Source organism: Cryptomeria japonica, chromosome 9 (assembly GCF_030272615.1).
Source record: "Cryptomeria japonica chromosome 9, Sugi_1.0, whole genome shotgun sequence".
Taxonomy (NCBI): domain Eukaryota; kingdom Viridiplantae; phylum Streptophyta; class Pinopsida; order Cupressales; family Cupressaceae; genus Cryptomeria; species Cryptomeria japonica.
The window spans coordinates 742,920,211-743,064,389 of record NC_081413.1 but is presented as its reverse complement, the minus strand read 5'-3'; the positions used below and the strand labels follow the sequence as shown (position 1 = coordinate 743,064,389).

General features: G+C 35.9%; 3 protein-coding genes across 3 annotated transcripts; all 3 read right to left on the bottom strand.

Annotated features, from left to right (window-relative positions):
- Positions 1-32,429: 32,429 nt before the first annotated feature.
- LOC131038660 (caffeic acid 3-O-methyltransferase-like) lies at positions 32,430-33,095 on the bottom strand. Its single transcript, XM_057971162.2, has one exon. It carries the CDS (start codon positions 33,093-33,095, stop codon positions 32,430-32,432), a length of 666 nt encoding a protein of 221 aa, XP_057827145.2.
- Positions 33,096-60,163: 27,068 nt separating this feature from the next.
- On the bottom strand, positions 60,164-77,722 carry LOC131038671 (purple acid phosphatase 18). Its single transcript, XM_057971177.2, has 6 exons — positions 77,424-77,722; positions 62,220-62,511; positions 61,506-61,882; positions 61,195-61,383; positions 61,021-61,109; positions 60,164-60,677 (listed from the first exon to the last, which is right to left on the bottom strand). Exons 1-6 carry the CDS (start codon positions 77,583-77,585, stop codon positions 60,455-60,457), a joined length of 1,332 nt encoding a protein of 443 aa, XP_057827160.1. The 5' UTR covers positions 77,586-77,722; the 3' UTR covers positions 60,164-60,454.
- A 21,321-nt stretch (positions 77,723-99,043) lies between these two features.
- On the bottom strand, positions 99,044-136,109 carry LOC131038685 (uncharacterized). Its single transcript, XM_057971202.2, has 5 exons — positions 135,278-136,109; positions 121,218-121,388; positions 100,745-100,834; positions 99,934-100,053; positions 99,044-99,710 (listed from the first exon to the last, which is right to left on the bottom strand). Exons 1-5 carry the CDS (start codon positions 135,449-135,451, stop codon positions 99,666-99,668), a joined length of 600 nt encoding a protein of 199 aa, XP_057827185.1. The 5' UTR covers positions 135,452-136,109; the 3' UTR covers positions 99,044-99,665.
- Positions 136,110-144,179: the final 8,070 nt, after the last annotated feature.

The following is a 144,179-nucleotide window of genomic DNA, read 5'->3' as shown; positions in this document are numbered from 1 at the left end:
TATTAATGCTCAATAATTACACCAACATTCAGGATACAAATTCCCTCATTCCTAAAATCATTGTGTATGGTGAACATGACTCACCCTAGCCTTATCTTCCTTTAATCATTGTTTAGGGTATCCTTGATAGCCTGCAACCTTCTAATTTCTATACTTGCATTTATTAGTCTATAACATGAAATATACCTATGGCTATTGTATTCTATAAAATATCCCATATATATAACACTCATCTACATAGATAGGTTAAGCTTGGTCTTGCCTATCTTTCTCCACTAGCTCCTATTATTCCATTAGCTCCTATCTTCTCATTAAAAACACCAAAGAGTATGATCTTGTTGGGAAACTTTAGGATAACCAAAATAATATCTCTCTTCGGTATTTGATTCAAACTTAACCTTCCTATTATAATATTATTTAGAAGGTCTTACAAAATATTCTTATTTCCTCTTTTTCTAAAACAACTAAAGTATTCATGTTCTCATTAATTGCATATATTATAATACAAAAAAAATACCCACTTTCCAATTTATCATAAAAGATTTAAAAATTTCCTTTTTTTTTACAATGCAATGAAAGAAACAGTGCAAAGAAAGAAAGAAAACTTAATATCTAAGCAATGAAGCGTGTGATTAACTAAGTGCACAAGAATATGAACTAACCAATGCAATTAATGAAAGTGCATAAGCTATATGTTTCATAAATGATTGCAAATATGAATGTTTAAGTGCATACAAATCAAATATGAAAATGAAAATCATAAGTAGTGCAAATGTGAGAAAAGTCGGGTTCACCAAAATTTAAGGTATGAAAACGAAACTAGGTAGAACATGAGACCAAGATCCACTCTCATACCAACATTGGAATATGAAATCACCTAGAGGAGTGATCGTATTTGACTAGCTCTTGTAAAAGAGATTCAAATGACACTTCTAGGGTTTATATTCCTTAGTTGCTATGGAAACTAAAAGACTAATGGAGATATGTTGAAGTGATGCAAAAACTATGGCTACGGTACAAAGAAAGTAAACGCTTAAGTTGTTGTAAATAACTAATAGATAATTTAAAATGTTGTAATAGACACATAACTAAGCAAGAAATTCGATTGTGCACCTATGACTGCAATCTAATGCTAATCTGGTAGGACCAGGGCGCTAGAACACCTTGTTCTTCTGAGGTTGAGTTTTTGTCAAAAGATTCAAATCGTGAGACTGTCTAACTACCACCACTACAAACTAATGTAGAATTTTGAGGACCAAGGTGCTAGGCACCTTGGTCTTGGGACACGGGTGCCCCACCACCTTGGCCCCTGAAAACCAAGTTCAAATTCTAAGGATGGGTTTGTACCAACTTCCTAATGCTTTTCAAGGTCTTCCAGCTCTATCGAGCACCTGCAACTACACACAAGAGGAAAGAAAAGGGGTTGTGGATAGGGTTTTACCTTAGGTCAAACCCTAGGTTTGGATTTAACCCTATAATTAAATTGAAATCAAATTGGAAAGATTGTTTTTTTAGGGAAAGGCTAGATCTGGAATTGAAATACTTGAATCTAGATAATTATACCTCCAATAGGTGATGTAATGTTGTTAGGATAAGTCCTCTATGTGTTGATGTAATAAAATGATAAATCTTATAAAATCCATCATGAAATCATAGATCAAACATAAATGGAAGATGCCTTGATGTAGTTTGTTGCTCCTTGAATCAGATCTGCTCTTGAGGAAGAAGAATTGCTCTTGAATTGGATGATAATATTGGCATAAGATAAGATGATGAAAATGAATTGAAAGGGATGCATTATAGGGATTTCATAATTAAAATTACCTTTAGATCAACTTAGATTTGTGATTTATTTACACATAGGAGAATTTAAATTAGATAGGACCACCAAATTATCCTCCAAAGTTTTTAGGGAAAAAGTGCAGAACCAAGGTGGTAGGTTACCCTGGTCCCGAAAACATTTTGCCAACTTTCGAGGAATGCAAGATAATAGGGTTCTAATGCTGGTTCCAACTTAGTGGCTCAAACCATAATGTATAGATATACCTAGAATATGATTTGGAAGTTGAAATTGGGGTAGGATTAGGATTAAATCAAGATGAAATAATAAAAAGGGGCACACCTAAGATCAAGGGCCCAATTTATGGAATGTGAATTAAATAAAAAGGCTTTAGGTTTAATTAATTTGTTAATTAAATGCCTAAGGAAGTCCTCTAATTCCTAGAGGAAAGGGAAATACTAAAATAGGTGCTAGGAGAGCATGAAATTGGACACACTAATAAAGGTGTACAATTTATGATGCTACAAGATGCCCTCATGTATGACATGGAAGATTTGGGCCATTTAGACATTCTCTTTATTATTGTTGAAAGTGGGTGGCCTTCTGATGGGAATTCTAATGGAGGTGCAAATATATCGAATGCCCAGATTCATAACAATAACTTTATCAAGCATGTTTTGTCAAGGTAGGGGACTCCCAAGAGGCCTTTGTGTTTGCCATGTTTAATGAAGATTTGAAGCCTAGAAATATTATAGAGAAGCATTTTGGGCTCTTTTAGCCTACTAAAGCACAAGTATACCCTATGAATTTTACAGGTTAAGATATGATGGAATGCAATTTTTCCTATATATTTTATAAATTTTGTGAGCTATCTAATATGTGTGCATCATAGTTTATGACTTGTATGACAAGTTAAAGTCATGATTCTAATAAAAGTGTATTAAGTTACGAAAAATAGAAATGAAAATGGATCTTTTTATAGAACTCAATATAATTAGTTTGAATTTGTTGACTTCCCCCACACCATTCTCTATAATTCCTTAGTACTTCTCTCTTTTAGGCATTATAGACATATTTTAGATTCAATAAAATCTTTTACACTTCTCCCTTATGCTTACTTTCCAAACAATGTGGATATCCTTTGCAATTGGAGTGTATAGGTACATTTTAAATTTAAATTTGAATTGAATAAAAAAATAATTATATGTTCTTAATTCTAGATATTTGGCATTTATATATAATAATAAGATATGCATAATTAAAATGAGTATTGGTGAGAATATATCAAGTTTCTAGGTATCTAACAATTAGTATAATTATTTTTAATATATTAATATTGAAAAATGTTAAAAGATAATTATAATATCAAAAAGAAAAACATAGTTTCTTTAGGTTTGAGGAAGGAAACATATATAATGTTAAACATGTATATCATAAATTTGTTATTTTTCCATCTCTTGACACTCTCTCTCATCCTAATGATGGATCACAGAGTGTGATCCGAAACATTGATGCAAAAAAGATAGACACGGTCAAATCCAAAAGCAACTTAATGATTCGATTATGGATTGTGGAAATTTGATAAAATTAATTGATATATATTGTTTTTCGAATTCAAATGTGATTCAAGTTCTTCATGAGGGCTATCTTTTGGCCATGAATGAATGCCACAAAATAATAAGATTAGGTGTCTAGAGGCATTTTTGTACATAGTTGAAGAAGATTTCTCTTAGCTCTAGAGAATGTATTTAATTGAATTTGTAGAGAATGTATCTAATTGAATTTGTAGAATATATCATAGAATTTTTTATTTTAATAGAGAGCTCATTGAAACAAAATAGATGAGAAAATATCTTGTAATGCTAGATATGACAACAAGTATCTATTGCACAATTGGTAAATATATAAGTTTGTGAAATAGGAGCAAAAATATTTTATCCAATTTTGTGTAAGGTTGTCTAACATGTATTCTAGGGTGGTCAAATGATGTATGTCAAAGTTTAAGAGGGTTGGTTGGGTGAGAGATTTGTGTGAAGGCTAGAGAAGATATTATTTTGTATAAATCCTCCTTACAGTCTAGATGTCTCCATGACTAATTAAAAATTTTAGGAGATAATAACATACATCTATAGGTTTACATTTGTTCAATACACATCTTTTTTTATCAATTGACTATTGTAATATTTGTGAAAACCTTTGCAATATGATATTAACAATAACATAATATGAGATTTATTTGAGTAGTTATGGATGATTAACAATGTTTAGTTATGTAAAGTTTCTCCAATCTTTGAATCACATATGAGTACAATTGCAATTGGATCAATAAGATTATATACATATTTCTAGTTCATTGTTTTGAATTCATATAAATGTTTTTCCTCCTTTTTGAGTTCTTGACTATTTTTGTCAATGAAATAGGCACTCGTCACAAATGATTGAATCCTCCTTGTTCTTTGATGGATTAGTGTAAGTTATGTTTTTCAGTCTATGTAACTCAATGCTACTTTATCATATATTTTGTGAACTTGAACTCATTTTTTACCTTCATAAGATTTCACATTTATATAATTTTAGAAGCTATGTATGAAATATAATATTATAAATAAAATTATATCTGAAAGTATAAATCTAATTTACATTTTTAGTTACACATATAATCTGATTATAATCCACTTTATAAAAATATCTTTAGATATATAAAATTTATTTAACAAATATAGAAATATTTAGAAATAAATATTTAAGATCAATACCTTAACAGAGATTGATATAAAATCAAAGATATGATTTCATATTAATAGATATTGATATAATCTGATGGCATGGGGAGAGTTTTGGAGGTTTGAAATGAATGTGGATATTGAACATATTTCTTGTGATGAGTACGTTACCTACACGTGTAGGTCATGCGGACTGAAAACTACTACCATTTAAGTTTTTTTTGGGTAAGCAATTATTCCACTTATTACTTGTATACGCATCCTCTTACAAAAATGGGGATTTGAAAGCCAATTTTAAAGAGAACAATAGAGATTCAATTGTGACAAGAATAGTTGGAGGAGTTTCACCCAGTGTTTTTTTGTATTTTTATAAATCTTTTTTATTAATTGTGTTTTTTAATATGGTAAGTAATATTTATTAGGTTTGTGAGAATAGAATGATTCATATAGAAGTGAGAAGCACATATTTTGTGTTTGGTTGTGTTCTAGTTTTGCTCTTTATGTATTTAATTTGAATATTTATATGTAATTGTTGATATTTATATTGTAATTAAATTGTATCCGAGTTTGTGTTTTCTAGTAGTCTAGATTTGATCCTTAATCTTTCACTTGTCATTCTCAAGTTAACATTTCTTGGACAACATTGATATTTGATTGGGATTGCAAAGGAAGCCTTGATCTCTAACTTCAAAACCCAATGAAGCTAGACAAACTAAATGACTCTCTATTGCCTCCCAAATGAATGTATGACCTCTACCAATAACTAATAAAGAGGAAGCAACTCTCTCCCACTTTTAATTTTTTATTATGACTCTAAATTATACCACACTTAACTAATCATTGTCGATTAACTTATGAACTAGTGAGGTCACAAACATGAGACCTCATCCCCAATTAAATGTCCAACAATGACATCTGATTAACATTTGAACCTTGATGGCAAGTAATACAACACCACAACTTAACCATCACACCATGCCAACATTGGCAGTTTTAATATACTTTAAGAGTCTTGTTAGAGCTCTTCTCCCACATAATTTTTATTCCCTCTTTCCCTTCTCTTGTGTATTCTATTATTTTCCTTATTTCCTCTAGTTTAGATCAGTTTTAATTGTAAACACTATTGTCCTAGAGTATGAACCAATGAAGTCACAAAGGGGGGACCTTATCCCCAATATAAACATCCAACAATAACACCCCAACGAAGTTTGAAATTTGATGGCAAGAACAAAAACACTAGAACTTAACCATCACACCATGCCAATATCGACATTTTTAATATAGTTTAAGAGTTTATCCTTTAAGGATATTTATGTTGGCATTATGTGAACCAGTATGAGGACATGATGACATTGTATGTTGTCATTGATGTCAATATGCTGAAGAAGAGAGAACCGATATGTTACAAAGAAGCGGTATATGTTTGAACCAGTATAACATTGTGAACCGGTATATGTGCCAAAGGAAAGCTCTGTGTTTGTTCAAGGTGAACTGGCATGTGGTTATGGAAACCGGTACATGGAAGCTTTGTAACCGGTTGAAGTGCCTCAAGCCTGTGTGACTCAATCAATGATTTTGTGTGATGAGTTAGTATTATAACGAAGAATAGATCATGTTGCCATGATAGCCTTGTGCGTGTGAAGGATCTTGCATGAAGGAGATTGTCCCTATCTACCTTGGGAATGTGTGAAGTCTATAAACGGTGATAACGCGTGATGGGTTATCAGTTGCCATGAAATCGGTGGAAAATGAACGATGGAGAATGTCTTGAGATTGGTTCAAGACTCTTGCATTTAATGCAATGTGCTCAACGGTCAGGATTGAACCGTTTGAATTGCTCAACCTAACAGGTTTAGGGTTTAGGGTTTATGCTACCGACCTATTTGTTTCTTATAAGGTCGATGTTGTGTTTCTTTCTGAGGTTGTTGGCAAAAGTTGTGTGTGAGTATCCAAGTGAAGAGATACGTGATTCTTGCTAGACCAGAAGAGAGAAGTGATACCTACAGAGTGTGAGTGCAGAAGGTGAAGAGGAGCTAAAGCGGATCTGCATTGGCATTAAGTGTTGTTACCAGATCATTGTAATACCTGTTGATCTCTAACCACTTCAATAGTTGGGAAATCCCTTAACAGGGTAGCTTTAACCGGCTTACTGTAAATCCTTTAACAGGGTGACTCAAAACCATTGAGTTCTTGAAATCCTCTAACAAGGTAACCTTTAACAGGGTTTAACCCTTAACTGGGTATTCTAGCCATCCCTTAACCGGGTGATCCCTAACAGGATTGGTTCCTAACAGAACCTATTGTATCAGTCTTTAACTGGACAAAGCTCCTAACAAAGAAAACTTCTAAAGAGTTCAAAAATAGCTTGTGGGTATTCATCCCCACCGTGGTTTTTCCCAGTTGGGTTTCCACGTGAAAAAATTTGTGTGTCATGTGTGGTGTTATTCATGTGATGGTTTAAGTGATTTGTGTCTGAAGGTAAATCATGTTAATCTAGTTGTTTATATATCTTTGATGATAGATTACCTGTTCATGCACTAGGGTGAAATGGAAATGAAGTATTAGATTTTATGAAAAGATAAGTGTCAACCGGTTTATGCTTGTCTCAGTTATTTTGGGTTTTGCCGGTTGTACTCTGTTTAAGACCGGTGTTACTGTTTGTCTGTCAAAGCACAATGTCTACTAACAAACCAGTTTAGGATTGTGTTTTTGTCTGTATTGATTCACCCCCCCCCCCTCTCAGTATCGGTTTGGTACTATTCGTTCATCATTGAGTTATCAATTGGTATCAGAGCATCCTCCAGGTCCTCTGTGTTATAAGCTTAACCGCTTGAGGAAAAGATCCCAATCTAATGATGAAGAGGGAAGGTCCAAAGTTCAACAGAGATAATTTCAGTATATGGAAAGACGGAATGAAGATTTACATCAGAAGCATGGGTGCTCAACACTGGAGCTATGTTGAGAATGCTTATGTTGCCCCTACCGGTACTCTCACTGATGACCAAAAGAGAGAGATGTGGGAGAATGGGAAAGTAATGGAAGCCCTAATTAGTAGTCTATCTGACATTGAGTTTATTGATGTCCAAGACAAAGTAAATCCCAAAGAAGTATGGGATACTCTTGAAAATATCTATGGCGGTGATGAGCATGTAAAACAAGCTAAGGAAGAAAGCCTTAGAGGGAAGTTTGAAGACATGTGGATGGTTGAAGGTGAGAGCATTCAACAGTATGGAATAAGAATCAAAATTGTTGTTGGAGATATCAAGAGTGCAGGTGCTAAAATGGAAGATTCCACCGTAGTAAGAAAAGTCTTGAGATCCTTATTACCGGTCTATGCAATAAGGGTTGCTGCTATTCAGGAGTTGAGATCAATAGACAAGACTAAGGTATCCCTAGACTCCGTCTTTGCAAAGTTGATAGCCTATGAGCTAAATAGTTTTGATGGCAGTGTTCAAAAGTGTAGATTCTAAACAATAATTGAATCTACAATATATAGATTTAGTTGAGCTCTATCATTTAATGTCATACGAATATATCTACAAGCTCATAAAAATATCCTGGGTATAAATGGAATTGGAAACCTTTTGTTGGCTATAGATCATGCAATTCACATGTTTGATTACATTCACCCATATTTCCAACTGTAGATTCTAAACAATATTTGAATCCACAATATATAGATTTATTTGAGCTCCATCATTTAATACCATAAAAATATATCTACAAGCTCACAAAAGTATCTTGGGTATAAATGGAATTGGAAACATGTTGTTGGCTATAGATCATGCAATTCACATGTTTGATTCCATTAAGTGTAGATTCTAAACAATAATTGAATCCACAATATATAGATTTATTTGACCTCCATCATTTGATGCCATACAAATATATCTACAAGCTCACAAAAATATCTTGGTTATAAATGGAATTGGAAACATTTTGTTGGCTATAGATCATGCAATTCACATGTTTGATTCCATTCACCCATATTTTCAAGTGTAAATTCTAAACAATAATTGAATCCACAATTTATAGATTTATTTGAGCTCCATCATTTAATGCCATAAAAATATATCTTTGTTTTGTAGAAATAAAAATATAGATACATAATTAATATTTCTAAAAATTTCACTTGACATATTTTTATACCTAATTATCTCTCTTCCATCCATAAAAACTTAAGATAAGAACATCATACTTTTACGCTGTTAAAGCTTGAATATACAATTTTAAACCTCACTAGCATAAATTTTCTATGAAAAGTTGACATCCATCTACACAATTGAAGAAAGGAAGGAAAAAAAATATAATAGCTAGCTTTTTACGTTATATATGGAGTGGATGACTTATGGTGTAGGTGTAGGAGGAAGAGGAGTTAAACAAAGAATTAGCTTATTTTAAATGATCTAAGATTTGTTTTCTTATCATCCATATTTTATTAATAAAATAATGTTTGTTTTTTATAATGATTGTTATAAGCTTGATCTTGTAACCACTATTTGGGATTATCTAAAAATCTTATAGATTTGTGAGGATTAAGTGGAAATGAAAAGTCTTTTACAGAATAATAAGAGTAGTATATTATGTATCTTATTAAAATATTGTAGGTATGAAGTAGCAAACTTTCATGGCATGAAGCTAACGACAAGCTCTGGTGCATGTTATTGCATATGTGTGCATGCTTCTACATGTTCTTGCACTCTGGTCTCGTTTCTCTTTTGGCTCTTGGCAATCATTCCTACAAAGGTGATCTTTCCTACGATGATGTTAAAATCTAAATGAAAATAGACAACATTCTTAGGGTGGGGTCCCATGAGGGAGGCTTCAAGATCTAGTTTTAAGGGGCGAGAGGTCCCATGAAGTCAAAAAATTTGACACGGGAATAATTGGAATCTTTCCCTAAAAACTAGCAGTCTCTACTTTCTAGGGCTACAAATTTAAGAAAGTGGAAAAGGTGAATTGGGGGGGGGGGGGGGGAGATAGAAATTTCCCCCGTAATCTTAGGCTTTTTTCCTGCCACTTGTCAAGTATCTACAATTTTTTAATTTTCATTAATTAATTTTTAAATTTTTAATATTTGTTTACTCATGTGAATTGTATATGCTAAAAAAATGATTGAGACCACCACCTTCCTTAAATTTAAAAGCTTAAACTTTCAAGCTTAAACTACACTACAAAATTAATGGGACCTCCTGCTTTAAAATAATCCTAAAAAATCTCAGCAACACCCACTAAATTGTTTTAGGAATCCCCCCTCCATGTAACCACACCCTTACTATGATGAATCCCAAGACCCTAGTGATAGAAAATGTGAAATCTTCATCTTGCAAAGGTGAAGGTGACTCTAAGGATGTAGATGATGGAGTTCTTGATCTTGCATTCTCTGATGAAGACATTTTGGCACATGAAAGGGTTGTGGAGGATGGTGAATCCTCTTTTTTGTTGCTAATTTGTTGGTGAAGACACAAACCCTAGTAGAGGGAAAGAATTGTTATTCTTACAATAAAAAATCTGATTTGTGCATTATTGAGGATGGTATTTCTAATGCATTTTGTTTGAAAAGGATTTTGTTGAGGATGTTGATTTTGATGTAGATGATTGTGGTTTTGGTGTTGTGCTTCTTGTGGAGGATTGGATGAGTGAATAGGTCAAGGAGGAGGATGGAGTGCTCCTTGATATATTGATGGAGGCTCGTTTGAAGGTGGAAGGGTGTGAGGCTATTAGGAAGGAAGATACAACTATTCTTAAGTGAGATCAATTTAGGAGGCTAAGAAAAGGCTTTCTTCTCTCCCCACAAGTTGAACCTTCGGTCAATTATAATGACCATATTGTGCTTGTGGCTTCTACTCAAGATGATTTTAAAGTTTTAAAAATTAGTTTTTTGATGCAGATTTAGTTCAATATGAGTTTGTTAATGAAGGTAATGGAGTGGTAGTCGGTTCCCCTTTTGTTCTTCATGCTTCCCCTATGGTTTATGAAGAACTTTGAGGTGAGGCATCTTGGATGTTGTAAGATGTTGATGCTTCTAGCGTGACAAAAGATTACACCTAAGATGAGATTGTTGGTTGTTATAAAGAGGGTGATTACCCTAGTGTTTCTATTATGGCTGAGGTTGAGGGGCAGATTCAAATTGATATCCATGCTTCTCTTATTGTTGAGTTGTTAGCTTGGCTTAGAAATTCACTTGTTGGTAGATCCCAACATTGATTATGTTTGAAGATGGGTGCTTCAGAGTTGGAAACTAAGAGATCAAGGATCAAGTAGCTTCCATGATGAATATTGTTTCCCTCTTTTCTTTTTCCAATATGGAAGATTCCTCAAGGACTCTTCTTGAAGGTCCTTGGTCTTTATGGAAGAATGACCTATCTTAAAATTTGGTCTTCTAGTTTTAATCCAGTGAATGATAATATCTTCAAGTTTCCTATTTAGGTTAGATTGTTGAGGCTACCTTTGGATTTATGGATTGAAAAGGTTTTAATGATTATTTCAAACACTTTTGGTAAATACTATGCTATTGTTCCAATAGGAAATGAAGCATCATATTATTGTTATCTCCTCATCACATACCTAAAAATATATTAAGAGTGAAATTTATTTTTTAAATATAAAGACATAAAAAAAATGAATATATATTAATGCTTCCAAATCAAATCATTGATAAGTAACATATAAATATATAAGATTTATTACAATTTTAAAATTACAAAAAAAAAGTGAAATAATTCTAAAGTAAAACAAAATAACTTTGAAGTAAATAAAATATATTTGTCTTTTTACCATTCGTTTATTTATCTATTTGTGTATTTCTAGTAGTTTAAATAGATATTAACATTTGATGATCACACTAAAATCATTCTTGATTAAATCAATCAATCAAACTTATTTCATAATATTAATATAGGCCCCTTTAGATATGTATATTAATTCTACAATGAAAATAGAACATAAAGTCTTATGACCATGTACATAAAATTTCTTACTTTTTACTTTAATTTTGATATCTATTTACATGTCAAACAATTAATAATTAATACTAAAAAATAATCACTAATGTCATTTAATTATAAAATAGTTTTTAAGTAAAATATTAAATATAAAATACTCTTTGATTTTAAGATTATGAAAAAAAAAGGTAAATAAACATTTATAAACTGTCAAGATTAGTCTTTGAAAAGACAATATTTTTTATTGAAAACATGTAGATGTTATACTACACCTATTATTTGCAGACTTCTATCAATGCTTCAAGACAAGACATATTCAATACAGTATATCTTGTGAAACCGACTTTCAAAAATAATGACTTAAATTCTTCCTTAGTTCTCTCCCTTCCACTTGAGAGAGATGCCATCATAACCATGTCAAATAATAAGCCACCTTGCCTATTTTTCACTTCATTAACATCGAGGATTGCATCAACAATTAACACCTTCACATTGTTTGGTATTGCCTCATAACTCTTCATTAAAATTTTCACACACTCTTTGTCATCCCAATTATGCAAAATCCACTACAATAAGAATATGAACAATTATGTATCATTAGAAGGGCTCACTTGAAATTTATAATAAAATAGAAATAGAATATTAAGAGAAAATACCTTCATAAAAACTATATCACCAGAAGATATTTTTTCAAACATATTGCCTTGCACATGTTTACGCTTGAAATATGTTTATCAATATATTAAAAAACTGTTAAATTTAATATTTATGAATATAATTATTGAATTATCAATGGTAATTTTATAATCATTTGCTCTATAATCAAATGTCAAATGCAATCAATAAAAATAAGATAAGTATTTACAACCTTAGTAAAAATGAAGTATTAAAATTGTTCCTATCTAATTTAAGATGTAAAAAAATATGATATTTAAGCAAAGTATAATTGTCTATTTATCTATACATGAAAATTATAAAAATATTATCTTAATTTTTTGAAGAAAAAATTATATTTAGTGATATCAAGTTTCCACAATCCATAAATACTATTTACTATTATTTATGGATTGGATTGTGTTGTATTTTTTTCATCAATGTTTTAGATCAGACTTTGTGATCCATCATCATGATCGTATTGAAAAAAATTCTACAACATTAAAGATCCATCAAAATGTTTCTACTGATGGATAAGAGTTTGATTTAAAATATTGAAAAAATGTGATGGAATCTAAAAACAATCCATAAATGAAAAATGTGATCTAAAATATTGATAAAAAATTCCAACACAATCCATGTGAAAATTCTATTGCAGCTACTGATTATTAATCTCCTATCTTATATAGATTAATTGACTGTCGAAAATTAATTCACAACAAATATTGAAAAATAACACAACTGCAATTTCACAAATAAAATCACATAAAGAAAATATGCAACACAATGAACATGATATTTTTGGACAAATTATCCTTGAAAAACCCTGAAGGGAAAATGAGTACTGCAAATGAGGAATTTTATTAAACTTCAGCAAATCAAGAGATACTTAAACTACTTGCCTCTTACTAGCAGAGCTACGACATTGTTCTCCTCTGGGAATTCTTCTCCCAATTTCTCCTGTTGAAATTCCACTTCTGTTGTCTCCAATGCTATCATTGCATCCTTTCGATCACTGCAAAACTATTTGCTAAGACTACAAATCCATTTGCTATCATTGCAAATGCTTCTCAAGTGTATTTTCTCCAAATGCCCATTGACCCCTTTTATACTACTCTCATTGAAAACCAATGACCATGATTTAATCTCAATCAATGACTAAGATTAATTAGACTCCAACAATCCTAAAATAATTGGTAACTAGAAGTCCCTTAAAGAGTCAATTAATTAATTAAATAATTGTCTGGACTCTAACAACATTTCCAAAAAAAAAAACAATTATTTACTAATTCTTGGGAATGGAGAGGACAACTGTCCGAGCTAACAAACTAACACTCCCTCTTAGCGAGGCAGGTGTTCTACATGACACCCAACTTATCTCTGAAGAAGATGAATTTTTCCTTCCCTAATGTCTTTGTCAAAAGGTCTACTACGTGTCGCTCTGTAGGTATATATTGCAGCTGAACAATACCTCACTATACACAATCCCTGATGAAGTGATACCTAATGTCTATATGCTTAGACCTATCGTGAAACACAAGATTCTCAAATAATCTAATACAACTCTGATTGCCGCAGTGTATCACAGTAGTCTCAACCCTCTGACCTTGAACAAGGCTACTAGCAACTTCCAAAGCCATATCATGTCGCCATGCTATTTGCTATGTATTTTGCCTCTGCAAAACTCAAAGCCACAAACTTTTGCTTCCTGTTGTACCAAGAGGCAACTCCTGATCCCAAGCTAAAGCAACACCCTGAAGTGCCTTTCCTATCTGTTGTATTGCCTGCCCAATCTACATCAGTATAGCCTATCGACTTGATAACCATCACCTCGAGTATATCTAATCCCATACTCGATTGTACCACGCAAATACCACAACACATTCTTTGGCATTGTCCAATGCACTCTCCTTGGCTCAACCATGAACTAACTAAGAGATTTTACTGCAAAGGATATATCTGGCCTAGTGTTGAACAAATACATGAGAGAACCAATCAACTGTCTGTATAAGGTGGGATCTACATCCTTCTCCCCAGATGTGTCTACCTTCTTCCAATTTGTGATCATAGGTGTAGACATGGCTCTGAAATCCTCCATCCTGAACCTCCTCAAGATTTCGACGCAATATTTCTCTTGCCCAAGGAAAATTTCTCCATTCGTCTACCACCCTTCCATGCCTAGAAAGTAGTGTCTAAGTCCCAAATCCTTCATCTCGAACTCTGCCACAAGGTCCCCTTTTCACTCCTCTATGAGCCCCAGTGAACCTGTTAGAAACAAGTCATCCACATATAGAACAAGAATGAGAACCTCACCCCCAACCACTAAGTAGTAGAGGTCATCATCTGTCTCACTCTTCATGAAGCCTATTCCCTATAACTATCTATCAATGTGCTCATACCACACTTTGGGAGCTTGCTTGAGTCCATACAAGGTTCTCTTTAATCTACACACATGGGTTTCATTGTTGTGTGCTACAAAGACCTCTAGTTGTTCTATGTATACCTCCTTTTCCAATTCACCATTAATAAATTCCATCTTGACATCCATTTGATGGATCTGCCATCCCATCTGTGCTGCAAGTGAGATCACGACTCATATAGAAGTATACCTGGCCACTGGAGTGAATGTCTCCTCATAGTCTATTCCCTCCTTCTGAGAGAATCCCTTGGCCACAAACCTTGCCTTGTATTTCTTGATGCTACCATCAACACCATGTTTGATCTTGTAGATCTAGCGCGATGCAACCACTGCCCTATCTGTTGGTCTAGGCATAACCTCCCACACATCATTTTGCACTATTGAGGTATATTCCTCAAACATCACATCTCGCCACATCTATTTTTGTGCGTCTTTTTGATAGTTGGAAGGATCACTATCTACTAATTGACTAACTAATGCCACATAGTCATTAAACTTAGCTGGTTGTCTCAGTTGTCTATTACTCATCCTAGGAGCTCCCACAAACTCCTGAGTATCCCTACATGTCTGTTGAACCTCATGGTTCATGTTGCCAACTATAGAGGATGAAAAATCAACCTTTGGATGTCTTCTTGATGCATCTCTTGGACTTGATGCATTTGTTGCTCCATATTCTGCGAACTCTCAAAACTTGATCCTATGCTTGTGCTAGTAATTGTACTTGCACTTTGTTGTCCCTGATTTGGTTGAATGATCCTTGGAGCTTCTGTTGGCTGCTCACTCTAATCATCTGCTAGAAAATCTCTCGACCTCCTAAATGCCTTGTCCTCCATGAATTTGACATCACTTCTGACTATAATCCTCCTGGTCCCTGGAATAAATATCTGATATGCCTTTGAGGTTTCACTGTACCCCACAAAGTACCCCCTCTCCTCAGTCTAATCTAACTTGGTACATGTATCCCTTGGAATGTGACAATACAACAAACTTTGAAATATCCAGAAGTGACTGACATTTGGCTTCTTCCCTGTGAAAGCTTCCTTTGGTGTCATCTTCCCCAGAACCTTATGCGGAACCCTATTTTGTATGTGTATTGTTGTACTGCATGCCTCTGCCTATAAGTAATGTGGCATGTCCTAGTCATGTAGCATAGCCCTTATTGCCTCCGATATAGAATGATTCTTCCTCTCAACAACCCCATTTTATTGTGGGTTGTAAGGAACGGTCCACTCTCTCTTGATTCCTTCCTTGGTACAGAACTCCTGGAACTCTTTACCTTTGTACTCGCCTCCATTGTCTAATCGAAGAACCTTTATCGTCCTGCCTATCAAATTCTCTACAAGAGCTTTGAACTCTTGGAAGCGATTGGAAACCTCATCCTTGGTCTTCAGGAAGTATATCTAGGTCTTCTTGAAGAAATCATCAATAAAAGTAACAAAGTACTCATATCCTCTCAGAGACTTAGTTGACATTGGACCACATATATCTAAATGTACTAAATCAAGAACACCCTTGGATCTAGTGTTGAAGTCCTTGGAAAGGTTTATTTCACAAACTTCCCCAACACACATCCCTTACATACATCATCATGCTTTGTGCTCACCTCTGGAACACCTGTCACAGTCTCACGAAGCAATTTAAGAACTCCATGATGTATATGGCCCATCCTCCTATGCCATAGCTCTCCCCGATCTCTGGGATTACTGTTGCTCACCAGTGCCTTAGGAGTATCAAACTGCAACCTATAACGCCTACCAATCCTAACTCCAATAGCTATGGGTGAATTCCAATCCTTATGCTTGATTAGCACATGTCCCCCCTCTAAAGGGTACATTGTATCCTTTATCCAGAAGAATGGATACAAAAGTTATTTTCATACCTAAGCTTGACACATGCAACACATCATGAATGGGAATCATCTTGCCATTCTCCCTTTGAAATTGAACAGTCCCTTTCCCAACTGGATTGATTTTGGATATGTTCCTCATAGAAATATGGATTCTGATGTCCTCCTCCTTATAACTGGAGAAGTACTCTCTAATTCATGTCATATGAAATGATGCCCTATTATCTATATACCAAACACTCTATGAGGTTGAGTTAATCATACAAGCTATGAGTGCAAACTCATCCTCCATTCTACTAGAAAGCTCATCTGCACTTGCTAAAGCTACCAACTGCTTCATGCCTTTCTTGTCGTTCTTCTTCCTTTGTGGGCAATCACTGACATAGTGGCCAAACTCATGAAAGCCATAGCACTCAAGATCTTAGACAGATCCTTCTTCTTCTTCTCACTTTGTGGATTTGATCCTTTACCAGACCCCTTCTTCGCTTTCCCTTTTCCTGCTAGGGTAACATTTTCCTATTCGGCCTCACTTTCTTGACTTTTGTTGCTAGTCCCAATGACAAGACTTAGTCTAAGATCCTCTTAAGTGAAGTCGCTCCATAGTCGATCCCAACTCGGTAAGGTGTCTCGTCCATTAATAACTTAAACGAAGACATGATACTTCTTAGCAAACCCATTTAGGGTTATTCGTACTAGCTCATCATCATTAGGTTTATCTCCAATAGTTGTCGACTCATTCTTGACAAGTCTAAGCCTAGTGAGGTAACTTGTAACGTCTTCTCCCTTGTTCATCCGGGTATTCCTTAACTTTTCTCTGAGAATCAACTTCCGGTTAGTGGCAGCATTCTGGTACAGATTCAGAATGGCGTCTCACATTTTCTTCGTTGTATCTAACTCTGCAATATGTGGAATAATATGATCCTTGACACCATCAAGAATCACCCTCCTCGCCTTGGCATCTTCCTTCTTATATGCTAAGAGTTGTGTTGGATCTAAAGGTACAACTACAACACTAGTCACATATTCCTTGATACCATTCTCTTCCAGCAATAAAGAAATTCTGGCTTTCCACCAAAATTTGAGGCTCCATCCGATCTATCATGATCTCTTAAACCTACTGAGGCCATCTCAAAAAATAAAAAATAATAATAATAATTCTAAAGAGGTCGAACTGGGTTTTATAAATCCTTGATTTTCTTCTTGTGGTTGTGCTAAGCCTTTCCTACCCTTAGATCCGCTCTGATACCATGTAAAAATTCTATTGCAACTACTGATTATTAATTTCCTATATCTGATATAGATTATTTGATTGCTGAAAATTAATTCACAACAAACATTGAAAAATAACACAACTGCAATTTCACAAATAAAATCACAAAAAGAAAATATGCAACACACAGAACATGATATTTTTGGAAAAATTGTCCCTAGAAAAACCCCGAAGGGAAAATGAGTATTGCAGGTGAGGAAGTTTATTAAACTTCAGCAAATCAAGAGATACATAAACTACTTGCCTCTTACTGGTAGAGCTCCGGCACTATTCTCCTCTCAGAATTCTTCTCCCAATTTCTCCTATTAAAATTCCACTCATGTTGTCTCCAATGCTATCATTGTGTCCTTGCTATCACTGCAAATGCTTCTCAAGTGTGTTTTCTCCAAATGCCCATTGACCCCTTTTAAACTACTCTCATTGAAAACCAACGACCATGATTTATTCTCAATCAACAACTAAGATTAATTAGACTCCAACAATCCTAAACTAATTGGTAACTAGAAGTCCCTAAAAGAGTCAATTAATTAATTAAATAATTATCTGGACTCTAACATCATTTCCAGAAAAATAATTATTTAATAATTCTCAGGAATAGAGAGGACATTTGTCCAAGCTAACACACTAACAATCCAATCCAAAAAACAATATTGAACAAATTACATTTCAATTCAAATTCTATGTTTAAAAACTAAAACTAACTTAATTATGTTGATTATGCCGAGACGCATTGGTGCAGGAGCACCTAGGCCTTATTTTCAACACAGGTTTGAGAGTAAGTTTGATTTTCATTAGCTTTGAGTGGGAATGGTTGATTAAGTTGTTTTTGTGTTGCTTTAAGTTGTTTGGATGAGTTTTGAACTCATTGTGTGGTTTTGATTTCCTGTTTTCATCTTTTGCTCAAAATTGCCAGTTTTGGAGTTGCCTAGCAAAATGTTGTAAAAGTGAGTTTTTAATGTGTTTTTGTTTTTAAAAGGTCTAGGCATGTTTTGTGTTTGGTTTGTAGGTGTGAGAAGTGTTCTTAGGTGTTTTTTGGGTTTTGAGATCAACCCTACACATTCTAGGCATCAAAAGTTGTCATTTAGGCATCAAAAATGTCAAATTTAGTGTTCTTGGACATGTACCTGTCCGTACAGGAGGCTAACCAACCTAGATTGGTATTTATTCTCCTGTTGGAACTATTGTAAGGGTTTTTCAATCAGAGTTACCAATAATTTTGAAAGTTTGCACTCATTTTACCTTGTTTTTCCCTAGTTTCTAACTTGATGTGAGCAGCAGTCCGTACACCTGTTGTACTTTTTCCATACTGTTCTTGCATTTTCAGTTTCTACTATGTTTTCTTAAACTTCTCCCTTTGGTGGCATTCAATTTCATTAAGTTTTGAGTTTGTAGCAAAATTGGTTGGATTTGACAGTTTCACTGCCTTGTCTAGGAATTTGGCAAGGATGCTTGACCAACTTGGCTTCTTGAGGTCCTAAAATGTTCATGCCTTCTCAAGAACTAGTTGGTCAATTTGTAAATTATGTAAATATGTGTTTTGGTTTCAAGAGTGCAGGTGCAAGGAGTTTTGTGTCCATGGAGCCCTAGGCAAGTATGCCATTTGGCTAGGGTCTTGCATAAGTTTGATGCTTTGCTCTCCCATAGCAATTGCATTCTTTTGGTGAATAGACTTGTTTGATGTCCAAGTGACATATGCAAGTAAAGAGGCTTCCTAAGCCTGGAAAAGGAGGGTTATATGTTTCAATTTTGGTGAATTGTAAACCAAAACAGTGAGTCACTATTTGGTAGTAGTTTTTCCTTCCTTTAATTGCTCTCCACCATTTATTGGTGTGTGAAAACCTTGTCAATGCTTTGTTTGTTTGAAAACAAGAACAAAGAGAGGTGTAAGCCTTTCCTATGGGTATTTTAAATGGCAAGATCAAACAATGATCTCTTTAGGCAAAATGATAAATGCCCAGCAGGCTGTCACAGTCATCTAGGACTGATTCTTACACTGTTTTGAAGATTGTACATGTAATCTCCCTTCTAAATTTGCAGGTATGAATGATACTAAGCATAAAGGGGCAGAGTAATGTTAAGAAAGCACAAATAATTCCTTTGAAAAGGAGTTCTAATAGTGTGAAATGCAGGTCCAATGTGAAAAAGGCAGTGAGAGGGCTAAATGCAGTCATATTTAACTTGACAGTGAACTGTTTGTTAATTGTAATTGCCTAATGCCTTTTGTGCAGGGAAAATTGGATTCCTTCTTGTCTCTAATGTTGGCCATGTTCATATGCTTCAATTTGTAATTGGAATTGTTGCAAAGTTATGTTTGTAGAAGGCCAAAAAAGTGAAAAGTTGTCAAATGTTGCATTTCCCTTATGTGCATTTTGTGAAAATCTTGTTCTTCACCTTGTGAGGTTTAAACCTTCTTGTTTATGGCTTGGTTTGTCAACAGCAATGTAGAACTAAGTGTCTTTGATTCATTTGGACGATCTCAAGTTTGAAATTTGGTTTTTGCCAACAAGCCCTACCAAAACCCTCTTTTTATGCCCATTTTTGGGACAATCACTGAGAAGGCCTTAGGGACCCCCTAAACTTGGTAAATATTCAAGAACCCCCAAAAGGGTATCCAAATATGTGATTCTTTCAGTCTGGAAGTCCATCGCTTGAGCAGGGTGAGCACAAAACCCCAAAAGGAGGGCTAATTGCTTGTAGCCTTTTTAGGCCTCAAAATTGAGTTTTTATCAAATCACGTACACAAATGGTGGATGTAAAACACAAAAGTCATCAATGCTAGTTGAAACAAGTTGTCCTCACATGAATTTAACACTTTTTTGTGTGGTAGACTCCAAAAGCTTAGTTTTTTGCATTTGAGGAGGACTTCTACATCTCAAAACGTAGAAGACAAAAGACACCATTGGGAGCAAAACTTAGTATCAATGTGTAAACCAATAAAAGGAGACCTTGTGCAGTCAGGGAGCAGGTCAAGGACAAAGGAATGAATGCCAAGAGGGTGAATAAGGAGTTAGTTTACCAAGCCAGAGTGATTATGGGGTTGAAGCCCTTGAGCAACCAAGAAGTCTTGTCTTAGGGAGGTGGATCAAGAGGAAGTGTCAGGTTGTCTATGAACCTTTTGCACTCTGATTACAGCAACAATACCTTGAAATTAGTAAGGACCTATACTTAGTGAACATACAAGTCACTTGAGCATTCCACTTGCACTACCTCCCTATCATAGTGGTATCAAAGCCCAGCTACACTTGGGAAGAAGTAGCAGTTTGACAACCATGGTGACAAATGCAGAACTAGCAAAGAAAGTGGAAGACCAGGAAGAAGAAAATAGGTTACTCAGAGTGAAGCTAGACCTCTTAGAACAGAAGTTGGGTGAAGTAGAAGTGAAGGCAGATGAAGCCAGCAATAAGATAGAGGGAACAGAAGGTAAGGGTAAGCTGATAGCTATAGAGGATGAGACTCCTATACTAGACCCTGTGATAGAGAATGAACCCTTTTTGAAAGCCTTGAAGGCTATGAGTGGGAGAACACTAGAAGGAGTCCCACTTTTCAGTGGTAAAATGGACCCAGAAGTGGTCATGGAGTGGATTGAGGGGCTTGAGAACCATTTTGAGTGTGATGGTGTGACAGAGGCCCAGAAAGTGAAGGTGGCTAAGTCTAGGTTGAGAGGAGCTGCCTTAACATGGTGGAAGTTCATTCAAGATGAACGTAAGAAAGAGGGCAAAAGGCCCATAGCAACTTGGAAGGGAATGTTGTCCAAGATCAGAGAGGCTTACAATCCAGAGGACTATGAAATACAGCTCCATAGGAGAAGGTAAAACCTTAGGCAAAAAGAGTTAGATGTCATCACCTACACCAAGGAATTTCAGAAGCTATGCCTTAGGTCAAAGATCCAAGAGGATGAGAATGTCAAGGTTGCTAGGTATCTCAATGGTTTGAGATGGAACATACAGGAAGAGTTAAGTTTGTTGTGCCCTACAACAGTCCAGAAGTGTTATCAACTTGCACTCAAAGTAGAGGAAAGGAGTAAGAAGAAGCAAGAGCAGCATAACAGAGGTAGAGGAAGAGGCAGAGATGGTCAAGGCCATTGAGGCAGTTTTGGGGGAAGACACATAGACCAAAGATCCCAGGGGGAATCTAAGCTATAGAGAAAAGTGGGGATTCTCAAAGCAAACCTAATTTTAGGGGAAGGGGATCAAGCAACCCAGGAAGGGGTAGGTCTAGTGGCCCAAGTAGAGGGTCCTATTTCTCCACAATGAAATGCTACAACTGTCAGAAATTGGGTCATCCTGCTTATAGGTGTCCTGAAAAGCCTAGTTCTTCCCATGGGGGTGAAAGAAAATTGAACTATGTTCAGGAGGAAGGGAGTAGTATAAAAACTCCAGCAATGCACCTAGCACCCGAAGATGGTGAAAGTCTAATGATGAGGAGAGTATTGATGCAAGAACCTCATAAGTGTGAAGTGTCTCAGAGAAGAGCATTGTTCAAGATCAAGTGCAAAATCTTGGGCAAGGTATGTAAGGTGGTTATTGATTCAGGGTCCACAGATAATATTATCTCAGAGGAGGCAGTTGGCAAATTGAACCTACCTAGAATGAAGCATAGTGAACCCTACAAGGTAACCTGGTTAAACAAGGGGCAACATGTCCTAGTGAATGAACAAGCCTGGGTAGACTTCAATATAGGTGAATACAAGGATAGGATACTATGTGACATCCTTCCCATAGATGCTTGCCATCTACTATTGGGTAGACCTTGGCAATTTGACAGGAGGGCACACCATGATGGTGAAAAAAAAACATATTCCTTTCAAAAGAATGGCATTGTCTACAAAATTCAGTCCCTTAGTGAAGAGATAGAGAACAGTAAACCACAGGCACCTAAAGTACTATTAGTCAATGAAAAAGAGTTAGTCCAAACCATGAAAGAGGGAGATGAGATTGGCTATGCACTTGTAGTGAAACCTAAGGAGGATAAGAAAGAAAAACAAGTTGAGATCCCACAAGAAGTGCAACAACTTCTTGATAACTTTAAGAGAATCATTAGTGATGGACAACCAGCAACATTACCTCCTCCTAGAGCCATTAGTCATCAAATTGACTTTATATCAGGAGCTTCTTTGCCAAACAAAGCAGCATACAAGATGACTTCTGAACAAAACAAAGAGGTAGCTAGACAGATTCAAGAGTTATTGGATCAAGGATTAATAAGAAAGAGTATAAGTCCTTGTGCAGTGCCCACTGTGTTAGCACCTAAGAAAGGGGGCACATGGAGATTGTGTACAGATTTCAGAGCTATCAACAAGATCACAATAAGATACAAATTCCCCATTCCCAGGATAGAAGATCTGATGGATTGTTTAGGGGGTGCAAGGTATTTCTCCAAAATAGACTTAAAAAGTGGTTACCATCAGATAAGAATAAAAGAGGGTGATGAGTGGAAAACTGCTTTTAAAACAAATGAGGGTCTTTATGAATGGTTGGTTATGCCTTTTGGACTCTCTAATGCTCCCAGTACCTTTATGAGGTTAATGAATGAAGTATTGCAGGATTTTCTCAGTAAGTTTGTGGTAGTCTACTTAGATGATATACTCATTTTTAGTAAGACTAAAGAGGAGCATTTGAAACACTTAGCTATTGTCTTGCAAAGATTATCTGATGAGCAGTTAACCATAAATCTTGACAAATGTGATTTTATGCAGCAAGAGCTAGTCTATCTTGGTTTTGTTGTGTCCAGTGGAGATCTTAAGATGGATCAATCTAAAGTTGCAGCCATAACAAGTTGGCCAACCCCACAATCAACCAGTGAGGTTAGGAGTTTTCATGGTCTAGCCTAGTTTTACATAAAGTTTATTAGAGGTTTCAGTGAGATTTGTGCACCCATGTTAGATACAATAAAAGGTGGTCATAAAGTCAAGTTTCAATGGACCGAAGCAGCCAATAAGGGGTTTGATTTACTCAAAACTAGAGTTTCTACACAGTCAGTGCTAATCCTTCCTAGTTTTGATAAACTCTTTACACTAGAATGTGATGCCAGTCATCTTGCAGTAGGTGCAGTCTTGAGTCAAGATAATAGACCAGTTGCTTTCTTTAGTGAAAAACTGAATGATGCAAAGAAAAAGTATTCATCTTATGATTTAGAGTTATTTGCATTGGTGCAGGTACTCAGGAAGTGGAGGCATTACTTGCTTCCTAAGGAATTTGTTGTGTATACAGACAACCAAGCAGTCAGTTTCTTGAATTCTCAGGATAAACTCAACCATAGACATGTGCAATGGGTAGAGTACCTACAAGCATATACATTTACTCTTAAGCACAAGAAAGGCCAATGTAACAAAGTAGCTAATGCTTTGAGTAGGAGATTGTTAACTATTCAGGAGATCCAAGTAAAGAGCATTGGGATTGATTGCTTTCAAGATTTATATCCTAATGATGATGATTTTGCTACTACTTATAAAGTTTGTCTTGCTTTTGAGAATCATTTTCATAGTGAGTATGCTGACTATACATTGCAGAATGGTTTGTTATTCAGGGGAGGATAGCTATGTGTTCCTAAAGGTTCCATGAGAGAAAATCTCATTCAAGAGAAACACAATGGGTGTTTGAGTGGCCATTTTGGTCTCAACAAGACCTCAGAGTTGGTTCAACGCTTTTATTACTGGCCTAAGATGCAGAGAGATGTTCGGAGGTATGTTGAACAGTGCATGGTATGTCAGAAGGCCAAAGGTCATAGCACTAATGCTAGTTTATATCAGCCACTTCCCATTCCTTCTAGGCCATGGGAGTGCATCAGTATGGATTTTGTTGTAGGTTTACCAAGGACAAAAATAGGGCATGACAGTATCTTTGTGGTTGTTGACAGATTTAGTAAAATGGCTCACTTTATACCTTGCAAAACTACTAATGATGCTATTCATATTGTTTTTCTTTTCTTTAAAGAAGTTGTTAGAATACATGGTTTGCCATCTAGCATTGTCTCAGATAGAGATGTTAAGTTTTTGGGTCATTTTTGGAAGACTTTGTGGAATAAATTGGGTACTAACTTATCTTTTGGCTCAGCTTACCATCCATAGACAGATGGCCAAACAGAGGTGGTGAATAGAACATTGGGTAATCTACTCATATGTCTCACCAAGGAGTATGGACAAAGCTGGGATTAGCTCATCCCACAGGCAGAGTTTGCCTACAATGACAGTGTAAACAGATCCACTAGTAAGAGTCCATTTCAGGTTGTTTATGGTATGCATCCAAGAGGTGTTTTTGAGTTACATGATGTGACTAACTTGCAACATGTTAGTGGGATAGTAGAAGACATGGCACAATCTCTCAAAGAGATACATGAACAGTTTAAGCAGTCTTTGCAGGATACCACAGCAAGAGTCAAGGCAAAGGTGGTGCTTCAAAGAGGGATGTCCAATTCACAGTTGGCGATTTTGTGATGGTACATCTCAACAAGTCTAGATTGCAAAAGGGAGTTCCTACCAAGTTACAAATGAGAAGAATTGGACCTTGTAGGATTTTGGCTAAGTATGGTCCAAATGCTTATAAAATTGATTTACCTGCTGATGTTTCTTTATCTCCTATCTTTAATGTTGCAGATTTGGTACCTTTCAAGGGGCAACCTCTAGTAGAGAATCAAAGAGTTTCAAACATTTCAAATTCCCTTTCTGATCTACCTCTTCCCTCTTCTTCTTCTCCCATTCCTGACCAGGTACTTGATTCCAGAATCATCAAGAAGACTAGAAGGCATGACTACTTTGAACATTTGGTCAAGTGGAAAGATCAACTAGCCTCTGAAGCCACTTGGATACCTGAAAGTGACTTCCCCAAGGCTGGTATTCCTCTCTCTTTTCTGCCCAAAGGAGTCACATGACTTCTTTGTCACCGAGGGAGTATGGTGCAGCAGCACCTAGGCCTCATTTTCAACACAGGTTTGAGAGTAAGTTTGATTTTCATTAGCTTTGAGTGGGAATGGTTGATTAAGTTGCTTTTGTGTTTCTTTAAGTTGTTTGGATGAGTTTTGAACTCATTGTGTGGTTTTGATTTCCTGTTTTCATCTTTTGCTCAAAATTGCTAGTTTTGGAGTCGCCTGGCAAAATGTTGTAAATGTGAGTTTTTAATGTGTTTTTGTTTTGAAAAGGTCTAGGCATGTTTTGTGTTTGGTTTGTAGGTGTGAGAAGTGTTCTTAGTTGTTTTGTGGGTTTTGAGATCAACCTACACCTTCTAGGCATCAAAAGTTGTCATTTAGGCATCAAAAATGTCAAATTTAGTGTTCTTGGACATGTACCTATCCGTACAGGAGGCTAACCAACCTGGATTGGTATTTAATCTCCTATTGGAACTATTGTAAGGGTTGTTCAATCGAAGTTATCAATCATTTTGAAAGTTTGCACTCATTTTACCTTGTTTTTCCCATGTTTCTAACTTGATGTGAACAGCAGTCCGTACACCTGTTGTACTTTTCCATACTGTTCTTGCATTTTCAGTTTCTACTATGTTTTCTTAAACTTCTCCCTTTGTTGGCATTCAATTTCATTAAGTTTTGAGTTTGTAGCAAAATTGGTTGGATTTGATAGTTTCACTGCCTTGTCTAGGAATTTGGCAAGGATGCTTGACCAACTTGGCTTCTTGAAGTCCTAAAATGTTCATGGCTTTTCAAGAACCAATTGGTCAATTTGTAAATTATGTAAATATGTGTTTTGGTTTCAAGAGTGCAGATGCAAGGAGTTTTGTGGCCATGGAGCCCTAGGCAAGTATGCCATTTGGCTAGGGTCTTGCATAAGTTTGATGCTTTGCTCTCCCATAGCAATTGCATTCTTTTGGTGAATAAACCTGTTTGATGTCCAAGTGACATATGCAAGTAAAGAGGCTTCCTAAGCCTAGAAAAGGAGGGTTATATGTTTCAGTTTTGGTGAATTGTAAACCAAAACAGTGAGTCACTATTTGGTAGTAGTTTTTCCTTCCTTTAATTGCTCTCCACCATTTATTGGTGTGTGAAAACCTTGTCAATGCTTTGTTTTTTTGAAAACAAGAACAAAGAGAGGTGTAAGCCCTGCCCATGGGTATTGTAAATGCAAAGATCAAACAATGATCTCTTTAGGCAAAATGATAAACACCCAGTAGGCTGTCACAGTCATATAGGACTGATTCTTACACTATTTTGAAGATTGTACATGTAATCTCCCTTCTAAATTTGCACATGTGAAGGATACTAAGCATAAAGGGGCAAAGTAATGTTAAGAAAGAACAAAGTAGTCCTTTGAAACGGAGTTCTAACAGTGTGAAATGCAGGTCCAATGTGAAAAAGGCAGTGAGAGGGCTAAATGCAGTCATATTTAACTTGACAGTGAACTGTTTGTTAATTGTAATTGCCTAATGCCTTTTGTGCAGGGAAAATTGGATTCCTTCTTGTCTCTAATGTTGGCCATGTTCATATGCTTCGATTTTTAATTGGAATTGTTGCAAAGTTATGTTTGTAGAAGGCAAAAAAAATGAAAAGTTGTCAAATGTTGCATTTCCCTTATATGCATTTTGTGAAAATCTTGTTCTTCACCTTGTGAGGTTTAAACCTTCTTGTTTATGGCCTGGTTAGTCAATAGAAAGGTAGAACTAAGTGTCTTTGAGTCATTTGGACGATCTCAAGTTTGAAATTTGGTTTTTGCCAACAAGCCCTACCAAAACCCTCTTTTTATGCCCATTTTTGGGACAGTCACGGAGAAGGCCTTAGGGACCCCTAAACTTGGTAAATCTTCAAGAACCCCCAAAAGGGTATCCAAATATGTGATGTTTTCAGTCTGGAAGTCCATCGCTTGAGCAGGGTGAGCACAAAACCCCAAAAGGAGGGCTAATTGCTTGTAGCCTTTTTAGGCCTCAAAATTGAGTTTTTATCAAATCGAGTACACAAATGGTGGATGTAAAACACAAAAGTCATCAATGCTAGTTGAAACAAGTTGTCCTCACATGAATTTAAAACTTTTTTGTGTGGTAGACTCCAAAAACTTAAACACAAAAGTCATCAATGCTAGTTGAAACAAGTTGTCCTCACATGAATTTAAAACTTTTTTGTGTGGTAGACTCCAAAAACTTAGTTTTTGCATTTGAGGAGGACTTCTACATTTCAAAATGTAGAGGACAAAAGACACCATTGGGAGCAAAACCTAGTATCAATGTGTAAACCAATAAAAGGAGACCTTGTGCAGTAAGGGAGCAGGTCAAGGACAGAGGAATGAATGCCAAGAGGGTGAATAAGGAGTTAGTTTACCAAGCCAGAGTGATTATGGGGTTGAAGCCCTTGAGCAACCAAGAAGTCTTCTCTTAGGGAGGTGGATCAAGAGGAAGTGCCAGGTTCTCTATGAACCTTTTGCACTCTGATTACAACAACAATACCTTGAAATTAGTAAGGACCTATACTTAGTGAACATACAAGTCACTTGAGCATTCCACTTGCACTACCTCCCTATCAGGCATCTACAATGACATCAAAATGTCCGTAAACAAAAATCCATTTTTGAAACAATTTGACATGCAAATGACAGGTATGTGAATGAAATATGTCATGTTTCAGCTTTTGTGGAGGTGTTATTTTATTACTCCAAATAAAATAAAACCCTCACCATTTGTCTTTTTGAATGAAGGACTTTAATGGATTTGTATTCTTGATGTTTAGTATTTAAAAAAAACATTTATTTTGTAGATGATTCTCTTCTATTATAAGATATCTCTCCACATATTTTACATATATTTTTTAAATACAAATATACTAGTTTCACCCAGAGGCGATCTACAATGGCATCGATGTTGTCTAAAACCTAACAAGATAGTTGCCAGTGGCAGCAACAAAATTTCACTTCAAGAAAATTTTGACATTTGCATGCAGGTCTTCCAAAACCTAACAAGATAGTTGGCAGTGGCGGCAAGGTAGTACTTCGTTTGGCAGAATCATGAAACATTTGCATGTTTGGAAGAACGTTACGATAAATAAAGAATTGCAGAACCATTTACTCTTACAGAACCGTTATGACACGAAGTACCGTGTGGAATGAGCAAATCAAACATATGTTGCCCTAAATAGAATCTAATGCCAAGAAGGGTAGGGGAAGAGTGGTGACCTGCCAACAATAAATGAGATCAGGCATCTAATGGAGGAAACAATAACCTTATATATGGGCATGACATCTCAATTTCAAGAGCTACAATTTGATATTCTCTGAGAAAAATCTCCATTTCTTCAGGATAGCAATAGCACGCAAATAATCACCCATTGTCTTCTGGAGCAACAATCTCTTCCATTCATTATGTGCAGGGGATTGGAAGAATTAGCAGGTCATGCATGCATTTAAAAGTTGGTGTTAATACTTCTATAAGCCTTTTAATTGAAGGATTGTTGATGAGGTTTTGTTTTGCAGGTTTCCACATTCCCCTAGTAACACGCCAAGGGAAGCATAATCTTCTGCTAACTCTTACACATCAGAAATGCATCGCACATAAGTATCATTGTTGTATTTCAATCTTATATTTTTTTGAAATTGTAGTCGTAGCTCTATAGAAAAATGGATGCTTTGTCTGCTCCATGTATTAAAAAAAGTTTTTATTATTTAAGTGTATGGTTATATATATGTGCTTACATAATAAGAGATATCTCTCATATTTTATGTGTTTAATCTATGTCAATTTGATCAGGTATGGTCAGGGCCTTTGTCCAACAATAGAGTGAATGTAGCATTCTGAAACAAAAGCAATTGCACAGCCTCTATCACTGCAAAATGGAAAGACATTGTCTTTTCATCCAAAATTGTTGTTCAGGCTAGACAGTTGTGGACCTACAACCAATTGTTGTTCAGGGTAGAAACTAGTTATAGTAACTATTGAGAGGTGGAAGAGGATACAATCATTGGAATGCTTTTGCAGATATACTTTTTGCGAAATAAGATCCATTTTAGTTCTGCAAAATTTCTTTCTCTCTATTTTGCCATTGATTTGTTTTTGGATGCATAAGTTGGAGGATTCAATAGCTTGCAACCTAGATGAAAGCAAAGCCAAATAGAGGTTCCATGTACAGTGGGCATTTGGGTTTACAACCATTATTCTTCACAACGAACCTATTAAAATGAACAATGCAAAAGGTGAATAAATTAATACATTCTAAATTAATCCTCCTCTTAATTGTTTTAGTGTTTTGATTAAATCTATATAGAAATCTTATTGACAAAAAACTTGCTAAAATAAAGACAATAAAACAGATTTGATTGTTTCCATTAAATCTATATATAATTCTAATTTTAGGATATCAATAGAAAACCTGCTAAAATAAACACAATAAAATATACATTGAAATTAGAACATTCTAAAATTAATTGTTATTTTTCCTTTTTTCATTGTTTTGATTAAACCTATATAGAATTCTTATCAACAACAAACTTACTAAAATGAATAATATGTAAAACATAAAAATAAATTAGTAGATTCTAGAATTAATCCTCATTTAATTATTTTAATGTTTTCATTAAACCAATATAGAATTCTTATCCACAATAAACCTTCTAAATGAACACAATGTAAAATGTGAAGAAATTAATACATTCTAAAATTAATATGGATGTGTTCAACAAAGAAAAATATCAATTTTGAAGGTAATTGAACATTAATAAATTTAGTAACAAACCATAGAAGAAAGGTAAATGAACAACATTTGATGAAGATTAGGATTAGGGTTTAATTGGGGTTAGACTTAAAGTTCATGTTCAATTAGGGTTACAGTTAGTGCAATAAATAGAATTATGGGTAGGGTTATATTATGCTTAGAGATAAAATTAAAATTAGGGTTAGGGTTAGAATTAAAATTAGAGTTAGGGTTAGAATTAAAATTAGAGATATGGTTAAGGATTAAATAATGGTTAAAGTGGGGGTTATAGTTCAATTAGTATTCAGTTTGTTGAGAGTTAATTTGGGGTGCAATTATGATTAGGGTTAAAAACTTTGAATCTCTAAAAACTCTTGAAATCCTCATTCTATTTTTTCCTATGTTTTACTTAAACTTTTATAAAATTCTTCTTCACAAAAAACATAAACATAAGATGAAATTAGTACATTACAAGATTAATTCTTATGTTTATTTTTTCATTGTTTGGATTAAACCTATATAGAATTCTTATCAACAAAAAACTTACTAAAATGAGCATAATGTATAAAATTAATATGGATATGTTAAACAAAGGAAAATAGCAATTTGAAGAATAAACACAATAAAATGTGATGAAATTAGTATATTCTAAAATTAATTCTTATTTTGATTTTTTCATTCTTTCCACTAAACCTATATAGAATTATTATCATAACAATACATTATGAAAATGAACATAATGTAAAACATAAAAAAAATAGTACATTCCAAAATTAATCCCGATTTTAATTATTTTAATGTTTCCATTAAACCTATATAAAATTCTTATCCATAATAAACCTTCTAAATGAATACAATGTTAAATTTGAAGAAAGTAATACATTCTAAAATTAATATGGATGTGTTAAACAAAGGGAAATGTCAATTTTGGAGGTAATTGAACATTAATAAATAGATGATTAAACTAGAAATAGAATTAGTGATAGGGTTTAGGATTGAATTATAGTTGAGATTAGGGTTACGGTTCAATTAGGGTTAAAGTTGAGGTTAATGTTCAATTTGCTTAGCGTTACTTTGGGTTGGGGTTAAAGTAGAGTTATAGGAGAAATCTTAAAATTAGGGTTAAATTATAATTATAATTCACATATGGTTAGGGTTAAGGTTAGGATTCAATTAGAGTTATATGATCAATTAGGGTTAAGGTTAAGTTATAATTAAATTAGGGGAAAGTATTGAGCTAGGGTTAAGGTTGGGTTAAGGTTAGTTTGTAATTTGGGTTAGGGTTTAGTAAAGACTTAAATACTGTGGTTTAATTAAATTTAAGATTAGGGTTCAATTTATGTTAGAACATGAATATTCCATTTACAGGGTCAGGATTAAATTATGGTTAGAATTCAAATAAGGTAAGGTTCAAGATTAGGTTAGGATTAGGGTTAATAAGGGTTAAGGTTATGGTTAGGGTTGGAGTTAAAGTAGAGTCAACATTCAATTAGAATTATGATCAAGGTTTAATTAGGGTTAGGTATAAGGTTAATATTATCTATTGAGTTATGATTATGGTTAAAGTTAGAATCGGATTTGGGGCTAGGGTTAGAATAAGAATTAGAGATATGATTATGATTAGCATTGAATTATGGTTAAGGTTTGGGATAGGGTTTAATTAAAGTTAAATTTGAGTTTAAGAGTTATAGGAGGAATCTTTGAGTTAGGGTTAAATTATGATTATAGTTTCATTATCATTAGGGTTAGGGTTTAGTTAGGATTAGGATTTAAGTTTAATGAGGGTTATGATTAAGGTAAGGTTAGAGATCAATTAGGGGAAATTATTAGGTTAGGCTTAGGGTTTAATTAGGTAAGTTTGAGGTTAGTTTTCAATTTGGGTTGGGGTTTACTAAGAGTTAAAATATTAGATTTTAATTATATTTAAGATTATAAATTTAATTACAATTAGGGTCAAGGTCAAGTGTTAGTTTAAAATATGATTAGAGTGAAATCAAGGTTAGGGTTAGATTTTAACTAGAGATTAATTAGAGTTAATCTTAAAGTGATAAATTATTCTTGATAAGATATCTTTCGGCGTATTTTACCTATTTTTTTTAAATATAAGTATACTAGTCATAAATCAATAAACAATAATTTTAAACACTAATATAACATATTTAGAACAACTAATGCAGATGATTACTCACTCAAAACAGGAGATGAAGCCCTTATACCATGAGGCAGGTCAAAAGTAATACCATGAAGGTGTGGGTGTTGTGCAAGTATTAATGCCAATGCAGAACCCACTCCTCCTCTGACATCCACCACACTCTTCACATTCTTAAATCCATCATACATCTTAAACAGTGAAGCCATGACAGCTCTGGTATGGCCGGCCATGCCCTCATTGAAAATAGTGTTGGCTTCAGGATTATCACAGTTATATTCATAGAAGCTCATGCCATTAGCTCTGCTGAATGCATCGCAGCGTTCTATCACAGATTCCTGCAAATGCTGAAAACCATTCAGACCGGCTTTCTGGTTTGGCACCAGCCGAAAAGGTGCACTGCAATACTCATTTTTGTGTTTCACCAGAAACTTAGAAATGTGGGTCAACCCATATTTGAACTGGGTAGTCCCATCACCAATCGCTGTGCTTTCTTCACTAAAGACTTTGATTGAAGCCAAAAATCTTAGAATTCTGAACAGGTAATTCGTGTGGGCAGGTTTGCCGGTGGAAGAAGAAATGTGGGCAGCCATCTCCTCCACAGACAATGGATTTCCATTGCCATGAATGGCAAGGATATCAGGAACATTCAGCAATACAACGGCTTTCAGAGCCATGGGCTTGGCAGCAGAAAGCATTATTTCATACAGATCTTGTTCGGCTTCCAACTTCAGAAACATCAATGGAGGAAGATGAAGCCATTACAATGCAAGCGAGATGAATTGTTTGTTTGTTTGATGATAATGTATTTGCATTGCTTATATAGAATAAATGGCCTCTCAGGACAGGTGTAATTATCCTCGCTTTTAGATTACGTATATTTATGTTTATCAATAAAAATGTTTTTTTTGATGATTGACAGTGCGTAGAGAAAACAGCTGTCATGGAGTAACTACAGCATTGTTTCATATGTTAGATCAATTTGTGGATCACGATAAATCTTTGTAGCCTTCTTTTGACTGGGAAGTTTGCCTTCTTTTGCTGTATTTTTCCTTTTGTTTTGAATAAATTTTGTACCCCTCTTTATTATCAAAATAAGAAGGAAGAAAGGCGAAAGATAAAACAGTAGGAAGAGACAATTTTCCCTCCGGTATCCATGTTTTTTATACTGTCTACAGCTCAATTATTATCTTCCATAAAGCCAATGAAGATAAACATGTAAGAATGGGAGGCCACGATTAGCTCACAGAGATATTTTGGGTATGAATGGAATTGGAATACTTTTGTTTCAAGTATAGATTATGATGGCAGTTCTAGTTACGGATCTCAATGGGTTTCTATTTAAGAAGTTTAACAACATTACATAAGATTTTGTGCTTTGTACTCTTAGAGAAAATTAATATTTTCTCATCTTGTGTTTGCTTATGCTCAAAACTATAGCTTTCAGTTGTCTTGATATTATTATATTTCTTTATTTTCAGCCTGATTTGACTCTTTCAGACTTTTTGGCTTGAAAAGACCACACTGTTATTATATTTTGTATATTATTTTTCTTTAATTAAGATATGCATCTTTTCAATAAAGAAAAAAGTATAGATTATGTAATGTTTGACTCGATACTTTCATATTTTTAAGTGTAGATTCTAAACATTAATGAAATCTACAATATATAAGTTTATTGACTCAGTTAAATTTAATTCCATATAAAAATATCTTAATTTTTCACAAATAAAAGGTCCATGATTAATATGCTGAAAAACTTCACTTAACATTGTAATCATATTAGGTAAGTGTATTTTTTACTTTTTCAATTAGAAATTGAAAAATTATGTTTTCATTCAATAGGTACCTCATGATCTCTCTCCCATATATAAAAACTTAAGGTAAGACATGATACTTTATGAAAAAACACATTTTATGATATTTAAATCTCGAGTACCCAAATTTGAATGCCACTAAATTTTTTTATTAATTTTTTTTAAGTGTGGCTAGGTTTTGCTACAATATATTAAGGGTCTTAATATGTAGATATAGGAGGAAGGGGAGCTAACAAAAAAAATGATAAAATGAAAAATTATTTCAAACGATTTAATTAAATACCTTATGATCTCTCTCCCGTGCATAAAAACTTAATGTAAAACATGATACTTTATGAAGAAACACATACTTTATTATATTTAAATCTTGAGTACCCAAATTTGAATCCTACTAAACAAATTTTAAATTCATTAGTGTGGCTAGGGTTTGCTACAATATATTAAAGGTCTTAATATGCAGATATAAGAGGAAGGGGGGCTTTAAAAAAAAAAAAGAGACAAAATGAAAAATTATTTCAAGCGATTCAAGATTTGCATTTTATCATCCATACTCTATTATTAAAATAATGTTCCTTTTTATAAGGACTGTTATAAGCTTGAACTTGTAACCACTATTAGACATTATCTGAGAATCCTATAGATTTGTGAGGATCAAGTGGAAATAATGAGAATACTATACTATGTATCTTTATTGCATGTGTGCATGCTTTTACGTATTCTCAGACTTTGGTTTTGGCTCTCTTTTGGCTCTCAACAATAATTCTTGCAAGGCAATCTTTCCTACGATGATGATAAATGGTGATGAACAACATTTCTTGTGATGATTAAACCCCAAACCCTAGCGGTGGCAAAAGTGAAATATTCATCCTACAAAGGCAAAGGCGACTCTGACGATGTAGATTGTGGAGATCCTAACCTTGCCTTCTCTGATGAAGACATTTGGGTGCATGAATGGGTTGTGAAGGATGATAAATCTTCTATTTTTGCTATTTTTGTTGTTAATTTATAGTGACTAGATGGTGCTTGTGGCTTCTGCTCAAGATGCTTTATAGTCTTATAAATTAGTAGTTGGTGTAGATTTAGTGTAACTGAAGTTTGTTATTGAGGGTAATGGGGTGTGAGATGTTTCACCTTTTGTTGTCCATGCTTCCCCTATGGTTGTTGAGGAATTTTGTGGTGATGCATTGGAGTATACTGGTACTTCTAGCTTGTTAGAAGGTTATGCTTGTCACAAGGCTATTGGGTGTTTTAGAGAGGGTGATTTCCCTAGGGTTTCTATTTATGGTTGATGTGGAGGGGTAGATTCAAATCAATATCTTTACTTCTCTTACTGGTAAGTTGTTAACTTCTCTGAGAAATTCGTTTGTTCGAAAATTTTGTGGCAATCATGCTAACATTGATTCCCCTAGAAGATGGGTGCTTTGGAATTGGAAATTAAGAGGTTAGATTCAAATAGTTTCTATGATGAATATTTTTTTCCTCTTTTCCTTTTCCACTATAGAAGATCGCTTGAGGATTCTTCTTGAAGGTCCTTTCTTTTTAGGGAAGAATGACCTATCTTAAAAATTGGTCTTTTAGTTTTAATCTAATGAACAATAATTGCTTCAAGTTTCTTGATTAGTTTAAATTGTTGAGGTTGCCTTTGGAGTTATGGAATGAATATGTTTTAATGATTATTTCCAATACTTTTGAGAAATAAGTTGTACTATTGATTTGATCACAAAATTTAAAAGTGCTTATTGTTTGCTAGATACAATGTGTTTGTAGAGAAAAAAAAGTTGCTTCTTACTAAGATTCTATTATCGTATAAATATAGAGATTGGGTGTAGTAGATTAAATGTGAGACTCATGTTATTTTTTATTGTTGTTTTAAATTGGACCATACTACTTTAAATTGTTCAAACAACAAGAAATGACATTTTGTTTGGAGGAAAAAGAATCATATTCTTGCTACTATTGAGGAGTCTATTCTTCCTTTAGGGAAGTACAAAAGCAAAACAATATTTAGGGAAATCTCTTGTAGACAATACAATGTTAGATTCCTCTTTTAAAACTTTAGGGTTGGAATAGGATTCCACCCATGGTCTAAATAGTTTTTCTAATTCGAAGAAAAAAAGTTAAGAGGACACGAATCCTTTTACCACAGTTCGTAAAAAATCATTGGAGCAATTTTATTTACCACCCTGAGTTTGGGTTAGTAGCTTGAAAGGTTTTTAAGTGTCCTATCTTATGTAGTTTCTTTATTGTTCTTTGGCTATCCTTTGTAGTCTTGTTGTTCTTATTGCTAAATCCTTTCACTTGTAAAAGGGATTGGCCCATTCAAAAACCCAACTTAATAAAAAATAGTATACTATGTGCATGTTGACCTCTTTTGATTGGAATAGATGGGATGTATTATTATTTTGAGATAAAAAAAAATTTGTATGTATGGTATACCTATAATATTGCTTGTAGTGATTTTTTATTTTGTACACAAGTATATTCTTTCACTTTATTAACTCTACCAACTTTTGTCCACACAAACTTCTACTAATTCAAAAAAAATAATCAAAAGTAGTATAATGTTGATTAAAATGCACAATGGAGATATAATGCTTATGATTATTAGATGACGGTCAAATCTTTCAAAAGATTTTAATATTGGTAATTAAAATCCCACATCTCACATATTGTATCTCTTTCCGCACCTTTAACAAGATACTGAAGTATATATCTTTTGTGATGTTCCATTTTCAATCAATTTATGTTTGTGGACCAAAATCTCACTTCCTACTTTTGGTTAGTGAAGCCTGATAGATTTCAAATATTATAAGTGTGAAGGTTTTATTGTTCAATATTGTATGCAATATGCTTATGTCAAAGTTTAAAAGTTTTCCTTCTCAGTATGCCTTTTCTCCCAACTTCATCATTTCCCTTATTCTTATTGGGATATTTGACTTCCCCATCTGGGAATGCCTTTTAATAGATAATTTCACCTCTTTTTATTTTGTCCCCATGAAAAGTTTGTAGTTCTCCATTCCAACATCTCTTTCCTTCAACCTTTGATTTTCCTTTACCTTTGTTATAGAGTTGACTTATAGTTACTACCATCTCTTTCAATCAAACCTAAACCCCCTAATATATGTATTGATCACCCTTTGGTGTTGGAGTTTTGTTCAACCCTTTTCTTAGGTACATTTTTCTTGGTATCCACAATCCTTGTATTCCTCATTATATAAGGTGCACATATTAATTTGTATATTCCTCATTCATCGAAAAGGATTAAGTAACCTGAGATTAAAGTTGAACAGTAGTTTTAGGTTCAAATATTTTAGTTAATTGATTTTTTTAAATAATAGAAATATTCTTTACATGAGTGAAAAGTTAAAAAAAAAAAATTTAAAAATTGGTGAATTAAGGTATTTTATTATTTTTACATGTAAAATTGTGGGTTTTCTTTTTTAGTTCATGTTATTTTTGAGATTAAATTATATTTGGAGTCATAAGGAATTTTTGTAAGGGAACATTATTAGTTGAAACTAACAATTATCTTTTTTACATTTGAATATGGATACATGTATTATCTATGCAGTCAAAGCAATTTTATGTATGTATTGCATTGATCAAACTTTTGAAGCTTCGAATACTACATCTAATAGGCGATACATTTTTAAAAGGTCAAAGAGGAGAATGGAAAAGCATAAGAGGTTGGAGGTGTTATGCCCTGCATACTCACCCCTGCATTATAGTTGGTAAAATTTGGGTCCCCTTTTTTTTTCGTTTCTTGCTTCTTTCCCTTTCTTTATTTCTTATTTTTTTCCTTTTGTTTTGTTTGCTTATTTTTCTTTGCTTTTTGTGTCGTGAAGTTCTGAATCCTAGGGTCTTGAAGGTCTCCTTCGGAACCTTGGACTCTCGGGCTTCTTCTGTGTCATTGTTTGCTTTTGCTTGTCTTTCAAAATTCTGGAATCTCAGAGTCCCATGTGTCTAGAAGAGCATTTGTTCCTCTAGTTCCCCAGAACCCCGTAATCTTGGAATCCGAAGGTAGTGGATGTGCCCGAAGGTAGCAAGAGGAAGACAAAGGCGGAAGCAAAACTTAAAAAGATCCCTCTCACCATGAAGTACATGTACCAAGTCTGGTTGATGTCATCCAAATTTGAGAATAAGTTGAAATGGATAACTGACACTAAGATAGGGCATATTGACTTGAGATGATCAAAGATGCAATACAAGGGAAAGATGTAAACAACACTTGGAGGAAGATTGGAAAATCTGGTTTAGTTCATGGCACTACCTTTCCCCAAGCCATACAAACCCTAAAGTTGATCATGGTAGTTGCATAGCATTATGATAGGAACACTAGGATATGTCAGTCAGATAAAGACAATGTAGTGGTAGATTTGTCACCAGAAATGGCAGCGTTAACATTCCAAATTCCACAATTTGATCAAGTATTGTAGACCACAGAGGAAGAAGCCTTGCAAGAATATAATAAGAACATTGTCATGACAAGGAATATTTAAACACCACTTGGTTTTTAGAGCCTCGAAAAATAGGACTAAAGACAATAGATAATATCCACAGGAGCGAGTTCAAAGATTCCCTGTGTGACATAATCACAATGCTAAATAGAGCATTTGGGAAAGAAGAGTTAAGGCATTCTCACCCATGGATGTACTATTATATCTACACCATTTTTAAAAGAAAATTATTTTTTGATTGGGTGCAAATAATCTCCAACAACATTCATGATCAGATGTGTAATGTGTTGGATACTAAAAATTTCTTCATGACTTATTATGTGGTATGAATGGTGGCCAGAAGTGGAGTGTATCCTAGATTGAGCACCCAAGGCAGGCTAGGAGAAGGCCCAAACCAAAAAAGTATGTGGGAATTTTACACTCAATTTCCTTTCAATGTAGCAAACAACCGCTTTAAGAGGGTTAATGATGCATTCATTTATACAATCATTTGCAGACTTATTGGAGATGTGGGGTATAGACTTTCTAGAGAAGTAATGGCCCTAGTGGAAACTTGGGGAACATGGTTTATTCAGAACCCAAGGTCTACATGTATTGAGTGGGTATACAGGTCATTATTTTCTCCTTCCCCATTTTTGCAATAATAGAATCATCCTATTGGAGTTCACCAGACAGATTGTGGAGGTCCAAGCCTTAATGACACTGAAGCACGAGCCAAGAGTAGGCTTTCCATTCAGGCTCGAGCATTATGAATGTGCTAATTTATAGACAACCAAGACTGTAATACATGAATTGCAAGAACTGAATATTAAAGAGTTTGAATACCCTCGAACATCATATGATCCCTTTGGAAAGTTAAAAGGAATGATGACAACACATACACAGGGTATGAGCCCGCACTAGAAGATTTTTGGGTAGGTATGTGAGACAGCTTCAAGGTAAGGAAAAGAAGGTTTTGCATATTGACTGCATTTCAAATGAGAGGGTTTGGCACAAAGAAAAATATCCAAAAGGACTTTTCTGATGATTAGATAATTTTGGATCCAGTGTATGAAGCTCGTAAGATAGACCAAAGACCTCTCTCTCTAGTTATACGGTCTAAACCTAAGGATACAAAGATTAATAATGTAACTGTTGAAATGGTTCAGATGAGTAGGCAGTGGTTAAACCTAAGATTTCAAGCCAATCTATCCAAGAAGAAGGGAAAAGGAAAAGCCACATGGAATCCTCAATCAAAAGCAACACAAGAATACCTAAGGAAGAAGAGAGTGGAATCAAAGAAGGCAACTTTGACAAATGAGGATGCACCCATGTCACCAACTGAGAAGGTTGAGCTGCAGAAGAAGCTAGATAATAAAATGAGGGAATCCAAGACCCTAAAGACAAGTGCACAAGGGGTTACCACTGGGCTCTTTGCCACTCCACAAGCTTCTATAACCCCAGTAATGACTGCTATTGGAATGACGCTAGGAGAAGGGTTAGCACATGATCAAGAGCCTGAAGGCACATCTTCTCAACCTCCTCCAAGGACACAACCACCATCATCCTCAAAGCAAGTGAAAATTCATGACATTGATTCAAATCAGGCAATAGAGTCAGACCAAGAGGTCATTGCAATCCTTGCTCATAAGAAGAAAACTACTCCTGGGGGCCAAGAAGGGCATATTCCTTTAAGTTATGTGGTAGAAGGATCGGAACTGGCTCAAGTATCTATAATCTTTGAGGATGATGAGCCTCATTCTTAGCCTCCAATGATAGAGCAAGAAAAGAATCAACTCCTTGACACTACCCAACCACAAGGGCCTAAGCAACAAGAGACAATGATCGAAGTAGATGATGAAGAAGGCAACCAGCTACTCCTCACCCTTTAGGATCAAGAGGAAATCCTGAGACAAGCAGAAGAGAAGGAGAATAAAGAACAAAAATGACTAAACAAAGAGAAGAAAAACAAGAGGAGTCCATGGAAGAACAAGAAGAGGAAAAAGATGATTTATCTAGGCCACCCCCACAAGATGATGTGTCTAAAGACCAAGAACAATCAAGAATTTAGGCAGAGGAGCAAAAATAAAAGGAACAGGTACAAGGTGAGAAAAGCTACGCAATAACTGCTCGTCTCTCTTCAAAAAAATTAAGAAGATCCCAATGTTCCCTAATGGCTAAAATTCAATTTTGAGAAGAAGAAGAAGGTTATTTTGCCTAAGGTAACCCTTCAAGTTGTAATGACTATTGTTCCTAAAAAGAGTAAGAAGGCCAAAAATTTGCATCATATGTCTAGGAATGAGTCGGGTGAAGTCATGGTGTGGCAAATCTTGCACTTGATAAGGAAAGTGAAGAGCTAGCTCCAATTGATTATCAAGTCACCTAGGTGAACTTGAGCAAATAGACCAAATGGGGAGAGATTGCTACTTTGGACATTGCCTAACCACAATTAAGACAAGGATTGAAAAAGAGCATAAATCTAAACAAGAGGCAAAAGCTCAGTTGGCACAATATAGACAAGTGCTTATAGATTTGGTGACCCCTCTGAACTCCAAGTCTAGAGATGTGCAACCATCATCAGCACTACCTCAAGTAGAAAATTAAATCACTAAATACTATGAAAGACAAGGTGACATCTGTGGACTTGGGTCAACGACTAGTTGATTAAGGTAAAATTGTTCCTTCAAGAAACTATGAAAATATATGAATATGCACATTCTATAGAAGTTGCAATGATTGCTTTCTCGACTCAATGGGATACACAATCCCAAGGGTACAAAAAGCAACTTCGTGTACTAAAGAATATTAAAGGGCTTGGAGAGGAGATAGCGAAGAAATAAGACTTGCTTGGAGGTGAATATTTTGTTGTTCTTCAAGATTGCATTTATAAGTTGAAATTTAAAAGAGATATAACAGAGCAGTATAAAATAGAGGTATTAAAAGGGCATCCTTCCTTACTAGCAGCATTGAAGGAATACAAGGAATGTGTAGTCAAGGTGCTTGGAGAATGTTCACAAGTACCCGGGATGGCCTAATCATCAAGGATTCAGTCCTTAGAGTGGGACGAATATGTGATAAAGAAGTTCTCTCCAAAGGTCAAATTTGATAAATTGTTGATGTCCATAGATATATGTATCTTATCTTGCAGTCCTACCAAGTGGTCAAAATGGTGGATGACTTGATAGAAAAGATTGAAGAATTAAGGGAAACAGTCAAGATCTCCAAATTCCGGATAGAATAGGTCCTAGGTCCTCCCCAAATTCCAATCCTCCATCGACTATTGTTTGAGCAACGACTGGAGTTTCAAGAAGAAGACCAAGTAATGATCAGGTAGAGATGGGAGACGTTTTGGTTGTTCCGCAAAAGAAGGCATGCTGCTACATGTTGGCGTAAAGAGAAGAGATATTAGGGAAAGTTTCCATTTTTGAATGTCCAGTTCAAACAAAAGTCTTCCTCAACATGTATGAGCCCACGACGCCCAAGATGGAAAGACTTGCTTGGAAGGAGGAGTGCATTAACCAGTGCCAGCTCATGACAGCACCTTTTGGGTAGTTAACTTAGTCTTGAAACGAATGACCTACGAGTTTACTATGTCTCTTTTAGGAAAGAAAAGGGTTTTGGCGGGATCTATCCTAAATTTTAGGATCACGAATCTTATGAATGTAATTTTTTCATGCCATTGTTAGGGTCCGCAAATTGATGATTTGAGGCCAAGAACTAGGAATTTTACTACTTTTATGCATTTTCTTTGATTTTAGAGGAGATTTGTAGACAGTTGTAGATATGTAGTGTTAGTGATTATTGATGCTTTCTTAATTAATACAAACAATTTCCGGATCAAGCCATATGAATCTCGTTCTTCAAAACTAGTATTCTTCTGTGATTTAATATCTTCCATTGTTTTGGGTAGCATTTAATTGTTCCAAGCAATCTTGTTTTATGAATCATATTGCGCGGTGTATGAGGATAAAGCAATTGTGTGAGAAGTTTGTTCCAAGGAATCTCACTCTATTTGCATGTGAATTGATGATATTGCATGTAAGATAGGAAATTATGTTTTATGTTGTTGTTGATAATATTAGATTACATGGTTTATTTGGTTTTCTTTCTTTCCTCCTTGCAACCTTAATCTATCTTTTGGATTTTATTTTCTGAATAATTCGAATTATCTAAATTGTATGTCCACTTGTAACCAGCATGCCCCTTGATTGAAACAGGTCATATGAACACTTAGCCATTCTTGCATCATTGTGACCCAACAATAGAGACCTTGGGAGGTTAGGGATTCCCTTTTCAAACAATGACAGATTATATAATCTTAGAGTAGGGATTCATACTGTTGGAAGAGGGATGATCTCTCATTATTAGTAGGTTCCTATTGTACACTTAGAATAAATTTGTTCCCATTTGGCACTAGGGAAAGGATTTGGTACTCTCAAAGGAGGATGTTCTCTTATAGGAGAGATGTTCTCTCATTATGTACTAGAGAATGTTTTTGTTCTCTTTGTGGAGGGATTTTTCCCCTTTATTGGAGTTACCAAGAGAGTCACTAGCTCACAAGATCCCTGCAGAACCAAATAAACATCTTACAAAGAGATAAAACAAAAATTTATAATATAAGCTCATACAAAAAGTGTTAAAATGTGCAAAGAAGGTTATGAATGTAAGGATAAGGAAGTGAGAAGGTAGGAATTAAGTTTTAACTACCCTTCCAAAAGTGTGACACGCGGGAACAGTAAGGACAAGCTTGAGGACATATGTAGTGCACTCATGACATGAGACAAGAAAAGAAAAAGTCTCTAAATGATCTTAAGCACTAGTGTAAACAGGACAAATAGCTCGTTGATCCCACAATAATGGGTTACACTTTTTGGCCAAACTTGACACTGAAATCAACATTTTACACTAGATCTTCACTTACTAACACTTATAGTAGCTAAACCATTAAGAATTTGAAGATGAAGTAAACTAATAGTGAAATTTTTTGTGAAGAAATTTATTTTTTTTTTAAATGGATATTTTATGTAACTTCTAATAAATTAATTTTATAGTAATTAGCATTTTTTCATAAGTGACGTTTATGATGTCATGCATGACATTTTTTTATAAAAAGAATAAAATTTTAATTTTTAAAATATATATTTGTCACACCAATATCTAGTGTATGGATACTTTTTCATAAATTTTTGTCGCATTTAGTTATTTTAGTTAATTTTTGAAGTCACGGTAATTGTGATTTGGATAGAGGTGTATGACCTCATGCATAACTTTTTATGTATGCATTTGAATAAACTTCTTCTTTTTGTGTTGAAATGAGGATATCAATACATAGGGAAAATATTATTTTATATAATTGTTTTCTCTATTTTCCTAATTTTCCACATGTGTGAAATGAAGACCTTAATGTCCGATGGAAAACCTACATTCATAAGAAATAAAAAGTAAATATATTAATGAGATTAAATATATTTGAAATTATACTTTTGGAAAGCTTATAATAAGGACTACATACTTACAACACAAATTTCTAAGTGAATTCATTTGACCCCCAAAAGTTTATGTAAAATCGATTTTTTGCCAATATTTTGATAGGTGAGAGGGAGACTTCATTGCAGGTGTGATTTAAGAGCATAGATGTTCTAACAAAGGGAATTTGATCTAAGAGGCTTTGATCTAACTCTCTTCAATAAATTCTTTCAAATGAAACCTCTCAAGGCTTAAATCATTATATTTTCTAAAAAATAAGTGATTTCAACAAAATCAGGATGTACCAAAACTGCTTTTCACACTTACACTCCCTCTTAAGTGGTATTTAGGGAGAAATTTAGACACTAAAAAATGAGCCATAACAACAAGGCCCAATGAGATACTCGTGTACAATAAAACTATCTCACAAATAGAGGAAAGGAACAAATCCAATGGCATAATTTTTTTTCCAAAAAAAAGAATAAATATATGGTGTAGGAGCACCCTTCTAAGGTCTTCCTCCTTTTGGTTTTTGTTGGTGTTTTGCTTCTTTAAGAAGCCATTGTAAATGTAATAAGAGCCATGAACTCATTAGTCTTAACTAGGTCCTAGTTTAGGTCCTAGGTTCTCATTTCTTGTGGAGGAGAGGTTATGTGTGCCATTGATGAGTTTGGGGTCCTTTTAGCATGGTGGTGTCCATAGGATAGCCCAATGTAGGCCTAGGAGTCAAGAAAAACAACTTTGCAAAAGTTGCTCAAAAGTTGCAAAAAGTTGCATGACAACTTTTCAAAGTTGTCAAGCAACTTTTCCACCTAATAGGTCAAAAAACTTAGTTTAGCATGGAGAAACCTAATTTTGGCACACAGAATGAGGAAAGGATACAATATATAGTTACAAACCCTAAAATGATGGATTGGATGTTAGTTCTTGTATGGCCCAAGAAAAGAGACCTTGACTGTGACTGTGATTTTGTTGCCAGACGGCACAAATGGAGCATCACAGAGTGATAATGGATTGTTTTGCAGACTAAAATGTGTTGAGAGATTTGTGTTGTGTTTACTCTTCCATTTTGAGCAATTAGTTTTAGTGCGTTGTGCAGGTTTTGAGTCTTTTATAAATATTTGGTAAAACACTCTTTCACTATCCAGTTTTGGACTGTTTTGTGTCAATGGGTTAACAACTCCTATCCCCATTGTGGAATCACCATGAAACCATGGGGAATAGGAGTGCAGACCCTGTACATTACTTCAGAGAAAGAAGGGCCCTTGAAGATGCAGGGAAGCCATCCAAAGACCCACTCCTAAGCGAGACTGGATAGTGCCCGGCTAGGAAGGGTTAAGGTTGCAGAGGTCCATGAGAGCAAGGAAGGTTAGAGGAGGATGCACCCTTTGGAGGAGTTGTAGAGGGGGGGTGGAGCACCATTGGTGAGAAGGAGGAGCTTCCACCAATCCATACAAGGTGGTAAAAACACTAAACCTTCACTGTGACCCTGGCAGGCCTAAAAATCCTCTTAAAAACCCTTAAAAACCCCAAAATTCACCTAGGGCAGTGTACGGACACTTGGAGTCCCAAAACCTGGAAAATATTTGAACTTTTTCCAATTGAATGGCAGTCCTTTTGGGAAGTTTCACAAGTTGGGTCATCGTTTGCAAGAGAGAGCCCTAAAAGTCTAGAATGGAGGCCTAATTGGGCTCATTCCTTGTAGCTCTATTTTGCAGGGAAAGAGCAAAATTGTGAGATCGGTAACAAATAGGAAGTCCTAAACCTCTTGGGGGCACATGAATGGATGGTAAACCATGCCTAAAACCTGTCCTATCCTTGCTAGGACCTAAGAAGGTGTAGGACAAGCCAAACCCTTATGAGCCTAAATAAGGGTTCTTTTGAATCTCATGAGTAGGTGAGACCTTAGGAGAAGTATTGCAAGTTGTTGGTGGGTGGATTGAGCAAGGTCAGGGGATTCCACAAGAAAAGGAAGTCCTAGAGACCCTAGGGTGTGGTTAGAACACCTGGTGATCCAAGGAGAGGATCAAAGAGCATAAACTAGGCTAGTCTACCCCATACCCATTCCCACCAATATACCAAAGACAACTAAAGAAAACATGTAAAAAAGGGACAATTCAATGATATTTTCAAGTGGGAAACCTATTCCATGTGAATATAAATACCCCTAATGGTAAGGGAAAAAGGAGGAAAAATTCACCCTAATTGTTCATTGGTCCTTTTACCATCGATTCCTAATTTGCTACTAGTGCATTTGGCTTATCCCTTCCCAATGAAAATTCAATAAAATAATTAATTAATAGCATGCACCTCTTACATGATACTAGATTATTGACCACTTCACATAAGGGGGAATTATTCATTGATCACTATCTTTCTTATGCACCTTTCACCTTATGACCTTCATTGTGATTGACCACCTAGGGCAACTAGCTTGAGACATATCATGATTACAGCTTTATTTACACCTTCATGTCTATCTATTAACACAATCAAACATTGAAACACAAAGACAAACATCACTTCAAACAATCCCACATCAAGAGTTGGGTGCAAATTCTTCTTATATCCTTCTACTCAGAGGCATTCAATTGGAATCATTTGACATCATACAAAAACCATTGAATATCCTCCAATTAGAGTACCTAAAAACAACCTAGCTTCGCATCCACATATCTAAAGCTCGGTGTCCACAATTATTGGCACAACCCTAAAATCAATCCTTTTTTGTTGGTTGACATGGAAGAACTTGTCCCCTAGCAATTTGGCGACCCTCTAAAGCTATTATTAAATGTCAATATTCCTTAGTAGAGAGAGTTACAAGATCACATATGCACATTAGAGGGAAAATTATTTTTGTGTGAATAAGATTATATCCTAACTAGTTCATAGTTAGAACCTATTCACGTGTTAAGTTTACTTAGGCTAGCTTGAATTTAAGTTAGATGTCATAATGTTACTTTATGTAACTTGCCATTTAATATTGTTCATGGGATCATGTTAGTTATCATAGGTGATCCATTCTAGAAGATATGAGTCATATCTTATTATTTAATATTTTCTTTAGGCATTAATCATAATGTATCATGCATTTAATATTTTTAACAAGGTAGTTGTAATTCTACCTTAGCGCCTTGCATATATAAGCAATGCTCATTTGTACATTCAATCATATCAATCATATAGTTTTCGATCTCATTGTTCATTCAAGATCAAATTGTAACATTCTCTTGTGGATGGTTTCCCTCTTGGTTAATCCTTGAACTCTACACCTTCATGATGGGCTCTTGTTCTTTCCAACTAATTTGCACATGCAAAAGTGATCCAAATCCACAAACTTAACCCAAAAAAAGACATGGATATTGCATAGAATCCAAGTTGATAAACAAAGAAGATCTATTCCTGGGTATGTGCAAGATCATGGGGGGCCAAAAAGTGGCAATGGAGAAACAAATGTGTTTTAAACCTTTCGAAACACGCCAAAATCCGCTTTGACTTTTTGTTTGGGTCGGCCAAAATTTGAATTTGGTTTGGTAATACCAAACCAAATCGGATATCCATTAATATCAGATATCTGATATTAACAGATATCTGATTTGTGATGTCACTATTATGATATCATACTCTTTCAAATCGGATATCCGTTTTTTCTCAATATAAAAAGTATAGTTTAGTAAAATGGGCATAACGTTTACGTTTTTTTTTTTAATTTTGATTTTTTATAGGTGTTGTAAAGGTAATTTAGAGACCTATCAAATGGATAAGGTAGTTTTATGATATTATAGACCAAAAATTAATTATAATCATTTGAAGTTAGTCCTTCAATTTTAAAACTTTAAATACTCACAAATTTTGCATACAAAGTCTCCTTTTTTTCCTATCACCTCCTTTATCTATCACTTGTCTATGTATACTTATATAAATATATTTTATCTATCTCTTTCTTCTCTACTTATGTCACTTATTTTCTCATCCCATCTAGATAAATAAATTCCCAAGTTACATGCATCTCTGCATATATCTCCATCTTTCTATTCCTATCTCTCCCTCTCTCGCTCCATCATTGTCACTCCTTATTTCTATATTTCTCTCTAATAATCTCTCTTCTCTCTATTTATCTCCCTCCTCTACCTTATCCTACCTATACTTATATATTACTTGTCTCTATCACCTCCTTTCTCTCCCTATCTTGTCCCCTCTATCTCTATATCCCAATAGATCTATCTTCATGTATATTTATATCTCATTGTCTCTAAATCTCACTTATTCACTCCATCTCTCCCTCCATTTGTCTTACTCTCTCTATCACTTTCTATCCATATCTATCTCTATCCTCATCTTCACATCTCCATCTCTTTCCCTATCAATATCTCTTTCTATATGTTCCTCTATCTTTATATATCTTCCTCTATACATGATTAATCTACTTCTTTGTCTCTTCCTCTATCGCCCTCTTGAAGTACCTTTCCCTTTCTCTACCTTTATCTCTTTATTTACTCCATCTTTATATATCTGTGGCTCTCTCCCCACATCCTTCTCTATAGTGCCTTTATATATCTTTGTATCTCCCTCTTTCTCTCTCCCTCTCTTTCTCACTCTCTTGCACTATCTATATCTATCTATCTATCAATACTTCGCTTCCTTTATATCTCTTTATCTCTTCCTTTTTTTATCTCATTCTCTTTACCCCTCTCTATCCATTTTTCTCCATCTCTTTATATATTTATCTTTGTCTTTACCTCTCTCTTTCTCTATATCTATTCATCTCCCTCTCCCTTTATCTTCATTTTTTTATCTCTATCTTCCTCTCTCCTTTTCAATATCTAGATATGTCTACCTCTTTCTATCCATCCTTGTCATTTTGTTTTTCTCCCTCTCACTTCATACTCCTTAATATCTATATCTTTATTTATGTCCTTGTCCTTTAGTTCTTCTCCCTCTCTTTAGCTCTTCATCTCTCTTTACCCTTATATCTCTCCTTATTTGAAACTTAGTGCTTATGGTCTCCTAAGGGGTTCTATGGTGTCCTAAGGGGTCATAGAACACCATATGACCCCTTGGGACACAATATGACCCCTAACGACACCATATGGTCTCCTAAGGGGTCATATGGTGTCCTAAGGGGTCATAAAACACCATAAGACCCCTTAAGACACAACAAGACCCCTAATGACACCATACGGTGTCCTAAGGGGTCATAAGACACCAAATGACCCCTTAGGACACCATACAACCCATAATGACACAATGTGGCATCCTAAAGGGTCATATGGTGTCCCAAGGGGTCATAGGACACCATATGACCCATAGCACCATATAGTGTCCCAAGGGATCATATGTTGTCCTAAGGGGTCATAGAACACCATATGACCAATTAGGACACAATATGACCCCTGATGACACCTAAGGGGTCATATAATTTCCTAAGGGGTCGTAGGACACCATATGACCCCTTAGGACACCATACGACCCCTGACGACACCATATGGTGTGCTAAGGGGTCATATAACACCATATGACCCCTTAGAACATAAGAAGACCCATAATGACACTACATGGTGTCCTAAGGGGTCATATGGTGTCACGAGACACCATATGACCCCTTAGGACACAATATGACCTTTAACAATACATAAGGGGTCATATGGTGTCCTAAGGGGTTATATGATGTACTAGGAACCTTTAGGACACAATATGACCCCTTAGCACACCATACAACCCCTAACAACACCATATGGTGTCCTAAGGGGTCATATGACACCACATGACCCATTAGGACACAATATAACACCTAACAACACCTAAGGGGTCATATTGTTTCCTAAGAGGTCATAGGACACCATATGACCCCTAACGACACTATATGGTGTCCTAAGGGGTTATATTGTGTCCTAAGGGGTCATAGAACACCATATGACCCCTAACAACACAAAATGACACCTAACGATACCAAAGGGGTCATATGGTGTTCTAAGGGGTCATAGGACACCATATGACCCCTAATGACACCATATGGTTTCCTAAGGGGTCATAGAATACCATATGACCCCTTAGGACACCGTGCAATGCATTATGACACCATATGGTGTCCTAAGGGGTCATATGGTGTTCTAAGGGGTCATAGGACACCATATGACCCCTTAGGAGATCATACGACCCATAACAACATAATATGGTGTCCTAGAGGGTCATAGAACACCATATAACCCCTTAGAACACCATACGACCCATAATGACACCATGTGGTGTTCTAAGGGGTCATAAGATGCAATATGACCCCTTAGGGCATAATATGACCCCTAACGACATCATATAGTGTCCTAAGGGGTCATAGGAAACCATATGACCCCTTAGGACACCATATGACCCTTTACAACACCAAATGGTGTCCTAAGGGCTCATATGGTATCTTAAGGGGTCATATAACACCATATGACCCCTTAGAACACAAGATGACCCCTAACGATACCTAAGGGGTCATATGGTGTCATGAGACACCATATGACCGCTTAGGACACAATATGACCCCTAACGATACCTAAGGGGTCATATGGTGTCCTAAGGGGTTATATGATGTCCTAGGAACCTTTAGGACACAATATGACCCCTTGGCACACCATACAACCCCTAACCACATCATATGGTGTCCTAAGTGGTCGTCGGACACCATATGACCCGTTAGAACACAATATGACCCCTAACCACACCTAAGGGGTCATATTGTGTCCTAACGGGTCATAGGACACCATATGACCCCTAACGATGCCTAAGGGGTCATATGGTGTTCTAAGGGGTCATAGAACACCATATGACCCCTTAGCACACCATACGACCCCTAATGACACCATATGGTGTCATAAGGGGTCATATGGTGTCCTAAGGGGTCATAGAACACCATATGATTTGGAAACCATACGATGCATAATGACACTATATGGTGTCCTAAGAGGTCATAAGACACCATATGACCCCTTAGGAGACCATACGACCCATAACAACCTAATATGGTATCCTAGAGGGTCATAGAACACCATATGACCCCTTAAAAAACCATATGACCTATAACAACACCATGTGGTGTCCTAAGGTGTCATAAGACACAATATAACCCCTTAGGACATAATATGACCCCTAACAACGTCATATTGTGTCCTAAGGGGTCATAAGACACTATATGACCTCTTAGGACACCATACGACCCCTTTCAACACCATACAACCCTTTACGACACCATATGGTATCCTAAGGGGTCATATGGTATCCTAAGGGGTCATATAACACCATATGACCCCTGAGAACACAAGAAGACCCATAACGACACGATATGGTGTCCTAAGGGGTCATATGGTGTCACGAGACACAATATGACCCCTTAGGACACAATATGATCCCTAACGATACCTAAGGGGTCATATGGTGTCCTAAGGGGTTATATGATGTCCTAGGAATGTTTAGGACACAATATGACCCCTTAGCACACCATACAACCCGTAACAACACCATATGGTGTCCTAAGGGATCGTAGGATACCATATCACCCATTAGGACACAATATGACCCCTAACAACACTTAAGGGATCATATTGTGTCCTAAGGGGTCATAGGACACCATATGACCCCTAACAACATTGTATGGTGTCCTAAGGTGTCATATGGTGTTCTAAGGGGTCATAGGAAACCATATGACCCCTAACGACACAAAATGACGCCTAACAAAACCTAAGGGGTCATATGGTGTTCTAAGGGGTCATAGGACACCATATGACCCCTTAGCACACCATACGACCCCTAATGACACCACATAGTGTCATAAGGGGTCATAGAACACCATATGACCCCTAAGGACACCATATGATGCATAATGACACCAAATGGTATCCTAAGGTGTCATTTGGTGTCCTATGGGGTCATAGGACACCATATGACCCCTTAGGATACCATACGACCCCTTAGGATACCATACGACCCATAACAACATAATATGGTGTCCTAAGGGGTCATAGAACACCATATGACCCCTTAGGACACCATACAATCCATAAAGACACCATGTGGTGTCCTAAGGGGTCATAAGACACCATATGACCCCTTAGGGCATACTATGACCCCTAACAATGTCATATAGTTTCCTAAGGGGTTATAGGTCACCATATGACCCTTTAGGACACAATACGACCCCTTAGGACACAAAATAAACCGTAACAACACCTAAGGGGTCATATAGTTTCCTAAGGTGTCAGAGGACACCATATGACTCCTTAGCACACCATACGACCCCTAACGACACCATATGGTGTCCTAAGAGGTCATATGGTGTCCTAAGGGGCCATAGAACACCATATGACCCCTTAGGACACCATATGACACATAACAACACCAAGTGGTGTCCTAAGGGGGCATAGGTCACCATATGACTCCTTAGGAGACCATATAACCCATAACAACACCATATGGTGTCCTAAGGGGTCATAGAACACCATATGACCCCTTAGGACATCATATGACCCATAACGATACCATATGGTGTCCTAAGGGATGATAAGACACCATATGACCCCTTAGAACACAATATGACCCCTAATGACATCATATAGTGTCCTAAGGGGTCATAGGACACCATATGACCCCTTATGGCACAATATGACCCCTAACATCGTCATATAGTGCCCTACAGGGTCATATGGTATTCTAAGGGGTTATAGAACACCATATGACCCCTTAGGACACCATAAGACCGATAACGACACCATATGATGTCCTAAGGGGTCATATGGTGTCTCAGACACCATATGACCTTTTAGGACATAGTATGACCCCTAACAAAACCTAATGGATCATGTGGTGTCTAAGGGTCATACGACGACTTGTGACCCCTTAGGACACAATATGACCCCTTAACACACCATAAAACCCCCAATGACACCATATGGTGTCCTAAGGGGTCATAGGACACCATATGACCTGTTAGGACACAATATGACCCCTAAGAGTACCCAAGGGGTCATATGGTAGCCTAAGGGGTCATAGGATACCATATGACCCCTTAACACACCATACGACCCCTAATGACACCATATGGTGTCCTAAAGTCTCATAGAACACCATATGACCCCTTAGGACACCATAAGACCCGTAACAACATCATATGGTGTCCTAAGGTGTCATATGTTGTCCTAAAGGTTCATGAGACACCATATGAGCCTTTAGGACACAATATAACCCCTAACGACACCTAAGGGGTCATATGGTGTCCTAATGAGTCATATGATGTCCTATGGCCCTTTAAGGTACAATATGACCCCTTAACATACCATATAACCCCTAACGATGCCATATGGTATCCTAAGGGGTTATAAGATGTCATATGGTATCCTAAGGTGTTATAAGATACCATATGACCCATTAGGACACAATATGACCCCTAACAACACCTAAGGGGTCATAGGATACCATATGAACCCTTAGGACACAATATAACCCCTAACAACACCTAATGAGTCATATGGTGTCCTAAATGGTCATATGACATCCTATGACCCCTTAAGACACAATATGACCCCTTAGCACACCATACAACCCCTAACGACACCATATGATGTCCTAAGGGGTCATAGGACACCATATGACCCGTTAGGACACAATATGACCCCAAATGACACCTAAGGGGCCATATGGTGTCATGAGGGGTCATATGGTGCCATGAGGGATCATAGGACACCATATGACCCCTTAGGACACCATACGATCCATGATGACACCATATGACCCCTTAGGACACAATATGACCCCTAACGAAACCTCAGGGGTCATATGGTGTCCTCAGTGGTCATATGATATCTTATGACCCCTTAAAACACTATATGAACCCTAACGACACTATATGGTGTCCTAAGGGGTCATAGGATACCATATGACCCCTTAGGACACCATACAACCCATAACAACACCATATAGTGTTTTAAGGAGTCATATGGTGTCCTAAAAGGTCATAGGACATCATATGACCCTTTAAGACACAATATGACCCCTTATCACACCATATGACCCCTAACAACATCATATGGTGTCCTAAGGGTTCATAGGACACCATACGACTCATTAGGACACAATATGAGCCCTAACGACACCTAAGGGGCCATATGGTAAAGTTAGAGCTGAGGATAGGTATGACAAAGAGATGGCATTTGGGGAAGAGATAATTAGAGAGAGTTGGGGGTAATTAGGGGTTGGGAGGAGAGGAGGAATGGGAAAGTATCAACAAAGGGAGAGAGTGAGAGATGAGGAAAGAGGTTCAAAGAGAGAGGTCTAGAGAGAAGGTAATTAGGGGAAGGGGAGGGGGGCAGAGAGATTGAGGGAGTATCAACAAAGGAAGAGGGGGGAGAGATGGGGAGAGAGCCCCCTAATTACCCTCTCTCTAGTCCATCTCTCTGTTAATACTTCCCTCTTCCCCTCTGCTCCCCCTAATTATCCTCTCTCTTCACTCTCTTCACCTCTCTCCACATCTCTCCCTCTCTCCTTTTGTTGATACTTACTCTTCTCCCTCTCTTCTTATCCGATAATTATGCCCAACTCTCTCTCACATTATTTATTTCCCTCAATTACCCTCGATCACCTCTCTCCTCCTATGGGTTTATAGATACTTCCCTCTCCCCCTCTCCCCACCCCCTAATTACTCTCTATGTCTCTCTTCACCTCTGTCCCCATCTCTCTTCTCTCTTTGTTGATACTTTCCCCTCTCCCCCTCTCCTCCTACCCCCCTAAAAATCTCAAACTCTCCCTCTCAGTTCTCTTCTCCCCAATCACCCCCTCCCTCTCTCTCTTCGCCTTCCACCTAATTACCTCTAGCTCTCTCTCTCTCACTCTCTCTTCCCCCCAATTAATATCTCCTTCTCACCTCTCTCCCCCTCTCATTTTTTTGATACTTCCCTATGCCTCTCCTTGTCCCCTCTGAATTTTGTTGCTAGAGATGAGAAGGAAATGCAGAGAGACTAGTCTAGATCTTATTGAAGAGAGAGTGACATAGAGGAGGAAAATATGAAGAGGTAGAAATATAAGCACCTTGTAGAGCTTTGAGAAAATGAATGAGGTATTCAATGACAGTCTCTAGGTCTAGAGAGGGAGGTATAAATATGGACAAAAGAGAGGGAGGAAGAAACAAATAGGTGGAGTGATAGGTTTAGGAGAGAGAGGTGGAGAAAGGAACAAACATAGATAACATGGTTTATAAAAATTTATCGAACTCAATAAAATTCATAAATTTTCTTATTAATTACTTATTTAGTTTATTTTGAGATGATTGTTACAAAAATTCATGCAATAGGGAAATCATATGAAAAAGTCGTGAATTTTTTATGTTTTAAAAATGAAGGATGAATTTAAATGAATTAGAATTATTTTTTAAAACAAATAATTAAAAATCTACCTATTCCATATCATAGATCTCTTAATTACCTTTCCAACGCTTGTAAAAAGTCAAAATTTCGATATAAAACGCAAAAGTTATGCCCAATTTACAAAAATATATGTTTTTATTTTTTCAAAAATGGATATCCGTTAAAATATCCGATTTTAATAGATATCCGATTTTAAAACATAATTTTTTCCCTCCATCTTTTCATTCGGGTTTGCTTTGGGATTTGGTTTGGAAGTGACAAGCCTGGAAAGTCAACTGAAAAAACGCATTTTTCAATATTCCTTGATTTTCCAAACTTCACACTAGTGGCTGACGACTTTTTTTATAGCCAAAATTGATAAAACGAAAAGGTTTTTTTAAGGACGTTCTTAGCTTTCCAACAATATAAAGCTTGTCTTATTTCGACTTTAATAAATAATTATTATTTATTTTTTAATTGAATTCTGACAAAAGTCCAAACCATATAACATGCTTCGTCTACTATAGGGAAAAAAAAATTAAAAAATAAATTTCATAAGGTTTTGACCAAGTTAAGGTTGTTAGACGTAGGAATTTCTAAATTTCAAAAAAGTTGTAGTAAAAAATTCATAAATAATTATTTACTTTATAAAAAATTATAAAAAAATATGTCACATCCGAACACGAGTTTAATACTTATATTATAAATCTTATAAAAAAATATTATGATTTGATTATGATTAGGGTGGTCAAACATACACCTATTTCTTATCTTTTTCCTGAAATTTTAGTACCACTACATTTAAATTTGAAATTTTCATCAAATATGATTTCTTTTTTAAAAAAAACTAGTAGCGTAGAAGCTACATTCAATTTTCTATAGATTCTCTTCTTACATATTTTAAAAATAATGTTCATAACTTATTCAATTTTTCATGTCAAGTTGCATAACTCTGATTTTTTGAAATTTCATTGCCACTTAAGGGTCTGTTTTGGCACACCATGATCCTGCACATACCCTCCTAGTCCCAAGAATAATAGATTTCAAAATTATAATGGAGTCATTCATTTTAGTTCCTAGTGTGAATTCACTATTCATTACATTTAATTTCCTAGTTCGGCATCTTATGTTTCAATTATCACTCTAGTAGACCTCAATTAATTAATCTGTGTTAATTTACAATTATGTGTATGCATCTTATTGAATTAGCCTACATTAAGCTCAAGAAAAGTTTGTTTCCTTTAAAGTAATAAAAGGTATATAGCAAACAAAATTGTCAATAATTGTCTATGAATTTATTAATGTCATTGCAAAATAAAAAATGGTGTTACTCTTGCATTTTTACTTTATGTTTAAGCTTCTTTGGTGTTCATTCCCCTAACATGGTTTAGAGATCATTTTCACCTTAACTTAGGCCTTTTCCTTCACTAGACTACCAAATTTCTTTATCACATTCTTATTCTCCTCATTGGCCTAAGATTAGGCATTAAATTTGGAGTGATTTATCCAAGATGGAAGTGCAACATGCTAATATCTGCATACAACCTCCATTATCAGGCTTGCTTAACGAAAAGTGTTGGTCACATTCAAATCTCTTTTTCATCTCTTGACCAGTAATATTAAGCAAGTTTCCATTCTTGTTTTGGTAGTGGTACAAGCTTTCTTTTTGTATCATTTCTAACTATTTTCTTTGGCAAATCTCTTAGTGACTTTAGCCATCCTTTATTTGATATCATACATTAGTTTATCAATCCTTGTAAACCTACAATTTATTATTTATAACTCTATTTCAACACCATGTTCTTCATTAGATGCAATTAGAATAAACACATATATTTTTCCTAATTTATTTATAACTTTTTTGTGGAAGTTGAAAAACCAAACTAGGAGCTTGATAATTTTAGGCAAGGTCCCAAACAGTCCCAACCATTTTTCTTGTCATAACTACATGTGCTTGAAAGACTACAACTACACGGAATTTTCATTCTCTAGCTTCCTTTCACATGAATTTATTATTTCGTTGGTTCTTGTTAGAACTTTCATTTATGTATTATCTAGTCTCCCTTAATTTGTTGTTTCAATTTTCTGTCGAGCATGTGTGTCCAAAATCTACTGAAAACTTTGTATTTTCAATTTTCCTGGACAACACCGCATCACGTAGATGTCAACGCATTGTGATAACATCTTAAATAGTTAACTTCGTCTTCTAATGCTACCTAGGTTCCTTTCTTTCTGCTATTTACAATTCTGGATTCAGTTTGTCACTTATGTATTTCAAATTTTGTAAATTATCATTGCACAACTTAACTCACATTTAATGTAATAAAAGTTAAAAAATACAATTTTTTCCCATTACAGTAATATAGGGTATGTAGAGTATGAAATTGTCAATATCTGTTCAGAAATCTGTTAATGGAATGAGGTATATGTGGAGTATGGAATTATCAATGATAGCTTAGAAATCTGTTAATTTATGAAGGATACATAGACTATGATATTGTTTTTGTTGTTTTTTTTGGATGACGGCTACATGTTCAAGAATTATGTTATGTAACCTCAGCGAACTTGCCCTTTCTCGGAGGGCAGTGAGTTATTGGCAGCACGTTTCATCATTTTTTCACTTTGCATTCATACTACTAATGCATATGGGAAGTAATCAAATGTAGCTACAGTCTATAATCAAAGCAGCACACCGTCACATAATGCATGCCCTCCTCGGATGCATTCCCGAATTGTTTTACACAGCTTTCAAATTTTATTTGGGCCTGTGTTTGATTTGTGCAAAATATGCTTGAAATGCAACACATATGATAGTACTGTTCATACGTTCTCACTGTTTGATTTAATACTAAACACTGCGTTGCTAATGATGGTTGTGCTAACCCTGACTTGCTATCTTCCTGAGGTTTTCTTTTCCTTAGATTGGTGCCAAAGTTGTTATTCTCCCTGAGAGATTTTTCTTCTCAGACTGGGCCAAAGCTGTTACTCATTTTTACTACATGCACTTTTCGCAATTAAAATATTTTTTACTCACTTTAAGATCGACTAAATTCAATAACAAGATACTAATAAATTGTGGTCTTTACTGTATTTGAATTTTCGCAAGCTAACTGATTATTTTAAGCAGATTAATGGGATTTTCATTATTTTAGCTCGACTTTTCCCAAATGAAACACAAATTACTGGAAACTAAATGACTTATCTGAGTATATTGACAAGAATTTGGTGCTCCAGTTCATTGGGTTGTCCAAAGGTGGATACCAACCGACAGAGACTAACTGGCTTTGCGAATTTATGAACATGAAGAAATAGCCAGGTTTATCAACAACAGCATATACTTGAATTTAATATAATGTGCTCCTCACCACTGCCTTCTTTATATATTAAATTTCACGTCAAATTTGTATGAAATCACAGTTAAAAATGTCCAGTTTGATTTAATTGTCAGTGCCAGGGCATCTAGAAAAAAAGCCAATTGGCAATATAATGCAATGTTGCTATAATTGTGACAGGAAAAGTTGACAGGTCTAGCAACAGTGATTTAAAAATTAATGACTGACGAGATTTTTTTAATTAAGAGAATACAATTACAAAAATATTTCAACAGACAAGAAGCACCGACCGATAGATCACCCAGAAAAACAACAAATTATCAATGTTACCTATGCCTTTGAGCAGAAGGAACATTGGAAATTTGTATTATAAAAAGGAAAAATGTGTAAACAATAAGACTGTTCTGTGGGTAGAAACAGTGCAGCAGTCAAATAGCACACCTTTAAATTGTTTATTTATAACTTCGAAAAAAGAATTATGGCCCAAAATTAAACCATGGTCAAAAGAGTTTGATTCTTGATTTTATTTGATTTAAAGCTTCCCAATATTTGCATGTAACAGATGAATAAGTAGAGACTTCCTACTGGCAGAAACTAATAAACTGATCAAACATATAGTAGGTCCAGTGAAAAAAATGGCTCCAAAATGTCTGGTGAGCGAAACACAAAATAAAATGCAGTCTTAACAAGATAAATATTATCATATATATCCAAAGGCCATATCGTGAATAAAATAACAAGCATAAATATAACCCTCCCCAAGAGAATATTTAAGACTTACAAGGTATGAAAAATACCTGACTGAAGAGCTCATGATGCTCAATTTTAAAACCTTGCCATGGCATGTAATGAACTTATTGTTCAAAAGTGATAGAATCTGCCAGGTCAAAGAGAGAAAAAAATTGATCTTAGTTTAGTGCTCTCTTTCAATTTGATTTTGAATGGGTGAAGCTCGGGACCTGAGGACTAACCAGAGTTACTGGTAGGTACAAGTTCAAAACTTTGAAGCTGAGAAATTCCCTAGCAAGGGGTGTGCACTAGTCACCAAAAGCCTAGATATTCTGATAAGGGGATTAAACCTAACTACAGGACAATCACCTAACCTTGCAAACGGTAGAAGCCCAAGAGTCTCTGTGAACCTAGCAAGATGGTTCAGCCTACTCAATCGGGCTTCAGATCAAACTTGATATTTCTTTCACAAATCATGGACTATAAAAGTCAGTAACAATCAGCACTGGTATTTAATTAGGTTCAACGCATAACTTCAACTCAAATCCTGCTAAGGTACTTCATTAGAAGAGATTTCTTAAATAGATAACAGAAAAGCAAATTTCCAATAGAAGTACACCCCTGAAATCGTCTTCTTTATATATTACAAAGAAAGTAAAAATCTTAAGAGGGCAATGCCTACATGTCTTCTCTGTAAAGAACTATAGGATCTGTTAGAAGATCCGTCCAGAAGTTATGTAGCTGAGATATCCAAACCATAGCTTATGCATGGGACCTATTAAGCTTGAAAGTTATTGTTTAGCATCTATATTTGATTTCATTTGCCAAAAATATGGATACATTAATATTTACAGCTTCAACATTCTCCTCAAAACAAGATTAGTTAATTCCTTTTTCTCTTACACTCACGGTGCAAATAGAAATTTCCTTCTACTCTCATTGACATCATCTGCACACCGTCCAGAGTTACTAAGACTCTCAATCCAAACTTCGTCTGATTTGACTGACTCGTCATTGTCATTACGATGCCAGGTCCAGTGTGCATGTGTAGCATTGACAATTTTAAGTTCGCCATGTCCAAAGCTTGCTTCACGAAATGTGGACCATTGAGGTTTTGGATCAATAAACCTGTAGGAAATACAGCAAATGTCTTGTGATTATTGCATCAACCAGTGAAGAATATAACATAATATAGTTCAGTATATAAGGCTACTCAAAGATCAAATGGGCATGTCTGAAATAATCAGACAAGCTAGAATCCTGATTGAATTGGCAGACATAAAATATCTCTCATCTCTCTGTCTCAGGCATCTACTAAGTTTCAAACATGCTCAACCAGAAAATAACATGTTTCATTTCAATTAACTTCTGAATGGTGATGAATAGCTCCATTAGAACAAGCTGCCACTGTGCAAATTGGTCAATAAATCAAACAATAGGTATCAAAACCTTCCACTTTTATTAAGCTTACCTTGTAGCAAGACCCTCACGATTTCCTCCATCGCCTACTGTGATATGCATGGGGCCACGAGGATTAACATTTCCCATATAGACACGAGTCTGAACAATATGGACAATTTAGCAATTCATGGAAATAAATTTTACAACCATATGAAAACAGAACAGATAGGAATTATGTACTTACAGAACGTTCATAAGCATGTACATGCCCTGCAAGTACAATATCAACATTTGCATCATAGAGAAGTGACTCCATGGCTGCCATCATATCATCACCCTCACATTGATGGGCAGTGTTACTATTATACCAAGGGGCATGGAACAGAACTATAAGCCAAGGTGTCTTCACCCTATCCACCCTTGAAAGGTCATCCTAAAATTCAAAAAAATCAGAGCTTCAGGAAATTTGTAACAAGAAGCATTTCTGACTATATACTTACCAGTGGAGTGCTTATAAACCCTAAGTAGGTCACAGACACTTTATAAAACATGTACCTTAAGCCACTGATACTGGTCTGAGCCCTCTTCATAGTCAGTATAGGAACCAAGCATAATAATATGTACTCCTGTAACTTCAAATGAATAATAAAGGTTTGAACTTGAACCACTTTCTGCAAAAGGCATATGCCATCGTGCATTGTATGCTCTAAATGCAGGCATAACTAAGGGAATTGATTCCTTCTCGTGATTCCCTTGCGTGACCATCCATGGCCTCGAACTTGCCAAAGGCTCAATTAGCCGTGCAAATGAGTCCCATGAAGGCTGCCAGTAATCTGCATATGACAGATCACCTGGCAAAAGGTGGATATCGTAATTGCATTGTTGAATGTGTTCTAAAGTTGAAGAGGTCCATCCCGTTTGACCAAGGTCACCTGCAGCAAATATAGATAATGAGTTTGGTTAGAAATTGAATCTTAAAACTTTAAAGAATAAGAATGTCAGAACCTGAGTAAAACAGAATAACGAGATAAGAATGACTCCTAAAGGTCCTTGGGAACTCATAAAGTTCTTTCTAATTTGAAGTTTGTTTGCGGAAACAGGATGGGAACTGCTATAGAGCAGAAGAAAACACAGAAAAAGGACACAGAAAAGAACCACTGTATAGAAAGAGATAAACAATATACGGGGAACTGTTTTTCTTTTGCTTCCTTGCTATGAACTTCACAAAATTTTGCATGTAAGATAAGGGAAATAAGCATGATGTCTCACCAACAACAGAAAAAGTGACTGGAAACTGTGATGGAGGAGTCTTGAAACTGCGCTCTTCTCCATATCTTCCACACCGATAAAAATAAGTTTTATTAGCTTCAAGTGGTCCAATGACAACATTGTGTATCTTACCAGATCCATATAACATGAAAGAATATGAATCCCAATCGCCCATTGATAATGAAGTATACACCCCTGGAGTAGTTCCATATTCTACCACTGTAAGTGCATTAGCCCCATTCGTAATCCATGTGACTCGCATATGATTAGCTCCAGCCAAAGAAATATGTACCTACAAATGAAAATTTCAACAAGCCTGTTGGTAAATATAGAGCACTTCATATATATAATAAGCAAGCAACTGTACCTAGTATTTCCTTACCATGAAACCAATCTACCACAAGAGCTAAATATAAAGGTGAGCATTAAGTGATATTTCTTGACAACTGAGATGGACCTGAAATTTTGATATTGTTTAACTGTAACATATGCCTCTAGTGAGATCGATTCCAAACAATAGGCCAGATCCCATTTAAGTTATTAACAATGTTAGGAAAGTCCAATAATAAAACACACTTCTCTATCAAAGGCCCAAAATTTTCATAATTCCAAAACAAATAAATCAATTTAACAATGGTAGAAGCTGACTATCAAAAAGATAAAAAAAAACACATACCATCACCGACTCCCCAATTGAAGATAAGTAGAAGTACGAATTAAAACACACCAAACAGTCTGATGCTCAAATTTCTCTAGGGGCATACAGAAGCCATGGGCCATAGTGCTCTTCACGGAAGCACTTTACTTGACTTAATGAAGCTTCAAAGCATGTGGAAGATCTGATTTTGTTTGTTATTGGCATTTGTTCTTACTTGATGCAGTCACAGCCAGGAGGTCCAATGAAGGATTATTCAACCATGCAGCCAAACAAACTAACTCACAACCACTTGCTGGATCAACAAAAAATATCCTTATTTTATTACAGTCACAGACTCACAACAACATTACAATCTACAGCAATGAGCTTCTGACATGCAAAGACTCTGGTGTTTAGTTACAACGTGCAAAAAATTAAATTCAGAAGACATGGCAATATAATGCCATGCCCCAACTTAGTTCTACTTTCTTCAATACTTCCTAATGATCTTCAAGAGTGTTATATATCAGCTCCCAAACATAGGAATGATATCAGTTGGCCACAAGGTGGCAAAAAGCTCAATATAATTGGATCTCATAAATAGAGTGCAATGAGGAGGGCTCTTGATGCAGCCATAATCTGAAGGGTCCTCAAAGAGAACTGTTGAGACATAGACCAGCTAGGACTCGAACCTAGGACCTTCCATACGCTGCTGGAGTGCTCTACCACTAAGCTACTGGCCCCTCTTGGACCAGTCCATCGTCGGTCCAAGTGTGGCTTATTTCCAACACCAACACCCCCCCTTAAGCCACACCTCTCGTGTGCTTGGGGCTCCTAGCCTAGACCTGGCTCTAATACCATGTTGAGACATGGACCAGCTAGGACTCGAACCTAGGACCTTCCATACGCTGCTGGAGTGCTCTACCACTGAGCTACTGGCCCCTCTTGGACCAGTCCATCGTCGGTCCGGGTGTGGCTTATTTCCAACACCAACAAGAACAATCCAGATCATGCAGCAAGAGTAACACAACGGAAGCAACAACAACACATGAAGAAAATGTTGATTCAAACATCTGCAACATCATAGATTCATCATAAACCGTCTTGCAACATCCGGTATACATGCAGGCTTACAGGCCTAGAACGACTTACACTCCAGATTTCAATCTATCTGGACCTCCAAGAGGCATCCAAACTACATAATATGAAATCATTCTCATATAATATTTCACTGCCCCACAAAGGATCAATTACAACAATATAAATAGCATCCGGAACACATCCGGGTTGGCCACAAAAGATCGCATTCTCCAAAGACAGGAAAATGACACGTGTAAGATAGATCGGACCCAAAGCATGAAGATCACCTTTGACAAAGACAATAAAAAAGTGTGGACCACCAAAGAAGGTCGGCCAAGAGCCTAGGAACATCGTGCATGGTGCGAATTAGATCCGCAAGTCGAGAAATCGCTCCGCAAGAGAAGAAATCTCCAACTAGCCGTTAAGCTCACAACTGCTCCAGGAACCAAGAAACGGCCAATCTGGAAGCAATAACTTGCCGGAAAAGAGTCCAAATGAACTGGAAATCTAGAACAAGGAATAAGAACACGTCTGGAAGCCAAGAATCTGATCTGCACAGGAAAATGAACTACCGGAGAATTCCAGAAGTAACACATAACAAGAACAAACTGAAAAGCAAATATATTTTTGGTTGATGCAAGATTGCTCAACGACCGGGGATGCTCCTGCATCAGCTCTTGATGCAATGCCTAACATGAGTACTCTTGGGTCCAATGTACCTTGCTATGCGTTCCTTTGCTGGCACAAACTCCAAAAAGTTGTTGTGAGCCATGAACATTGAACAATGAATTGGGTATGACCCGAATACACTAAATGAAGTTCAACAACCGATTGATGCCATTGTGATAACCAAAAACTACTAGAAAGTGAATATGACATTGAAGTATCCTAGTAAAACATATATCTTTGGATGCAAAGTAGGATATGCAATTGTGCTGAGACACGGTTGAATCTTTTGTGACTATGTGGTGACTAGAATGTAAATGAAGACCTACAAACAAAACAAACCAGTGAAAGAAAATAGTTTTGGTTGATGAAATATTTCTCTTACACCCTGGGATGTTCCTACATTAGACCCCCAAGGTTGATTGAAAAGTGAGTCTCTCATTTTCTAGTAGCTAAAGACGATCTACCTCAATCTTTGAAATCCAAGTTGAGTATTCTTTAGGCTCTCTTTTCCACTTTACTAAATACTCCTTATAATGCCTATTTTTGGTGCTCCTTCCAATTCTATTGTCCAAAATCTACTCTATTTATTCTTTCTTTTGTTGTGTTCCTTGACTTTGCCATTGTACCTTTGCTACTTTCCATTGACTCTCCTTCGTGATATTGGTGTAAATCTAAAATATTGACCACTAGTGATATACCCAAACCTTTCCAACAATTCCACTTCATATGCATTTCCTAAATCAAACCTCTTTATAATTTTGCAAGGACCAAACTTCTTCATTTTTAACTCCTTGTATGTTCTCACTAGAAATCTTTCCTTCCTAAGATATACCATCACATCTTCTCCAATTGCAAACTTCTTATGTTTTCTCTTCTCACCAACTTTCTCCTTATACTAGTCATTCATTTTCTCCAAATGGCTTCTTAAATGTACTTCCTGCATATATTCTACGAATTCTTTTGCCTATGCATTCCTCTTTTCTTCCATATTTATATCCCTCAACTCTAATACATTCCTTGGGCTACTGCCATATGGGATCACAAATAGTGTCTTTCTTGTATTCCTATTAGCTAAGTAATTGTATGCAGACTTTGCTTATGGTAGAACCTATGTCACAAGGCTCGCATTCGTGTTCGACAACAATTAAATTTGGATGAGTGTGGCAAGGGAAAAAAATTGTCGTCAAATTCGCCTTTTATAAATTTGATTTTTTAAATATAATAATAAATCCATAAAAATAAAACATTATGTTAAATTTGAATATTTAATAATAAATTGAAAAGCATTATATTATAAACATGTTTAAAAATTTAACTCAGCTATTATTAATATATAGATAATAAGTATATTAAATTTTATATACTAACTAATAAATATATTATAATTGAAATTTACTTTAAATATTTTGATTATAAAAAATTTGACATTGTTTAAAAAACAAAATTTAAAGGTATTAAAGTTATTTTATATTAATATTATTAATATATTAAATAAAAAATCTAAAATTTTAAAACATAAGAAAAACAAATCGATATTGTTTGAAAAACAAAAGATAAAGATACTAAATTTTATTTTAAAAAACAAAAAATTAAAATATTAACATACATCACTCCTAGGAACATTCCATAAGATTGTTGGGTGCATGTGTCGAACAGGAAACTCTAGAAAGTGAATAATAGCAAGAGGAGGCAACGAACAAGCGGAAGAGTTGACATTGATCTTTTGATCCTTAGCAATGGGTAGACAACTCAGCCACAAGTGAGAGAGGATTGAGGATTGAAGTTTGTTGTGTGTGGCTCTGCCCTCTTGCCCCCTCAATGATTCACATCTTCCCTTCTCCAAAACAACAAACGAATCCATTCGGGTCCCGCTCAATCCCCTTCCAAGAATGAACAAAAAAAAGACCCAAAAATTAAATAGATATTAAAAAAGCAACATCCTACTATTCACTCGATTACAACACCGAGTTTCTCTTTATTAAAAATGGTAAGCCCTTATTCCTATGAATATAAGGGCAAACAAATACAATTTTTTAAGATTTATTTGAAGTTTGTTGAATCTTGAATTTCATAGATGAAATTTGCCAAATCTTGTGACTTAGGGTAGAACCATATCCCAATTTCCTATCTTTTCTCCAACCAAACATCTTAACAAGTTACCTAAACTCCTATTCACTACTTCAATTTGTCCATCAATTCCTAGGTGATATGCCAAACTAAATTTAAAATCTATATTATTCACCTTCTTCCACAATGATTTTTGGAAATATCAACAAATTTAGTGTCCCTATTTGAAACAATGCTCCTTAGGAAACATGCAATCCCGTAAGTTATTTGAAAAATAGTTCATTTGTGTACCTCATCTTTGTTTATCTTACATCAAATGAAAAGTGTCATCTTAGAAAATCTATCCACAACCACAAATATAGAATCATGACATCTTTGGGTTCTTGGCAATCCCAATACAAAATCCATATTTATGTCCTCCAAGATTTCTCTGGAATAGGTAATGGCTAGCACAAACATATGTTGTGACTACTTCCTTTTGCAATTTGACAAGCCCTACACCATTGGACCAATCTAACACATCCTTGTATATTTGAAGCCAAAAATAGTTCACTTACCAATGCAACTATCTTATTTATTCCAAAATGTCTTGCTGAATTGCCCATATGTTTATCCTTGGTCAAATTTTCTCTCATTGAGCTTCTAGGAATACACAACTAACTACCTTTGAACAACATCTCATTCTGTCAAATAGTCAAGCCACTTCTATCAACTTACTACTATTTTATAGGCTCTCTATGCCTCTACAAAGTCAAATTAGTCCCATACAATTGCATCAATTCTTTTAACCCCAACAACTTCTATTTTCATTTTTGTAAGCAATTTTTTCTCCTATTCAGTGCATCGAAAACCTTGTTAGATTTTTTGCTCCTATGTTTCAATACAAAAGTATAACTTTGCTTAAATTCTATCCATCTCATATGTGTTTGATTCATCTTACCTTGGTTGTTCAAATATTACGATGCTTGATGATCAATGTATAACAAAAACTATTTTAGTAACAAGTAATGCCTTCATTTCTTGAATTATGGTACAAAATTCTTGATCACAAGCTGAGTATCTTCTTGTGTCCATCAATTTTTCACTAAAATGAGTTATACATCTTCCTTTTTGCCTCAACATTTCTCCTATTGCAATTCCAATTGTGTCACAATCCACTTGGGATGCCTTGTCAAATTTCAACAATGCTAGCATTACCTATTGTATCACATTCTTCAGCAATTCAAAACTTTGTCTTCTCTAGAGGTCCACTTAAACTCATTCTTATCTCCCCTCGTTGTCTTAGTTGGAGATATACAAATGAAACTAAAATTCCTAATGAACTTTCTATAGAAACTTGCCAAACCATGACAAATCTTCCATTCCACAATTTCTCTCACCTTCTCTAGATCCATCTTCATTCCTCCAACTACGATTACAAATCCCAAACATACCACCTCTATCTTCATGAACTACACTTCTTAATGTTTATCAACAACCTTTCTTCCCACAATCTCTACAAAACTAATTTGATATGTTCTAGGTGTTCTTCCTTAGTCTTGCTGAAAATCAATATGTGCACAAAAATTTCTTCAATACCTCATCAACCTCATAAATCTACTTGGTGCATTAGTCAATTCAAAGGGCATAACCAACCACTCACATAGTCTTTTGTATGTCTTCCATTCATCTCCCTCTTTAATTCTTATTTGATGGTAAGCGCTTTTCAAATCAATCTAAGTAAAATACCTTGCTTTGAGCAAACATTCCATTATGCCATCCATCCTTAGCAATGGTAACCTATAATTTATGGGGATTTATTTATTGCCTTAAAATTTGTACACATCCTCCATTCACCACCCTTACTGGTCACTAGCAATTTGGGTGCCACGGACTCGCTCTCTTTGATTAATCATTTTCTCATCAATTCCTACAATTGTTGGTTCAACACTCTGTTTTCTATTAGTGTAATCGTATTTGTCACCTTATTTGACAAATTATCCCCGAGAACCAGATCTATACGATGAGTAATACTCCTTACTGGTGGCGATCCCTTGAGCATGTTGTTTGATATAATGTCTTGGTATTCTACCAATATTTTTAAAACCTCTCTTTGTGGTGCCTCTTCTACATTTGTGCTATTGTCTATTGTGCTTGTGGTGTCGTAGACCTTAGATATCAATGCAAAACACATATCCTCATGCCTCAAGCTATCCAAAAACTTTCTTTTGTCCACTAGAAAAATGCTAGTATTGCTGCAAACATATCCTCTTTCCTTTAGCAGAATCAGCTTGTGCCTCTTACCATTGTTGGACTATGAGTGTTCGCTCTTCCATCATGTGTAGCACTTTTGTCATATTGTCATGTCTCAAATCCTTTGGCATTATGTCACACAAAATTTCAGCATGATAAGTGTCTATCTTAAATTTAACCCTTGTTCCTTCACTAACACCCTATGTCACTTTTGCAACTAAGCAATCCTATAGGGTTTGGGATGTTCTAGCCTTTCTAATTTCAGCTTGTCTATTGTCTCCTCAAACACTAAATTAACTATACTACTACAATATGTAACAACATAAAACTTGCCTCCAAATATGCATATTGTTTGGAACAAACTTATCGTTTGTATTGGCTCCACCTCATAATCATGTTTAAATAGAGCCCTTCTTGTGGCAAAGGACTTACCTTTTTCTACTTCATCTTAAAATTTGTATGATCTCTCAATCTCTTCATCAACATGGGCAGCTCTTGCTCTTTCTTCTGACCTCCATCTAGGGCTTCTTTGACCTAGGTGGCATTCAAACGCTTGGTGTCCTCCACATCTAAAACATGTTCCTTTTAAAGGTCTACCATCACTTCTACCATATCACCCCCTACCCCTGTGATATCCATCAATTTTTTCATTGCAATGTGAATATCTATCGTGTCCATCTTTGTGGTAAGAATCGCTACTTTCTCCTTGCGGTATGGGTTATCACTCTTGGGATCCTCCAAATAGGTCTCTTTTCACTAGGGTGTGACCTATCCTCTTAGAACCTCCCTACTCTTCCTTTGTCATCTTTATCTATCTTCAAATCTTGGGTTTATTTTCTTTTTGCGGTTAGGGCCATTTGAATACTTGTATTATTTGGATGTTTAACATACTCAACTCTTCTTGAATTGATTCTCTCAAGCCGTTCATGTATCTGGCCACTTTCTTTGGTCCTTCATCATGGTGTGTTGAAAGGATTGTTATCCTGTGGTGCTCCTTAGTTTCTTTACAATTATATCTCTTTTCTTTAGATTGTACAAATATTTAGTAGCTCTAATTGGTAATTTGCAAGAATGAACTTAGATTTCAATTTACTCAACATTTATATCCCAATACTTGGTTTACCTTTCCTTTTCCTTTATAGATAGGCTTCCTTCCAACAAATGGTAGCATGACCCTTCAACTTGGTCTTAGCAAATTTTATTCCATTTGAATCATCATTGTCTCCATACTCAGATGTTATTCTAAGTTGGTTATCCAATCCATGAGCTCTTCATAATATAGACTACCAAAATAATTGGAAACACCTACTCTAGTTTTCTTTACCAATGCTTGATATGGCCTTTAGCATTTGTTTTTCCTTGTATTCTTCTTCACTTTCTCTCTACTCAGCAGGGCTGGCTTCCTGGTCTTCACCACTTTCATCATTTCTAAGGTTATGGTTTCTTTTGTGGTTCTCCTAAAAAATATCCATCTCGATCTTCATAACTTTCACCAACTCAAGCACCTCTTCCATCCTCCCAACAACATTAACAATACCATGTCATCTTCATGGTGACATCTTGGGTTTGGTGTGAATTGCCTCAAGTCGATGGTCAATCCACAATTACCCCTACAAACCAGCACACAATGGGCACTATATTTACAAGTTTCTTATGGGCTGCCTCAATTCAACAATCTATTTACAACTACACCTTATTGTGTAATATCTCCTTTTGGGAGGACCCTAGATCTTACCCTAAAATCACAAATTCCGTTAAAATAAGAAATGTTAGATAGTTAGGGATCATACCTTTAACAATAAAACGTCTTTATCAAGATAGATCCGGTTGAGATCCTGTAACCATGTTAGATAATATTGGATATAATTTACAAGACTAATTATTTCTATTAGGGTTAGTAATCACACATGAGTATAATTATGTATAATCATCATAATACATTAGATAAGTCATGTCACGTCTATATTCATCACAATAGGTTTAACTGCAAAAGCACAATAGGTTGGTACATTAGACACATTAGACATCCATCATGGAGTGGTCTACTTAGATGGTGATCTCATATCTGCTCCCCTTCCTTTCATTTCCTCCTCTTCTCCACATGATTGCTTGTTGGGGTATAGATAAATTAATGATTTAGAATATGTATGACATTATCACATAACAATTATTGATTCCACTACTTCATACTATTATAATTGTAGAACATGAGATTATTGCAGGTTATATACTCTCAGTCTGCTGATGCAATTTAGACAGATCTGACTTAATGCCAATTCCCTCCTTGGATTCTGAATGGTTCAATCTATTTATTGGATCATTGTTTCTCTCTTATGAGGATCGATGTTCCTTTTTGAAATAATTCCTTGATGCTTGATGCTTGATATCTTCTGGACTGATCTGCTCTTTATGAGCACTGATTGCTAGTTGGATTGATTGTCTTCCTTCATGGTTCGATACTATTGCTGTGTAGTAACTGATCGTTGCATTATTTAATTTGCTGTCTCCTATTTAGTATGACCGCTGCTTTTATTATATTATTGGTGCAGCTCATTGCTTACTGCTTTTAGGATTTATCTATGCTTATATCTGCTGTTAGATCCTAGAATATTCTTCCTCAAAGTAGATCTCCTTCTATTTATATCTTCTATTGGTGGGGTCATACCCTTTCATTTTGAAGAGATGTATCCTTTCAAAGTGAGGTTGGCCTCTCAGATAATTGATTTTACTATTTTTATTTTATCTCATTTTAATGCTGGGTTGGCCTTAGACATGTTAATATTAGCCATTACTTATTCCTTTCATTAGTCAGCCTTAACTTCCTTGATGAGGTCAGCCTCCCTTGATTTTTAAATCCATGAATTTAGTATAAATAGGGGCTGCAATTATTATATGTTATTTATTTTGTTTTTGTTATCTTTGTTTTCTCTCAGCAGGGCATCATGACATCTGTTTTGGGCGAGGACATGACATATTGGAGATACCTCATTTATTTATTCCATAGTACAAACAGCCATTGATCCTTTGATGTGCATTACTTCAACTTCGACAATCTATACACAAAGTACTCCCTCTTTCCTTGTATGCTTTATTTACGAGTCTAACATCGTAACTCATGAATCCTTCACTAGGCCAACACTCAATTGTTGCAAAACATCTTCTAATCACTCTCCACACATGTTATTCTTCCTCCTTATCAAACTCATTCTATAAAACTACATAAATCAACTTAGCTCTATTTTATGGCTAAGGGTCCAATGAAGGATCATCCAACCATGCATCCAAACAAAGTGCTCAATAGATCAACAAGTAAATATCCTTATTTTATTGCAGTCACAACACAATTACAATTTGCAGCAATGGGCTTTCAACATACTAGGCCTCAACTATTTGATTACAATGTGCAAATGATAGCATTTGAAAGATATTGCAATACAATGCCATGCCCCAACTTAGTTCTACTTTATTCAATGCTTTCTAATGATCTTCAAGAGTGTATATATATTAGCACCACTCGTAGGAATGATCTCAGTCAGCCACAAGATATTGCAAAGCTAAGTGCCCCATAAAATGTGTAGTTGGCCAGACGTATAGTTGGATCTCTTGAATCAAGAGCGGTGATGAGGGATCTCCATGCGACACAACATAAGCACTCCCAGGTCCAATGCACCTTTATATGTGTTCCTTTGCTAGTGCGAAGTTTGAAAAGCTAAATTATAAGCCAAAAACAATGAATTTGATATAAGCCTAATTACACCCAGTAAAGTTCAAAGACCAATTAATGCCCTTGTGATTATCAAAAACTGCTGGAAATTGAATATAACATTAAAGTATCATAGTAGAACATATATGTCCTGATGCAAGGTAAGATGTGCCACTATGGTGAAATGCAATATGATCTTCAATAATTAACTAGTGATTGGAATGTAAATGAAAATCTGCAAACAAAACAAACGAGTAAAAGACAATATTTTTTTGTTGATGCAAGGTTGCTCTTACACCCTAAGATGCTCCTAAATCACCTCTAATTTAGTGCAATGAAATATATAGCAAACTATGCATTCTATAGAAATTCACAATATGCTACAAAATAGTGGCACTATTTTCATGACTAGTCCAAAGAGAATTGTATCCTTGCTAGCCCAATACTTCTACAAGTAATTTTAGGAAATTTACTCCTGATAAATTTTGTGTTAAGATATCAGCTGAAAGCCAGAGTTTATCTCAAATGTATCCCATAATTATGGCACCACAGCTTCAATAATATCCATCATTAAGTAAGGTGATGGGTCTCCAATTTTTAATGACGGTTTTGTCTCCCTCTTTAGTTTGCAACTTAATGATACCTTTATTGATATTACATCCTAGAGACCCTTTGCTGATTGCCTCCTTATAAACTTGCAGCAGATCCTCACATATCCACTATACATTAGTCTTATAAAATTCAATGGACAGACCATCCGCCCCAGGAGTTTTATCATTATTAAGAGTCATCATGACTTTCTTGATTTCATCAATAGACAACTCTTCTACTAGTTTCCTAGCATCTTCTTCTGCAACTTTCTTGAGGGTTATGTGCTTAAGATGCTCCATGGCTCTATGATAGCATGCTTAGTTGCTTTTGGAGGTGAATAGAGCCTTGTAGAACAAAAAGAATTGCTCCTTGATGTCACCTTGATCTTCTAGGAGTTTTCCTTCATGCCAAATCTTATCAATTTGTTCCATCATCCCTTTTTCTTTGATATACCGAAAGAAATATTTTGTTCCTTTTTCCCCATTGTTCAGCCAATTTAGTTTGGCTTTAACCTTAAGCCCCTGAATCTTGTGCACCTGTATCTTCTTTAATTCATTTTTTGCAGTTACAAGTTCCTCACATAGAGATTCACTCATTGGGTCTTCTTGAACATAGTTTTCACCATTTAGTAGTTTATGTGCTTAAGATGCTCCATGGCTCTATGATAGAATGCCTGGTTGCTTTCAGAGGTGAATAGCGCCTTGTAGAACAAAAAGAATTGCTCCTTGATGTCACCTTGATCTTCAAGGAGTTTTCCTTCATGCCAAATCTGATCAATTGTTCCTTCATCCCTTTTTCTTTGATATACCAAAAGAAATTTTTTGTTCCTTTGTCCCCATTGTTCAGCCAATTTAGTTTGGCTTTAACCTTAAGCCCCTGAATCTCATGCACCTGTATCTTATTTAATTCATTTTTTGCAATTACAAGTTCCTTACATAGAGATTCACTCATTGGATCTTCTTGAACATAGTTTTAAGCATTTAGTAGTTTATTCTGCAACTCATTTTCACCTCCATCATATCTCGCCCTGCCCCTCTGATATCCATCAAATTTGTCACTGCCATGTGAATTTCTGTCATGTCTATCTTTGTGGTAAGAATTGTTACTTTCTCCTTGTGGTATGGGTTATCAGTCTTGGGATCCTCCACATAGGTGTCTTTTCACCAGGGCGTAACCTATCCTACTAGAACATCCCTACTCTTCCTCTGTCATCTTTAACTATCTTCAAATCTTGGGTTTATTTTATTTTTGTGGTAGGGCCCTCTAGCATGCTTCTATTATTTGGATATTTAACATACTCACTCTCAGCTCTCCTTGAATTGATTCTCTCACGCCACTCATGTATCTTGCAACTTTCTCCGCTTTATCATGGTGTCCTAATAGGATTGTTAGCCTGTAGTACTCCTTAGTATAGTCCTTTACAATCATATCTCTTTGCTTTAATGTGCAGATCTTTTAGTAGCTCTAATTGGTAATTTGCAAGAATGAACTTAGATTTCAATTTATTCAACGTTTTGTCCCATCTCCTAATTCTTGGTTTACCTTTCCTATTAATTTTAGCTAGACTGACTTCCACCAAAAGGCAGCATGACCCTTCAACTTGGTCTTAGCAAATTTTATTCCATTTGGATCATCATTGTCTTCATACTCAAAATGTTATTCTAATTCAATTATACAATCTATCCTCTTCAAGATATAAACTACCAGAATAATTGGAAACATCTACTCTAGTTTTCTTTACCAATGCTTGATATGGCCTTTAGCATTTGTTCTTCCTTGTCTTCTTCTTCACTTTCGCTCTATCAGGCAAGGCTGGCTTCCTGTTCTTCACCACTTTCATCATTTCTAGGTTAGGTTTCTTTTATGGGCTGCCTCAATTTGACAATGTATTTACAATCACACCTTATTGGAGATATCTCATTTATTTATACCAAAGTACAAACAAACATAGATTCCTTGATTTGCATTACTTCAACTTTGACAATCTATACACAAAGCACTCCCTCTTCTTTGTATGCTTTATTTATGAATCTAACATCGTAACTCATGAATCCTGCACTAGGCCAACATTTAATTGTTGCCAAAAATCTTCTAAGCACTCTCCACACGTATTATCCTTCCTCCTTAACAAACTCATTCTTTAAAACTACATCAATCAATTTAGCTCTAATTTACAGCTGAGTGTCCACTGAAGGATCGTCCAACCATGCATCCATTCAATAGATCAACAAGCAAATATCCTTATTTTGTTACAGTCACAACAAGATTACAATTCTCAGCAATGGGCATTCAACATACCAGGCCTCAACTATTTGATTACAATGTTCTTCACTGTGTTCTAATGATCTACAAGAGCGTATATATATTAGCATCAGTCATAGGAATGATCTCAGTCGGCCACAAGATAGTGCAAAGTTCAGTGCCCCATCAAATGTGTAGTTGGCCAGATGTATAATTGGATCTCTTTAAAAAAATGCAGTGATGAGGGATCTTCAGGCGACACAACATAAGCACTCCTAGGTCCAAAGTACCTTGCTGTGTTCCTTTGCTAGTGCAACCTCTGAAAAGCTAAATTATGAGCCACGAACAGTGAATTGGATATAAGCCTAATACACCAATTAAAGTTCAAAGACCAATTAATGCCCTTGTGACTATCAAAAACTACTGGAAAGTGAATATAACATTTTTTATTTTTTTTATTTTTTAATAATATAACATTTAGTATCATAGTAGAACATATATGTCCTGATGCAATGTAAGATGTGCCACTATGGTGAAACGAAATATGATCTTCAATGATTAACTGGTGATTGGAATGTAAATGAAAATCTGCAAACAAAACAAACAAGTAAAAGACAATTTTTTTGTTGCTGCAAGGTTGTTCTTACACCCTAAGATGCTCCTACTTCACCTCTAATTTAGTGCAATGAAATATATAGCAAACTATGTATTCTATAGAAATTTGCAATATGCTACAAAATAGTTACACCATTTTTAAGACTAGTAAAAAATAAATTGTATCCTTGTTAGCCCAATACTGCTACATGTAATTCTAGGAAATTTACTCCTCACAAATTTTGCACTAAGATATCAGCTGAAAGCTGGGGTTTCTCTCAAATCTATCCCATAATTATGAAACCACAGCTTCTCCCCATGTCCAACTCATTTATTGTGTCATCGTTAGACCTAGATCATGTCCTTACCAGTACTCCATATTACCATTACAACACAACCCGTTCAACAAAGCTAATACTATTGGGTGCAGCTTTTAGTAAGTTGTGGGATAAACTTAAACTTAAATCACATTATTTCTGTATAAACTTCCGCAATTTATTGAGTAAAACACTGGACAGCAACTTGTAAACTTTTAAAAGCTGGAAAACTTACAATTTTAAAAAAAATAAAAAAATGGACGCCCTTATTCCACTACAATCATAATCATCGAAAAAACTAAAGCACACATGTTTCAAAATAAGAAAAATAGAACCTCGTCTGATCATTTTTTATAAATACAAGTAACCCAAACCCATTAAAGAAAACATACAAATTTTCAAATGGGTGCCTTTCAGAACACATATATGATACAATCACATCATTTCTGTACAGTTTACCAAAAACAGCCAAAATATCGTTAAAAACACTTCTCTACCCAAAAAGATGAAAAAATTATTATTTCACAAATGGATGGATTTATTCATGTAGAATTTAATTAAAAAATAAAACATCTTAAAAAAAAAAATGAACCCCAATTACAAACCTATTGCGAAAATCATATTAATTTTCAAGTGAGCGCTCTCAAAAGTTAAAACACATTTAAGCGCATTATTTATGTCCAATTTAACATAAAAGTTCATCTTTAAAGCTGAAGGGAATCATTTCAAGATCAGACAGCTGAAAAATTCAGAGATTTTCAAATAAGGTGCTTGTACTCCTGCACGAATGACATAAAAGATCAAACAGTAAACTAAAATTGAATCCAACTAAATTGTTTTTTTTAATATACCAGAACCCCAAACCCACTGAGAATAGTATACAAAATTTCACGTGGGTGTCCTCAAAACACAAAATAGCACCACATGAAGTATAATTAACACAAAAGATCAAACAAATAAAAATCTAAACCAATACCCATTTCAACTTATAAATAATCAGTGATGCACACCAAATTCATTCTAGAACTGACAACATTTGACTCATGTTTACATAGTTGAGATAATCTACATACCTGTTCTGGCTGGAGGCTTGATTTTCCCCGCCACGGGAGAGACAGTGTAGCTCTTGCAGGAGGTCTGGTGTATGAAGATGCACTGACAGACAAAATTAGTAACAACATTGCAATCACTTGAATTTTAGCCATGTGTGACTGCCCTCGATCCTTCGTCTCCATCAAATTCACTCGTAGAAGCTGGCTGTAACAGCAATTTCAAAAAATTAAACCCTCACTGCTGTAATTGTTTCCTAGCTTCTGGTTGCACCTGATAAAAAAGATCACAAGAATATCCCTTATATAAATAAATGATATAATGGAATATTATCGGACGGGTTTATATGAGTTATAGGATTTCATAATTTATTTGTTTAGATTTTATTTTGAAAAATATATAGGAGAAAGGATCTAGTAGTCGAAGGGGTTTTCAATTCTTGTGATAGTAGTTGTTGATTAATATCTATATTTGTTGATTTAATATTCAATTTTTTGATAACATTGTATCAATTAGTTGTGAATTTAAAGTTGTTATTGTTATTATGACTACCTATAATTGAACAAAATGTATTTGTAAAAAGCAACCAATCATGTGATGTCACATTAGGTGTATGCCTCTTTTGCACGACTATTGGTCTCACTTTTGTGGGAAGCTGTTTTGGATAACTTGGCAAAAAACATGCTGATGTGGCACCATATTTGATGATGTGGTCCTGAAACCTTAGTTATAAGCAAGGGACTTTCCAAGTAAGCTGCTATAAAAAATTGGGAGTGATTTGAAATTTTTAAGTAAGATTAACTATTGGCTCCTCTCCCCTATTAAATATTTGATTTTTATACATAATTTATTATTTTATATATATAATTTATTTATTTATACCATATATTATGAAGTTTTAAGCATATTATTTTATTCAACCATCCAAATTTAATTTATTTTCTATTATTAAATTTTATTTATTAAAATTTTTAAACATAATTAAAGTAAAATAAAATAAGTTTAAGATAAATAAAAAAGTTTCAATTGATATCTATTGACATTTCTTAGATACATGTATTTAAGATATGTAAAACTAGTTTTATTTTAATTAATATTCATTTGACATATATAAAAATTTATTTAATAAAAATCTAATTTTTTGTTTTCATTTAATAACTATAGATTAAAATGTATTTAATATATTCAAGGTTTTAATTATTTTTAAATTTATCCATTTTATTTACTATTTAAATTTATCTTATTAATTTCAATTAAATGAATGATATTTACTTTATTTTTGTTTGATGAATTATTTTATTTTTTTCAAGGTTTGAAAAAAAATTTGTAATAGTGAAAAATGCATAATGATATTTTTCTTTTATTTTTTGTTTATTTAGAACATTCTATTTAAATTAAGATTATTTTAATTTATTTAATATTTCTTTTATTAATTTCATGAATACATGATTTAATTTTAATTTAAGAATTGTTCTATTTTATTAATGTTCATTTGAAGATATTTTGTTTTTGTATGTGTTACAGAATTCAAATCTTTAATAAATTTAAGTGCCATAAATGATATGGCAAGGATATCTAGAATGATAAATTTAGCTTCATTTTTCTAAGTCTCATGAAAAGGGTCCTTATGGCTCATATCTTTGAATAGGGCACATTCCAAGCTGAAACTCTTTAAATTTGATATAAGAAGTGGTAAATCAAAAGTTTTTTGTATGGAGGTTTGTTCACAAATTCGTATATGTATCCAATACAAGAGCAGGGGAACCTCTTTAGCTACAAGACCTGAGGGGGAGGAAGAGAACCTCTTAGGCTAAGAGCTAAGGACTAAGAGATATCCATTCCGCCAAATTTATCGGTACAATCTCATCCTCATTTCTTTTTGATGTCGGAGCCTTCTACATAACGAAACTTGATTTCTGATAAATTCATTAAGAATCTTTCAACTTTACCAAATTTTATTGATAAAAAAATAATATTTGAATAATGATTACATTGCTCGCTGGAACAGTGGATAGTACACTAGAGGCCAATTTGCACATCTAAAAACTGAAAAACTCTTTCCGGATTGGAGATTTCCTCTGCAAAAGCCAAAGAAGTTGCCTCGAGGAAGAGAGAACCATGCGGTGATATACATCATCATCAGATGAAGAGATTTGTTGACATTCATTATTCATCAAGTAGCCCACCTAAGGTCCAACTTTTCTCTTTAGAAGATGCTAGTTTATTAATGCCCATCTATGAACAATCTATCAAGACACCTCACACAAGAAGACTGTGACTTTCACCATCAGATCTTGTTCAGACTATGATCTCTGTGTATGGGGATCCCAATCTTCAAACTGTTTATGATTCATGGGCGAATACAGTTAATATGAAGGCACAATATTCATGGAAATCAGTATCAATATTTACACATTGCGTCATGCAAAACATTCTTCCATGATGCTACTCTTCTTCAACTACACTTGTTTTTGTGAGTACATGAAACATTTGCCAGATATTGAGACAGGACAAAGACAACACTGTGAAATTTGCCCTGATTGTGATCTTTGCAACGTTTGCTGTCAAATGGATGACTCTATGGAACATCCCCATATATTGACAGCCCACCCATTCTTAAGCAAATCGAGATGCACAAAATCAAGAAGCAAGGCAACGTCGTGTTCTACAGCCATGGAAGATGCTTGATCTTCTTAAACATGCTTTTTAGTGTCTCTTTCCTTTAGGTGCTTATAAACTGATGCTAAACTGGAAAGTTGGCAGAGATCTTAGAGGTTTTCAAAACCTCACTGGCTCTGACATCATATTGGAAACTCATAAAAGTAAAAGGAAAATGGGCATCTTAAAAGCTCTCTGCACTTGGTGGTGGTTTTGTGATGCAAGAGCATTCTTGTAAATCTTACCACATTCTATCGCAACATCTGAACTTGTCCTGTGGATTGGAACAAGGACAGATTGGTGATGTCACTACAACATATCCAATGATGGCAGTTCTGGATCGGACGACTTAAATCACAGGCACTAAGCTTTGATTTCTAGACTTAAAAGTGTTAAACACTCAGAGTTGACTGACATTCTGTAGACTTAATATATTTCTTAGTGCGTATTGTGGACTTGTTTTCCAAAAGATCTCTTCACTAGAAGTTCGTCCTATGAGAGGTAGCATGCAAAACTCTTTGTACCGTGCGGAGTCATCATGGATCATCACACAATGTCTTTGGATCAGGACTACCAATAGATGAAGCCACACGCATCTACATTAATCCTTGAAGCTTCGTAATCAAGTTTGGGCCGACCTACACGTTTTGTTGGATATTGGGCTTGAGGCCTAGTTGCAACCTAGGTGGATCATTTTCAAGACTTGGAGCCAGTATTTAAATGCTTATGAATTTAGTAGAAGGCAATTAGGAAGTTAGGAGATAGGGAATTAGGATCTGGAAAGTTTTGCATAAATAACTTAGTAATAAGCTTGTGGCAACCTGTGAAAATGTGATTGTGGTTGGTGAGCCTATTTCTGATATGCATGTAAGAGGGCCTATGGAATGTTGCATTCCTATTTAAATCAACTAATTTGCATGTTCTTTCAATTACTTATGTTGTGTTTGATTTGGCTACAAGGCTGGACAATTGATTCTAGACCTTCCATCCTTGACTACATCAAGTGGTATAGAGAGATATTTGAATCCTTTGGGAGCAGGAGTATTTTGGAAGACTCTAGTGTTGACAAATCACTAACCTGAGGCAACCTGTAGGTGTCATTAGGAAAGTGTCGAACTATGAGGTAGTTGTAGCCCTATAGCCAGACCATAACAACCTAAGGCAATTACACTAGATCTAAGGGAAATATGTCACCAAGGAGGATGCCTATAATGGCCAATGTTGCCAAAGAGTAGAAGAAATGATGGACATGATGAGAACAATGAAGAACCTATTGGATGTTGTCAAGGAGAATAGGCAAAAAGGCATAAACTTAGGATCTCATTTTCCCTTGTATTTGTCAACTTTTGGTGCATCAATTTTGAGGAAAAGGGACCATTGTGATGAATTATTCAAAAATATAATGACATGTCTTCAAAGGAATAAGGTTTCTTTTGATTTTCAATTTGTAGTCCTTGAATCATATTCCTCATTTCTTGTATCTCTTGTGCAATATTTGTGGTATGGAGACTATATGGGACGCATGTTGCATGGTTGTAAGGGTTGTCTAGATAATTATATTGTTGATTGTGATGGTTGTTGGTTAGATATGAAATGTGTTGGTAATGAGATATTGGGATGTAAGTGGAAATTTGGATGTTTTGGTATGAGGATGGGTTAACATATTGGTATGTTGTGATTTGAGGTTTGGATGTGTTTGTTGGTATGTTTTGATATGAAGATAATGTATTAATGAGTTGATGTGTTGCATTCAGAGGGGTGGAAGTATGTGTGATGTTGAGGGGTGGGATAAATGTTTGTCCAATGTTGAAGATTAAATTGGAAGTGTAAGGTTATTGTTAGATGATTTTTTTTATATGAATTAAAGGTGTTGATGGTATGTGTGTATGTGTGCTTTGTTGAGCTATACTCGAGGGTATGTGGACCCTAAGTTGTGTTGATTGGTTGGGTATGTTTGTTGTTGCATGGATTGAGACATTTTAAGAGCATGTCAAAACTTTAATGTATGTGGGATGTTGACGTTGTTGGATGGTCCTCCTAAGTTTTCAAATGGAGTATGTGTGTTTTAAAGTTTGGCACTTGGTCTAAAAAGTTCTGATACATCAAATCCTTATGGATTTTTTTCCCATTACAAACTAATTGCAATAATAAATTACCTTGATTAGATTTCATGATTGTTTTCATCACTTCTTAGCTATATGGGTCTAGTGCAAATGCATGTAGTCATGGTGAATGTTTGAGTTATTCTATACGAGGTTGTTCTTGATTTGTTTAATTTGGCGATGGAGGTTGATTTTGATATCACCTATGTTAGGAGTTCCCCAAGCTTCATTTTTTGAATACATTAGTTTCTTAGATTAAGACCTTGTAAGTGGCATGCAAAGGTAGGCCTAGTTGTGATTGATTTTGTGGATTTTGGATGTTTTTGATGCTCAAAGTGGGATTTTTGGATTTTTGTTTTAAGGGTTGATGATGTTTAATGGATCATATAATTTGTCTAGGGTTCTAAATGCTCATCATCATCATCCCACACATCTTACAAATGATATTATTTGTCCAAGGTAAACTGGTTGGACTTATAAAAGATTGGATAAACATTTGAAGATTTGATTTGCATGTGGAAAATTGTTTTGATTTTTTTGGGGGGGGGGGGATGGTAGAGTTAGGAAAGACTAAGAGGTGATTTTCAGTGAAAAACGAAATATATGAAGTAAATCTAGATCCTTGATGATTAGGGAAGATTTTGGATTTATATTTTTTTAACTTAGGGTAGGAAAGTTCCTAAGAAAATTTGGATGTGGATTTTAGATTCAACTAGCTTAGGAGTTGTCAAAGTCAGCTAATTTATCCAAATTTGATAAGGGGTAACTAAATACACTACTTAGGATAGGTAAGTTCTTAATCAATGTATAAGCTAGAGAAAAAGGATGATGGATCTAGAAAGACTTCCAATAGAATTGATTTTTGTTGATGGTTTGAATTTTTTGATTGAAAATTGGATGAAAGATTATGGATGAAAGGTTATGATGATTGTCTATAGTATAAGTCCAAAGTGGAGGTTATTCTTGGAAATGAATAAATGAACAATTGAGAAATTGTTTGGATTAAATATATAAAAATATTGTCTATGGTTGGGAAATGGAGGTTTGAGAAGAAATTAGATGTTTATGAAAGTTGATGGAGGTTTGATCTAGCCCAATTTAAGTGGTCGATGGTTCAAACTTTAAGTGGGTTGGATGAAAAGTTTATGACTATAGTTGATGCAAATTCAACCTGTTATTGTGGAAATGTGGATTATTGGAGATGTGTGGGAGAGTTTGATGGTTAAATTGGGTTTGGTCTAGGGTTACCACTATCCAAATTTTTGGTCTATTATGTGTAAGGGTTTGGAGTTTGGAGTTTAATGTTTGGATTTTTGTGTGAAACAATACAAAAGTTGAACTACTGGTCAAAAGTTCTAAAACAACATAGGTGCTAACGTGAAAAATGAAAGTTATAAAACAACATAGGTGCCATATGTGATTGCATCTAGACTAGACATCATGCAAGCAGTCGGAATGGTGGCAAGGTTTCAACTAGCACCTAAGGAAACTCATGTCAAAGTAGTGAAGAGAATTTTCTAGTACCTGAAAGCTACAATGGATTTTAGATTATGGTACCCTAAGAGTAAGAATTTCGTTTGATTGCATATACTGATGCAAATTGGGCCAAATCCTCTAATGACTAGAAAAGTACAAGTGGGGGAGCATTCTTTCTTGGTGATAACCTAGACTTGTGGTTGAGTAAAAAGCATAATTCGGTGTCCTTATCCACCGCAAAAGCATAATACATTATAGCAATTTCTTGTTGCACTTGAATTTTATGGATGAAGCGGAATCTGAAGGAGATGAAGGTGAAGTGTGATAAACCTATTTCAATTTTGTGTGATAATATAAGTGATTAATATCTCAAAGAATTTGGTAATCCACTCAAGGACAAAACACATTGCAATTAAGTATCATTTCCTGAGAGAAAAACTTGCAGATAAGGAGGTGAAGTTGGAGTATGTTGGAAACTAAGAAGATTGCAGTTATCTACACAAAACCTCTTCCCAAGAATACCTTTGAGTATTTCTAAAAGAAGTTGGGAATTGTTGCTCCATCCTCTTGAATCAAGAGTTAGTACAAGCTGAGGGAGAGTGTTGACTCCCTGCTGCAAGAAGGCTTGGTGGTCTTGCAAATCGATATAGATGCATATCTTACCAATACTATCAAAGTATGGACTCAGAGGAGTCTCTCTCAAAGACGAGCAATATAGAAGTGAACCAATTCATAGAGGGGAGAAATGGACTCAGATATGAATATCAAAGAGGAGGAATTGTTGACCTTTGCCACTAATGTCAAAGGGGGAGAAATGAACTCAAGATGCTAAGAAGAATGAAGATAAGTTACTGCAAATAAGGGGAGTCACTCAATCCTAACATATTAGATTTCTCTAACACATGTTGATGTGTGAGCAACATTTTGTTGTTTTCCATCAATGACAGAGGGGGAGATTGTTGAACAAAACTTGTCATTGGTGTCAAAAATGAAGTTGTCTCAATAAAAGATTGTTTGACAAATGTTCTTAGTAGTGTTGCGGTCATATTGTTTACTCCTAAGGTATCTAGATAGCTAGAGAATTGTGTCATTGTCATTATCATGTCAGAGCATTTTAAACAGCGATAGTCTTATGCAATCACATTGATTGATATGACTATAAAATTGGTCAAGACATGTATGTATCATCATGAGGCATTATTTAATGTTGATTAAAGTATGTTTTGTAAAGTTGATTGCAGTTACCCAATCAGTATGATTGTTTTGGTAACAAGAGTTATGACCTGCAATTTGAATGGAGAGTATGCCTACAAAAGTGTTATTAGTATCAAGAGTTGTTGAAATTCGAGTGTGGCAAAAGAAAATGTTTGTTTCACTAGTCTATTACTATGTTGCTAATAGACCTAGTTTGTGTTCCAGAAAGGTGTGATAGTTATTTTTAGTATATGTTGTTGAAAATTAAGGGTAGATGTCCCTCATGATCAATTTTATTGTCAACAGGATCCACATGATGTGCTTCCTTGTGTGAAATTGTGTGTGAGATTTTGTGTGAAGTTTATTGCACGTTTGATGTGGCCAACTTGCGAATGAAATGTAGCATGTGCTTCTATCAAAAATTGCACATGGACAACCTTTAGGACCTACTTAAGCTTCCTTGTAAAGTGTTTGGTGTGTTCTTTTGTATTGGTGTGGCATGTTCTTCAGTATTGGTGTGTGTATGGGCTAATTAGGACATGTAGCCTACCACATGTTTGGTTAAGTAAATTGTGAGGTTGACATGTAAAATATTTAATTATGTATGTGGTTGACTTATGTTTGTAATTGTAATTGGGACTCATATGTGAGTGTCCTAGATTTATTCCTTGTGTGTTCTTGATTATGTTACGTGCCTCTTGGGATACAAGTTTATATCATGTGAATTGGAGAATTATTCAGAAGGAGATTTTAGGGTTGATATGGGCCATTATCAGAGTATCATAAGTGACAGGGGAGAGTGTGTGGCAGTTGAATTGATCTTGTAGACAATTTGTAAGTTGAAGGTGTGAGATTTTGCCAAGATCAAGGGCACAATGAATAGTATAAAAGAGAGACAAAAGAATGACAAGAACAAAACTGTATTCTCATCAATATGCAAATGATCAACTGGATTTTCCAATATAATGAATATAGGCATTCTTATATAGGCAAGGCCATATGGATGTACAAGCACACAATCATGACATGTGGCTCAATGAGAAACAAGGGTAGGTAAGAAATACTAGGGGTAGGTAGGAGAAATAATATAATATTCCACAAGAGGTGAATGACCCACTGAATGTGGAGCGTAACAGCAAAATAAGACCACAAAAAGTGGAATTTCTCCTACAAGTTATATCCCTATGTACACACTTCCCTAAGTGTCTCAAATCCAAACTACAAAGAGATGCATTATCCTAAGTTAACTTAAGTAAAGTGTAATAATATCCATAATAAATATTTATTTACACCAACACCCCCCCTTAAGTGCAACTTAGGGGAATGAAGACTCAAGTCAACAATGAAAGATGGGTCCCGACTACTAGGCCATGATAGATACCCATATGTACAATATGCAAATGCAAGCAAAACTATGCAATGCAATCTCTCACAAACGGAGAAAGAGAGAAAACCCAGTGGAAAAAACTCCCCCCCCCCCCCGCCAAAAGAGAGATGAATGTACAAAAGAATCTCAAAGAAGAAGGACAAAACCTCAAAGAGGAAAAAGTCCCCCCCATAAGAGAGGAAGGAGAAGTCAATTGACCCCCCCCCCCTAATGAGACATCTCGCACCCCCAAGAGAGCTCGCAATTGCTAGAACTTACTCTCGATGAAAGGTTGGTGAATATGTCTGCAACCTTCTCCACTATAGGACAATACTGCAAATCAATGACCTGCTCCTGAATCAGCTCTCGGATATAGTGCATATGGATCTCAATGTGTTTGGTCTGCTGGTGCTGGACCGGTTTCTTCGAGATTGCAATAGCACTCTGATTGTCGCAATGTAGAATTGTCGGTCGTGGAGTGGTGAACCCAAACTCTGTGAGAATCTACTGAAGCCAAATGGTCTCAGTCGTTGCGTTAACAGCTCCTCGATACTAAGCCTTAGTCGAAGAGAGAGCAAGAAAGAGCAATACCATGCTGCTTCTTGCTCTGCCAACAAATGGGGCTTGAACCAAGGTGAAAATTGTAACCTAAAGTAGACTTACGATCATCAAGATCGCCAGCCTAATCGGAGTCTGTGTAACCAACCAAGTGAAGTCCTATGCTTGTGAATCCCATAGTGATGTCTACCCTGGATGTAATGAAGGATGTGTTTGGCGGCTTTCCAAAGCTCATGTGGTTCCTGCATGAAGCGGGAAACCATGCCAACTGCAAATGAAATATCAGGGTGTGTGTGAGTCAAGTAGATGAGACTACCCACAAGTTGACGATACAATGTGGCATCAACTGGTGGAGAAGAGAACTGAGCCTCAAGCTTGACTCCTGAAAGAAAGGGAGTCGGTGCAGGCTTACAATTAGCCATATGAAAGTGTGCAAGTAGATCAAGAGCATACTTGGCCTGCAATAGTGTAATCCGGGAAGGTGATTGTGAAATTTTTATCTCGAGAAAGTAGTGCAAAAGATCCAAGTCAGTCACAGAAAATATGTCATGCAAAGCATATTTGACCCTGCTAATGATGGATGCGGTGCTCCCTGTAATGATCAAATCATCAACATAGAGCACAAGTATCAAGTGAGAGTCATCTTGTCGAAAATGTAGACATTCTGATTGGAATGACACCTGGTGAACCCTACTGAGAGAAGAAAGGAATCCATCTTGGCGTACCAAGCCCTGGGGGCCTGCTTGAGGCCATAGAGAGATTTCCTTAGTCCGCAAACCAAGGAAGTATCCTGGATGAAACCCTGTGGCTGCTCAATATAAATCTCCTCATCAAGATCACCATGAAGAAAAGCACTCTTCACATCCATCTGATGTACAACCCAACCATGAGCTGCAGCAATAGCAAGCGTCGAGCGAATGGAGTTCATCTTGGCTACGGGCACAAAGGTCTCAGTATAGTCAACACCTGGAACCTGAGAGAAACCTTTCGCAACAAGCCGAGCCTTATACTTATCCACACTACCATCCCCTGCAAACTTGGTTCAATAGATCCACTTACATCGAACCATATTTCTCCCCTTAGTGAGATGGACGAAATCCCATGTGTTGTTCCTCATCAAGGAACTATACTCTTCTTCCATAGCTTTGTCCCACTCAGGAACCCCTGATGCTTCCCAAAATGTCTATGGATCGGAAGCGGTAGCAATGAATGCATGTGGAAGATCCTGATGTTTTGATCGAGTCCTCTGTGTATTTGAAGGATCCCCAACAAGAGAACCCGCTTACCCAAGTGTTCGTCGAGCCCAATGAGGTCTAGGTGGAGGTGGAGAACGAGGCTCCTCAACTGCATGTAGACCCTGCAGAGGTGTAACCCTGCGAATCAAAGTTGAAGGAGTCTCATCATCTGAATCACTAGCATCACTATCCCCAATGGAGGAAGGTGGAGGAGGTAGAGAGGCTAAGCTAGGAGATCTTTTCTCAAAGTGAACACTCCTCTCAATAAGAACCTCATGTGTCTTAGGATCCATCAATCTATATGCCTTAACACCCTCAGGATATCCAACAAATATGCAAGGCCGACTTAGAGGTTTCAATGCCTTGCGTTTCTGTGGAGGTATGCGAGCCCATGTTGGACACCCAAAGACTCTGAAATGTCTCACAATCAGTTTCCTACTAGCCCAAGCTTCAAAAGGAGTAATACCTTGCAAAGCTTTGTGAGGAACCCGATTATGGATGTGTATAACACAACTAATAGCCTCTGTCCAAAAGGCGGGATCAAGAGAACGTACATGTATCATACAACTAGCCATTTCTTTGAGAGTTCTATTCTTGCGCTCTGCAACTCCGTTTTGTTGTGGAGTGTATGCAACAGAATGTTGAAGATCAATCCCCTCAACTGTACAAAAATCCTCAAGTCTCTTGTTCACATATTCCCTTCCATTATTTGTATGAAGAATCTTGACCACTTTCCCGGATTGCTTCTCCACACGATTCTTGAAGTCCTGAAATCTGTCAAATACTTCACTCTTATGAATGAGAAAGTAGACCCAAGTGAAGCAGGAGTAGTCATCAATGAAGGTGAGGACATAGTGCGCCTTGCTAAATGAAGGTGCTAGAAATGGACCTACTACATCGTTGTGAACAAGTTGAAGAACGTCCAAAGCTCTCCAAGCTTTCCCTTTATCAAACTTCTCCTTAGGATGCTTGCCCATGGAACAACTTGAACATACACCCTCTGAAAAACTGATTCGAGGTAGACCTGTGACCATGTCTCTAGTGCTGAGCTAGTGAAGATAGCGGTAGTTGAGGTGACCAAACCGCTCATGCCATAACTTACTTTCTAAATTTGAATGAGTAAGCAAGGCCCTAGAATGAGAACTTGGCACAAAGTGGGAGAATGAATAAAGCCTTGGGTTGTCATTGACTTGTCCCACTGCTACCAAGGCATCATCATCAAGTTCCTTTACCACAACTGAATCAGGTGTAAACTCAACCTTTTTCCCATTCCCATAGTGAGTGATTTGGTAGATAGAGAGAAGGTTGGTAGACAAGTTAGGAACATTCTCAAATGTTCCATCATCCATGTCAACTGAACCTTTCCCTTCAACCTCTACTTCTGTATCATCACCTATGTAAATGTGAGGTGCCTTAGATGGCTCCAATGAAGAAAACTGCTCCTTTGTAGAACCCATGTGATAAGAGGCGCCCGAGTCAAGTATCCACCTGTTGTAGCCACAAATGCTTGCCCTTTTCCCTTAGACTGTGAGGAAGAGGAAGGAGATGAATCCTTATTTGTGTAGGCGGATGGCAAGTTGATGTTGTTTTTCTTAAGAAGATTTGTCAACTCATCAACTTGCTTGGTGTGTCATCGATGCTCATCATAGCCATACTTCTTGCAATATGCACAATTTGGTTTATCCTTCTTAGGTGGAGTCCCCTTCTTGGAAGAGGATGAAAAATCGCCTTGTGATGGAGAGGATGATTTTCCTTTTTCCTGTTGTGGCTTTGACTTAGATTGCTTCTTCTTATTCTTGGAATCTTTTCCTTGACTCCCTTGATTAGCCACCAAAGCCTTGAACTTTGAAGACTTGAGAAGCCCCATGTTCAACAACTTAGATTGTTCCAATATCAACATTTTTGTGAAAGAATCAAAAGAAGGCATAATGTAGGAACTCCCCACTATCAAATGATGAGTTTGGAAGCTAGATACAAATGTTGCATATTCTAGTGCAAGCTTGTCCGAAAAGTTGAATATCAACTGAGCATCCTTTTTGTCAATTCCACAATCCTTAAGCTTTGTTCTTAGCTCATTTGCTTTGGTGACATAATCTTGAATTGTATCAAAACTCTTGGGACCCAAGTTGGTGAGTTCATTGTCAATCTTGTAACCTCTGATTTCATCAACTTGACCATACAATTTCAAAAACATATCCCAAGCTTCTTTGATTGTAGTACACTTCTCAATGTGAAAAATGAGGTCATCTAATACATACTTACGCAAAGCTCCAAGAGCCATGCAATTCTTAGTGAGCCATTATAACTGAGCATTAGGATTAGCCTTAGGATCAAATGGTGCTGCTATTGTTCCATCTATGTAATGTGTGAGACCTTTTTTCCATTAATTTGCTCCATACTTTAATTTTCCATGATGCATAGTTATGTGGAGTTAAAGGTGGAAATTTATGAGGACTCATTGCAACAAAAATGAAAGAGTGCAAGGAAATAGAGGCACAATCACACAAGACACCCCCCAAATTCACTTAATCAAAGACCTCCCCCTCCCCTCCCCAAATGATGATTTGGCACTTTATACTTAGTGCTTGTACAATGGGCCACTTCAAAAAAATGACAAAGTGGACTTCTGATTTCAACTTTACAACTGCCTTAATAAGGCCAAAGAAGACTCAAACTAATAATGCAAGAGATCTAAACTAAGATCCCAACAAATTACAAGTATCAAGTAGGCCAAATAAGACCAATACATGAAAGTACAATTTCCACTCAAAATATCAAAAATATGATCATAGATTATGAAAGTAGACGAAAAAATATGCATTTTCAAAAAAAAATAGCAATTGAAAAGAAGGTTGTATGAGCTCAAACGGAGCCTTTGAAGTTGCAAAATTGAGGATTGGACAGGTACAACTGAGAGAATCCAAAAATTCTGAAAAACCTGTACGCCAAAATAGAAAATAACCACACCACTGTGAAGAGCACAAAATTAGCCCAAATCAAAAAAAATTACACTAAAAAAGGAGCAAAATTGAGCAAGTTATGAGCCTCCAAAGTTGACCCAAAAATCTAAACTGCTCAACTGAGAGGGGTCTAATTTTTTTCAAAAAAATGCTGACTGGGCACTGCTGACTGGGCGCTGCTGACTGGGCAGAAGGTACGGACCCACAATATATATATATATATATATATATATATATATATATATATATATATATATATATATATATATATATATATATATATATCTTTTTCAAAACTAGAAAAAAAAATTCAATTTTTTTTTTTTTAATATAAAAAAATAATCTTTCAAAATTGGAAAAAAAAAATCAATATCTTTTTTCTTTTTGAAATCCGAAAATTCCGTACCGTACCGTCCAAATTTGGCAAAAAATTCCTCAAACACCCAAAATTCGATTTTCACAAAAATAGGTCGATTTTATACTCAATTTTTATGGAAATGGCCTCTAGGACGCAATGGTGAGGTCGAAAACACTCTAAGATGCCTCCAAAAAATGTTGTCCCTCAGATCCAAAAATATAAGTCTTCCAAGATGTCTCCAAAAACCAATCAATTGAAGCCCCAATGGCTCTGATACCATGTGAGATTTTGCCAAGATCAAGGGCACAATGAAAAGTATAAAAGAGAGACAAAAGAATGACAAGAACAAACTGTATTCTCATCAATATGCAAATGATCAACTAGATTTTCCAATACAATGAATATAGGCCTGCTTATATAGGCAAGGCCATATGGATGTACGAGCACACAATCATGACATGTGGCTCAATGAGAAACAAGGGTAGGTAGGAGAAATAATATAATATTCCACAAGAGGTGGATGACCCACCGAATGTGGAGTGTAACAGCAAAATAAGACCACAAAAGGTGGAATTTCTCCTACAAACTATATCCCTATGTGCACACTTCCCTAAGTGTCTCAAATCCAAACTATGAAGAGATGCATTATCCTAAGTTAACTTAAGTAAAGTGTAATAATATCCATAATGAATATTTATTTACACCAACAGAAGGTCCTAAATTCACATTTGTTGAGATTGAGTTCCTAGTTCCCGAGTTGTTGCTCGGACCTAGGCTTACGAGATTGGTGTCTTTAATGAGGTAGTGCTCATGATACATTAAGGGGATTGATGTCTCCAATAGGTTTGTACCTATACAATCTATGTAATTGATTCATTATGTACGAGGCTAGATTTGGATAGTAGATCCAAGCAACTGTTCTCACAATGAATTTTCCCATCATGGGTTTCCATATATACTTGGTGTTTCTTGTGTGAATGTGTGTAGATTTGTGTGTTTCATTTGTTGCATCATTGGGATATTTAAGTTAATCCGATTTGAAGTTTGAATTGATTAGTTGTTTGTGAAACTAATGTTGAGCATTAAGTGAAAGTTGGATGTGGATTTACATGTTTCATTTGTTGCATCATTGGGATACTTAATCTTATTTGAAGTTTGAATTGATGAGTTATTTGTGAAACTAATGTTGAGCATTAGTGAAAGTTGGATATACTTATTCACCCCTCCCCCCTTCTTAGTATATTGTGTGCCTTTCATCTTGGATGTCATGCCCATTGACACGTTGAACATTGATTTTTGGTTGAATATAGAATTTGTGTCCCATATTAATATACCCTATCTAACTAATAATAGAACCTTATTTTTCCAAGAAGTCCAAACTTATTAAATACCTTTTCCATATCTTATTTGATTAAAACATATTCATACTTTGGAAGAAAATTGTTAAATCTAAACAACATTTTTTAAAGAAATTGTAAATGAAAGAGGGGTTAAATTTGAGGTCAAATGATCTTGTAGTTTATAGACCACCATTTATTTAATGTCATTGAAGCACTTACAGCCCTCGTCCACCAAACATGCATGGTTGCATGTGAATAAAACACAAACAAAGCTTACAAGTTGAGGATATGTTCGAGACCGCTTCATTAGTACAAAGAGTTTGAAAGCATCCTTACAATAGCCATTGTCCTTTTTGCTAGAACTTAATTACTATAACATCAAAATTGTGTGTCATTATAGCAATCTTGGATGTCATACCCATTGACATGTTGAACACTGAGTTTTGATTGAATATAGAATTGGTGTCCTATATCAACATACCCTATCTAACCATTAATAGAACCTTATTTTTCCAAGGAGTCCAAACTTATTAAATACTTTTTCCATATCTTGTTTGATTAAAACATATTCATACTTCAGAAGAAAATTGTTAATTGATTAAAACATATTCAAACTTATTAAATACTTTTTCCATATCTTGTTTGATTAATACATATTCATAATTTGGAAGAAAATTGTTAGATCTAAACAACACCTTTTAAAGATATCGTACATGAAAGATACGGTAAATTCGAGCTCAGATGATATTGTAGTTTATTTACCACCATTTATTTCATGTCATTGAAGCACTTATAGCCCTCATCCACCAAACCCGCATGGTTGCATGTCAATAAAACACAAGCAACGCTTTAAAGCTCAAGATATGTTTGAAACTACTTCATTAGTACAAAGAGTTTGAAAGCATCTTTACAATACCCATTTTGTGCATATCCTGCAAGAGATCACATTTTTTGAGACATTTTGTCAAACAATCCATGTGCCTTGTGTATAATTCCACACTTAGCATAAATGTCAACCAAGGCACTTACAACTACAACATCAACATCTAATGAAATGGACTTTAATTGATGCTCATACCCAATTCTAAAGCTCCCATTTTGGCACAAGCTAGGAGAATATTGGCAAAGATTGTGGAGTCTGGCTTTACACCTACCAATTGCATTTGCTTAAAAGTTTCTAAGGTCTTTTCGACAACACCATTTTGTGCACAACCTACAATCATTGTTGTCCATGAGACAGTTTTTTTGAGGCATTTGGTTAAACAATTCACATGCCTTGTCTATGTTTATGCATTTTGCATATATGTCCACCAAGGCACTTGCAACTACAACACCCAAGAAAAATCGACTTTCATTTATGCATTGATGGATGTCTATACCCTATTTTAAAGCCTCCCATTTTGGCATAAGATGGGAGCACAATGACAAAAGTTTAAGAGCCTAGCTTTACACCTACCAATTGTTGAAAGCTGCCAAAAGCTAAGATGAGGGGGGGACGGGGGGGCAAGATGAATCAACATTCACAAAAACTTGATCATATTAAGTTATTTAATTAACAACATTCATCCAATACTTATGCATAAAAGTAAACAACTCGACCATCAAAACACTCTCACAAGAACACCGGGATTTTTACGTGGAAAACCCGAATTAGAAAAAACCACGGTGGGAATCAAATGCACCATATATATAATAATTGTTTACAATGAACAAGGCTTCCTACCAAAGAGCTCACTATTCCGGACTTGCAAACTAAGGTGCACAACCTCAAGCAAGATACAAAAAAGGACTTGCTCAACTAAAGATTACTTCTTCAGGGCAAGGAACAAACAGGTCTACAAAACAATAGGAATAGTAGATCGAACTGTATACAAAATAGCATTTGTTAGAATGCAAATAACAGTTCACAATGTATACTCATCTATCTACTTTGTACATCTCCAAAACTTCGCACTTCCTTCATAACACTATCTTCACATCCAACAATCACACATCTCTCTCTCTATCTATATCTCTAACACAACCAATTTGCCCAATATATATCAATCAAATCCAAAAAATAAACTTCACTAGGTCAACCAAAAGAATATGTAATGTATACATAGCATCGACCCAAAAATACATCCTCTAGAAGGTAAAAAGAGCGTATGAGGGTGCACACCAAGTCGACACACCTTCCAATCAATATCAAAAACCTTTACACACAACTGCTCAAACCAATATGCATAAACCAATACTAAACTTGATCTACTAAAATCACATTGTCTTATCCCGAACCTTAAAAACAAAGAAAGCAGTTCACCCCAAAATAACCACATCTTAGAAACTAATTTGCAACATTATCGCGACGAGAATAGCAAAGCAATCCTCTACATACTTTTGAGAGCAACATCAAAATAACAACTTTGTCAACGAACTACTATTCAAGGAAACTGGAAATCTAAAGACAAACCATCAGAATTGTTCTGCAATAGTCAACATGATCATCTGAGACATATTCAATACAAACACTTATTCTAGACCATAATAAGTTTCACCAGAGGAAACATCAAAGATAACAAAATCACTTTCGAACTAGATAAGGAACACCAAACTTCTGGAAACACATTGACTCGTCATCTCATATCATCTAATCAACACAACATGAATCTGCAATCAATTATGTAGCATATTATCATAGAAACAGACATCCAAACCATCAACCAGATGCACCATACATCAACTAAACATATGCATATCTGGATCACCAACAACAATCGAACCATAATGATTTGACATCAATGACAACAAAGACATCCATATGTGCAACACCAATTGCATTTTATTACAAAATTCTTAGGCATTTCCAAAGAATCCATTTTGTGCATATCCTAAAATCATCACATTCCATGAGGCCGCATCTTTTTGAGGCATATTGTTGACCACTTCAAGTTCTTTTTGTATGCTTCAACATTTCACATACATTTCAACCAGGCATTTGTAACAATGAAATCTAAGGAAAGTCCACATTGGATTATGGTTTATGGATATCCATACCTAGTTCTAAAGCACCCATTTTTGCACAGGGTGGAACGATACTGGAAAAAGTTAAGGAGACTAGTCTTACAGCTACCAATTGCATTCACTTAAAAAATTGCCAAGGCCTTTTCAACACAATCATTTTATACATATCCTGCAATCATTGCATTCCATGAGACAATATCTCTTTCAATCATTTTGTCAAACAAATGCACGTGTCTTGTGTATGCATCCACATTTAGCATGCATGTCTATCAAGGCATTTATAACGAATACATCTAACTGAAATCCATGTCTATCAAGGCATTTATAACTAATACATCTAACTGAAATCCACATTTAATTATGCTCTAATGGATAGTCATACCTTGTATTAATATGCCCATTTTAGCATAGGTTGGAACGATGCTAGAAAAGGTTGAGTCTAGCTTTGCACCTATCACTTACATTTGCTTTAAAGTTCCCAAGGCCTTCTCAACAAATCCATTTTGCGCATATCCTAATATCATGGCCTTCCATGAGGCCAAATTTCTTCCAAGCATTTCATTGAAAAGTTGTAAAGCCTCATCAAGAAAACTATTTTGTGTACACCCTATTGCAATCCAAGATAACATTTATATGAGGCATTTCTTCGAAAAGATTTAAAGCCTCCCCAAGATCACCACGAGATGACATTTTCCTGAAGCATTTTGTCAAACAATTCATGTGCCTTGTCTATGCTTCCACATTTTGCATATGTATCTACCAAGGCATTTACAACCACAACATTTTACTAAAAACATTATACTTTCATGGATGTCCATACCCTCTTTTAGAGCTCTTAATTTGGCACAAGCTAGGAGTATACTAGCAAAGTTGAATTGATTAGGTTGGACACTTGTTTGTTGCATTTGCTGCAACAAAGTGAATGCCTCATGAGGACACCCATGTCTTATATAAGTTGCAATGATAAAATTCCATGACAAGCTATCTCGATCTTTCATGTCATCAAAAACTTTACGACCATAAAAATTATAGAATTTTTCAGCTATCCCTGCAAAATAAAATAGATCTAGCAAAAAAGAAAGAAGCAAAACTTGCAAACAAATTGGAGAAGAAAATCAAAATTGAATTAATGCAATTCAATCATCTCTATTATTACAAATCTGTATGAATTACAAATGATATATAGATCACAGGAGCAGAAATTATGTATGAGATGCATGAAATTTCTGAATATGTGAAAGAATTTAACTAAAATTACGAGGTAAACGTTGAGTTAGAACTCTCTTTAGTTAGCTTAAATGCACAACTCGTATGTAACGTTTGTTCTCCGTAAATCACAGCTAGAACATAATATTTATTGTGTGCTAACACCCCCCCTTAAATCTAACTAAGAAGAGATACGAGTCTTGACAATAAAGCTTGATTAGGAACCCAATTAAAAAGAAGAAAGGAGAAAACTCCTAACCATTTATTCAAACTAAAGAAGAAAGTTGCTACAATCGATGAAGAAGAATTGCAAATGAATCCACACTGCAACATGATTGTATCAAAGTCATAGAAACCACTACATGAGTACCTCTGGGTTACTTTGAAAAAGCAATTGTACATATTCTGCATTGCTCAAATGATGAATAAACAGGTACATGGTCTCTGAAAACAAAAACTGATCATCTGAAGACACGAAGATATGAATCTGCAGAAAGGTGCTCCAAACTGAAGAACTGCAAAGATGACCTCCAATTGGGATGATGCCATTATATTTCCATGGCTCAATAATGTTCCACTAGAAAGAAACTCTGGAAGCACTCGAGGATGCGACTCTGGAATCTCATGTAGTTAGGAACCCTACTAGAAAGAATCTCTAGGAGCAAACAAAGTTGCAACATTGGAATCTCATGTAGACGAGAATGTAGAACAAAAGAATACTTTTGGTTGTCAATTGGAGGAAGAGTGCATAGCAATTTTAATTTTCTATTTTATTAGGAAACTTATTGAAAGAAACCTATACTAGATGCTTTAAGCAAAAAAAACTCATACAAACTTTCTAAAAGTTCAATTTTTACAAAGCCCCAAATTTTCCAGATCTTTGTCATGCAGTGCTTGCAAAGCACATACAAGTTTTAAAGAATCAATATAGGAAGAAAAAAAACAAGGAGCATGCAAAAATTAGGGAAAGAATATGCATGCATCTAGAAATAGAGATCTACATCAGCGTCCATGGTGATGGTAATTTTCATAAATCTAACAGCAAATAATTGTTGTGCTTCTTCTTCCTAACTCCCAAGTTCTGATGCCATGTAGAATTTTGCAACTATCCCTGCAAAATAAAATAGATCTAGCAGAAAAAAGAAGAAGCTATACTTGCAAACAAATTAGAGAAGAAAATCAAAACTGAATTAATGCAATTCAATCATCTCTATTATTACAAATCTCTATGAATTACAAATGATATATAGATCACAGGAGCAGAAATTATGCATGAGATACATGAAATTTCTAAAGATGTGAAAGACTTTAACTAAAATTATGAGGTAGACGCTGAGTTAGAACTTTTTAGTTAGCTTACATGCACAACTTGTATGTAACGTTTGTTCTCAGTAAATCACGGCTAGAACATAAAGTTTATTGTGCACTAACAAAAATTGTCTATGTGAAAAATATCTAGCATGAGACTCGTGGAATCCAGTGGGGAGTTCCCCACCATAAATAGCCTATCAGCTAATGAACTTTCCTTCCTTGTGTTATGGTAAACACAATCGTATTAGCAATTTGTGAAAGTACTAAATTTATAACTATTTTGAACTCCATTTATAGTTGAGTAGAGATTGATGATTTGTTCAAAGTGTTACTTTCTTTTTGCTTTTGTAAATGCATTTCTCTATTTGTTAAGTATTACTTCATCAAGAGAAATTGTCACTGTATGGTTAACACGGGGGTTTGTTCTAGTTTACATGTATTTATTTTAGAGAGTAACTAACTTAAAATTGATATTGCCATTTTGGCAAGGGCTCTGACTTGCATGATTGCAAACGTGTTATTCCTTTTAGGGCATACAAAATTCACAAACACGGGAATGAGAAAAAAGGCTTGTGATATTGTAAGCAATACTATAATGGATTTATGAGTGTATTTATTGAATACCTAATTTAATGATTGAAAATTACTTCTACTTGACTATAAAAATTTTGTGAAAATTGGGGCAGAAATTGAAGCGTCTTGCATGTAATGATTTTACTGACTTGAGACTGTGCTGCAACGCATACATTTTGTACAAGATATTAGTAATATCAGCATCGAATTAATTTTAACAAGCTGGCTTGGATTTTATAGATAAGTTCTAGCAAAACTTGGTATAAGTAGCAACTAATGGTGTTCTAATAGGACACTAAGAACTTAATTTATATCAATCCATCCATTTAAAGTATTTAAGCTTAATTCTGAAAACAAAACAATCTTGTAGTACAGTGTATGTAACAGGCCAAGCGGACAAGTTATCCAACTTGCATAAAATTGGAACAAACCTTATAAAAGCTGTCTTAATGCACTGTACTGTAGAACTGTCTTCAAACAGTATAAGGAGGATATGTGTGTTGTGTAATAAGCCAAGGTCTAAGTAGAGATGAAAAAATGGGTTACTGAATTGTAGAGATTTGTTAAAGACCAACTTACCATGATATGTTTTTCTTGCCAATAAGACAGAATGCATACCTTGTGACAATAAATAATTACAATCATATGTTATTCCTATTATATTCTCTATATACAAGCTAAAATACATATAAGAAATTGCTTAGCTAATGTAATTAGCATTTCCTTTCTGATATTCCTTTGTTGATCCATCAAAACCATCCCTTCATTTATTGGCACCGAATTGCAAGTTGCACCCATTTGTATTTGAGAATTTAGTGAATCCATTAAATATTCTTCTCTGTCCATTAGCTTTTAAAGATGGCCTTAAGTCAGAAGTAGCATTAATTAAATTCCCTACTTCTAAAAGTTGCAGGAAAGCCGATCATTATTTTTGTCCCTTCCTTAGTGCCTGGCCACTCGAGGCTGCACCCTGACAATAAACATACAAAGGAATGTGATTATGCAATACGGTGTCCACCAAAGCCTATATGGCAAAAATATCATACTACACGGGGAGTAAAATCAACTCTTCAAAACCACATTTCAAAAAAATGTAGCAAAATAGGATAAAGCTAAGAACATACAAATCTCGCATCCTTATCATAATAACTTGATAAGATAGAGAACTCTAGAGAATATATTGGTCAACTTACAACATTGGAAAGTTGGTCTCTTATGAAATACATAGACCTCAGCATGGCCTCCAGAGTATCTTTCGTTATTTGGAACTTGACATCTGTCTCTCCAGATGAAGACTCTGTATTCTCCTGAAGCTGTGTTAATTAAAAAAAATACATACTATAGTTATAAAGTGCTATTTCAAAACAATTAGTTCTTAGATATGATACCCAAATTATTCCGTTGAGCTTAATCTGTCCTGAACAATATTTTTCGAATCAAAATGAGCTTTGCTTGAGTTTCGAATGACATACAACATATATACACATGCATCTCTATTTAACGGCAACACATTACCTATCTCTACATAGATTTGCAATGTGTGTGCATATACCATCATATACAAAATATTGATATATAACATATCAAAGATACACACTAATGCCTTGTGAGATCTAAAGATCCCTACTATGCTCTATGTATTGCTCACCAACCTGATAGATATGTGAAAAGTGAGCTGCACATGACCATCAAGGTTTGGTCTTTTGAATCAAATGTCAAATGATGATTGACAAAGATTGACATTTTATCATTGGCTTTTACAAAAATGTCCAAACTAAGCAATCTCTAAGATTTGATATAAATAATTTTGATATTTATCATCTTTCCATACTCAATGTTATCATCCAAGATTTTTAAGCAAACAGCCATATTGATAGATTAATAATTCTAACCAAACGTAGAAAACAAGATTTAGAAACCTCTCTAAAACGTTGTACTTAATCAACTCTAAAAAAAAAAGTTTTTTGTAGATCTGCATATATACGTAAAGCCAAAAGGACATACCTTCAAGTTAATTACAGCCATACGATTTGTAGGTGTTGTACTCTGATTCTCCATGCTCCATGTCATGGCCTTCAAACGAGGTAAAGATACCTAGACACAACATAACAAGGAAAATAAATCAACAAATAAAAATTTACGAGTACTTTGAGTTCTTTATGAGACACCACTGTAAATGGCATCACATAAAAAGGTGTAGAAATCATTCAAAAAATTAAGACTTGTGTAAATTGATGTAGAAGTAGGAGTCCTCAATGTTATACTGCATGGTTCTAACCTATCTTCCATAATGTATATCATCCTTAGATCATGAAAAATGAAGGCAGCTGAGCAGAAATTGTTTCCTTGCAATTATTATGCATCTTTTTATGTATACTACAAATATGAATTTTCCTTTTAATCTATCATAAAATCTAGGTTTCCTTCCCAAATTTTATCTTTATGGTTGCATTTTTTGGGTGAAATCATAAATAAGCCCTGTCCTATTATATTGATTGAAAGTTGAAACTAACAAAGACACAAAAAACCCGCAGGTCAGGAATCAGAACTACAATCTACTTGATTGAAACTTCATAATTGTAAATTTGTAAATAAAAATGGTCTTTAAATTGAACTAGAAATAAACATTAATAATAATTAGGCATTAGTGAACGGTGAAGTTGGTTCCATATCATCTATTCTTTAATTACTGCAATGAAGATTAAATTCTCAGTGAATTCTGTGGACTTTGAGCTTTGTGTGTGCATGTGTAAGAAACATGGTAAAGATGTAAGGATAGATGGCATATTCATTGCAACCTAGCTCTCCATTTTCCAATCTGATATTCCAGATAATACTAATTCAACACTAAAATATTAAAATGTATAGATTAAGAGAGGTTCCTTACAAGCAAATGTGATTGGAAAAGTGTGAAAGAGATTGCTCATATTGATTCTCGTGAGGAAGATAGACATGATGGAGAAAAATCACTTACAAATGCAATTTCTCCTTGCCATCTCATGCCCAAGAGACTTTTTGCAAACCACGTGCATATGCTATTGAAAACCACTTTAATATAAGCATGTGAGCCTAATATCTGGTTAGATACATTACACCATTTAGATATTTGCTCTGTTTCCTCATTCAATCAACTTACCATTGTTCCTATTTGAAATGTTCATGTTGCTTCAGGTTGCCTAGCAGTGATACAGTAAGGGTGAATGCTGAAAGAAAGCGAACATCCACTTATTCAACAGGAATTACAATGGCACTTCCAATTTCGTGTGAAAGCTTAGGGGCACATACACTTTGCAATGGGAAAGCTTATACAACTAAGAGTAAAGCAAGCTCCTTCCACTTGTCCAGTGGTGGTTAAAAACAATAACCACTTATTCAATGGGTTAAGTACCAACAACAATCAAAGTCAACTCACTGGTGGTACAACCATCCGGTGTTACAATGTAAATGCTTAGGAAATAGAGAGCACTTCACCAGTATGACCATCCGAAGCTTACACTGTTAATCCATAAGCAACAAATACTAAACAACTGCTGTAACAAAGTGCTGACACAAAATATTACTAATGAGAACACTTCCCAAATATGCCTAAATTCATAAACCCATCACCCAACTAGAAACTAACAATATTATAACTTGAAAATATGTGTTGGTATGATCATAGGCAGTCCAGAAATTACTTTCTAATGCCGGTATCTTTATTCCAGATCTGAAAAACACTTATATTGCTGGTAATTGTTGTTGCGGGTCTGATATTCCCAGGTAACAAGCTTTTGCAGGTTTATGCAACTAGTGAAGACTGTCCAAAAATACCCTCTAATCAGTGCTGTCCACCTTCAAACACCTAATATCAGCAATAAGTCCACTCTACGCCACCAAACAACATTCTGAGACCAAGGAAACAAGGGTGGTTCATACTCAAAACATCACACCAAGTTTGTATGTGGTACGGCCTGTACCAAAGTCATACTTTCTAGCACCGAGGTTACTTCTAACCCCTCAAAAGCTCCATGGTTATGCGGGAAACAGTCTTCAATAGAAGCGGCTGGTACAAACCGGTAGTGCTTTTGTAATTTTTAGGATTAACTTGAGTGTCCTAGGGCTTATTCTTGCATTTTGGCTAAAACCCTAAACCCTTTGTTTGGCTCTTGTGCTTTATGTTCTAATTTTTAATTGACTTGATAAGCTGGTTGCCTTTCACTTAAGTTGTCCCATGAAGTCCCGTTAAACATGTGGTGACCGACCCCTATGTCCCCAAATATCCTAACATTCCCAGTTTAGGCATGTACGCTTTAAAACAACTTAAGTCTTCGTCATTGGGCTTGAAGTTGTGATCCCAACCTTTGTGTACATGGCATCTGTTGATTGCATCGCATCTAAATCCTTTATCACGATTTGAATTCTAAAGTAAATGTCCTTACGAAACCGCAATATGCTTTGCTATCAAACATGTCAGCCCCCACGCTAAGTTGTCATCATATCACAATTAGCTTGTCTATCACAAATGCATTCCCTTATTGTCTCCCAAAGTTGCAAATCCTCAATATACTGACATGACATCTAGGTCACTAAGGTTTGCTTTATCACAGCTATTTGTTCTTTTAAAGTTCCCTAGTAAGGCCCATCTTTGAAGTTGTGAAAGGCCAATATCCTAACACCGATCCTGGTGTCTAGGTGGCACCTTCCTATCGGTATCGCTATTTCGCAGCTCGAGGATTCCTTTTCCTTTTGAGCTTGCAAAACCGCAATATGCCTACATGACAGTACCATGTAGTCATGGGGCCCACTCTTTGCTATGTAGCAACATTTCGCACATCCTCAATGCATTGCAAAAAGACTCTGAAGAAAGCTTTGCTTCTTGAGAAGCCACAAGACAGTATCGCATGTCCTCAATCAACCTGATCATTTCAAAGGTGCATGTCTTGTCGCAGTTTAATGCTAACTTTCAAAAGCAACCCGGATGTCATCAAAACCATCAGATTAAGAAGATCAACGGCTTAAATTCAAATTTGGGGAATAGCTGGTTCCAGCTACTTGTTTCTCATGTGTATGGCATTAATGGCGTCCTGAGTCACTAAATATCCAATTCCGCCAGTCTTTTCTCACTCAATGCCTTCGGAGCTCTAAAGAAGTGATTTGTGCCCTCCATATGCAGAATTTGAAGTTGCAGAAGTATTTTCAGCCGCAAATTAGGGTTTTCAACAACAATAAACCAAAAAGTTCAATCATCATATTTCTACACTAATTTGCTTTCAAAAAAGTGATTTCTTTGCTTCCTAAAGCCATCTGAGTGAAAATTTGAGTGTTAGAAACCCTAGTTTCCTGTAATTTCACTGATAGGAATTTTAAATTTGTTGGGAAACCCTAGCCCTATTCTCCAACTATAAAACCCTAGTTTCTTAAAAATTGCTGAACCATCTAGAGGAGTCAAAAGGAACTTAGATGAGGACAATATAGCCAAGTTGCCTAGATCATCCAAGAAAAGTAGACATTCCCGAGGGGCAAGGATTCTCTCTAACAATTTAGTTGACAAAAATGCATCTTGTAGACACCCTAGTATCCCAGGTCATGGGTTTACTCTATTCAAATATGGGTATAACAAATGCCAACGTTTGGCGATTAGGATTGGGTAAGTTGGTAGTGCCAAAAATGTTCATAAATGTGGGTTTGATAAGAGCACTTGCTAAGGCTTATAATCCTAACAGAAGAGGGGTTTACAATCCACAAAGGCAACTCCTCACAAGCTTAGACAAGTAATATATCTGCAATGTGTTTGGCTTGGATGCCAATGCTCAAGTGCCAATTGATTTTGGAACCTAAGGAGAGAGTATGAAAGGTTGAACAAGACTTATAGGGTAAAATGGTTACCCAGCTTTAGGCCTAAAACTCTAAACAAGGAGCAAAGAAGAATAACAGATCGGGATGTGGAGTACTTCTATTATGACATATTTGAGGCTTATGACATACTTGAGGCTTACTTCACAAAGACGTGTCAAGTGTTGGGTGTGGATTTAGTTGTTCAAATGCCTATCCACTTCATGGCCCTAGCTATTGATATACAAACTTGGGATCAGAATAGGCCTTATGACTATGCCTCTTATGTTGCAGATGGAATCAATAAGGCTCTAAGTTCAATAAAGAAGGATTTCAGTATTGTGTACTTTAAGTGGTATTCAATTTTATGCCACATCATTCTTTACAGTGGAATTAAGGTATGCCGGCCCCCTCTTAAGGTGACTTCTCATGATGATAAGAATAAGATCTTGCTAGTCTAGGTGTGGAAATACATTTGGGATATGCACTGTGACAAGGCAAATTATTGTATATTTAAAGAATTCTTTGTCAAGGAGGTGCTAACCAACTTGTGAGAACAGATTGATTGGAGATTATCAGAGAATGTCAAGAGATTCTTGAGGCTTAAGCAGTTCCTCTCTGCCATGAGGATTAGTCACAATTGGGGAGATTGGTTCCTGTATTCAGATTGCACAGTAATCAAAGTCTATGGTGCACCAGTGGCACCACATCTATTGCCAAGATCTGTCCCTAACAGAATTGCATTCCTGGAGATAATGTGGCAACTAAATGAAATAGACAAGACTCACCTCAGGAACATGAAGAAGGGTTCCTTGCTGCCACCCACTATTCAATGAAAAGCCCGATCACTGTCAATGACACCTCAAAAGTCCGAACTTCTTGAAGACCACTATCAGTGCTACTTGAAAACTCCAATTAGATAATAAGAATTTCCAGTGACACATGAAAAGTCCGCCAATTTAGAAGTTACTTCCAATCCACGGCTTAGAAAGCTAATGAGTAATAACAGGTCTCAGACCTGAAACCAATGGAAATCAGACATGTCTCAGACCTGAGACATAACAAATCAGACATGAGATCAGTAAAATCAGATATGGATCAGAACTAAGAACATCGTTTCCCCAGAAAAATCAGTAATCTCTTGATCTAAGTAATGGTTTGAAGGCAAAATTTAGGACAGTAAGAAGTACTCCAACTACATTGTTCTTGATTTGTATCCGTGCTCTTTTCAGGTTGAAGCTGGCAAGGAATATGAAAAGGAAAGGTGAAGGCTCATCAGCTCACTTACAACATCGAGATCACACTCAGCAATATGGAGGAGGAGATTAGCCAGATTTCATCATTACATCAATGTCATGAAGGATTGCTCAAGCACAATAGGGCAATCAATCTAAGCAAGGGAGGAGGAACTTCATCACTTGAGCGAGATAAGGACATGCAGGAGATCAGCTCATGGTGTTCAAGATCAAGGAAGTGGACACAAAAAAGGACAACAATACTTCAAGGTACTTGTTGACGTGTATTTTGTACACAACCAAACACAGAATAAAATACCCAAATGGTACCTTATCCTCTCTTGAGTAAAGTCTCTGAATGCTGAAGATATCGCGAAAAGGATCAATCAGGGTGACTTCAAGGTTCTTCGTTGTAGGATCTCTACGTGTGGATAAGCACCAGTGGTCGTTGTGAATGCTGTTTCTTCAAGGGGTCTTACGCACTTTCTAAGAAAGCTTGTTCATATCATGTTCTTCAAATTTCCAGGAACAGGTTCTTCCTAATACTAACAGATTCTCAAAAAAGATCAAAAGGTAAGGGTTTCAAGAGATGAATACTAATCTAATCCTAATAATGACTCAATGTAGGCTAGACTTGGTAAGATTCTACCAATTTCAGTATTGCCAAGGAATTACGACTCTACTGGAATTGATGCGATCTTCTAAGGTGATTAGTGATTTTCAAATCATCAAGAATTATAGATACTACCATAAAGATACATATCAATAGTTCAATAATGATTAAAGGTTCAAGCAATCTCAATATTTCCAGTTGACCACACAAGGCGTCCTTACAATCAGTAAGAAGCTAGTGGTTTGGAACGTGAATCTCACCAAAGATCAAGCACAACACTTAGTCCTTCAAACTTAAATACTACTTCGACTGAGAATGATTCAAGAAGATAAACAACCATGAAGATAGCCACAAGAATTGCAATAAAACACCATAACTTCAATATTTTATTGATCTCAAAGCCAAATGGACAACAATTGTTCAAAATTCTTTCTTCACTACTCAATCTTGCTACAAAATAACTTTCTTCTCTCCAAAGCTCTAACTATTATCTATCTCTCTAATATCTAATCTGATCTAATGACAAAATGAAAATGAGTGAGGGTATATATAGCATCCTCAATTACAATGAACGGCCCAAATCAAAAGAAGATCAATGGCTGAGATTCTGACACCTAAACCCTAATTAGGGTTTGTTACAAAAAGTTCCCCTTTTAGATGAACATTATTAAATGCATAGCCAAATATTTAATTGGCACAAAAGTCGAGGAAACATAGACCAATGATAATTAAGATGCCACATCATCCTATAACAACCTCTCTTCTAGAACCTTGTTCCCTTTCCAATGCTCTTTCTTAGCATATGCAACGAATTTGGACACAATTCCTTCAATCTCAGCAATAGGAATCTCAAGAAGATTCTTCATTCGTTCTTCCAAGTGAATGACCTGGTCAAAGGCAGTGAGAAGAGCCGCTTCCCATCCAGGTTCGAGTTCTTTGATCTTCTCAATCAGGAGCATGGTAGTGAACATCAGGTCTCGTTGCTCATCTGTGATGACATTTTCCTCTTTGCAAAAGATGACCTTGATTCTTTCTTCCAACTCTTGGAGGTCCACATCTGTCTCAATCTCGATCCGTCGGCCAAGGATGGTACACAATACTTCAAACACTTTATCTTGAATTGGATGGATGACACCTTCAACTTGATTGCATTTGGTGCTGATGTCTTCAAAAAGAACCTCTTTCATCTGGAGCAGAGTTGACCACTCAAGTAGGTTATGAGTTCCTCCATCCATTATCTTTTCTTGCGCTAGGATCTTCCTTGGAGTTTGCCTGATTACTTGCAGGACAGGAATGATAACATCTCTAGTGTGAGCGAAAGCGGCTACAGTTATCATTAGATTGTGGACAATTTCAAGGACCTGGATAGCTCGATGGATTGTCTTCATCATTCTTGTTGTAAATTCAACAGCTACCGTGTGGGATTTATCAATCCAAGAACTCATAAGTTGAACCAAGCTTTTGACCCTTTCTGCTTTGCCAACTGATTCAAGAGGAAGTGCTTGCACAGGAGATACTGCTGGATCCTGACGTCTCAAGGGCTGATTGAGATGACTAAAGTAGCCTCTCCAAGCACCGACCTCTCTCAAGCTTCTTATTCTTTTCCATTTCTTCCTTAAGTTTGCCCTTAAGTGCTTCAAATGAATCGGTTGCCTCATCCATTGCCTGTTCAATAGTGAGTGGACCAAGCTCAAATGTTTCTACGTCATACTCATCTACAAGAATTTCACCTTCATACATGTCCACCACTGGTGTAGCTATTTGCAATTTCCTTGGTCCTGCTTCATCTCTTATCACCTTGGACATCTTGGTGGCTTTCCTCTTTTCTGTTGTCTCTTGAGAATTTCCTATAAGGCTCTCCAAATCAATCACATCTTCTTCTTCTTCAATCACAATCACCCTTGTCAGTCTCTCTTTCAACCAATCCGGGATGGCGGATCTTGTTTCTCTAACTTGTATTTCTTTAGGTAGTGGTTCATCTTCTCGGAGAGGAGATGTCGCCTCATCATCATTCTTATCTTCATGTAGCTCATTAATTTGGGGAGACTGACTTGATGAATGTGGAGGTGTCTGTCCTTTCTCTGGTTTGTCATTTTGCACCATGGATTCCATAGATTCATCAACCTCAGGTACCACCTTCTCTTGACCTTCAGTTTGACTTGCCTTCTTTCCATGTCGAGAAGATGTGCTTGATGGGCAATCTCGATTGGCCTCTTGCTTCTTCTTGGAAGATTCTCTCTTCTCAGGTCTTTCTTTCATTTTTGCGCCTCCAGGATGAGAAGTGTCTTCACTCATGCTTGCTTCTCCTTCTTCTGGCCTTGCCTCCAAAGTAAAGGTCATTGGTACATTCTGCTCTCTCAACTTCTAATGTTGCACATCCACCCATCTGCGAGTACATGATAAAATCGGAGCCATCAAAACTCTCAAGTCTAAAACTTCAGGCTCGTTCCAATCTACCTTCACTCTTTTATCTTCTTTGTCATAGGATGACTGGAGGTATTTGCCATTGTCCTGGGCCTGATCAGCTACTCTGTAAACCTTGCATTTCTTGATGAAATCTAAAGGCAATCTCGAATGCATCTTTCTTTTAACTTCTAAATCACTTGAGAGATTCATCCAAAAGTCTTCTACCTGAAACTCATGTCCGTACTTCCTAGCAACTGTTTCCTCCATATAACCATAAGGATCAAAATTCTCCAGCGGGGCAAAGAAGGTGAATGAATACAAGGCTAATTCCTTCTCTGCATCCTCTGAAGCTTGAGTATTAGGACATACCTCAATTGAATTCCCCAATATGATAGGCACGGGAACTCCATTTCCATGCTTGTGTCTGGATACCTTTGCACAAGCTACCAACTGCCTGGTTACCTCAAGTAGCACTATCCTGTCTGTCGAATATCTCGGCAACATGTAGGGAGGTGAAGGACACCCCTGAACTCTAATATATGTAAACTTTGGAAACTGGATGAACCATGCACCGTACTTCTTCACAAGCTCTTGTGCATCCAGAGATAGTCGATTGTGAATCCTGCCTTGCAATATCCTAGTGATGTTCATCGTGAAGGTATCATTGACTAACTTGTAGTCACTCCTAGGCAGATGATGCAAATGAACATAAGAGTCACAAACTCTCACTTCTCCAGGTCCTCTTCCAATCACTCCTCTGTGAGGTAGCCCTGCATACTCGAAACTCCTGATTAAGGCATATATGACATATGAGCTCATATGGAATGATTTGGTAGGCCTTAGTCTTCTCAACTGCACATCCAAACTATTGCTAATAATTCTGGCCCAATGAATCGTTCCTTTTCCTTGGACAATCACCTGAATGAAGAAGAACATCCACTTCTCGAAGTAGAAGGCTTGAGGAGCCCCTGTAACTCGATTGAGCAAAGTTATCAAATCTCTGTACTCCTCCTAGAAATCAATCCTATGCGGTGTGTTGGGAATCTTGTTCAGGCGAGGACGACTTTTGAGCAACCAATTCTTATTGATGAGATTCAGGCACGTGTCAGGATCATCTTCATACATTGATCTGGCTCCTTCTAAGCTTTTGTAAATCATATCTTTATGCTCTGGAAGATGAAGAGCTTCGCTTATAGCCTCTTCTGAAAGGTAAGCTAAAGTGTTTCCTTCCTTGGATATGATCGATCTTGATTGTGAGTCATAATGGCGGGCACACTCGATCATCAGCTCATGACACTGGACTGCTGGAGGGAAACCTGCCGCCTTGATGATGCCACTTTCAATTATCTTCTTCGCAATAGGTGATGGCTTGCCAATGTAGGGGACCTCTCAAAACTTCTTCACACTGAAGTTTCCCAAGTTGGTATCTCCGATATTACTCCATTTGGACACGATCCTGGTCTCCAATTCGTCGTTCTTCTGATCTTCTTTGATGACAGCTGGACGACTAGTGGATGCTCCCGCCTTTGGAGTCGCCATCTTGACACCTACACAACATTTCACAATTAGTAGCATATCTTGAAGCATAGAAATATAGAGTAAAAAGGAAGATTTAAGATTTTAATTAGGAAACTTCATGATAAATCTCTAGTTATCATTTCCTAATTAACCATGCGATACTTAGATTTTTCCAAAACAAATGTTCAAAAATTAAATCTTCAACAAGGGTGTCAAGATGATTTCGCCATACCTCCTCTTGAGTATTAAACTCTAAGAAATGATGAAAAAATAGACTTCGCTAGACAAAATGTAGATCAAAGTTCTCTTGAATAAATGGCGCCTCCTCTAGTTTGGAAAAGAATAAACTCCACCTCCTTCTAGTCTTCAACACTTGAAAGAAATTCCTTCCAAGCAAACCAGATTTTGCACCTCTAATTAGCTCTCCAAATTCATACTTAAGGCAATGGTTGAATGATTTGAAATGTGAAACGAACTCCTCCAATAAATAGAGCACTCACCCCTTTGCTCCCTCTAGGCCGACTTGGCAAAATGGGGGTTAAAAATAAATAAAATTCCAAAAAAGGGGGGCTGACTTGGCAAAATAAATGAAAATAGTGCCTTGAGCACTTTATATTTAATTTCAATTTAATAAAAATTAATTTTAAATGCCTTCAAAATAAAAGTTCGATTTTCTAAGGCTTAAAATCAATTTATTAAATGCCAAAATGTCTTTTATTTAATGCCAATTCAATTTTAATTTCCAAATGCCTCAAAATTAGCAATTTTGGCGATCTAATGCAATTTGGAGAATATTAATTTTTAAAACAAGGCTTAATGAGATTTCATGAGGATTTCGCCCTGGACCCTCTTTGAGGATCAGGAGCGATTTTTGAATTTTAGCCTTGAATATTTCACATTTCAACTTGAAAATCTCCTAGAGGGTAAATTCATAGTTGAAAATCTCGAACTCGGCAAACCAAAAATTTGGACTCGGACTCGGACTCGTGAAAGACTCGTGAAAGACTCGGCAAGGACTTGGCAAAAAAAAAAACCGTAGTTTTACAAAAAAACATAAAGAAATTAATGCATTTAGAGAGCATAAGAGCCATAATTGAAACATTACACATGTCACATACTCATAGTTTCAAACTTTCAACTCTAAAATGTATAATACCAAGATTTCTTCAATGCTAATTATGTTGTTATATGGAGCCTAATAAGACTCGGAGGTTAAATTTTCCCTACTTCCATCGGCGCAATTTCCCCCTATATTTTTCGACGGGGGTTTGGGGGCAGCACCCCCAAGTTCGGGTCAAGGGGCAGCGCCCAAATACTTTTATTATTTTATAACGACGTTGGATGTTATTTTTCTTTTATTTTTCACTCCCTCAATTATGCCAAGTGAAGGCAAAAAAAAATTTTAAAAACTCAGTTTTAAAGCTTGCATGACTTTTTTCTGGGTTCTGGCGAGTCCATCTGAAAGACTCGCGAGTCCATGCAAAAGACTCGCCACGGACTCGCCTCGCGAGTCCGTGGCGAGTCCACAATTTTTAAAACTATGGGTAAATTGATATCCAGTTAACACGTTGCACTTTAAATTTGACATTTTTTATGAGGAAAAATAGGTGAAAATGTAAATTTCGCCTTGGACCCTCAGCAAGGGTTAGGAGCGATTTTTCATTCTTTAGCTAAAATCCACCTTGGCTCGATTGTTGACCCTTCAATATCAGTTCTAAGATCCATTTCCTTGCACTATAAAGTTAATTCATTAATAATTTTGAAGGAAATAATGTCTTTTAAGGCAATTTCGCTCTGGACCTTCACTGAGGGTCAAGAGCGATTTTTCATCCTTTGCTTAGATTTAGCATTTTTCAACCTCCAAAATCTCTTCAAGACATTTCAACTAGGCCTTCTCACTAACTTGCAAACTTAGCTCTATCAAATTTTGGAGAAAAGGTGTGATTTTGAAGTTTTTCGCCCTGGACCCTTAGCAAGGGTCAAGAGCGATTTTTGCAAACTAGGCTTGATTCTTCGCCATTTTTCATTGCAGTTTTATTCATCACTTGGCAATGTTCTTCCCTTATCCATCTCATCCAAACTCGCTTTGTTGTTACAAGTTAAAATGAAGATTTTCAATAATTTCGCTATGGGCCCTCTCTGAGGGTCAGGAGCGATTTTCGCTCTGGGCCTTCACTAAGGGTCAGGAGCGATTTTTCATTTTTAGACACATTTCTCCATCCTTTGGACTCCAAATTGCTTCTAAGGCATAAAACATCATCTCCTCTTCCTATCCACACAAGATTTGGTCTCAATTTCTCAAACAAAGGAGAGAATCTTGGAAAATCGCTATGGGCCCTCTCTGAGGGTCAGGAGCGATTTTTGTAATTGCCTTCAAAATACTGACATTCAACAATCTCCTTTCACTCCAAAGCATTTTAAACATTATTTCAAACCTATGTCGAGACTTGTCTTTCCTCAAACTTGGATGAAAAGTTCCCATATTAGGTTTTTCACTCTAGGCCCTCTCTGAGGGTCAGGAGAGATTTTTTTGATTTTGGGTTGCTTTACTCTTTCGTTGATCATCCAAATTATATTCAATGGGTAGAACATGCTTTCCTTCAACCCTTCCAGTCATAAAAATCACTTTGATCTTGCAAGAATAATGTATTTTTGAAAATCTCGCTCTCGACCCTCTCTGAGGATCAAGAGCGATTTTTGCTACTTGGACCAAAATGCTTCACTTTTCATCTCGAAATTTCTTTGCCAAGGAAGATGTCGCCTTGCTTCATGCCATGAATAAGTTCCCATGTCCAAGAAAGGTCAAGAAAATGTGTACATGAAGAAAATCGCTTTGGGCCCTCTCTGAGGGTCAAGAGCGATTTTACCTTTCTTGGGCAAAACCTCTTCAATTCATCATCTTCAATCAAGTCTGGATACTTTAACATGCTCACTTCATCCTCCACCATGCCTTTGACATCTCAAATTGACCAAATAAAGCTAGAAATGACCTCTATAAGCTTTTTCGCTCTGGGCCCCCTCTAAGGGTCAAGAGCGATTTTTCTGTTTTCAACAAGGTCCTTCATCATTTCAGGTCAAAACTTGCTCAAGTGGTTGGGGAAAGTCATTTATTTTCCATTCATGATCAAAACTTGGTTTCTTTCCATTGCAAAGTGAAGGAAATCAAAATCTCACCCTGGGCCCTCTCTGAGGGTCAGGAGCGATTTTTCCCTTAGCCTTCAAAATTCACCATCTTTCACGCCTCCAAATCTTCCCAAGCATCAAGTCATGTTCAATCATCCTTCCAGGAGACCCTGCACAAAGCAAATTAGAAAAGTCAGTGACAAATATGACTTAAACAACATTTTCGCCCTGGACCCTCAGCAAGGGTCAGGAGCGATTTTACCCTTTTAGGCCAAACTGCTTCAAACTTAAGTCTCAAACTGCTTCACAAGGCAAAGTCAGATCATTTTCAAGGCCAGGAACCAGTTAGCAAGTCCATCAAAAACAAGAAATTGCACTCAAGATAAATTTCGCCCTGGGCCCTCTCTGAGGGTCAAGAGCGATTTCTCTGTTTCAGGTATCATCTCACTTCAAAAAATTGATCAAAACTTACCCAAGCAAGAACATACAATTTCTCCTTCAAAAATGCTAACACTTAATCAAAATTGGATTTTACCCTAAAAACCTTGATTAGACTTGACCTAAGACCTATTTGACTCCCCTGAAAGGCTTACCTTATTTCAATCATCTCAATTCTTCAGGAGGACACTTAACAACTTTTCAAAATCTGACTAGACTCAGCCTGAATAACATCAAAAGGAACCCTAAGGTTTAGCCCTGGCCCAGACAGACCACTCACTCACTCAAAACCCTAAAAGCAGAGAGAAGAACAAGCAAAACAAAAAGCGAAAAAGAGGGGGTCCCCATTCTAATGGGGCGATGTGTGAAATGGTCACAACAGTACTTAAGGACAAGAGAGGGCAAAGAGGACTTACACATCAACATCAGCATGCTCAAAGCAAAGACAAGGAACATTGTAGCTTTGCAAGAGAGAGGCATCATAACCTCAAGCAATACATATGCAATGACCAACATACTTAAGTTGAGGTTAGGGAGAGAGATTCAAGGTATGGAAGAACTTAGCAACAAATGATGAGGATCAGCTCCAATCTGATGGCAAGTCAAAGATAGGTGAGATAAGAGGCAAGAAGGAAGGATCGCGTATAGATATCACTAGGTCTACATCAAGTGCAACACATCATAAAGGCTGAATTCTCAAACAAGAAGATCAAAAGTGAGATGATCAAGAAGAATTGCAATCACCTACAAATTGTGACGAGTTACAAGGAGCAAGTAGCTAGGGTGGCGCTTAGTCATTACCAAATCACCTTCCCACATCATTCCAATTTAGAGCGTCTAGATTCAATGCACCTAACTCATCCAACGAGGAAGATAACTATCACATGTGGGCACAAAGTTCAATATACCTACCTGTTGTGACGTATTCACACATCGCCCCATTGCAAATGGGGACCCCTACTTTCTGCTTTCTAGGGTTTTCTTTTTAGGTCTTTTAGGTTCTGGGCTATTAGCCTTTGCATTAAAGGGTCGCCAAGGGGCTCATTGGGATAGCAGGCTCTGCTTGAGTCAGGTGGATCTCCTCAAGAGGTCGGGTCAATTGAGTGATTAGGGGTAATTTAGATCATTCCTAGGGTGTTTTTTGTGTACTATCTAGTCGCACTTCAAGTTGCTAAATCAAACCTTGGTTGAATGCATAATGTCCTCCTAGGTCCCATCCCTTACATCAAGGGCAAAGCGAATTCGCCTTGAGAAGTCTGGAATGTCATCCTAATCCTCAAATGTCCTAAAATTTGGCGTTGTCTGGAATGTCATCCTGATCCTGAAATTTGACTAAATATGGAAAATTGAAGAATCCTCCAAAAACTAGATTTTGCATTATAACTCCCGGAGGTCCAAAACCACTCTCAAACATCCTAACAGTATATATGGCATATAACTTAAAGAATAAGTGACATTTTATACTTAAATGTTATATTCCATTTATGAATCCTGACGGAGAGGCTAAAATCATGAATTTCGCTCCTGACCTTTCCAAAGGGTCCAGAGCGAAATTTCACAAAGGACCTAAGATTTCACCTAAGTCATTGGTTGGTTGGATTGATTTGCAAGGATATGGAAGGAAATGCATCAAAGGGTTGAGTCTAGGGCGAAGTCAAGTCAAATTCAAGGTAAATTGGGCCAAGAATAGGAATTTCGCTCCTGACCCTTCCAAAGGGTCCAGAGCGAATTCCTCTATAAGACACTCTACATTGCCCAAAGCCATGAGCTAATCCATGTCCCAGGTATTATTGAAGGCAATTCACTTGTTTAAATGAAGAAATGTGGGAAATGGAGTCAAAAATCAACCCAAAATGCAAATTTTGCTCCTGACCCTTCCAAAGGGTCCAGACCAAAATTCACATAACCTTCATTTTCTTCCTTGTCATGGCCAAGTTTTGGACTTCTAAGGCATGGTTGGAGTGACTTTGAGGTGTTCTAGCCTTTGAAAGAAGGTTTGGGGTGATGAATAGGTGAAAATCAACCTAGAATGGAAATTTCGCTGCTGACCCTTCCAAAGGGTCCAGAGCGAAATTCTCCATAAACCTCATTTTCTTCCTTGTTTGGACCAACATCTTAGTTCCTTGGGCATATTTGGAAGTGGATTGACATGTTTTTTGCCTTAGGAATTGATTAGAAGTGAAGGAGTGAAGGATTTTGTCCTAAATCATGAATTTCGCTCTTGACCCTTCCAAAGGGTCCAAAGCGAAATTCCCAAAATCTCCTTTTTCTCTCAATTTTATGTCAAGCCAAGTGTGGATCAGGGTGAATTAAGATTGAAGATGTCCTTAAGCATGCCTTTGAATGGCTTGTGATCACCAAATGTGAAGGAATTGGGCTAAAACTTGAATTTTGCTCCTAACCCTTCCAAAGGGTCCAGAGCGAAATTCTAAATAGGTCCTGTCCTTGGCCATGGTTTTGAGCGAATTTCTCCTATCAAGCCATTTTGAGGGTCAAACAAGTGTTGCATACATGGGAGAGGGATCCAAAGATGAGAGTCCAGATAGAGCAAAGTGAGAAGAATGGAGCTAAGTAAGAGAAAACAAGCAAATCTTGAATTTCGCTCCTGACCCTTCCAAAGGGTCCAAAGCGAAATTCCTCAAACCACTTATTTTCTCCTTGTGTGAAGCCAAAACATTGGTTCCTATGGCGTGGTTGGAGGTGGAGTGATATATTTTTGCCTTGCAAGATGAATTGAAGTTAAGGAAATGAAGGATCAAGTCTAAAACTTGAATTTTGCTCCTAATCCTTCCAAAAGGTCCAGAGCGAAATTCTCAAAATCTCCTCTTTCTCTCAATTTTATGTTAAGACAAGCGTTGATGAAGGTGAATTGGACTTAAAGATGGCCATAGGCATGTAATTGAATAGGTTAGGAGTCCAAAAAGTAAGGATTTTGAGCCTAAGGAAGAATTTCGCTCTTGACCCTTTCAAAGGGTCCAGAGCGAAATTCTCAAAACCTCTATTTTGCTCCCAATTTTGCATCAAACCTAGTGTTGATTGAGATTAAAGGCATCCTTAGACATGCATTTGAGCAAGTTGTGGTCACAAAATGTGAAGATTTTGTCCTAAAATGCAAATTTCGCTCCTGACCCCTCCAAAGGGTCCAAAGCGAAATTCCTTATAGCACCTGTCCTTGGCCAAGGTCCAAAGCGAAATCCTCTTTTTTGGTCTTTTTGGAGGTCAAATCAATGATGTCTTCAGGAGAAAGCGATTCAAAGGTCAAGAGAAGTTCAAGGCAAGGAGATGATGAAATTTGAGCTAAAATGCAAATTTCGCTCCTGACTCTTCCAAAGGGTCCAGAGCGAAATTCTTATAGGGCCTGTCCCTGGGGAGGATCTTGAGTGAATTTCATTCTAATGCCTTTTTGTTGATGATTTAAGGTAGAAAATGCTATGTGAGATAAATATATCATATGTACTTAATCATCTTTTGGTTTGTTTTGCAGGTGGAAGAAAATCAGCCCAGGACAAGGACGACCTATTCTAAGGCCATCATCATCAAGGACGTCCCAGATGCATAAAGGAGGACTCAAGGTGTTTTGAAGCGTTGGAAGACTTCAAGTGTTCAAGGAGTTGCAAGCTAGCCTCAAGAGCTCATTCTACCACATGATGACAAAGAAGAATGACACTTCAAGGCGAGGTATGCTACCAGAGAAAGAACACTTGACAATGAGGAAGCCTCATCAAGCATATGGGAGTCAAGGAGGTACATCATTCATCGCGTCAAAAGACAGAAAAGAGATCAACCAAGACACAAATGTCAGACAAGGTGGCATCCCAGTCATTTTTCCTCCAGTTGGATTGGTCCACCTTAGCATGTCCAAATTCAATGTACCTAACTCATTGGGGACGGCACAAACTTCGGTGTACCTACCCCTACTTCCTATTGGTCCTCAATCCTGGAATGTAATTTTCTCAGTGGCTAAGGAAGTTTGTTATAACAAACCCTAATTAGGGTTTTGTCCTTTAATCCTAGCCATTGATTCTAAGTCAATCAGAGCCGTCAATTTGTAAAGGGCTCTCTATATAAAGCCTTGGCTCCTCATTTGTAAGGGTTAATAGTCAGAGAATAGTTAGGAGTTAGCAAAAGAGAGATAGTCAATAATTAGTAGCTCAATAGTAGATAGCATTTTAGAGTAGAGTAGAAAGAGAAGGCAAAGATTGTTGTCAAGACATTGTTGCAAAAGACATGTAAACTTCATTGAAGGAATGGTGAATTCTATGTGTCAATTCTACAATTTGCATGGTCTCTATACTTCTCAAATTTAATTTCATGTTATTAAATGAATGGAAGAAATTTGTATGATCAATGGTGAAATTTGTATATCCATACTACTAGCGGTTTGTTGATTGCAAACTTGCCTTGCGTAGTCAACTGGAATCATTCAACTTAAGCTTAACTTCAATTATCGCTTCTTCATTGATATGCATCAACCTGGCGGTGTCTATGCTTGTAGCAGTGATCTGAACATCAGAAAGCTATCCTTAGAAGATCACACTAACCTTGTGGAGATGATCATAGCATGTCAAAGCAAGACTTAGTTAGAGTTTCATCAAAGGTCATCCATTGCTCCTACATTCTTAGTGTTAGAATTAGATCCTTCTCCAACCCTTATCCTTTTCCCTTTTTTAAAAATCAAGGATCAGTAAAGACCCACGTTCCAGTGATATCCAAAGTAAATCAGACGCTCAAGTCATCAAATGTAAGTCCCCTTGTGATTCCAGCAAAATCACATCATATCGCAAGAGCTTATCCACACGTAGAGAACCTACATACAAGAACCTTGGAGTTGCCTCGATTGATCCTTCGGTGAAATCTTCAACATTCGAGGAAACTTTGTTCAAGAGAGGATAAGATGCCTTGGTATTTTATTCTGTGTTCGCATGTGCATGAAAAACACATCAACACTACCCTCATCATCTATTGGTTGAAATTCAAAGGAGGCATTGTGTCCCATAAAATGTGATTTCATCATTGGTCAAGCATTAAATGCTATGTAATGGATGTAACAAACCCTAATTAGGGTTTTCATCTTGTAATCTTGGCCATTGATTGTGAATTGATCTAAGCCACTCACTGTAATGAGAGCACTATAAAAGGCTCAATTTTCTCATTTGTAAGGGTTAATAGTTCAGTAGCAGGTAGATTTTTCACAAATAGCTAGAGTAGAGGAGAAGGCGGAAATTGTTGCTAAACTTGTAAATAAACATCCTTTTCATTCAAGATATGGTGGAATGTGTTGTTTCTTCTACATAATTGCATGGTTTCTTGTTATATACTCATGTTGGGTAGTGGTAATTAGATGAATGGAAGCTATTGTGGATGATTAATGGTGAAACTAATATGTTCATACTACTAGTATTTTGCAGATAGTGAAGTATCTTGTGTGGTCAACTGAACTCTTTCATGAGCTTAACTTTGATTACTACTCACTCATTGATTTGCATTACATTGATGGTGTCTATGTCGTTGGTAGTAATTTGAAGATCATTTTGCTCCCCTTAGAAGATCGCACTAAAATTTGTCGAGTTGTTGCTTTGCATGGCAAAGAAAAGTCTAGTTGAATATCACTAAGTCATTCATAGTCTCTTACATTGTAGGATTAGATTAGCTTTCTAAACCCTTTATCCTTTTATCTTTTTTCAAGTCAAGCAAAATTCTCCGTTCCAGTAGCATTCAAGAATCAACATAAGTCCACCTTGTGATTCTAGCAATATCACATCATACACACTAAGTCTATCCAAGAGCATGTCAAGACCTGACATTCGAAACCTTGGAGTTATCCCATTTGATCACACAGTTTAGCATTTGGGAAGATTTTGTTCAAGAGAGGATAGAATACTTAGTATTTTATTTTGTGTTGCACAGTGCATAAAAAACCACATCAACACAACCTCTCCCCAAATTTTCACTAGATTAGTGAAGTGGAAGATGCAAAATGTTGTACTTCGTAATATACAATTTATGAATTATAATGATGATTTTCAAGGCAATCATCATAAATTTATAATAGTTGTAAGCTATCTATTGTATCAATATTCCACACAAAAATGCAACTTTGTAGTCAATTTGTATTCAAATTAATCAAATTTAATAGAAACCACTTTTGTACCCATTTATGGACTCACTAGATACATTTTATCATTGAGTTTTGTAACAACAAAAAATGTGTTTCTAAAGAAATTTAAGCAATTTTTTAAGTTACCCAATTTTTGCCAAGTCAGAAATGTTGGGTCTGTCAAGCTTTTGCCAAGTCAAAGTCTGTCAACTATGGGTAGTTCTATATAAAAGCCACATCGTTCAAAAGAGCAGAATAAGTCTAAAGAAGGGAAGCACCGTGCAGATGAAGATGCTGGCATGTTGGAAAAAGTACAGGAAGTTGGGCAGAGTAGAAAGCATGTCCAGAATGCTGCAATGAATGCAAGGGATTGAAATATCCTAGGTGTGCAATAGTCTGATGGTAATATTAAGACAGTCTGCTCAGAGCTTGATAAGGCTGAACTCCTTAAAATTTCAAATCCCTAGTTGTATCATTAGCTAATCAAGCCAAGTACTCATATAGCTGCAGTGCTTGTCTACGGTTAATCTCCTCCTTTCAAAGGAGGGTTTCCCTTCATATTTTGGAAGTGAAGGAAAAGAAGAAATGAAGCATTGTGTTGAGTCCATGAAAAAAAGGTGAATGGACTACACTGATGAATCAAAAAAAAAGAAAAGAACAAATTCCCTCTATGTAAATGATTTTGATATCACATGTTAAACATAGATAATTCAGTATAGAGGAAGTTATGATTTGAAAGATGCTGGAGCTGTCTTTGATAGCAATGCAATTTTGTAAGCATGTCATATAGTTGATGAATGTTTGTATAGCCATTTTCGCCTTTTATGACAATATTGTAAGAAATCTATGTTTTCTTCAAGGGTAGGGCCCCAGTAGAAGCCCCGGCTAATTTATCTTTAAGAAATGCTACTCATATTGCAGTTTAAAAAAAAATTCAAGGAAGATGAAACGAGAAAAGGTCGACATTTATCGGTTTATTTGCCGATACCATTTACATAAGTCAAATATAGAGGAAGGAGATAGATTAAAATTAACAAAATTCATCCAGCAAGCTATAAAGAATGAAAACAGAAAGATAAAGTGAATAAGGGGCAATATTATCTCAGTGCATAACAGATTATAACAAACATACATATAGAAACATAATATTCTTCCAGTAACATGTATAAGAAATTAAGAAAATGCAGTAAATTCCCCAGCCACCTCAAACGAAATATAAAAGTCAAGGCATCCCACCTGATCTTTAACTGCATCCTCTCTCCAGTCTCTTTGGAACTTCTGCAATAATATAACAAGTAATCTCTGCAACTCGGGGGGAACCTCCGGTGGGAACAGCTTTTGTATCTCTTCTTTATTGAAGTTCTCATAAACACACCTTCTGATCAATATACGTAGGCACACCAAAAGCTGTATGAAACAATAATAGCAGCAATTAGTCAAATAAAGATCCATCAACTTAATGTCTGCATTTGATCATCTTAGTATACTAGTCTACCCATTTTCATTGCAAAAAGTGCAAATCAAAACCAAAACACATTTAAGAGACATCACAGCCATATTATTTAATGTAGGACTGACAGTGGTTCCTTTATCTAATTTTAATCAGCAACAAACATGGACAGCATATTCCAAACTCCAAAATCTACATTATATTTTAGAACGCTTCCCATAATTGTCAATTAGCAGTAAAACCATCACAAAATAAGTGAAGATTGCTTCTATGATTTTCATGTGCTGCAGCAAGTTCAAGAATATGAGTAAGTATCAGCACATTCTGCATACAAAAATAACACTAGAACCCTAGGCTAAGAACGCATCCTATACATAACCAAACCATACTTGCATTGTATCCTATCATCCCTGAGCCTCAGATATGCATGTCATTTGGGTCATGAGATCACTATAAGGATGACACAGTCATTTAGGGCACCACAAACTCGTTTAGAGCACTTTTATGAACATTCTTGTGTTTTGGAGTCATTTTGGTCAGAAGCAACCCCAAATAACAGATCTCTTGGCCATATGGTTCTCCGATCTTATTAAAAGATAAAATAATGTTGATGTTTGTTTGGTTCTAGCCAATTCATTCTTTTTGGCTTCAATTATTATATCATTTCTTCTTTGGCTACCACACTCTAGTGGAGGTTGTTTACACGAGGTTTTAGGTTGTTTTGTTGCTTTATTGTTGTTAGCATAAGGGTTGGGAGCCCATAATAAATCCTTGGATTTTAAACAAACAAAAAAGACATTATTTTAACATGGGGATCATTTCCAACGAGGTTTAAACTTCGATCATCATCAGAGTAACCTTCTTTGCTTAGTTACGAAACAATGGCCCAATGGATGAAAAAGGTCTCTACAAAATATTAAAAATGGTAGAGGCTCATGTTTCCCATATTGGAAATGCCATAAAGGATAAGATGGAAACCTTGGATGGTCTAACTAGTGCTAGATTGCCCTCCCCTTTTTGGCAAGATTGGATAGAAACTTGATTAATAGTTTGTTATATGAATTTTTGTTATACAAGACAATTATCACAAAAATATATTTATTAACAAAAGTCAATTTCTATTGCGTTCATGAGAATTGAGATATCACAACACAAGTGACATAATAGTAGATTACATTTTTTTTAAATTTAGAGATTACATTTTAAACTGGACGATCATGTCAACTATCTGCTGCAAACAATTTTTTATCTCCGAACTTGAGAAACCAGATTCAGAAATCATTGCAAAAATATTGCTTGTTGGTGAGTAGTGTTAGGATTTTGCATAAACAATAATTCTAACTAAGACTTAATGCCTATGAGCTAATCTAAAAACCAGGAAATAGATAAAGAATTTCTGTAATCAATATTATAAAGTGAATTTAGAAAGAGAAATGTACAAATATAGAGGCCTCTTGAATCCATGAATCAAGGATATGACATGTCCAAGAAGTATGAGTTTAACTCGTAATAACTCACAATCAAGAGGTGAGTTAACTTAATCTAGCTGAGACAAAGATGGCTTTGATGAAACAAAGGTTGCACCTAACTACCATCAATCAAATATTGATGAGGTACTAGTGGCACTTGTGTACCTCAATCTACAAATACCATTATTAGCTACCTAGGTGACAATTGTAATTATTCCCAATATCCTAAGTAAACTTATTAAATATGTGCAATATCACACTTAGAATAGGAACATATCTAAGGTGAAATAACTATTACACCAACACCCCTCCATAAGTGCAACTTAGGAAGAAATGTAAAAAGAGAAATGGGTTTCAACAGCTAGGCCATGTTAGGTACACATGTACAAAGATACACCCCAAAGAAGGAGAGAAAGAACCCCATAAGAAAAAAAATGTGAAGAGAGAAACTAGGTAGGCCCCCAAATGTGATGCCTTCTATACCAATAGAGAAAGACTGATACTGCATTGATAAATATCAATTCTTACCAAACAACATTCCTTCCCTTGGGAAGAAGCAGCCCAAAGGTGCATGTAGAATGTCCTCCCATTCCGTGAAGGAAAGTGAGGGAAGAACACAAAAGGTTAGGAACTCATGCCCATCAATCTCCATGTTGGTGTTGTGTGGTGCCAATTTCCGATCAAGTGACTCAGGTAAAATTATGGATAGTGGCATTTCAAGGGCATGCAGAGGATGAGATGGTACAAGTACCAGGGGTCCTCAAGTATGCCCTCCAAATCTGAAAGGTGAGACTCAAAAAATAATAATGAAAGATCTGTCAAGTAATTATCCCAAATAGTTGTATTCGAAAAAAGTGAAGGACTTGCTGAGAAGAAGCAATGGAAACCTTTGAAGAGGCAACCCAAAAGCCCATAAAATCAACAAGAGTTGGTGGGATCTGAGTGCATGTCTTAAGAACTCTAGTCTGTGTTAGGTTCAGATAACTACACTACTCATCCCAAAAAGTGCTCACATCTATGATGTGAGTATGTAAATCTGTCAAAAGGGGCATAAGGTGCAAAATGTGAGAAGGCAAATAGTCTTGACTTATGATCAGCCTTCCCTACTGCAATGATGCCTTGACTTATGATCAACCTTCCCTACTGCAACAATGCCTTGACTTTGCACTTAGATATCTCCTGACTTTTTGCAATAGCCACACTTTAGCCCTCTCTTTCATTGAGGAATCATCATTAGAAAAGCTGGTCATATATTCAGCTTTGAGTTTGAGGAAGCCTTATGCTAAATAGTTGATGTGTTGCTCTTAGTGGACTTGGTGTGGTTTGTATCCTTAATACCATGATCTTTCTTATCTGTAGTGCTTCCACCAAAGCATGTGACTTACACGATCTTCTAGTGCCCATTTGGATTAGTTTATCTTGCTCCCTAGTTAGTGTGTATGCAAATGCTTCAAGGAAGGCATTTTAAACTCAATGCATAAAGCAGCCTTAGTACATTGAATGTAGAAATGACCACTGAATAATCAGATCCGGGTTTAGAGAACACACTCAATATCAGCTAAGTCCTTCAACTATGTTCTTAGTGACTTAAAATTTGCTAAAAATCTTGTAGGCTATCAAAGCTTGTTGAATTAACACTTATGAGATCATTTTCCAGTTGATGACCTCTTAGTTCATCAATTTTACCAAACAAAGGCTCTAATTGCCCTATATTTTTGTAGGTATGGCCTAAGTTTTTTATATGAAAGAGTAGATCTTTTGACACAACCAAACACAAAAAGTCAAAAGCTTCATTACATTTGTTAAACAATTTAATTTTATCTACTTATCCCTTAGGTTAAATTACAGTTCCATGTGTTATCATGTGCCAACCCTCTAGACATTAGTATCATATTAATTTGTTGTTTCCAAAAAAAGTAGTTTATAGGGTGTGAGAGGTGTCACTATCGATAGATCCCTGAGGCTGAAAAGGAGAAGTAGAAAGGAGAGTTGCAAGTGAATGACAAAAGGCAATTGATTAATTACACCCCCATTATTAGATCATATAAGAACCTCCCAAAACAAATAGAATTGGCACTTTATCATTAGTGAACGTTTGCAATACATGATTGCCTAAACCCCCAAGACAAGTAGAAGATGGCACTTTATAATTAATGTGAATACAAGTTTATTTAAAGGTGCGCATAGAATTTCCAAGCAATCATTTTCCATGCATGCACAAATGACACTATATGCAAAAACAAATTACACCATACAGAAGCATGCTGGACCGCTCTCCAACACCAATGAAAATGCAAAAATGGATAACTGGATCAAAAGATATGACCATTTCTACCAAAGTGCTCTTGGAACATAAAATAAGAGGTGGATAATGATGTCCTGCTGAGTATGCATCTGTACAATGACATGGTAACTGTTGATGTCAACATTACTGTGGCATATATGTTGATGCGGCAGTGCAATTACAAGTACCAGGTGCAAAGTTGCACTCTAAAAGACAAGAATATTTGTATTGCATAATAAGAAAAAAAAAATTGGATGAGCCCTTTTTTTTCTTTGAACTGATGTAATATTTTTTCTGTTCTATGTGAAGATCTACACATACATCGTCAGATAGAACACGTGTAATAAAAAAATTTAAACTCTTAAAAAAAGACAAATATAAATCAACTCAAAAGCAGCATCTACACTAAAATTACACATTGTAAATAATATTATCAGACATACATAGAATAATTATCGATCGTTCTGCTCTGCTATTTGGCGAAATGCGAAAACATCATCAAGCGAACTTGTCAAGGTTTTCGGCGGGGGGATGTAGACAAGTTTTTGCCACATGCCCGAGGAGCATCTCTGTCTTCAGTCCGCCATGTAAGAAAAACCCTGCAACAAACGAAAGGCCGGATTCAGTTTACAGAGCGGGTGAGTTTTGGAAAAATGATGTAATTAGGGCACAAAAGGCCGTTGCCTTGTCACTACCCTCCGACGGAAATTGGCAAGTCGTTCGCTCGAAAAATGCCAAGAAGAAGATGGGCGAAAGAAGAATTAAGTCTTTAAACTTCGGTTGGCACAAACCCACAGTCACAAACCATTATCCGGCAACTGGGGCAAACCTGGTGCCGCTCAGGAAAGTTAGAAATTTTGAGCCTAAACCCAAAATAAGGCCGAGGCGAACATGTAATATCCCGGCATATTTGATGGATCCCCAATTCAATTTATATAGCGAATGTGGGGTTTTTGTAAAATGGGCAGGTATTGGAGAAGATACAGGTAGAATTATCGATTGGTGGACGGCCCTTTATCCGGGACAGGTAAGTATCACTATCCTGGAAAATAATTTTCTTGCAATTTTGTGTGATAATCAAAATACCAAAAATGACATTCTCCATGGTAAGGTAAAATTGTATAAAGGCTATGGCTTTTTTCGATGTGAATGGAAACCGAATTTTGACCCACATTCACAGAATTTAAATAATTGCCCTAGATGGATAAATCTGGGTTCTTTACCAGTCGAATACTTGGATTTTAAAATCTTAGAATATATAGGGGAACATTTTGGTTCTTTTTTGGGTTGTGAAGGACTAGGAAAAGAGGTTTTAAACAAGAATATCAAAATCTTAGTTGAATCTGATATTGATTCCCCGGGCTTAGAACCCATCATGCTAGTATCGAACAGGGGGGAGTGGTGCATTCATCCCACCTTCTATAATGGGGTTATAAATGAATCTGATATAAGGCTGAAATCATGCCCAGCTATGGTTAATTGTATCGAGCAGATGGAAAACCCTCTTTCAGATCAGTATAAAAAAATCACATCAAATGCATCCCCTGTACATGATAATAGCCCTCCAGTGGCTAACACAGATGAAAATAGAAACAACAAATCCAGTAACATTAGCGATCTTGATAAAATAATAGATGAGGCAAACTCTATAAAAGAAGATGCCTTAGTGGAGATGACAAAAAGAATCTCCGATTCGGTGGATTCATTGAAACTTCCATCTGAAACAAAGTCAGTCGAAAATTTGGGTCAAGATAATGGGGCAGATCAAGAAGAAATGTCTTCTAGATTGGCTGCCGTTATTGAGGTATTCGATAATAATGTAGTTGAAAATCTTTCCCCGGATGAGGAAGCTGAGAAGAGGTTCCTAATTCAGGAACTCTTGGCTTCTATGGATGAGGAAGAAAATAATGAGAATAGGGTAGGAGATATCATACCCATTCCTGTCAATGACTACATAGTAGCTCAGTCCCAAATGGGAGAGGATGATGGAGAGGGAGTGATAGATTCCCAGCAAACCTTAGGGATAAAAAACATATATGACGGGAAAAACTTTCCTGACTGCGCTAGAGAAGCTAAAAGTAGGGGCAGAAAATCTTTGAGCGAATTAAGACTGCAAGATGGAAATGCAAAAGACCAAGGCAAATTAACAGCCTTCTTTGATGCTGGGAAGGGGAAGGGCCTTCCCACGGCCCCATGAAAATCTCTTCATGGAATGTTAGGGGCATGAATGCCCCTAACAAACAGCGTCTAATTAGACACAACATTTTAAAATGGAAACATGACATCGTTCTCATACAAGAAACTAAATTAGCCCAGGTTGAAGCTGAGACTTTTAAAAGAAAATTAGGTCTTCTTTGTTGTGAATTTGTGGAAGCCAGGGGAGCTTCTGGTGGTATTGGAATAATTTGGAATCCGCGGAGTATAATATTTCATCCTATAGCTGGTAATAGAAATTGGCTATTGGGAAAGGTATTTAGCAAACACAGCAATCTCACATTCACCCTTATAAACATTTATGGCCCGATCCCGGATGCAGGAAAGCGCAGGGTTTGGTCGGAAATCTCGTTTATGATGGGGCTAGATACCTCTTCCCCTGTTATTCTAGGAGGGGACTTCAATGCTATCCTGAATTTATCAGAAAAAAAGGGTGGTATTCACAGGGAACCACAGTCCTTAAAAGACTTTAGAGAGTGGGTAGCTCATAACAACCTGATAGATATAGAAACAAGTAACGGTGTGTATACCTGGTACAATAGAAGATCAGGCTTTACACAAATCGCTGAGAGATTAGATAGATTCCTTTTTAGAGGGAACTTGAGTGATCTAGCGATTAACCTCTCAGCTTCGCTACTCCCATCTTCAGGATCTGACCATTACCCTATCATACTCAATATTGAGGGAGAGGCTACACCGCGGTGTTGCCCCTTTAAGTTTGAAAAAATGTGGATGCAAAATCCATATTTCTATGATCTCGTCTCCAGGTGGTGGTCTGAGGTAAGTTTTCAGGGATCAAAAATGTTTTGCCTTGTAAATAAACTAAAATATCTCAAGAGCAAGTTACTGAAATGGAATAGTGAAGTTTTCGGTAACATTTTTGAAACCAAAATATCATTAGAAAAAGAAATCGCTGACCTAAATGAAAAAGTGTTTAGACTAGGAATGGATCAGGATAGCTTCCTCAAAGAAAAGGAGCTTCTCGGGAAATATGAGGATACGTTAACAAAAGAAGAAATATTTTGGAAACAGAAGTCTAGAGAGAATTGGCTTCAAAATGGGGATAGGAATACTAAGTTCTTCCACAACAGTACAAAAATTAGGAGGATCACTAACAGTATTCACAAGATCATGAGTAATAATGGTATACTACTGGAAGATCAAAAGGACATAACTACAGAAGCGGTGAACCATTTTAAAACCCTGTTCAGTTCGGAATCTTCCATTAAAGATGCCAATTTAACTTTGCTTAGGAATATTCCTAAGATCATAACTGAAAATCAAAACAAAGCGCTTAGCAACAAATTTACAGAATCAGAAGTAAAATTAGCATTGGGGCAGCTTGACCCTGATAAAGCACCCGGCCCGGACGGTTTTCCTGCTTGCTTTTTTCAAAAATGCTGGCACATTATTGGTAAGGAGGTAGTGGAAGCATTGGAAGCTGTTAGAAACTCTGGGAGTATTTTAAGGGAGATCAACAACACTTTCATTACCTTGATACCAAAGAAGGAGGAATCAAGAAGTTTGGAAGACTTTCGACCTATCTCCTTATGTAACACAATTTACAAACTTTTTACTAAAATCTTAGCGAATAGACTGAAAGGCATCCTTCCGTGCATAATTTATGAGGAACAAACCGGTTTCGTACCAGGTAGATCTATCTTTGATGGCATTATTATTGCTCAAGAAGTCATGCACTCGTTACAACAGAATCGATCAGCTGCTATGATGATCAAACTAGACATTAAGAAGGCATATGATAAAGTCGATTGGAGATTTCTATGTAAATGTTTAGAATCCTTTGGTTTTTCTAAACAATGGATCAATTTAATCTTCGAATGCATCTCATCTCCCAGGGTATCGTTACTTATAAATGGCTCCCCTGCTGGCTTCTTCCAGATATCTAGAGGGATTAGACAAGGAGATCCTTTATCCCCTTTCTTATTTATCATAATGGCAGAGGGCCTTGGAAGAATCATTTCAAGTGCTCGAATGAATCAAATTATCAAAGGAATTAAAATTACTAATGGATTGGAGGCCATAACCCACCAGCAGTTTGCTGACGACACAATGCTGATGGGATGTGCGAATAGGTCTGAAGCCATGGCTTTCAAAAGGATTCTTGACATTTATGCATTAGGCTCTGGTCAGGAAGTGAACAAGAATAAATCGGAAATCTTCTTCTTTAACACTTCACAAAACATAGAGACAGATATTTGTAATATCTTAGGGTTTGATAAAGGGAAACTTCCTTGTAAATATCTTGGGATTCCGATGGATAAGGGAAACAATATAAATTCATTATGGAAAGGAATCCTTGAAAAGATGGATCTCAGGTTGGATTCTTGGAAGAACAAATGCCTATCTTCGGCTGGGAGGATTACATTAGTAAAAGCTGTTATGGCGGCTATTCCGATATACCAAATGTCCTGCCTGCAATTACCTAAAGGTGCTCGTCTAGAAATGGTAAAAAAGATGAGGAAGTTCTTTTGGAATATGAATTCAGACAAAAAGAAATTTGCTTTAATTTCTTGGGATAAAATTAGCTAGCCTATCAATATTGGGGGAGTTGGCATCAAAGATTTGGGGGTTCAAAACTTGGCTCTGGGGGCGAAATTAGTCTGGAAAATGTACTCGGAACCGGATCTTAAATGGGTAAGGATCCTCAAAGCTAAATATTTCACTAATTCCAACCCTGATAGTATACTAAGGACGGAAATACTACCAAAGGGATCCAAAGTCTGGAATTTTATGCTAGAATGTCGAGAGGTGATTAGAGATTATCTAACTTGGGATATTGCGGAAGGATCAGAGGCATTGTTCTGGGAAGACTCGTGGGGGGGTTACCCAGCCCTAGACAAAATAGGAATAAGCGAAGAAGGTATAGAACATTGCAAATCAATCAGGGGCAGGTTCGTTAAGGATTACATCAAGCTTATTTCTGATGACCCCGCTTTGGGTTGGGAGTGGAAACCCCTTGATGAGATGAACTTGACAAATGCAGACAAGGAACTCCTCTGGAATAATTTGAGGCATAGGCATTTTTCATTACATAGTGGGAAAGACAGGATAATTTGGGCGGGTTGTTCTTCGGGCATTTATAAAGCCAAAGAAGGTTATTCACTTTTAAAACTCAGAAGAGCTGCAACAAATCCTAATATTCCGATTAACCTATGCTGGAATAACGTGGGTCTTCCCAAAGCTGGTATCTTCTCATGGGCAGCTTCCCAAAAAAGGATTCTTACTTCAGATTGGTTCTCAAAATTAGGATTCATGGGACCATCGAGATGCCCTCTATGCGAATCTGAGGAAGAAAATGTGGATCATCTGCTCCTTAATTGTAGTTTCAGTCAGAGATGTTGGGATTGGCTTTGCTCAAGCCTTGGCTGGCCGACTCCGAGACCTAGGGACATTTCAGAATGGCTGATTAGTTGGCCTCCTCCCCACACAAAGGATATATACCACTTAGTGTGGCAAATTGCGCCGGCAATTCTCATATGGGAAATATGGAAGGAGAGAAACAGGCGGATCTTTAAAGAATCAAAATTGAGGGTGGAATCCCTTCTTAATAAGATTGAGGCAACAATTGTGGAAAAAGTCAATAATAGACTAAGACATGCACAGGAAAAGTCTATTAATTTAACCAGATGGGATGAGGTTCTTCGATCTAAGTGGTTGGGTTTGATAATCCCCCCGTTTATTGGGAGTGGAGGTAAGCAGGCTGAGTTAGATAGGAAGCTAACTAAATGGGTTCCCCCCCGAAAAGGCTGGGCTAAGCTAAACTTCGATGGTGCCTCTCGTGGGAATCCTGGTATAGCAGGTATAGGGTGTGCTATTCACCAAGATAACGGTGAACTAATAGCTAGCATTAATAAGCCAATTGGTTTGGCTTCGAATAACATGGCTGAGTTTTCAGCGTTGCGGGAGGGATTGATTATAGCTAAATCTCTCAAGATTAAATATCTAGAAATAGAGGGGGATTCGTCGTTAACTATAAATGCAGTCAGGACTAGGGAAGTGACAAACTGAAAATTGAAAGCGGAATTAAAAAGTATTCTGGATTTGATCAAATACTTTGAGGAAACTTCGGTTAATCATATTTATAGGGAAGGCAATTCTATAGCAGACAAGTTAGCCAATTTAGGGGCAGATGGTAATTCGTATGTTTTTAGGAAGGATAGCCTCATGGATTAATTTTAGGTGATGGCCGTGTCACCCCTTCATATCCCTCCTCTCCAAGTCCTCTCCTTGCCCCTCATTTATAAGCTCTAGGAAGGGTGGCCACGGTCTCCTTATATCAGTATTTGGTATTCTAAGATTCAGATATATATATATATATATATATATTAATATATATACTCACATATATATATATATGTATATATTTATAGTCAACCCCATATTCATCGGATTGATTCATGTTATATGATGTATTCATATATATATAAATATATACATATATATATATTCATATATATAGATAGGTGTATATATATACAATCATATATATATACATATATTCATATTCTCATATATAAATGTATATGTGTGTGTATGTGTGGGTGTAAATAGAATCTTACACAATCACACACATGCATATATACATATATATAAACAGAATCTATATAAATATGAGTATGTATATATATAAATATATATATATTTATATATATCCATATCTGAACCTTCATATATGATTACATTCTTTCTCCTGAACGATTCCTTGACTACCAATTCTGGGAGTGGGTGCCAGGGGTGTTTCAGTCGTGTAGAGTGGAGACTGGTAGAAGTCTGGTTTCTCTGTTCTGGCACTTGCAGGTTACCCCTCCAATGCATGTAATATGAGTTAAGATTGTCCTGGGCAGCGAGGGTATAGACTGAAATAAGGATCAAATCATATCTTCATATGGCATGTTGGGTCTGACAGGCTATGTGCCTTCGAGCTAAGGTTACTGGTTTTTTTTTATATTTGGTATTCAAGATTCTACATATCGGTTAGAGTTCGTAATAATTCTAACACAGGATATTAGCCTTGTTTTAAAACTGGGACAGATATTTCTGGTTTCTGTCTCGATGTTTGCATGAGAGTTGAGGATTTTACAGAATAGCTTAGCATTCGCCTTATCTTGATTTTGAGATTCCCTGTTAATATCGTGTGGGGTTCATTCGGGTTCCTACAAACGATTGAGGAATGGGTGGCAGGTTTTTTGTTGAGGTTTTGTGGAGGGTAGTAGAGGTAAACCCAGACTTAGTCATGGATTCAGATAATTAGTTGGTTCTATTTATGAAAAGCCTCTGGACAGTCCCTCTGCCCTTTTGTTGTTTCACTCCTTTCTCCAGGCATATTTATTTCTGTGTGCATCTGTATATACTCATGTTTCTGGCAGACTCAATGTTAGATTATTTCGCATATTGGCATATAAATACACATACATATGCATATGAAAATATTTATGTTTGGGAGAATCTGATTTTTGCAGAGTTAAAAGCAATTATGTATCTGATAGAAATTGATCCTTTCCATTAGTAGGCAGAATTGTAGCCTGGATAATCTCTTAAATTGAAACCCAAAAGGTTAAGATGGTTTCAAGCTAAGGGATATCCAGGCTATAATCCTCTTACATAAATAGAAAGATGTAATTATTCATTGAATGACCGCTGCAAATTATTTTGTTTACTATGCTTCTAACAGTCTGGCAAAGTAAGTTGCATGAAGGTTTTGCAGATTCTGGAAACAGGTCAGAAGTTAATGCTCGAAGCATTAGTGGATTAGCCAAATTTGGGAAGATGGATTCAACCGGAAAGTGCTGAAAGATTTTATGTACAGAATGAATGTAAAATGTCTTAATAAGTCAGCCTCCATCCTCAGATGAGGATTTGTATAAATGTACAGTTGTTTATATTATCTGATCCCAGTAGGGATCTGGGCTAGACCGGAGGTTTTCTTATCTCCATTCTTTCCTACCGGTGCCCACACTGAATGGAGATGTAATATTTTTTATAAAAAATAATAAAATTTTGGCTTCGGCCTTTTATCGATCAAAAAAAAAAAAAAAGCAGCATCTACAGAATTTTACATAGAATACATGTAATGCAAGGGGTGTATGAATGAGAGGGAAAGAATCTTTATTATAAGGAAGAGCTTCCTCCTATGGAAGATGCTCCATTAATGGGACTGCACCCACATATAAATGGCACCTCTTTCAAAGTTAAATGTTGTAATCGACTCAGTTCTTGACCTTCAAAGTGTGCAATATATGTATTCTAATCTGTTTCGAATTACAGGTTGTTAGTTGTACCTCTAGAAGTTAAATGGAGCAAAACGTTTCCTGTGACACGGTAGTCAAATTTATGGTCAAATTCATTTCTCAAACCTTCTAAGCGCAATGACAATGTCATAAATTGTGTAGGATGCTCCCAAAAAATATCCCTCCACAAAAATAAATTAAAACCTCTTCCTATTGGTTGGCTTTGAACTGTCAAATCTAAATAAACTAAAAGTGGATCTTAAATAATTCGGTTGTTCTAAACACAGTGGTGAGTTCAAAATAACTCCACCATTCACTAGATATAAACTTAGACCTATTTGCCCCATTAACTAGAAAAGAACTAGCCCTATGACTTCATGGCTCTGATACTATATTAGAATTTTGCATAAACAAAAATTCTACCTAATACCTAATGTCTATGAGCTAATCACATTATATTCAATATCATGGAGCAAATTTACAAAGAGAAAAGTACAAATATATAGGTCTCTTGTATCCATAAATTAAAGATAAAACATCTCCAAGAGGTATGAGATTAACTCTCAATCACTTCCAATCAAGGGGTGAATTAACTCAGTCTAAGTGATATAGAGGTTGCCTTTAAAAAAGGGAGGTAGACACCTAACTACCATCAATCAAAAATAGTTGGAGTAGTGGTGGCTCGTGTACCTCAAGTCAAGGTATACACACATCATTATTAGCTATATAGGTGAAAATAATTTAAAAACTCTAACATCCTAAATAAAATTATTAAGTAGGTGTAATATCAACCTTACGATAGAAACATATCCAAGGTGAAATAAATATTACACCAGCAAGTACGACATTGTAGGAAAAGCTTGCACCACCCTTAATCATCTAGGAGAGCTTCAGGTGATGCTTATGCAGCAATGGAGAGGCTCAAGGCAGATGATGGTAAATCTTAGGACAGAACTTTTTAGTAAAGACAAAGTAGAAGAGGAAATAAGACTAAATTTGAAGCCCAAATAGTTCGATGGCAATTACAAACGCATCTAGTTGTAACAGAACGGTACCATGGTAGAAAATAACGGCAGAAGATGAAAAAAAGTGACTAAAACTAAAGCTAAACACCATAACAGAAAAAGTTAAACACGAAACTAAAGCACACCGTAACAACAAAAGTTAAACACAAGGCCACTAATTTAACCCTTAATCCAGGTAATACCTGATACACACATCTATTACTATGAGTTCAACACTTCCCTATACATGCCGCCAAGGCTATCACATGGTGTCCAACGCCAACCGTAGTGAAACATTACTTTAGAGCGTGAAATTTCCATTCCCCACCGGTTGCCTCAACCCATTTAAGCCTTCTATGCTATCTTTATTAAAATGGTTCTAAAATCTGGATATTCTCAACTATAGTCACCTTCCACGCTCACTTTATGAAAATGTTCTCAGAATCTGAAGATTCTGAACTCTATTGACAGAAAAGATCATTGGGAGATACCTAAAATGATTTGTGTTCATATGCGTGCAAGAGAATTTTGAATGGAAAAGGGCCGATTTCCCTTAAAATGGTACAATCCCAAATAAATTGTTCAATTCTTAAAATGAGTTTTGAATAATGCGGGACTTGAACTTACAGGATCCAAGTCGTTGTGGTTGGGTAGCTGAAGGAGGTCTTGAATATATGATTTCTCAGGTGCTTCAAGGCCTGTTTTGCGGGTCCTCCACAGAGCTTGAAGGATATGTTCTATCGATTCCTTCGACTTGGCTCTTAGTAACTGTGGCAGATGGTCCCACAATGCATGATCCATTAGTATCTGATTTATGATTACGATAGTTTTTCACAATCAATTCCTGTGACAAATTAGGCGCCACCGGTGACCTCTCTAAATCAGAAATGTTTTCAAAATTCAAACTTGCGCAGGCATCACGGACAACCGTGTGAAATTAGTGAAGCACAGCCAGGTAGCAATATAACACAATAAAGCAATACCAAAAATAAAATAGCCGCGTCCAATCAGAACTCGCTGAATTAATGCTGCTGCTTTAAAAGCGTTTGACTGTAAGCTGTAGGATGTCTAAATCTTAAGCGACCAACAAACAGATGGATGAGGGATCTGTACAAGAACAAAACAGAGGAAAAATGCTTGAACATAAGACGCTCAAAGCAGAAGTGATGAATAATGGGGCAACTAAGCTGAGAAGAGGTATGTGCACAAAACTGAGGCTAAAGATACTCAAAGAAGCCGCCAAATCTCAATTCCTTCCCGGCTGCCTGTGGTGAAGACAATACAATCTGGTCATAATACTTAAATAGCAAAGCCAAAAGCTAACATTGCGCCTGGCAAAATCTGATCCCAGGAAAGTTTTGGACAATCTAACTCTGAAAACCCTAGAAGAACAGAGTCGCGGAGCCACTCTTCTCGAAACGTAGTTCTTGCCGTTGTAATATGATTCAAAATAAAATAATGTTTTTAATAATAATTTTTCTTTTAGGTGTTTGATAAAAGGAAAATAAATAGTTTTATCTTTAATTATGCGGAAGTCTCTCAATAAAAATTAAAACTATTTAAAATGTCGTGTTTGCATGAGAAGTAAAAATATATTTCATTTCTCTTCTCAATTATCATTCATTTTGAGTAATTGAATTTTGTATAATTAACAAATATGATTGATATTTTTAGTAGTATTTTATCTATATTCTCTTAAAGATATATATGCTAATTTGTTAATTTATTAATATAAACATATTCAATTTAAATTAATTAATGACATTTATTCTAACTAATTAAACAATTTTGTATAATTAACAAATATAATATCTTTAGCTTATTTTACCTATATTCATCTAAAAGATAAATATGCTAGTTTGTTAATTTACTAATATATAAACATATTCAATTTAAATTAACTAATGATTATTTAGATTTTGAGTAATTAAATAAATTATTGAATTTAAACATATGAATACCAATATTTAAAATAATTAATAATAATTAATTAAAATCAATAAATTTTATCAATTTAATAAATTATTAGCTTTGAAATTTTACAATTTAAATTTAAAAATAATATTTTTTAATAATTAATTTAATCAAATAATTTTAATCTTATAAATTTTAGTAATTGATTTTAAACTTACCAAAATATGATAGTTTTAATTTAATGTTTTTTTTTATTATTATTAATTTATCACTTTCAAAAAACGTTGTATACCTTTTTGGAGATGATTCTTGCCTCTAATATACCATATATTTTTTTATCATATTTTAATAAGATATAATTTTATTTTTTTTTAAATCAATCTCATTTTTTTATTTTAATAACCTAATTGCAATATTTTAAAAAAATATATATTACAAGTAATCAAAATATACACATGTGCGCGTGCACACACACATACACACGTATATACATATATGTGTATGTGTACATACAGACATATGTGGATGTGTATGTGTATGTGTATGTGTATGTGTACATACACATATACATACATATATATATTTGAATTGTGTATTTTTAGTTTTTTGAAAAAAATCATTCTAACTAAAGAAATTTTCAATTAAAGTGGAAAGTTTCAGATTTTTGTGAAAAAGAATGAGGTGGTTGCTAACAAGGATGCCACATAGATATTTTTAGTTGGAAGGGTTTTGGTCAATCGGAAGTTTTGTCAACCAAATCCTATTTAATTGAAAACTCCTATGTAAAAGATTTATTATTGTTATTATTTCTCAATTCAAGCATCTAGAGAAAACACTCAAAAAAGAGTTTTTTTTGGTAAGAGAGCCTATAAATTTTTCAAGTATAATGATTTGCAACTTATTAGTGATGAATTTTAAAGATTTGTAAGATTGTGAGATTTTTATTTACTCATTTTAAGGTTTGTGAGTGTATAATTGAGTCCTTATATATACATGTCATCACCAATATTGTTGATTTATGTCTTATCTCTTTATTGTAATCTTGGGCAATAGTTTGTAATAGGATTTGGGAGCTATAACAACTAAACTAATCTAATCTATATTCAAAGTATCTAAATTTTCATTGGAACTAGTTTATGGCCTTGGGTAGAATGTGGTTATTAAAGTGGGTCATTGGTCAATTTAAATGACTTTTGGATTAGATGTAGTGTTATTGTATGGACTTCTTCCCTTAGTTCACATCTTATTGGCTAATGTAACATTTTAACCCTCTTCTATGTGCTTATACATGTACATCCATGTGGGATAAGTTCCTTCACATTCGAGTGCTATGTCAAAGCTAATGTTGGATTCATATGTTGATAGAAACTCTTGATTAAGTGTCATCATTGTGTGCACCACTATAATCCAATCAACCACCACCATGATTAGATATCATATTTTACCCTTCATGAATGAATGGATTCTACTTGACTTAAATTCCATAACTATTGTACAATCCTTTCATACACTTATTTTGACAATGAAAGAACTACATGTGTGTTTCTTCTTTGAGTGTCTTGATATATTCTAGCCTAGTTTCATTTCAACTCATCTTTTTATTTCTCTATCTATTCCAAGTACTTTTTCTATTTTGCTCTATTAAATTATGTTCTCTTTATTCTTTGTCTAGATACAAGTGATATCTCTTCCAGGCTATATTTATGTAATTAAATATGTAAATGGTTTCCCTTTCTAACAATTTTTTTCCTTGTTCCTTTCTTCTCGTGCTTTTCTAGTTTGAACTAGATTCATTTTTCTCATTATAAGTTTAGATTGTCTTGTGATGATAGACAATTTGATGATCTATAATTTAGTCACTATATCATGTAAGCTAATTTAGGAATTATTGGACATTGACATCAACTACTAAAATTGATTGAGTTTGTTTAATTATTGAAGTTTTGTCTTTTGTGTTAATTAATAAAACATTTCCCAACAACTTCCCATTCTTTTTTATTCTTTAACCTCTTAGGAGTATTCATTTATGGTCAAGTTTCTTGTGCTTTCTATGGATCTCTTTCCAATGTTTGATCAGTTATTTTTTAATTAAATGTCATGGATTTTTAAACCTCTTTCATCTACCTCCTCAACCATTTCATTATTGTAGTCACATAAATCTGTCCACTTAATTAAATGAATATATAGTATTTATTTGATTATTTAACCATCAATCAATAATTAATTAAATTAATATTTAATTAATTCATCTTAACCCTCTTCTCCTATTAATTAAATAAATTATTCAGTTTATTTGATTTAATTCACTTAACCAAATTCAGACCATTAATTAAATAAATAAATCATATTTGTTTAATTAAATCTTCTCTCACATTTAAATAAATTAATATTTATTTAAAACCCCCAAAATCCCATCTCTCACATTTAAATAAATTAACATTTATTTAAATCACATATATCCTCCACCCACTTGCATTTTCCTACAAGTGCAAGTTGCACAACTATTTTAAATAAATTATTTATTTAAAATCCTATTCATCCTCACCCACTTGAAACCTTTAATGGTTTCCCTTAAAGTCTTCAAACTTAATGGCTTCCTTCTATAGTCTTTTTAAGCCTTTAAAGGTTTCCCTTAAAGTCTTCAAGCATTTAATGTTTTATCTTCCTTTTTCTCATTTAAATAAATTAATATTTATTTGAAATGTGAATTACACCCTTTAATTGAAATGAATGATTTTATTTCAATTGAAAATCCCAAAATTCCTCCCACTTGCATTCTCCTACAAAATCCACTTGCATGCCTAAACCCCTTCTAGATTCTTCTAACCCCTTCCTAATTAGCCTAATCCATCCCCTAAATATTGTCACATTCCTAAGCAACTTGGAGTCACTTCTCAAAGCCCTCAAAGTCTTTGAAAGGCATTTAAGGCTTTAAGTCTTCAAATGGTTAACCTCTAAAGTCTTCCAAACCATTAAAGGCTCTTACATAACCATTTATGGTTAACTCACCTTTTACCTTTGGTTAGAGACTTTCCTCTAACTTAACCATCATTTTGACTCATGGGTCTCTTCAAAGCATTTATTTCTTTGACTAAAGTAACCATTTAACCCTTGCACATTCATTTGTCCCTTGGATAAAAGGAATATCCATTAACCTAACCCTAACCCAACCCCCTAGGGTAACCATCATGTCCCCTCAAGCATTCAATGTTCCTTATCTATCCTCTCAAGCCTCCTCATGGTGACACTTGTCAACATGAGATTGGGTTGAAAGTCTCACATGGATTGAATATCTTTCAATCCTAACCCTTGTTAAGATTGTTCAATCTTAACCCTTCATTTCCCCATTTCTTCTATAAATAGAACCCTTCTCCTCAAGCAAAGGAGGAAGAATTAGAGTATTGTTGTTATACTGGTATTAACATAGAGATTTTTCATAGCATCACTATCTACACTTGCATAGCATTTGCTTATCATATTCAACCATCTTGAATCTCCATATGGCATCCATGGCTAGTGCTAAAAGCTGAGAGCTACACTCATGTGGGACTTGGAGAGGAGAGGAACAAGGGAGGAGCAACTATGAGCATCTTGATTAGCATTTGGAGGAGTATAGTTTATCTATTCTATGTTTATATGCTTTATATTTCATGCTTAATATCTCTCTTGATATGCCTGTTTAGGATAATCTTTTGTTGCTAACACTAACGTTTGTTTCTTGTGCTCTTGTGTGTGTTGCCATCAAGCAGATTTTCTAATCCCTTTTGCAGAGCATCAATTATCAAATTGAGTTGCTACTTCTATTATGCAATTAGGGGTATCTACTCACTTTCAACCCCTTGTGAAGTTTATACTCCTCATGTGAGATGCCTCAAACCTAATCTCAAGCAGTTACCTTCTAGTCTTTATCATCATGAACATTTACCAATTTCTAGTTTGTTGTCTCTAATTTATCTTTATCACTTAAGGTGCCTTCTTTGAAAGTGCAACCAATTCCCTCTCCTCTTATCTCCTTAGTTGTTTTGTCCAAAGTAGATTTTCTTAATATATTTCTTTATATCAAAATATAATCAGGTTAATGTCTTTTAATATTTCTCTTTATATTATTGTTTGGCACGTATTTATTTTTTTAAGTGTCAGCATGTTTTTTTTTACTGTATAATTATATTTTAGAGTTCATTCCTCATGTGTAAATGTATCAGTCCTAGTACAAATATTGATTTATATTTTATGTACATCCTACTTAATCAATTTCTCCTTAATAGTTGCATATTTACTTAGCCAATTCAATACATTCAAATATTCTTGTTTAAAATGTTTTTTATGAAAGAAATTATCTCATCTCCTAATATTAATTTATAAGATTTATAAATTTCACTTTTGACTTAAATTGGGATGTACATGCATGTCTATGTGTGTAGGTGAATTAACAAGCAATTTGTAATGGGAAATAAAAGAATAAGATTAAAGGTTGGGCAAAAAAAGAGAAACAACATCTAGTCAAGAACAACCCATTGAAATTGTTGATGACCAAGTTATTGTAGCTCGAGTATGATAAGAAATTGGTCCCAGTGATAAAAATATTGTATGGTATGCAAAATTTGATGGAGATGGATGAAGATTATCTTTTCAAGGAGATTTCATATGAAGATATGTTACTTGAAAGCAAATTAAAATTACATTGTAAATGAATTTGGGATTATTTTTTTCAAAAATAAATACTCTAATTGTAAAAGCACAATTGTGTGCAAAGTAATTTAAGCAAAGAGAAATGACCCTTGTTTTGGAGTTGTGAGGGGTTGATAATAAGAAAAAACATCAAATAAATTATTAAAACTAACAATGACTAACACTTGCAAGAACCATTGAAATGTATTAAAAAAAAGATTCGAGGTATTGATTTAAGTATTGCACATAGATCATTGATGACTATAATTTCTAGAAAGAATATAATGTCCTATTAGAAACACAGTTCCCGTTGCACCAAAAGATCGACTTGTTAATGCCCGATACAACTATGAAATTTAATGAATCCATGAGAGGTGGTTAATCAGATGTTGCAAACCTAAGCACTACATTGTATAGCACAAGGAGACCAAGGGCGCACACCTTGCAACAAACACTCCCCCAGAACAAGTGAGGGGTTTGAACCCGTGACCTAGGCTTTGATACCACTTGTTAGAAACATGGTTGCCATTGCACAAAAATATCAACATGTCAATGCTTGATACAATTGCAATATTTAATGAATCCATGGGAGGTGATTAATTCATGTCACAAACTCAAGCACTGTACTACAGAGCACAAGGAGACCAAGGGCACACACCTTGTAACATGTCCACCATTGATTCTTTTGTGTGTTTTGTGTGTTTTGTGTATTGAAAATAATATTTCATAGAAAGAGTTTACGCATATACTTTCTTTCAAATCAACTTGCAAAACTAATACAAATCAGAATACAACAATAATAAATAAAAAAATAGACTTATTGAAATGATGGTAGACCATGTAAACATGCCAAGAAGTATAATTTTCAGTTCTTTATCAAATTGGCAACTATTCCAAACTCCCCCATATACATGCTAGCAAGGAGATAACACCCAACTCTAAGCAGGATTTGGAATAATTTTTTTAGATCTTCTTCAAATCTCATAAATAATAGCTCAAAAGTTAGCTCCCAACCAAGAGAAACACAATGGAAGAATACCCAAAATGTGTATCTTCAATCTTCAAGAGATATGAGTAAATCTTTGATTCTTAACTCCTCGGAAAAGAACTTCTAGAACTCAATAAATCTCACTCCGACACTCTGAAAAAAGCATCTAACCCTCTCCAAACTCATTCCACACATCAAATACTACACACCACACCAAAAATTACAAACCCACTTCAAAAAACATTATAGACCTTCATTATAACTTCACTAAAATGATAGAAATTAAGAACTCTATGAATATCAATGTGACCCCTAAAGTAGAATCACTCCTTTCGGGTAGAGTGGATCTCTCGCCACCGAAATCAACAAGCAAAGATGAGGGTTTTTATCCTCAACTAGCAAAAATTAAAACCCTGGAAGCAATCTAGTTGTTTTGGATGAAAATGGAATTGAGTAGTATTAGGACCTAAATATAATTTCACACAAAAATTGGAACATGAAAGCACCTAGAGTAGTGATCATTCTTGACTAACTCTTGTGAAAGAGATTCAAGGGATACTTTTAGGGTTTCTATTCCTATGCTATTATATAAAGAGATATGCCAAGTGTAGGAGAATGTAAAACTATAATGAAGTCCAACAAAGAAAAGCAAATGAAGAGGTATTTGCAACACACTAACAAATAATTGAATTGAAACAGTGGATACAGATCTAAGAAGAGAATTATGTTGTGCACTTGTGATCAAAATCTAGAGTAGAATTGATAGGACTAGGGCATTGGGCGCCCTGGTCTATTGAGCTATGATCTGGAAATCTCGCTTCTAAGACAATCTGAATAGTGACTTGAAAATCTAGTGCAGAATAAGGAGGGCCAAGGCATGGGGCACCTGGTCTTGGGACAAGGGTGTTGGGCGCCCTAGTCCTTGAAAACCAAGCTTGAATTCTAACAAAAAACCTGCACCTATTTGTTGAAATATTTTGGAAACTTCCCACTCTGTCGGATACTTGTAACTATACCTACAAGCCGAAAATGGCATGTTTATGGCTATATAGGGGTTTTCCTTAGTCAACCCCCTTGTTTTGGTGTTTTCCACCTCCATAAATAGTCGATATTGTAACTAAACAAGTGTGTGTGCTCTTGAATCTTATGTGTTTGTAAGATTACTATGAGCTAAGTGTAAACTAGAGTTCTACTCAAGTGTGTTGGAGCAACCCTTAAATGATAGTAATGAATATGCTTTAGATCATAATTATGATGTAAACCTAAAACAATAATGTAAAGTTTAAAAACCGATGTGATGCAGATCTTAAGCTTAATGTAGAGGCATAAGAACAACATGAAATCATACCAAATCCTTAGGAAGAGGTACAAGCCAATCAACAGTCAATGATTTCCTTATTATCCTCCAATGTCTCTTGAGACTTCCATTGTTTATGAAGACTTGAATGATGGATGAATTTGCAAGTTTGAAACTTCACATATAGCAGCACTTTTATTTCACAAGGATCTCTGCTTGAATCCCTAGATAGATCCCTAAATAAGGGAAATATTTGCCTTATACATGAAACCCTAGGTTTGAATTTGATGAAAAAGCTTACTTAGAATTAACATAATTTGACACAGAGTAAAATTTGAATTAGAAAAGACCGCCAAATTATCCTCTCAAAATTCTAAGAAAAATGTTTGGGACCAGGTAGTAGAGATTCACCCTAGTACTATCAACTTTTTTTTGAATTTAAAGGGATGCAAGATAACATGATTCGAATGTTGATTCCAACTTAATGGCTCAAACCAAGATGTTTAGATATGCAGGATGGTCTTTGAATATTAAAATTAACGTGAGATTAGGATTCAATCAGGATTAAATAATAAAAAAGAGCACACCTAGGATTAAGGGCCCAATTTTATGATGTGGATTGATGAGAGAGGGCTTAGGTTTAATTAAATGCCTAAAGAAGT

Coding starts and splice junctions, on each gene's coding strand:
- LOC131038685 (XM_057971202.2), bottom strand. CDS start 135,451: ATGGATCATGCATTGTGGGACCATCTGCCACAGTTACTAAGAGCCAAG. Junction 121,389..135,277: donor ACCACAACGACTTGGATCCT/GTAAGTTCAAGT, acceptor TGTTTCATACAG/CTTTTGGTGTGCCTACGTAT. Junction 99,711..99,933: donor GAGACCAACTTTCCAATGTT/GTAAGTTGACCA, acceptor GTTTATTGTCAG/GGTGCAGCCTCGAGTGGCCA.
- LOC131038660 (XM_057971162.2), bottom strand. CDS start 33,095: ATGCTTTCTGCTGCCAAGCCCATGGCTCTGAAAGCCGTTGTATTGCTG.
- LOC131038671 (XM_057971177.2), bottom strand. CDS start 77,585: ATGGAGACGAAGGATCGAGGGCAGTCACACATGGCTAAAATTCAAGTG. Junction 61,883..62,219: donor AGTCACTTTTTCTGTTGTTG/GTGAGACATCAT, acceptor TATTTGCTGCAG/GTGACCTTGGTCAAACGGGA. Junction 61,384..61,505: donor ACCAGTATCAGTGGCTTAAG/GTACATGTTTTA, acceptor TTTGAATTTTAG/GATGACCTTTCAAGGGTGGA.